The sequence below is a fragment of the Pyrgilauda ruficollis genome, unplaced genomic scaffold, assembly GCF_017590135.1.
Source record: "Pyrgilauda ruficollis isolate IOZ18807 unplaced genomic scaffold, ASM1759013v1 scaffold5, whole genome shotgun sequence".
Lineage (NCBI taxonomy): Eukaryota > Metazoa > Chordata > Aves > Passeriformes > Passeridae > Pyrgilauda > Pyrgilauda ruficollis.
In genome coordinates this window covers 1-144,179 of record NW_024526599.1, presented here as the reverse complement: position 1 = coordinate 144,179, position 144,179 = coordinate 1, and the positions used below count along the sequence as shown (strand labels likewise).

Below are 144,179 nucleotides of genomic sequence, written 5' to 3'. Positions count from 1 at the left end.
AAATTGAATTACATGTCTGGAACACCAAATAAGAAGGAGCTGTAAATAAAGGTCATAAATGTTTCACATCAAGATATACACAAAGAAGCTGTAAAGCAATGTCATGTCTGCACTCTGTCCAAGCCTACATTAAATGAACTCCAAGTTTTGTGACGGTGCTTTCCAAGGTATTAAACATAGCAAATAAATAAAAAATTATAGACCCTTCAGCCAATATAAGCATGTTGGATAAAGACTTCCCATCTAGTGACCAAACAAAATCACTGTCTTTATTTTCCAAAGTAGTTTGTTCCTCTTTTCTGGCCATTTTCAAGTGTTTGCGAGTTACTGGATTCCCCAAAAAGTCAATACATGAAAAGTCACAAGAAAGACTGACCCTTGTGTTATTTTTGACTTTATGGAAACCAGAAAATGCTGATATAGTCACATTATGGCTTTGTCTCTTATAACTTGGAACTCCACAAAGCACATAAAACTATTAGTTTCTGTGGTCTAAATCTCCCCTGAATGCAAACTTCAGTAACCTTTAGCAAAGGAATAGTTGAGATTATGCTTTCTTGTCCCGCTAAATGCTTTATAAGAATTTGAACTTGAAAAGATCCAAGTGCCCTTTCCTACTGAGATCAAAATAAAAATAAATTATTAGAGAGAAAGAAAATGCCACCAAAACAACATTTACTGCAATAAGGAGGGAAAACAAACAGAAGTTAGCTTCTCCCTAAGTCTAAAACAGGCAGTAAAACCTAAAAGGAAAGCCAAGGTCTTCCAATTCTCACTCCACTATCCAAGCCACACGGTCTCAGTTGCCTTCATTTGATGCCTCAAAGAGAGGTCAAGGTACGGACTGCCTTTCAATCTAAAGTATGCTGGAAAAGAGCTGAAGCAAATGTCAGCCTCAGCACAAAAATGCAGCCAATTGATGAATGAACTGAGGAGTTTGGACCCACATTTAATTGAACAGACCAAAAATCTCTTTCAATGGTCTTTGAATGAAATCTTTAGGGAGAAATCCTGGTTGTGCTGGAGTGAGTAGGAGCTTTGAGATCCTTAAGAGATGAAGTCAACAGTAAAGCAATGAAGCAAGCAGTCCAGAGTTTACCGCAGAAAATATTCAGGGCTTCTCACCTCCAAGTTCAGCTTTCACATTTAAATTCTACTGAGGATAACTACAGCAGTCTGCCAATTCCAATGCGCAAAAAGGCAAGCAGAGCCAGCCAGACTCCTTCTGTGCAATCTACTGGAGACAGCATCACAAACTTTCTGTGTCTCACTTCCCATCCTCTGAAGTAGCAGACCACCACATCTGACTCACAGGCATAGCACAGGAATGACTCCAGTCACATTAGTGTAGGTGCTCAGGCTGCTATGGTAAGGACAACAAATAAACCTTATAAACAGAGAGGAGAAAAAAACCTTCACTACTTGTTTACAGAGGAGACACTGTCCTGCTCCCCAGGAAGCCAATGATAAAACACTCACTGACGTCAACGGGAGTGCATTCAAGAATCAGTTTAAGTTAGAATTGAGTCATGTTCAAGTAGTAGTTTTTGTCTTCCCCTTTGCCCTCTGTATAAAATTGAACAACTCCATCCTCACTAAATCATTCATGTTTGTCAGTTTCCTGCCTCTCCCTGCATGGTGGGATCCAAGCAGCCAAGCTGTTTATAGATACACATAGACTTACTTGTGTATGATTTTAATTTTCTTCGGCTCTAGAGAAGAGCAAGGCTTGCCAGGGGTGGTTTCTGTCACTACAGGATTCACTAATTTTCTTCATTCCCATCATATTTGCAAAAGCAGTGAAAGTACACTCAAACTAAGACCCCTGTGGGTGTGGCAGGACATAGAGTCCCTAAATATTTGTGAGAGCTCCTATAAGCCTTCCATAGTTTGAATAACTTAATTCAAATATTTTCAAAAAACACTGAGATACCCACAGATACAAGAAAATACCTTGTTGGATCCTCAAAAAAGCATAAAGCAACAAATATACATAAAGCCCCTTTTATCTCAGAAGTAATTAGGTGCATAACCTTCTTGGTTAGAATTACTCTCAATCCTGTTTTCATGTATTTGCATCAATACTTATTTTATCACACAGAAAATGTGGATTGCAGATCTCTGCCCCCACTGACTTTTGCTGAAGCAGAGCTGGGCTCTTAAAATTTTGTGTCAGTATTGCCAAATGGCCCTAAAGGGATGATTTGGAAAGAATTGTTGCTACTGAGATACTGAACACTGACATCAGAGTTAAGCATGAATGCTCGCCTTCAACATTCCATTTCAGTTCAACAGCCACAGCTTCAAAAATTTGTTTCCCAAGTGCTTCAGTCCCATATGCGTTCACCTGGAGATTTCCAACCACTCAGCAATGTTCCACTGAGTATCATATTTCCTTTGATTTATGCAAGAATTGAGGAAAAGCCTGAACATCTTGGAGAAAGTTGGAGAGATATAAATATGCTTACATTTGTTTCAGTATGTGGCAGTTGCTGCTTGTTGAGTGAGCAGAAGTTTCAAGGACTACAGTAACTGGAAAAACTAATAAAGGAACCATACAGGGAGCAAAGCAATTAGGAGAATATTGACCAAATATACTTTTTTCTTTCTCACACATATCCATTTTTGATAATAAAGAAAAAAAAAGGTTTTATGCGTGAAAGGAAATTGAGCCTCTATGTCCAGTTTGTTGCATATTCGTCTTTCTGCATAGTCTGACATGGTTCCTTTGGAAGTCACTTATTGAAAATTTCAGTATTGTTTCAGCTTAATATTGAGACCAAGTTGCCTAAAATATATGACTTCCTGAATAACTGCACAGAGTTCTTAGACAGCTTCTTTGCCTCACAGAGATGTTACAGGGGTGGGCTCTTCCCCCTCGCCTTCCCAAATATTTTCTTTATTATGATCTGAACTTCAGAGAAAGATCCAGGAGGGTAGCTGTGCATCAGTTGGGCCCCACGCTGGCTTTCCTCAGGGGTGGGGAGCAGGCTAAGCTATCCTGCATGGCAAGTGGGGTCTGTCCTAATTACTAACAGACTGACATAACAGGCACCAATCTGAAGATGATTAAGTCTCCCCTGACATCACTCCAAAAGACACTTACTCACCCTCCTCCAGCTTTCCCCTGCCTTTATAGGTGAAGAAAGGCCACAGCTAACATCACTGCTTCTGCAGTAAGGCCAAAAATTAGAGGAGAAAGTGATGGCTAACCACACAGCTCCATAGTATAAACTCTGTTAATGAGTATAAACCATTCCTAATGCACAGTTAATAGTTTGGGCTCCTGAAACTGCCAACATCTGCTGATTTATCCTTTAGCTTACTTACCACCATTTCTAAGCCTTATCTTCAAGAAAACTGGGCAGATGAGCACCATGTCCATTGTCTCAGATTAGTACTTAGCTTTGGATACTTTCAGCTCATTCTATATTAAAATAAAGTGTGCCATGCTTGCCAAGGTTCCCTGTACAGACACGCTGCAGAAAGAGAGTGAGCTGGAAGCCTCCAAGCGCTGCAGTCCTCTCAGAGAGCACAGCTTTGTTCAGTCCACTGAAATGGATCTGTCTGATATGAGCAGACCATCAGTTAGATGTCTAGGAGAAGACACCTGTACAGCAGAGAAAGCCAGCTAAAGCTGAACACAGAGAATGCTTTGGCACACTGAACAAATTCTGCCCAGTCACATCAAAGAATATTCTCAGGCAACCCAAAGGAAGTCAGCAGAAAGTCCAGTAACTGAAAGAGTGGGAGACCACAATATAAGCTGCTGGCATTTACGGAAATTACAAACATAAATCAAATAAGAAAATAACACTTTTTAAAAGAATTTTATTTATTAATAAAACATATTTCCATAATCTAGACCATACACTGGCATAGGCAGAAACACATCAGTTTTCACTTTCTCATTCAGAACAATTTATGGTGTCAAATAAAAAACCCATGAAATTAAGGTGAGTGTCTAGTGAGTACAGCATTTCCTTTAGAGAAATATATACCAACAGATAAGTCTAAACGAAAATAGTTAAGCAGAAGACAATGAAGAGAGGCTTGTCGCATGTCCACAATATTGTCAGAGAATTGCTGGTTCTCGAACTTCACTGAATATTTTCCAGCAATGTACTTAGCATGTGACCTCTCTGTGGCTCCACAGTTTCCCCAACTGTTTTCATAGCTCATAAAACGTTTAGGAAGTGTTTATAAAAACTGCTTGAGGAAACCGTGCCACAAAGAACTTGAGCTTCGCGTCTCAGCAGTGCAGCTTTGATTTAGCTCTCTTCGACGGGATTTCATTTTGCAAATGCCCCACTAACATCTGCATGCAGGCCCTCTTGGGATAGCACCGAGACAGAGCGCAGTTTTATGTATATTACTTGGCCAAGTTCCTCCAGCATGTGATGGTTGACTTGCCTCCCTCATGAAATCACACATGCAAATGTTCCCCATGCATACACTTACTGATGGCCACTTTCAGTGATCTGTGTTGGGAAGAAATATTATGTCATAAACACCATTGCAACATCTGCAGTGACGGATTCTTTTGGAACCCGACACGGCCCGCCAAGCCCAGAGAGCTCTCTCACATCACAAGTCCATGACTGACGCTGCTTGACCTGCTGCCCTGCAAGCTCACCCCGGCTTTTTCATGCATGCTCTAGCAGGCTGCTTGGAAACACACAGCCAGAGAAGTGTCACAGACAAGCTCTCAGTATAAAGCTCTCTAGAGAACGTTTGCAGAGTGCAACAATGAAACACGATCATGCAAGAACAATGAGGTTTAAAACCAACATTTTACAATGCTTAATTAACTAAAACCAACATTCAGAGTGTTCTGGTGTTACTCTAGTCTTCAGCCACAGACTCATGACTTCCTGTGTCTTGGATATTAATTAGCAATTATCAGCAGCCTTTGAATACACTCAGGATAAGGAGATTCTCCTTAGAAAGACTCTTCATTGAATTTCTATACGGTAGCTTTCAAGTCAAATGTCACCAAGAATTCTGCTAAATAAAGTAAGAAATCCTTCAGTCATAACATATTTTTCTTATAAGTTAAGAAGAAAATTCTACTGGTAAAAAAGTAAGGGACAGAGCTCTGGTAAACCTGTTTTAAATATAGCCATCATTAACCTCTTTTAAGTACAAAGGGAACATCACATGGCAAACTGATGGCCCTGACTACTTATCTAAATAGTCATATACTCCACCAAGATCATCTTAAAAGAGTTAAGCAAAAAGCTCTTCAATCCTTTTCGTGTACTTATCTCCATACACCTAAACTGGTGACAAAGATAGCTTGTGAAAAACATACCAAGGCTATATGCAACAGTGTCACCAATAACTATGGCAAAGATTTTATTCTCTTACTGGTAGAGATTAAATATCCTTGAGCAAGAGAAGCCCTATTTGTAATAAAAATAAATTACAGCATAGACATAAAACTTTTAGCACATACTTTTGACAATAGAACTTTTCCAGTTCACGGCTGCTTTATATACTAAAAATGTTATTCAAACCCAGGAATTAGTTCTGTGATTTTTGAGTGTCTAGTCAAGCATGCACATTCTCACACCTGTTAATTAATTATCCACTCCAAAGCAGTAAATAAGAAGCAGTCACTACCCTTGAGGAAAAAGCAGGACATATGTATCAGGTGTTAGACATAAAAACCAGCCTCAACTGTTTATTTGGCTCCCAGGCTTAGCCCAGGAATTCAAATGAAGCAGTCAGTGAGAAACAGCTACCCTGTTCCCAGCTCTGAGGACCACAGGACTCTTAAGAAGTTGTCAGAAAACACAGTACTGCACCTTTCTTTAGACTTCAAGTTACAATTAAGGTCAAGTCATTCAGATTTTAATTCCATCTAGACAGCCATGAGAAAGGACAGGGGGAAAATGAGTGCCCCTTCTACACAGTCTTGACATCATTCCAGAGGGATGAGTAAACCGTGCTTGTGACATTGAGAAGAAATTGTAGCATGGCCTGGGAATCTTTTTTTTGGTAAAGTCAGTCCACTAAAATTTTAAGAAACCTGTTACTGGCTACCTTAATCAAAAAAAGACCTCTTGTAATGCACACACATACAATCACCACACCACCCCAGCTCCTATACTTCATTTTTCCTTCCCACAAAAAAAAGGGAAGCCTGCAATAATGCTCTCACTGCCCTGCATCTGAACTGAATGACCCAATCCAAACATTTCTTATTGTCTCGATAGTTAAACAGAGACAGAAAAGGCAAAAGTACTCAGATCTGGGAAATAAGATGAAATGAAAGAGGTCTGAACTGTGGCAAAGTGTGACCATTATTGATTGTGGTAGTTTTTCATTTCCTCCAAGTGATCAGCCACAGTGTGCTGCTTGTTGCTACAGCCTATATATTTGAGAACATACCACAATTAACTTAACTTCACAGCTATGGCTTTTGCACTTAAAAGGATGACCAACATATCCAGCAACAGCTGGAACACTCAAAGTATAGATTCTAAAAATTAGGTTTTGTGTGTGCTTTTCTGCTTATAAGGTTAACCACGACTGAGAAGGCTCATTTTGCAAACATAGAGGAAAACAAAAAATGTTATTCAATAATGATGAAGGAAGACTTCAGGATATTATCAAATCCCTGCTTATGAAAATCACTGACAGAGTATAAGAGCTGACACATGAGTATGTATGTATGTAGCTCATGCCTTCTGTGTCTAAAATCCCTACTTCACAACAACCCTGTCTCACAAGAATTACTTCTTAATGGACAAAAACCAGGCAAGAATCACATCTGCCTTGTTCAATGGAAGAGAATGGAAAGTCCCTGTATTTTCCAGTCATTGAAATCCTACGATGCAATTCCTTTGGAGCAAAAATCAATCTAGAAATTTTTTGGGGGAAAACAACAACCAGCAATCAACCAAAACCAAAACCAGAACACGACCATCATTTAACTATCCTATGTTCTGAAAGTCTGTGCTCACCACCTGTCTTGAGAATTAATGCATTTTTTGCTCCTTAAAAGTCATGTAATCAGATCATAAGTGGACATAATCTAATACTAACATTAAAGAGGATACATCAAAGTTGCATTGCCCAATTCCTCATTTCTTAATTAACAAAATATCTACAGACATCACTACTTTTCTCCCCCTACTATCCACCTCTATACTTGGCTGTCACAGAGGCAGACTGAATATTAACAACTCTACATCACCATCACATTGCTGTTTGTTTGATTTACTAAGGTCTATAAAGTTATGATAATATAGAAAAAAATACCAACTTCAAGGATCTTCCATTCAAACATATGTTTGCTTGCAGTAGTTTCTCTGGATAATTGAAATTTACCTTTGTGCTTCCTCAAAATTTGTGTAGCTTTATCAAACGTAAGCCAACCTACAACTGCTGGAAAAGGTAAGATACATGAAGTACATGATTTAAATTTACTGTGCTCAAGACGGGTAATTCCCTCTTTGCTGAATTAAGCTGAAGCATTTCAATCATCATTGACAAGCAGGAATGGAAGAGACAATCAGCAAGAAACATTGTTAGATGTGGAGAGAAACTCACAAGTGGAACTGCTCTGGAAATACTCTTTGATATAAGACATGATGCTTTATAGTCATAGTGAGATTTTTTTGTCACACTGCTTGAAGTTCCTCACCACACTACAGATTTCTGATATTTAATTTTTATTTTTAGTATGAAAGAACTCAAATCTATTTAAGCAATCCCTCTTCAGTTACCTTCACAACACATTTGCTTTATTACTGAGCATATGCTGCAGACAAGCATTCACATGTCTACAAAATAATTCACTGTCTTGCTGTAGCTACACTAATGGGCTGTAGCCGAGTAGTTTTCTTTTAGATGGAAAATAGGGAAAATAATATTTCTTTAAAGCAAATAAAGTAGTTCTATTATAAGTAGAAACTTCTAAATGTATCTTTTTTTTTTTTTTTTGGGGGGGGTAAAATAGTAAGATTAAATAAAGATGGGGGAATGAATACTTGGGCAGAACCAAGACTGGGGGGGTACAACACACCAATCAACATGTCTGCAAAGCCAGCAGGATGACAAAGAGCTCTGCTCACAAGGGCACATTCTGTTTTGTAGTCCTCTCATTCCATCCCCACCAATGGGGAACCTGCATCACCCCTTAACAGCTCCTCCAGAGCACTTACCATTTTCTTCACAAAACGGAACAAAATTAGTTGTGTGTAATGTGCCAAATTCGTGAGCTGTGATTGCAAGAAAGGTGCAAAACCAAAATCATAACACCATCCTTCCACCTTAGATAAGAGGAGTTATGTGCACTTGAGCAGAATTCAAAGAATTTTTTGTGTTTTTAAAATGTCATTTCTAAGCTATGACGCATTCTGTCATTCCCTTGGGAATCTTCTTTCAATTTTCTATCCCATAAAAGTATGACACTTCAACTGATGTAGAATGTCTCTAACTGGATGGCTGCCCACCACTTAAAAGGCACTCTGATTGCTTGACATGGTTATCTTTATGCCAACCTTGGAGCACAGACAGCCTGGTCTCATGTGGTTTCACTTGTGCATTTGTTTCTCCCTTTATTGCAGATTCCACACCTGAATATGTAATCTTCAATGGTGGTGTGCGTGCTTGGCCAGAGCTGAAACATTTTATGCTCCTGCCTTGCATTTCCTAATGCATAGACCAGCACCGAGGATCTGCACAGAGTAATTCTGACCTCCGGCCGCCAGCAGCATTTCAGCAAGGCGGCTTCTTTTGGAAGAAGTGGGGGAGAAGAGAAAGAAGGAATTCCTTCCTGTTTGCAATGGGCCTAGGACCCCGATAATTTAAGGTAGGGTGATCAAATAACAAACAGAAGTGTCCCACGTCTAATACTCGTGAAAGACAAGATCATTTTATATCCAACATTCTTTCTATGGCTTCCCTACTTTTCATTGCTAAATACCAACGTGAAAAAATATTTAAGAAATTATAATACCTGTTTCCTAGGCTCAAGGGTACATATCTAGTGTTAAAGAACAAAACTCCATAACATCAGGGACACTAGATGTGCTCCACATACCATCAAATCTAATACAATATCTAGTTTCTCATTGTCTGCTTTTCAGAACACATTTTTGACCAAATAATTATTTGCCTTTCTCTTTTATATTGAACAAAATATTAATTATAAGACAAGTCTGGTTGCAATTCATGCTTACAATAGTACAAAATCAAATCAGATCTTAACTTCATTAATTACTTAGTAATCACACTAACAAAAGCAAAATGCCACTCATATATCCTCTTTCTACATTTGTCTCAGCTGCTAAAGCATACAGTCTTTTGGTTACACCCATTGTACAATCAAAGAAACATGAAAACCAATATTTTAAACCCTAACAATGTATATTTCTATTCTAAGGGACTATAGGACAAGACAACACTCTGCTTGCATTTATTTGTACCCCCATAACTCTATGTGCCAAGCCTGAAAGCAGAGCTTCACAGAATTTTATGACCTGACTCTATGTTACACAAGAAAGCTCAAGTCACCTTTTATGAGTGTTCAGCCTGCAGGAGGGAAATTCTGTCTTATCTTTGCTGGAGTAAAAGTCATTAACTCAAACCAAAAACCAAAACAAACTAGAAGTTACAAGAACTTAGAGAGAAGTTTCTACCCAATACAAAGAAGAGTTTTCTGATAAGACTATGCCTTATTCCAAATAACAGAACAGTGCTACACCCACAGTGACTTACAGTGTGAGTTTCAGTGTGAATGCAGACAAGAAAACCCAGTCCTGCAGTTACTAGTAAGTTTTCAACATGTGAGTCCAGAGAGCAAACTTGTTCAGGTACAGCCAGAAGTTTGAGTGGTACACAAAAGCCATTGCTTTGAACACCTGATCTTGGCATACAGGTGCATTCCAAACGTAGCAAATTACTGCTTCCTCACTGATCACTAATACATCTGTATGTTTGCATTACGCCTCAGGACAATTGCAGGCATCCAGCAGCATTTTAATAAGGTATTATATATGTATTTTCTGAATTCTATTAAGAAATTTACCCTACAAGACACTTCCAGAAAATAATGGAGGGCGAAAGCTTCAAAATCCAAATAATACAAAACAAGCTCGCAAGTGCATCTGGGCCTCCTGTTGTCAGTATAATACTAAGGTTACACTAGATTAGATCCCACTCAGGAAGATGAAACCTGCACCCAGGATGAAGCTGCACACTGATGACAATTTGGCCACCTTAGAGAGCTTTCTGTTAGAACATAAGCCCCTTCAAGAGTCAGAAGGTACAGAAAGCTGACAGTGAAGCAGCTGCATTTATTTCCCACTGGAGTTTGGCTGTTGTTCCAAATGGCCAAGTTCATTGTTTTCTAGGGTCAGACACATGATATGGCACCAATATGCTGACTAGTGCTCCAAGACTCCTGAATATTAGAGTCCTACTGACCCAAAAGTATCTGTAGATTACAGGCAGGATACTCTCATTTGCTAGGGAGAATGGTTCTTCAATAAGATGTGCTCACAGTGCCTCCACTTCACTGACTCAAGCACCTAATGTTCCTCATGAAAGACGAAAAGTAAAGAAATACCAGAGATTTGTGTATTAAACATTGATTAGATTTTTCTTTCACTTGAATAACTCTGAAAAATTGTAAGAAACCATTTACTTTCAAAGAAGTGACAGTCCACCAAATGGTTAAAGACAAAAAGCTATGCAAAAAAAGTGCTGTAGAATTGGTCAGTGCTGATATGCAGTTCGTGCTTATCACCTTATGACAACCCTCTTTGGAGTCAAAAACTGCCCATATTTCATGTGAGCCAGAAGGAAAAATGCAAACCAGACATTTCCAAACTATTCTAGAAGACCATGGTTATATCCTGCCTTCTACCTCCACCATGAGCTCACTTGCAACATGTCAAACACATGGCCACATTTGACATTTTACACATATCAAGCCTGCCAGCCTCACCTGTGGGGCAGTAGGTGAGCAACAACTGGATGTCCACAAACTGACCACGGATTTCTCACCTAAGCATGTTAATTTCCATATGGATGCAAGTCTTGTCAGGGAAGCAGGGAGGTGGTACAGAACTGATGTTTTGAGTTTTTCTGTTCTGAGTTCCTTCTCCTCTTCCCAACAAAATTTGGTGGTTGGAGTATGAAATGAATTTGAGGCTTTAGCATAAAGACAGCCACCTTGCTTATTGACCAAAGTGCAGGATGCTTTCTTCATGTACTCAGAGCCACTTGGCACATCTATAGGAGCACATGGTGGTTAAGTATAGGTGTTAATTAAATGGGACTTGCCTGATGAGGAGCAGTGCTCTCATTGAGAAGAGATAGCAGTGTTTCTGAATATTCAAGTTACTTACATGTTTTAAATAGAACATGTCAGTTTGTAAGTCATGTACTCATGACTTATTCAGAGTTCCTCCTCCTCAAAAAAAATTGTATTGAATCAGGGAAAACCCAGTGGCACAGCTTCAAGTTATTGAAGAGAGATTTATCAGTGTTAACAAAAATACTTAAATTCATTCTAGGAATTGAATAATTTGTCTGGGAAGACTGAAACATTTTAAATTTGTTGAGGTTTACTGATTCCACAAATTGTTTTTGTTTTTAAACCCTCTAAACGGTAATGAAGTTATCTTAATTTCCCTAAGGATTCAAACCGTGTTGTTTTTTCGAGGATCATGTTGAGAACACACCACTTCTGAATAGCTTTCACTTATTGAACACCAGCCTTGAAGATAAGCAATTTTTTTAACCCTTGCTTTGCACACAGACTACAAGACACAACCCCCTTGCTTTTCTACCCTATTCTCCTTTCCTCTAGTCCTCACCCTTCCTGAGGAATTTTTCTGTATTATTTTATTCATCGAATAATCAAAATAAAAACCAAGTGGGTAACTGGACAATGTATTAGGTAAATCTTTTAGCTTACACTGGTTTCAGGCCCACCCAAGGGTCTGAAGAGAAGGAAACCAGGTGGTCTAATCTAAGTCCCATGGCAGAGATATGCTGTATTGCCAAAGCAAAGTAAGTGATCCCACAGAATATGAAACATATCTGTTGACTCTTTGCAAAGAAATGAAAGCTGAAATGAATGGAAATTAAATTATCTCCTCCCCTCGAGACAGTCATCTTCCCAGGTCAGGGGTATGCAAAGGAAATATGAGTTCCCATTTCATGGCTTGCACCATAGCTATGATGAGACAGACAATATCTCTTTTTTTTTTTTTCTCTCCCACCCCACCATCCTGAGTTGGATCTTCCAAATATTCCTCATAACAGAACTATTACAATACAGAGGAGGAAAAAATAATATATGCAGATTTAAACATAGCATTACTTGTGGAAATGTGCTGAAACTGAAAATTGTGTGGTTTTGTATAAAGGAAGAGCACATTGTCACATAACCTCACTGAAACATATGGTTTGCATTCATTCTCAAAATTATAAATATATGCTAGGAAAATAATTATGAATTTTTTTCAGAAATTGTTGTTGGGAATCAGAAAAGAAGAGGCACGGCAAAAGAAAACAGACTGTCAGATTTGCAACTGCAAGTTAGCTGAGAATAGATATGTTCAAAAACAAGCTTATGTTTTACAAATATTTACAGTAGATAAAAAGCCTAAAGGCATTACTTAAATAAAACCCAAACAAACAGGAAGAAGCACAGTTTCATCATTAAGATCAGCATGAAAATTTCTAAGTTTTAATGAATTTGCAAGTCCTGCCTAGGCCCATCACAGTGATTTAATCAGAATTCAAGTTCGGCATTAACAAAGATTAGTTCTATCACATGTGTAATCTGTAAACATATGCGTAAACCAACAAATGTAACACACAAACATTTTAATATTTGCAATATTTAAAATTTTTGATTATTTTTCTCCAACTCTGTGACCAAATTACCTTCCATATGATCAATCATTTCTCTTGAAAATTTATCCTGTTTCATAAGCAATCAGAAAAGCGCATGACATACAAAATTACTGCTAGCAACTTTGAACTGCTAGTACAATTTCAGTGGAAATACTGCTCTAAAGTGTAGAGTTTAAGATCGCTGAAATTGCAGAATAAAATGTGTTGGCCTATGATAGAGCAGCTATGAATCTATCAATTAAAATTGGGGTTTTTTTCACACTAGCCACAAAATAGGTATACAATCACTGTAAAATACCTACTGAACAGTAGTAACTAATGAACAATTCATAATACAATCACTTCTGATTGTCTACACATACCCTTCAACCAGCTTGCTCACTAAAGAAATGTGTTTTGTCTTAAAGATGTTAATGATTAAGTCATGTTTATTTTGCTTACTTGACCCAGGCAGTTACCCACATAAAACTGACACCAATAATAAGGCAATGTAAGTTGACTCAATTCCTCACCTTTTACAACATTAAAGAAATAATTCTGTATTTAAGCCATTCAGTTGTATTACAAAGAGATGCAGGAGTGAGATCCATTTCCTTCCCTTTTTGTTGCTTAAATCTTGCCACCCCTCTCAAAGCTGCAGGAGACTCAGAGGTTTCTGTAGTAGCCCTCAGTGTTCCTGCTCGAACTGCCATAGAGGAGGACCAGCACTCTCTCGATCTGTCCTGCATGTTCATGCATCTGTGCCTTTATTATTCAGGAGAGGAGTTTAGGTTATTCTTATCCAAGATAATTTCCATTGTGCATGCTGAAACTCTGTTTCTAGTTAGTCCAACACTTGACCATATTGTTAAAAATATGTAAGAACATTTTTCAGGAACGGAATATAAAAGTCTTCTAAGTCAACAGGAAAACAAAAATATGGATATAGTAAAAGAAACACTTTCCAGGGAAAAAGACACATGCTTTTCAAAGCTTGTTTCCCTGGATCCTTTATGATGTGATTTTGATAGAAGCAGTCAAGTGGAATTTGATGTTATTGTCCTTTCCCTAAGGAGTGTTGGGGGGAGAAGATGGACGTGCTGCCCATAACAGTGAGCTCAGCTGCATGAGAAGCTGCAGTGGGTTTGTGACCATGTATACAAACACAGCCTGAGAAACCACATCTGTCCTGTCTTTGGGGTCTTCTACGGAGCGGAGCTGATGACAGCTCAAGCAAATACATGTCATTTCACTATGGCCAAATCCCTTTGCGGCACACACTTCTGCTATTACAAAAGTAAAAATAACAAAAACACTCTATCCAACTACAGCATGCCAAGATAAAATAAGTAAATAAACTGGCTCCTCCCTCCCAAAACAACCCCAAAACATGTCCAATGAGTACCTAGATCCTCCAGTGCTGCAGCTGTATGGTCATCATGATAGTTGAGCTTATCCATCTTAGCCTGAATTTACTCTCTGGCATGAAATTGCTCATCCCGTGAGACTGGTTTTATGTTCAAAGCATTCTCAAAGCTTTGTTGCCTTTGTGGCACATTTTGTATCCATCAACATCAAGCCACAAGCTCCATTTTTTCCTTGTTAATTATGCTTATGCTGCTCTGCTCTGGCTTTGTTCATTGCAGAGCTTTGATAAATGAGCTTTCTGCCCCCATCATTATGAGGACACAGAGAATTCTCATCCAGTTTAAAATTAAATGATGAAAATAAGGAAATGGTTTGGTTTTTATATTAGAAATTGATGAAGTGTGCAAGAGAGGGAGGGGGGGGCGGGGGGGAAGAAAAAGGAAAAAAAAAGAAAAGGAAAAAACCTCCAGAATTAACCAGAATTAACCAGCAGCTCTGACTTCCTGGAGCCACTCAGGTCATCCAGCTCTGGATATGCTTCCATCTATAAAACAACTTTTCACTTCATTTTGGCACCAGTGGGCTGGGAACCTCAGCCTCAGCTAAAGGCTGGTTTTACTGCTCTGCCTAAGGTTAGGGTTAGGCTCAGGATTAGGGTTGAGAAAACCACAAATCCCAGAGCTCCAGGGACACTGCCACTACAAAAGGCCTGCCAAGGGCAGCGCAGGATTGCCCCAGCACTGCTCCCTCCACACTGTGCTCCGTGGCACCTCAGCCTAGGAAAATGCTGCTTTTACTGCTCAGCTTAGGGTTGGGCTTGAATAAACCGCAGAGCCTGGAGCCCCACAGACACTGCAACTATCAAAGTCTTTGCAGTCTGAAAAAACTGTAAAGCTCCTCTTATTTGGATAACTTTTCTTTTGAGTGCACCTTGTTTCCTCTGTTTAATAACTGCACAAGTGCTGCACTAATCTACTCAAGTGCCACAAGACCACTAGGAGATGTCCTGGGTTTATGACCAAGTGACCCAGTCACATTTAAAATTAACTCTCTGCTCAGAACTGTACTTCAAATATTCTAACATTGCAGCTACTGTGTATCAGCTCACCTCTACCTCTATGGACCTTTACTGAAAAAAACACCCAAAGTTAAATTCTGCATAAATTCTATGCCTTCTCCTTCCAACATCCATGAAGGAGTAAAACAGAAGGGATTGGTGGGCTAGGGATGAGGGAGGTAGAGAAAGAAAAAAAAAACAAAACCCAGTTCTAAATGCACAAGCCCGTGACTGCTGGGTTATTAATTAATGACGAAGTCTTTATAAGGGTGTTGGCCTCTGCTTCTTGTGGAGGAAGTAAACTGCACATGGGTTGTAACTGGTGAAATTACTGTGGCCTGCACAGTTTGATTAGATGACAGGAAAGCAAGAACACCATAAAGAAAAGTGATTTCAGACTGCTTTGCATAACCAGCTGAGATTTCTGGCTGGGGCAGGTATAACATAATGACAAAACACGTTCAAACAGCAGCAGGAGTCACCTGGCCACTCCAGGCTCCAAAGTCAGGAGTAGGGCAGCTCGCCTCAGGCCAGGCCAGGCTGTTCCAGGTCCCTGCTCACCAGGGGCAGCATTTGTGAAGCTGTGTTTTCCTGTGCTCTTTGCCCAGGCCATGCTCAGAACAGGGAACATCATGAGCAGCAGCACTCACATCAGAGAGCAGTAGCACAGTACCATGGCTAAGGGGGAGTGTGTTTCTTTCTCTTATTATGTTAATTCCTTCTTTTTGTCTGTTTTCTGTCAAACAAAACATCCTTCACTTTTTACTAACACATTACAACAAAATGTACCTAGAAGGACATCCAGCTGTGTTTAAGTTCACTTAATTTCCTTGTTCTCAGGAAACTTTGTGAGTTTCAGGCATGGTATAAATAAGGAAGCAAACCAGACTTGATTCAGAACAAGAATCTCGGTGTTGGTGTTCCCATGAGCTGTCTCATTTGTTCTTCTTCTGTTTCTCTCTCTGTATCTGATTTTTCCTAAGCTCCCACTAACAGGATGGCACAACTTTTTAATTTTGCTAACTGCAAATCACTGTTGCTCTGGGTGAAACAAATGAAGTTTTCCTCTGTATTCTATGTTGCCAAACACATTTAGCTACTGATTTAGACTTGGATATCCATTGCAAACAAGGCAGCAATATCTTGTATCAAATAGATATTTCAGGAATAAACATCATTGGACAAATTCTGCATTGAAAGAAATACTGTGCAAAGTCTCAAGATTAAATGGGCTCACGTGTAGACGCACTGCACTTAAAATATGACGCAATTTGCTTTGAAATAACTGAGAGGAAGATGCAGATTTCTGGGGCAATCAAAACTTCTACAAATGTCCCTCCTGCCTGACCAGGTCATACAGGCCCTTCCCTGAATGCACACCTTGGGCCATGGGGCCACACGGAAGCCTTTTCCAGCCCTCCCTTCAAATCAGTCTCCAGTGAAGCAATTCAGATTGAAGCTGGCACAGCCATTGTGTGCCCCTTAAGCACATGATTCGATGTCCTCTGCACAGCTGGACTTCTCTGACCTTGTGCTTCGCATGTCTGACGCTTGTTTCCCCTGTTCTCATAAAAAGCCCCTCTCACTCTACATTTTAGACATTTGCCTGAGCCGTCCTTTTGGGATACTGCCCTTTCACATGCATGACTGAGCTTTATTAATCCAACAAATTCTGTTTCCAAGTTGGTGCCACTTGACTGTTCAGCCACCATGAATGGAATTCCTAAATATCTAACATTATGAAAAATTATTTTAGTTAAATATGCATATGAAAAAAGCAAAACAGATGAAACTAAGTATGGTTTCAGCTCAGCAATTACCCAGTTGCACAACATTATCACAGTTTTCTTCATTTTCATCACAGCAGATGTGCCTATTAGATGCCCATACCAGCTTTGTATGCATTTGCATGTACACAAAAAGGATCTTATTTTCCTAGTCCTAAGTTCTCTCACTGGTCTGAAGGAAGCAGGGAAGTAAAGCTGAATAACTCTACCAAGTTATTCTCTACCTGTTCTAATGTGAAGGTCTTTGAATTCTTTCTTTTAGAGGCAGTGGATGACTTTAATTAAGTAATACTTATATTTTAAAGGTAAATAAATATATTGATTTTTCAAATACTTATTTGGAGCTATGGTGTTTAATTTGAGTTTTGACTTCCCGATTCTGGAGAAAACAGTCAACAGAAAACTCAACAGTCCCTTATTGAAATCACTTACATACCACTGCTGAGTATAAAACCAGCTAACCAGTCAGTACACTAACCCCAGAAACATAGGAAGCCACATCAAAGTCAGAGTATTTTGGTGTCTTTCCTGATGCTTATGTCTTCTCTTCATACACTCAGCTCAGGAAAAGCCCTGAGTTCACCCTATGCCTAAGAAAAGAGATTGGAAAAAGTTAAAGGGAGGGCTGTTCCAAAATAAAAATAGAGTTTACAAAGTGTGGTGACTTGTGTAACATGCTTTCTGTTTTACTGACATGCAAGCCAGGCACATCTGATATTCAGCTGGCTTTTTTTCACACAAGATAGTGGGATTATATCAAACACACTGTGGCTCACCACAGCAGAAAGGGAGGTGTGCCACATGACTTTCATTTGACCAACATGAGTAAACATGTCACTAAAAGCTTTCTTAGGAAACATTGTCTTCTTGAAATAAAAAACATATTTTGAAAGAGAGCCCACAACAGAAGTCATGGAATCTTTGGTCTTTGCGTAACATGGAACATTTTCTGGGATAACCATCGTGGTGCAAGTTCTCGGGAATGCCTGGTTGTTGGCCTTAAAGTAACAATGCACAAGGCTTTCAGATACTCCATGTTTGGCAGCTGGAAAAGGTACCTTGAACTATCAGGGAAACTGAAGTCCAGCTACAGTGGCTATTAGCTGTTGTGCTGGCAGTGGCCCAGACTGTGCTCATTTTACTCACAGGAGCCATCCAGCTGAGGTCAATGTGATGTCTCACAGGGACAGAGTGCACAGGACTTGGCACTGAGTGTTGCAGGAGTGCAGATGTGGAAAAGACTCTACAGCCAGAGACAAACAGGATTCACAAGGCAAGGAAGGTTTTGAAGTTGTTTCTGCTGACCTGTTCACGCACTGAGACCCAAGCAGACAACCACAACTCCCTCGCGGTAGAGTTCATGGCTTGTGTGTTATTTATGGTTTCAATAACCTCTGTCCCAAGAACTCACCAGTTCAACAGGACCCATTTTTCTGAGCACCTACTGCAAGCCAGGTCCAGCTATTAGGCCTTGAAGAGGGAATGTAATTGAAGATTCACAGTTCCCACAAGAGCACCTTAACGTGCTCGCATTTCCCTACATCCACAGTACAGGAAAGTATTTTTCCCAAGACATTATGTGGAATCTCAGACAGTTTTGTTACTTAGCATTAACCTTCCAATGCTATTCCTGATAAATCACCCCCATACCAGAAATGAGATCTTAAAGGTTAAGTTTTAATTATTTATTTAACAAGCCAAGCTGTGGAAACATTAAGCAGAGGGATTAATTTCCAGTACACATTTTCTCAAATTCTTGAATCTATTCACTTTGAGTAGATATTTCCAGTACACATTTTCTCAAATTCTTCAATCTATTCACTTTGAGTAGATACTCTCACATGTCTCAGCCTCTTCTGTAGTATGAAGGACCTGGATAAGTGTGTGAAAAAACTCTGAACAACTGCAATTTTATGAATTTTCATTCCATTTGGAATATGTCGCAGTCAACAAGTTGGAAACTCCACCAGTTTTGACTTGTGGAGTGTTTCTGTGATTTTTCTCTCTCTGAGGGCGTTTTTGACTCTCCCCAAAGAAATCAAGAGTTCCAACCTACAATTGCAGATGGATCACTAGAGGCAAAGGTCAGCTGCAGTGTAGCTTACTACATGTGCTACTCCCACGAGCACACTCTGCTTAAGTACTCTTTCCAGGTTCTTCCTCGATGGTGTTTGTTTTCAGAACATCCCTTCAAGGGGAACTTCCAAACCACAGAAAGGGAAAACATTATAATCTACTACTGACTGTGAATTGCACTATCAGTTTGGGAGAGAGAATAAAAGAATGGGAGGGTGAGAATTTGGCAGGGGCCTCTTAATGATTTCTACACCATCCAAACTCTGGAGATAAAATACAGAGCAACAACCTGGGAACAGGTTGAAGATGGCATATTTCGTATGAGGGGAAAGCCTATTAACTAAAGAATACTGGGTTGGAAATTAGATCAATCACATCTCTGGCATATTCTGACAGCACAAAAGTCTTATTTAATTCCATTTGAGTTTGTAGTGAAATTTTATGCATATAGACATAATAGTCCTTCTTTTAGCAAGGGTCTGATTATCAGCTTCAAACTTAACAAAATAAAAATATTTTGGTAGATGTTTCAGAATTTCCTTACAACAACACCAATTCAGTGAAATTTATGGGATTTTTTTCCCCTCTGGAGACTGCCATTCATATCTAAAATCCACCTCATCCTGGCCATGCTCTCAGTGGGCAGCTTTTATGTAAAAACTAGCTGTTTGTCAGCTCAGGTGAAATGTCCCCAAGTTCTCTCCTTAGCACCTGTCAGTATCAGTAATAATTTATTCACATTCCATTCCACAATGGTGCTACCCTGCTGTCCTGTCCCTGTCCCACTGGGACTGCATCCTCATATGGCACAGCCCACCTGATTGATTCAATGTACAGGAAGGGGCTACTTTGTGAATTGAAGTTTAAAGGAGATGAGAGCTCATGCATTAAACATGACTGGAAGTGTTTCTAATTCACCATTTTAAATGTGGATCACAGGTTTCCCACCTTATCTCAAGTTAACAATAGATTCAGGTACATGAAATTAGAGGAGGAAAGTGCCAATGAGCATATTCTTGAAGAGAGAGTTAATGAAATATTCCCTGTCCATCAAAGAAATATCTATACTTGTACTTAAATTTTAAATAGATGCTAGCCTAAATTAATTTTAAATAGCAGAGTAAGGAAATATTTTTCTTTTTTAATAGCAGAGTACTACCCCTGCTCATTCACAGAGAAATTAGGCATCTCCACCGAGAAACAGCTAACAGAAATTGCTTCAACCTGGCTACGTTAAAGGCTGAAAAGATACTTTGTGGCTATGCAATGTAATCAAGACTGAGATATTAACACTTTCCCATTCATTTACATGACTTGCTACAGGGCTGACCATAGCAAACTATTTCCAGAGTGCATTTGTATTACCTAGGTAACTCTGGACAAACCTAAGTAGCCCACTTGCTCTGGAATTTCAGAGACTTTCTCAGACCCATGTCGAATGAATTTTGTACATGCCAAGTTATTTGGAACTTTGCATCAGTGGGTGTAGCCTGATTACAGGGTAATAGAATAAAACACTAACACTAGCATCTGACATCTTGCTTGTTTGATGGTTCAGCTCTTTTCTGCAGCTGTAAAACAAACAAAGTGCATCCTACTAGATTTGTTACAGGCCTCCCGCTTGCCATGTGAAGTCTGAGGAAGAGCCTTGAGCTAATAATCCCAAAGAATGCTCCCATAACCTAGCCCTGGGCAAAATTTACACTGATCCTTCACACTGCAATCAATCCTTGTTTAGTTTTGTAGTCTAAGTCTGACAGCATCTGCCTTCTGTCAGCTACAGGAAGCCATATGTGACACTGGGCACTAGAAAGCAGACAACTTTTGCATTTTCATAGGTTACACCACATATTCAGGACATCACAAATGAGCAGACAGGTTTGCTTAATATTAATCACGGACAGGACTTTGTTCTATAACACCAGAAGTTTAGACTTGATTTAAGCCAGGCACTACAAAACAGTCTCTTAACAACTGACTCAACTCCTACAGGAGCAACACTTCTATTCAGTCTGTGGGTATAGATGTTTGCACTGGTCAATTAACATAATTATTTATAACAATCTCTGCTGGTTTATCTTCCATAGGTAGCACAGCAGAAGAGTAACAATTCTAAATTATGGCTGTTATACAAAACTGTCTCTTGACAACTGACTCAACTCCTACAGGAACAGCACTTCTATTCAAGTGCTAATGACAACAAAGCATATTTTGAACATACAGCAGAGTCCACCAAAGCAACTCATGATTTTACTCTTCTGTTTTAGGCTTTTCTGTGAACCTTGGCTATCCTCCATCTTTCCCCAGTCTATGACAGAAGGAGAGAGCAAACATTTCTGTCACAATGGCAAAAATTTTTGGTCATTCAGTCATACCTGCCCATCTGGGAAGAGCTCATAAAGAAATAAAGCATTTTGGAAAGCCTGCAGGAGCAAAGTCCTTGCAGGGACCATGTTAAATATTAACAGCATGAATGGTCTTGCGTCAGCTCTTGGGGGATCCTGCTTAGCATTTGCTCTTGCCTCCATTTCTCTAGGAAAGTGGGGTTTTGGTAAGATACCTTGCCAGCTTTGCAAGCTCTGGTTCAAAAATATGTAGGGAGAGCACTTCCAGTCAAGTTCAGCGAGCTCAGGTCAGCTCTGCTTCTTGACATCATTACCTCACACATGCAGTTCTCCCACCACCATGCACCTTTAGCTCCAATACCTGGCCAACAGCATATAGGCATAATGCCTCCCTACATGATGCTGCATTTCCAGTGCAGCCATACTTGTAGCCCTGTTTTTCCTGATCCAAAATGTGACTGTGTTTGCATTTTTTATTTGCATGTAAAGAGACATTTTGTCTTCTTCCACTAACTACTCTAGCAGCTTGGAAAGGAATTTTTAGCTTGTTTTGTTCTTTTTTTTTTTTTTCCCAGGCATCTCCATTCTCTAAGTGAATTTACGAGAACAATTCCTTGTAAATGTTCTCTTATATTTATTGTGCTTTCCTAATTATCCCATTCTTTGCAGTATTTCAGGCACCCTGTTTACCTTGCCTAGCAGCTACATGCTGTTGCTGACATCAGCATAACGTCCTTGGTGAGAAATGGTGCTAGTTAGAAATATAAAGCAACAATAATAAATTCAAGGACAAAAAATGCAAAAATGCTCCATGACCTCCCTGACAAACTGCTGTAATGGTCTGAAAACTGCAGATGTTTTTCCACTAAGTTTTTACAATGTTTGTTTTGAAATGATTCTTTTAAAAATCATGTTGTTTTCCTGTTGTAATTTCTGCAAAGCAGATGTGACATCTTGGGCTTAAGGGCTTTAAGCTGATTTTGATGGCTCAGTCTTGCTGCTATTCAGGGAGCACAGAAAGTTCTCCTGCAGTGGAATGGGATTCTCTGTGTAAAGAACAAAGAATCACCTGGGAGGAAAGGGGTTGTCCTCACTGTCGGTGATGGACTTGGCTGGTGGATTTAGGGAAAAGGTCCATCTACTGCCTAGTCCCATATGGCTAGTTCTCAGAAACCGGGAGAACACAATGGGCCATATCAACTGGCCTAACAAACCTCTATTTCCAGCAGGCCAAGGCCACTCATATGCACACAGACTAGTGTTACAGCAAAATTGTGTCTGAGAATGGCAGGAGCATTGATTGTGTCCTTGGAAGCATTTACAAGATAATTCTTTCTGCTAAAATTAAAAAAAACCTGCAGGACAGTAAGGAACTGGATCGAATAGATTACCCTCTTGTATAACCTAGTTACAGTCAGAGCAGAATGAAAGCTTTCTGCCATCATGTGTTCTCAGAGCAACTAGGAGAAAAGCTGTGAATGTCCAGCTGGTGAGAGTGATCAGGAATCGTAAATGCCTTGTCTGCCTGCCAGTTAAGCTGTGAATAGCTTCAGCGAAGTAAAGAAGAAAGTTGTGTAGGTCTTTCGCAGTGTACATTCTTAGGTTTTACTGAAATGTACAAACCAGGCAGGTTTATACCCACAAATCCCAGTGATTCCTATGTAGTAGAACAGGAATGATCAAGATTATTTTTCTTCCTTCCACATGGCCTTGACACCCTCCTCATCCTCATGGCCCTCTTACAGACTCCCACCTTTCAGCATAGTTCTCCCTGGGCAGGGAGCTCTACTTGTGGTTGCCATTCAAAGCCTTTTGTGACGAGTACAGATGTTATTCTAGGGTTAGCCACAGAGGCTGTGGCTCATACAGTACAGTGAACTTTAACGCACATTAAACAGACCTCCAAGACAGAGCAACATACCTTATGGAGGCAAAACAAAAGGCAGATAATAGTGGATAGCTGTATTAGGCCCTCAAGTACATATCATTAGAGCATCTTACCACATCTGAGATAGCCAATACTGCAGAAGCATTAAAAATGGGGATTTCAGAGCTGCCTGGATGATTTAGGTGTTCATTAATTTTCAAATATGCTTGACAGGTCAGATGCTGTCCATAAATTTCCAGTGATGGTTTAAGGGCTATATAGCTAAGATTGAAAGAAAATTGTAGCTATAAGTAGACAGTAGGAACTGAAAAAAGTTAACCTAGGGTGGCAGGCAATAAACCTAGAATGAATGCTTATTTGATTTTTCAGTATAAAAATAGACTTTTTTTTTTAAGGCTTTTTCTCTTTCTACACATGCTGAAAAGGAAGCTGCACAATGCAGAACAGTGAGACCCTGCCTTCATCAAATCCAACATTCACCAAAATACTGTTATTGGTGTTACTCTAATGCAAATCTTTGTGTCAGTATTTTATTTCTTTTGTACCATGAATCAGAGACAAGACAGCAAGCAGTATAGTCCCATAAGGCATAAATAAGGCAGCTCTATAGTCAAACAGAGCCCTCCACCTCCCTAAAGATTGTTCTTTCCAAGCTGTTCAAATATTGAATAACTCCAGAATATAATTGTGCCAAAGTTAAACTAACCAAGCACTGTAATGTAATATAGTTCCTTTAACCAGCTAAACTTTCACAGTGTTTATCTCTCTGCCATATGTAAGGACCACCCAAACAGAATATCAGGTAAAGGTTATTGTCTGTGCTCAACAAAAAGGGAGTGCTGGAGAAGAGGCTACAGATGACACAGTAGTAAGGTGATTTAGTGACACACAAAAGAGTTGGAAGATTTCTGCTTTTTTCCTGGTTATAGCCACTGACAACTGTAAGAAAAGCAGTCACATAACTTGTTTGGCCTTGAGTCAGTACTTTCTTTTTGAATTGGAGGCAACCCCATTGAAATGTATCTGTTGCCTAAAGGTTTTTTAAGCCAGACAAAAAATGCAATATTTTATTAAGATAAAACTAGATTTTAATTTCAGAAAATGGTGAGGGTTTTCTTTCTCAGTGTTAAAGATAACAAAAGTAGAACACACTACTTTCAAGCAATCACAGAAAATTCATTTTCATTCTAAAATGTAATATTATAATTTCATTTAAGGTCAAAAAGGAAAATAATCCATCCACTTAACCTGGTGCTAATGAATATTCTTCTATTTTACGTCAATGAAAAAAGTTTCAAATTAAGAGATGCTATCTGAACCTGGGACTATGACCAGCTACTAAAGAATTTTTCTTTTCCAGATAAACATTGAACTCAGAGACATGTAAAAGTAAGAAAACACTAAGTAATCTGTTAAGACAAAAAAAGTTACATTCATAGATACCTTTTTGGAGTGTGTTTTAAAGACCACGTGGGGAAAAACTGATGAATTTAACAGGATATTTTCCTAATGTGGGTCATATTAAAGACTAAGGTCATATTAAAGACTAGGGTTCTTTAAAAAAAAAAATTGTCAGTGCCCACTAAGCTTAGAATATGGTATTTCCTGTCTGTTTCAGTTCAGATCAGTATCAGAGCCCAATTTTCCTGCATTTTCTGCTCTGAAGTCCTTCCACAAGGTAAGACAAAGCATGAAATGGGTTTTCCATATGCAGTGAAAAAGTCACCACCATTATTCAGTTTAAACAAGGAGTGAGACATTATTTACTGTTGATAGACAAGGGTGAACCAGAGTCTCAGAACTTCAGATCCTAGCACTGTATAGCACCATCTTCAGACAAGTCACTCACGTAGTGATCACTGAAGATCCTTAAAATGTCTGAGTACCAAACTTTTAGTGGATTTAAGGGCTCACATCCCAATCCAGAGAAGCATTGTATAGTATCATATGGCTTTCTAGACCAGGATTTCAACTCGTGCTTTCCCTTTAGTCTGTAAAAACAGGCAGAAAACTGTAAAAAAAGGTCAAAAGAGATTCCTACAAGACTGGGAATAAGATTTCCCAAAATCTCATGTTGTTGTCTTAAGTGAAGTGCCTGAATACCTTCTGTGCAACTCCAGCCTCAGTTTCTTTTTAAGCTTATAGAGACAGAACTTCAAATGTGGCTCTGACATACCATCAGTTTGTTTCCTGGCCATTCACACCACAGCACTGAAAAACCACAATTATGAGGTTTTTTTATTTGAATTTTCAGGAGGAGAACTGAGATCCACATGGCAAAAGAGAATTATGTGAACCAGCAGCAAAAATCACCTTCTAGAAGAAGGGGGTGATGGAGTCTCAACTCGGTTCCAGAACCACAGCATGGTTGAGACTTGCATGTGTCAGCAGATCATACATTTGAAAAGCTGTAAACTGGCGTGACAAACTGAGGGAGAAGTGAGGAGAAGTCTTGGATCATTGTGTATAAACAAATGGATTCAAGGCACTGGTGCTACCAGGTAAGCCTCAGAAAGATCCTACAAATTCTTATGATCTCAAATTTCTAGAGACAAGAGTAAGATGAAAAATAAGAAACATTTGTCAGAACAAGCCTCAACCCATCTGCAAGCCTGAGCACATCCACAGTGGAGAAAGCATTTTGCCACAGTAAGGAGCCATACCACTAGGACAGCTGATGAAGGTGGGATGGACTGTGCTAAAGAAGGGGAAGGCTTATCCTACACTTTGCAGGCTTTTAAGCTGCTAAAAGCACTTTATAAATTCCACTGGCACCAGGAGCTACATAAGGAAAACATAAGTTGTTCTATATGAGTGTAAGAGTTATTAAAGCTTTCAAGGAAAGCTCAAACTCATATAATACGTTTCCAATAAAAGGAGAGATAAAAAGAGGATGAGAGATTTTTGTATGCAACAATCCCCATTTCAAGCCATCTGTACCCTCTGAAAGGATTTGCTCTACTTACACAGGCTGTTTTTCAAATGCCATGCAACCCAGCTCCAGGTGATGGGATTGTCACTACAATTTTGCATCAGTGCACTAAAGAAAATGCCAAAAACCAAAATTAACAACCAAATAAAATAAAAAAGGCTCACACCTATCTTTGCCCACTTACTTTTTGGCACTCAACTCAAGCATATGAAAGAACCTCAATTTTTAAAACTACTTTCTATACAACCCCCGCTCAGTTCATTGCACAATCTTGAATATGCCATCAGAGCTGACATATGCATTACTGAAAAGAATAAGTTTGTGGGGGAAAAAAAAAATCCCAAAAACCCAAACAAAAAATTAACTAGCTTTTTTGGGGTTTCTGCAGAACAGTTCTAACCTGACATTTAGTTTGCCTGCATTGTGTGGTACAAAAAAGCCTCAGCTGCTGTCACTGGCTGCATGTAATAAAAAGAGGCTGTGTTTTGCTCTGTTTAGACACAGTTACACCAAGCTGCTCTAAGCAACTGTAGAATTTAGCATCAATGTGCCTCTTAGAAACACAATAACACCATAATTATGGCTGGCAAATCACTTGCTACTCATTAGCTAAGAGAAACAGAAGCAAACTTAAGTTGTATTTAAATTTACTGTTTGTTGTGTATTGAAAGCAAGCCAGCTATTCTCACCAGTGGGAGACAAAGTCTACAGACATAAATAAATATGCATTAAAATGTTTATTTATGAACAAATGCATGGGCTTTGAAACAAAGATACCTCAGAGAACATTGCTGACAGGCACTACGTAGCCTTCTAACCTTCAAATAACCAAATGCTAAATGCGGTGGCCACATGCTATTTTTAATTCTTAAAATACAACATTGACAATAATTAATATATGTGTGTGTAGACGTGACTGCAGTTTAAAATTTAAGAAGAAAAAAACCACTTAAGAATAAAGAAGATGGGTTTCCACAAGAGTGAGGGTCCAAAATATTCTTTAGCAAGAATTGCAGGTGACCTGAGACAATATGGCTTTTCAAAACAACGGGAAGTTGTTAGCAGTAACTAAGTAGCAGAGCTACTAACACATCAGTCTCAATTGTTTTGATATAAACATATTCTTCTTAAATAACTATTTGATTTCTACTTGGAAAATATCTATTTGTGGTACACAAAGAGCTTTTAGACAACGTGTGATTAAATTAAAATCGACTTCTGAACTGGAAAATCTTCATTAAGCACACAGAAAAAATTAAGATGCAAGTAGGTCACCCTTCACTCTTACAAATTTCTCAAGCTGTCATCCAAACAGCACATAATCAGGGGTGCTGTGTTTCAGAAAACTAGACTCCAAGAAGGAAGACATTCAAACTTTCAGGAAACTGGCCAAGGCTTGCAAATATGGGATTGATTTCTTGCTCTCACAAGGATTTCCAGTGTATCTTGGCTTATGTTACCGAAGGGATTCCAAAAATCTAAAAATCAGACTTGGTAACAAATTTAGCATCAAATATTCATCAAAGAGTATTCGCTTGGCTTGGAAGAACCCGAGGCCATCAGCACGTATGCTTCCTAGCTTCCAATTAATAAAACTCTCTGGGTTAGACTAAAACAATGACATCTTAACCCTACCACAGATGGACAACTATCTTCCAGTGGCATACTCAAGAGACAGCCTCTGGTATCCTGGGCAGCAGGCTTCCATCACCCACTCCAGGTGGTGCTCCCATTCCTGCTCTTCTTCCATACAGTGGGGGTGGGACACGCACAGACAGACTTCCTGCACACATGCAACAAAAGCAAACTGTACCTGTGCCTAAATTGCAGTTGGCACAGCAGCTCTGTGGGCTCTGCCTTGCACTTCCACACCACTGTCTTGGAGTAAGCAGAAAGGTCCAGATGAGATCCTCAGGCGCTGCAGGAATAGGGCCACACTACACAGATGGAAAATATCCCCATTTGGGATATAGCCACGGAGAGAAAGGAGTGGAGTTAGAAACTTTTCTAGGTCATGGTCCAAGGGGAGAACAAACCCTGGGGATTACAGCATTTTCTAGCAGAGGAAAATCCATCAGTTGTATAAAAATGTCCTAACATTTTGGCACACCTGTAGTTAAGGACTTCATTGAATAACACCACTGCACAGTAAAATGTGTTTTCTATTGTGTTGCACAAAGCCAATATTTAGATTAATTTCACTTGACATTTTCCACTTCGTATCATTACTTTTTTCATCAAAATGGAAAAAAAGTAATAAGATGGATTCCCCTGAGTAACATTTTTCCAGTGTGAAGAATTTGTATAAGGGATTCCGGCCAAGGTACAAATTTCATATAAAACAATCGAATGCAATTTTACCTGCAGCTTTCTATCCTCTCCACCCCCAGCAAGTTGAAGGTAGTCCTGGTTTTCCATTTCCTTCTCCTCTGTCCTATTTGAGGTACTACCATGACCCATTGTGTTATGAAAACAAATGAGCTCCTGGTCTGTTTGACTTTCTTTTATCTGTCCTTCAGCTCTTGTGAGGTATTAACTGCAGCTCACATTAACAGAGAACATAAATCCCTATCACTACCATCTTCCATTTCCACAATTAAGGCACAGAATTAATAAACAAGAAGAAAAAACACTAATGAAAAAAAATTATTTTCTTCAACTTTCATTTTAGCACTCCCTACTTACAGTGTAGTCTCTCCCTGCTTTATTGCCAAATGGATTGGTAGAGCCCCTCGAGGACAATCAGTAGTCAAAAGATTTTTCCAAAAGAAAATGGCCCTTTCTAATCTTCCTCTGCCTCCTGATAACTATGAAAGATGAATCAGTTTTGCTAGGCCATTTTGAAAGTCCTAACATGAATGTGCAAGAGCAGTCAGGGATTCTGGCAAGCTAACAACAGAAATGCTTGTTAGTAACTCACATTCATTTTTAGAATCATTAAGAGTTCAAAACAATTGGCTTTGTAAAAAAATATTGTTCACTTTTCTATTACAAAAATACCACGTGTTGAAAGGGATATTCTTTTTTTTTTTTTTTTTCTGACCAGGCCAAATCCAGACATATTTTATATGTCTGTCCCACATGCCTGGACTCCTTTAGATGCAAAGGAGGGAGGAAGAATTCTAGTATGCCCCATTCTAGCCCAAAGAGGCTGGAAATCAGCCAGTTACACAGTGTGGCATGGTAGCTTGTAGGCCTTCCAAAGATGTGCAGTTTAGACATACCTTTAGCAATATAGAGGAACAATTTCACTGAGAAAGAAACTCAGCAGCCTTAGCCAGATGTTCAGGAGTGGCTGTGGATACTGCAGGTACAGTTCTTCCTCAGCTGTTCATCCAGAGAGATGAAAAGACATAGGCAAAAGCTGATAGAATTAATCAGCTCAGTGCTTTGACTTTTCAACTGAAGTGCTGCTGGGAATTCCTCACGTACACAATCAATTCCTGCCAGTTTTAACCAGCAAAGTTCTGTTCTTTAAGACAAGTTGGTTTAATTTCTCCTTAAAAAATGGTGATGCCACTTTGTGCAAAATACCAGTATTATATATTGAAATAATACAATATATCTAGAATAGTTTTTAGCAAAAGACATAAGTTACTACAGGAAATTAAAACTGCCCTATTTTAACACACAGAAAAATTTTGTACATCTCCCTCTCAGTCCAGTATTAGTCACAAGTGAAGGCAGAGTACCAGAAGAAAGAGATCAATTTCTAACCCAGGTGGCCATTTCTAAGTGCTCCTGTGTAACAATTTTCAACTGCAGAAAAAGGCAATTGGTCATAGTTTTGTACATATACAAATCATGAAGATTTTTACTTGCACTTTATATATATATTAATCAGTCACAAACAGTCCCAACAAAAGCCATGATCAGGAACAGAATTCTCACACTTGAAAAAGAAGTTTGTCCTTTGAGCTATCAGCAGCTCAAGGACATACCAGGAAGTGGTTATTTAAAGAGTTTTCTGATCTTTACCAAGAACTTAGCTGCTAAACGAAAAAGAATGTATGAGCACAAAAGCAGAAGTGCTTTGTGTTACGGTTACTGAGGAAGAACAGACTTTCCTATTCCTCCCTTTTCAGTGAAACATCTTCTACACTATGTGCCGTCCAGGAACATCTCTGGCACTGACATTTTAATGATCCTACCCCACAAATTATTCCCTTAACCGATTAACCTTATTGTTGTAACACTATACTGGTCTAATTTCACTTCTAATTTGGCAAAATTTTTCTGTCTGCCAAGACCACTCGTTACTTTGAAGCAGTGTTTGAAACTCAGCTCCAACTATACAAAGAGAGTTCCTAAAATAGCCATGAACTGTGTGAGGTAATGCCAGAATGAAATCAGATATTTGCCTGTGCTCTTCCAGCTACTTTATTGATGTCTACTGAGAAGAAGCCGAAATCTGCATTTATTTACTGTACTCCATATAATGCCTAGCTATGGAGAGATGGGCTTGATGGATGCGTGTATCTGTGTTAATCTCCCCTCTGAATTCATGGAGGATAAGATGATGAGCACTCATTCATGTGAATGTTCATTTTATGAATGGCTAAGAACCCTGCGTAAGGGGAGAAAGGAAATGCACACAGCAATGGATATGAATGAAATAAAATCAGTGATTTAAAGCACAGTATCCAAGGGTGCAAGAGAACATCTAGAAATATCAGTTCTTCTCAGGAGAGATTCTGGATGAATCTCTGCTGTTGTTGCTGTAGGTGTGTCACCTGCTATGTCTGCAGGAAGCTAGAACAGGGTCCTTTCAGCTGTGTATTCCCACAGGGAACAAAAAAAAAATTAATCCTTTTTAACTAAATTATATCAGAAACCTTTTTTTTTGTTGTTGTTTGACTGGTTTTTTCAACAGTGAAGGTGTTCTGAAGCCAAGGATTTGGTAAGGAACTGGAATTTGCTATATATTAATTCACATTTTACTCAAGTAGTCTAAAGTCTATGTTTCAAAAAAGTTTACATGACCAAAGCTTTAGCAGGGTACATTTTCAGTGTTGCTAGTATTTGGTGACACTGCAGGATGAATAAATAAAATGTAAGCAGAGATATACCTGATGGGGAAAGTGTAATTTATGAGCAGTAGGTAGACACTAATCACAATGCTTTAAAGAGGTCATGTAACCATAAAATAATTCAGAAAGTGTGAATTTTTGAAAGATGCAACATCTGGTAGAATTTTCTGAACACACAAGGCCCTCCTAATGTCTAGAATAATCTATAGAACAAACAATGCCAAAAAAATAAAATCTGGGAAAAATATTTAGGAGAAAAAAGTAACTCTACATGAAGACATCAGCTCGCTATTCAAAATCTACATTATTAGCTGTTAAGTTGGAACAACTTTTATTTCTTCAAATCAAAACTTCTGGAATTCTCCTAAAGATACATCCTGGGTAGATAGCAATATTCTATCACCACATCATTACACTACTAAATTAAAATAAGCTGTATAATGTCAAGTTTCAGTTAACTACTTTACCAAAAGTTTAAAGCTACCCTTTAAACTAATGGGGAATTATTTTTGGGGTCTTCACTTGAACCCTTGCTGCCTTTTTGATTCTCAAAAGATTGAAGAAAGGGGGCTTTGGGGTGGAAAATGGAGGCAAAACTAATAGTGATGCTTTTTGTCCCAGCTAGGAGTGTTGCCTGGTGAATCTTTCAGCAATATAGGAATATTGGCAAAAGTCTTTACTATCCCCTGACAATGTCATCTGGATTACATCCTCTCTAGCAGTGGGATTAAACCGCTTGTAAAAAAAAAAAAAAAACAAAAAAAAAAGAGAGATCCCTTTTCATTTTTTAAAAAATTTATTTAAAGAGAACAACTATAAAACTAAGCCCCTTAAGAAAAAAAAAAAAAAAAAAAATAAACAAAAAAAAAGAGAGATCCCTTTTCGTTTTTAAAAAAAATTATTTAAAGAGAACAACTATAAAACTAAACCCCTTAAGAAAAAAAAAAAAAAAGAACATTTGTGTGGATTTCTCAAGACCCAGTCTGAACTTCACAAGCTCTTCAGAAGGAGTAACTCTTTGGTTTGTATTTTCAATGTGTTGCAAGAATCTCACTTATCCATGGGTCTGTTCATGACATTCCTGTGGGTCAAAATTCCTAAATGGTCACAACAAAACACCAATAATTCTGCAGGTATGAGGGTGGGAATACAGGGTCAAACACCTACAGACAGAAATCTGTAATCTCCTCCCCCCAAAAAAGTTCTTTTGTTGAACCTACTGAGATAAGGTCTTAGCTGTAATCAATAATTGCCCACTACAAAAATTTTAAAGACAGACATTTAATATAGTCAGTAAATCACTAGACCCTGTATTCTTCAACACTGACCCTTTAATGGCATCAAGAGAAAGGTTTGGGGTTTTTTCACCTCTGCAACTCAAACTGAAAAGCAATTATTTTGGCTGCAGTTTGAGCACACCTTAGAGTAGGATTTGGGATGTCTATAACCATAGAAGACAGAAGTTTATAGCTCCAGCTCTGATCTTAATGTTGGTTTCACAAGGGCCTGTGGGAGATCCTCTGACAGCCAGCAGGTTTGAAAGCAGCTGTGATTACAGCCACTCTGAGGCTGCCAAACACTGCCTGTGGGGTGGGACAGTGCACCATTCAAATTTTCAGCATGTTTTCTTCCAGCAGAGATTCTACATTTTGATAGCAAAAGAGCACAGCATTAAGACACCACACAGAAGGAGCGTGGGGGGAGGAGGAAATCAAGAGAAAAAGCAACCTCTGGGTTTTTTAGCAACAGCATGGTATGAACCAAAGGCACATACACTGACAACCCATATGAAATTATGCAAGACATTTTAGGTACACAAAACAGAACTATTATGGTGATGGCTGGGAATCTAATAGCAATATGAGTATCCAGATTTGCTGCATATTTTAATCTGAGTTTTGCAGCAAACTCTTCAGAGGACTCAAAAGCTCCCTCTTTCCAAACCGAGTTTTCACATCATTGCCTTCTCTAGTAGGCAGATCACAACACACCCGCTCTGCCAGCATGCCTTTCCCTCCAAATAGTTCTTTGGAAGAAGAGCACCAACTCACACTAGCACCATCTGCCCAACAATCTGTCCAGATCTCACACACATCACTGAAAACGGAGCTAGGGGGGCACTCTGAAATAAGCTGAGCTCTTTGCTGTCCACAGGGACAGCTCTAAACTACATTTGGCATGGTTATCTGAATACATGCAAACCATCTTCCCCACTCCTCTAGACTGGATCCTGACATTTGATTCATTCATAGCACAAATGGTCTTTATTAATCTTTTCTGTAGTTATTTTACAGTCATTGCATATCCATGTGTCAGGTGATGCAACACTTTCTGAAGAGCTCCTCGTTGGCCTTAATCCAAAATAATAATAATAATAATGAAACAATAAAAATTATTTCCTCTCATTTGAGCACATTCTACTTACTCTTACTGAGGAAAAAATTTTACATCAGTGTCAAGGAGTTAACAGAGAATGTCCTAATAGAAGGATAGCTGATTTGATTTGCTCCTTGTTTATCAAGATGGCATTTTTTTGTAAAATTATGTTGATTTAGTTTGGAAAGTCAAAAGTAGTATAGCACAATCTTACAAGAACTGCAAATTATCCCCTGTTGTTTAGTATTATTTTAATTTATCTTAAAGTTTTGTAAATGAATTGATGATAATTTATGAGAAATTACTTGCAAGGATGAATTCTAACAAGACAAGGAATGCATCCAAAGAATCTGTTCTAAAAATAAAATGACTGCACCCTAAGCCCATGTCAGATCCCTTAAACCCTTTACTTCATTCTCAGATGTTAGCTGCCCATGAGTTTCTATTACGTAAGCAATTGTATTTTAAGTCCTGTACAGGTATGGCAAAAGCAGAAATGAGGAAGACATGTCTCGGTTCCATCAAGGGAATCCTTTGGATGACAGTCTTTGGCAGACCTAGACTCTACTCTGTCTGCCCATGCTCACTTGTGTTAGGCTTCAGTCTTTGTACAGCTGACTCAATTTTTACCTTCATATTATTTACCCTGTCTTTGCTACAAATTTAGAACTACAAATAAAATGGATAAGATGACAACTCAGAGAGAAAGCTCATTGCTCAACATTGCATCTCTCAGTATCACCCCCACTGTCAGTATGATACTGTAATTCATGATGATGTCATGTAAGGGAGCTAAAGGCTACATTCAAGTTGTTATATGTAGTTGTTTCAAATTATCATGTGCTCTTTCTCAAACAATGACAATGGACTGTGACCTCCAAACTTAAAAAGTTGTATTACAAATGCAACACACTTCAAATAAAAATAAAATACCCAAGTCAAGTTTAACCATGTTACTTAGGCATGTCTTTAATATAATATTCATCTGGAACAACAATGAACATGGATAACCTTTCATTTTCTACTGTTTGTTTGGCAAAATCCTTCATTCTTTTACCTTCGTCATGAAAGCTTTTGACAACAGATACTTGGCTGAGAAGCTGAAAATCAAACAGTAAGCACTACTGTAAGGGTTTACAGACAGCATCATAATCTTTCAACAAAAAAGGATTCCAGCTTTAGCGTTCAATGGCAGACCAGTCTCTGAGATCACTTCTCATCCTTTGTGCAGGTATTGCGCTGTTTCAGGACCACTCATTCCTTCCTGAAGCCAAATTAGAATAATCAAATAATTTAGGTTGGCAAAATCTTGAAGGGCATCTAGTACAACCATTAACCAAGCACTGCCAAGCCCCCAAGTGCTGCCACTACACATCATTTAAATATGCCCAGGGATGGTGACTCCACCACTTCCCTGGGCAGCCTGCTGTAATGTCTGTTCCCACTTTGGGAAATAAATTTTCCCTACTATCCAGTTTCACAGGACTTGTCCTCCAGACCCTTTCCCAGCTCCGCTGCCCTTCTCTGGACACGCTCCAGCACCTCAATGTCCTTCCTGTAGTGAGGGGCCCAGAACAGGACACAGCTCTCGAGGTGTGGCCTCACCAGTGCCCAGTACAGGGGACAATCACTGCTCCTGCTGGCCACACCATTGCTGATCCAGGCCAGGATGCCTTGGGCCTTGCCTACTGCTACAGTTCTCTACAGATGAAACAAAACTATTGTCTGTAAAGTGAAAGCAGCAGAGATCTTGGTCCTTTGTCTTTCAGTATAATGCAAGTGTCCATTTAAGTCACCAGGACAGAACGTACTTCACCTCTGCCACTAAAAGACTGCACTCTGCATGGTGGTTATGTTGCCAACACCTATTTTAGCACACACCTACAAAAGTGAAAAAGAAACTAGAGGAGTCATAGATCAGATTTCTAAAGTTGCCAAATAAAGTTGTGTTTTCTACTTGATATGAAAGCAAGAAGAACAAGACAGTCATCCACCACCCAAATAATAATTCTGGTAGTTAAATGACTGCCTTTCTTCTCATTTCACTTCCAAAGTTCCCAGAATACATCCTGTTGCACACAAGCAAGCAAATAGATTTTGTAACAATTGCCACTGATTGTCAAGAAGCTGCTTCTTGCATTTTAAGAATGCAGTTCTCCAGTATTTGCAAAAGTTTTTAAAAATGTGGTTAAAACACCAACATTTTTGTTACTGAAGCAATCAGATCTAAGTTAAAAAAAAAACCCCCAAAATCTCTATGATGTGACAGGAATGGATTTCAGAAGCTCTGAACTCTGAAAAGATCTGTTGAATTCTGGGACAGACACACTGACGCCTTTGTCTGTGCTTCCCCCTTCAGGCAAGTTGTGAATAAATATTTCTAAGCACTTCTCATCACTAGCCCAGGTTTACCAATGGCAGAAAACAGTCTGTGATGCAGGAGTGTCCAAGGCCACCCCAGGATTAGGTGGCTAGATAATAAATTCAAGTCATTACTACTGCATACTGATGAGAAACCTCCTTAGCAAAACCCTGGTGGAGGCATCCATCACAGCAACATATGCCTGAAAGAAGCCCTTGAAGTGATACTAAATCACGTTTAATACTCATTTCATGGCAATCCTCACTTTTTTACTTTGTAATATGCATTGCAGCTCACTGCTGCTCTTCCTTTAGTATTTAGGTTGTCTTACAATGTCTATTCACAGCAAGTTTGTTTAGTGAGGTATCCAGTTACTGTTAGACCTATTACAAGGTATGCTCACTATACAGAAAAACAACATAACTTATTTATTCTTTGCTATAATCTGAGTGAAAATGCTCAAATACTTTCTAGGCATCACAGGGATGTAATAGCTTCTTCGGAAATAAAAACCCCCTAACAGGTCCATTCAAAACGATAGAGCCACAATCAAGACTTTCATAACAGCTTTGTTTGAACTTTGCAGTTATTCCTGACATATTTAGTTCACTTTTCACTTGATATATAATATATACTGCTGTTTCAGGCTGCCATGCTGTGCTGGCTCTCTGAGTATTATATATATTGTATACTGCCAGCTATGAAATCATGCTAAGATTGTGAAACACATCAAAGCAAGGACATTCAAAGTTTCTTCAGGCATTCTCATCTAATTTCCTCCTTCTCTGCTTTAGCTGCAGTTTATGTTGCGCTACATTGAGGCATGAGCTGGGAATTCTGGTAATCCATCAAAAGAGCAAGATGCAGACTTTAAAGGCATTTTTCAGCACTACTGTTAGTGGGTGAACCTCAAAGGCATGACTGAAAACACCCAGTGTATTCACTAAACCTCAAGTCTTTGTGACAGTCTTTTTGGAATCAGCTGGCATCTTGTTTTTTCTTCTCCTGAGTAATATGAAATATTTCATGCTTTTGGAAATCAAAATGTAGTTTTAGTGGTCATTTTGTTTGATTCATCATTTTAGGTTTTTTTCAAACCCAGATGAAACTCCTAGCGGCTACATCTCCCTTGTTTAGCATTACTTGTGGCAAACATTTCTTGGGAAACTTGGATATGAGTAGCTACAGTAATTTTTGCAACAGCATTTAGGTTACTACTTCAGCTTTTTTCACTTACAGGTAGTGTGCTGCCAAAGCAGATCTTTTGGCCACACCACTAAACAGCCTAAATGAGCTGTAGTTGATGCTGTTCAACTACCACAGTTAAATTCTGTATTAATTTTTTAACCTGTCTCATTATCAACTTGAAGAAAAAATATTATTCCCAGTGATGATGAATGGGTTTTTTTTTTTACAGTATGCTGTAAAAAAACTGACAGCAAGTTGCTTTAATTGCATTATAAAAATCATTGATTTTTCTAATTAACACCTTGTGTTTGCATCAGAGGAAGATGAGAGGTGACAGAGATCTTGTATTTATGGTGGAGTTCATTTATGTGCTCCTACTTGACCAGTTTGCTCAAACAGCATTGGTCATTGTCTTTGTTTCTACAGTAACTCCAGACATCTCCTTCCCAGGCTGTTACCTTTTTCTTCTACGAGTTACTCTTCTTTCTGTCAAGAAATCCCACCTGTGGCTGGGATGGGGCCAATACAAATGAAGGGGGCTGATCAGCACTGAAGCAATGACTGCGCCAATTCTGGCCTTACTGTTGTCACAATCAAGGCTTTGTTCAAAGCATGTAAGGCGCCATGAAGAATTTGTTAATGGCAGTGACCAAGAATTTGGTGGGACTTCAGGAATTATTCCTGTCATATAGCAACACAACCCTCTTCTGGTTTTTAGGCAGATCAAGCAGTAACTTTCTATTTCACTGTGGCTCATATCACTGCCTTAAAAGACAAGGATTCTGGAAGAGCTCATGCATTCACTCTTTTGAGGTTTCCACATGAAAGAGACTTTAAAATAAGATATGTCTGTACTTAAGCTGTGCTCTTGCAAACTGGTTCCTATGCCAACCTAGCTAAATGACCACTAGCTTTATGGAATGCTGCTTTCTACTGCCTGCAACTTCCCTGTTCAGTTTGCTTCCCTAAATGTTGGCTCATTGACTGGCAGTGCTTTGTTGAACCAACAAACATCAGTTAAATCCAACTCTCTTACTTAAAAGAAGAAATAACATTAAACAGAAAAGCATTTTTTACTCTGATAAAAAAATCAAATTTATCTATTCTTTATGAAACTATGATTATACACCAGCTAAAAGAAAAAGTTTACAAGCAACTTTTCCTCAGAAGACACTTGGCAGGCTATTGTATCCATGCTAAGAACACACTCTTACAAGACTCTTCCATTGCTTTAAAAAAAAATTATATATATATATAAAGTTACTTAAGATATTTCAGGTTTGCTACTATACTGGTAAAACAACTTCATACTGCAGCTGGCATAGTTTAAAGGCTATTTTTTATTTGAAATTCAGCAACTTGAAAGAAAGAGCACCATGGCGGCCAGACTTTGAGTCACCAATCAATCATCAAAATTAAGCATGACCAGCCTCTTTTCCTTCCAATTGTGTAAAATTCTGCAGAAACTCAACTTTCAGGAACTGGATGCATGTACATTTCTTGGGGTGAGATTTGGCTGCTTCAGTAATTCCCCAAATTAAATACAAAAGAAAGAAGAGTGTATGGGCTTGGGGATTTCTCCCCTCCTCTCAATTATTACTAAACAAACGTAATTAGTGGTCCCAGATGGAGTAGATAGAACTGTTACCCACACTCCCATTAGGACAGGCTAACACTTCTGCTAATGTGTTTTTGTCTGCCAGGACTTCCAATCTACCACATAATAAACCCCAAAGTACTCTGGAGCCAGTCTAGCCAGCAAGCAAATCAGAGTCCCGCTCTTGTCTTGTTTGTGGCAGCACCAGCTCTGTAATTCTCACTCTCACACTGCATTCATGAGGCTGTCACAGTCCTGCTCTACTTCCCAGCTATACAGACCCCTGCTCTTCTGTGTATCCAAAATTGACAAAAAATCCCCACTCTCCTTTGTTCAGCAAGTGACTGCAATGGTCCTCTGTAGTGAGAGGGGACTCCTCCTTTGTTTGCTTTCCGAGAGTAACATTGTGTTTCAGCCGTTCTTGAGGCATTTCTCAACATGCCCAGAGGCAAACTATCATATTATCCATCGATTGCTTTCCTAATTTCCTATAAAAAGCCAACATTCTGTTTTTATTATGCAATACAAACAAAGGCATGGGCAGTTCAGGAGAGCATGGGGGTGGTAATGGTTTGGGGTTTTTTACTTTCTTCTCCTCTACTCCCACCAAATTTTTAATAATATAACTAAACAAATATCTTAAAAATTCTCCTCTGTATATTTAGAAAATTTGTCACTCTAAAAGACCATAAGGAAAATGTTATTGTACAGTCAGCTGAAATGCAGAATCGTCATTGCAGAGCTGGGACAAATATTTAAACTCCAGTTTTTCTGAACACTTGAAGTCATGTTAACCTTTCCCATTACTTTTTCCCTCGCTAAACACCAACTAGCTATTTGGATCACTATAAAACAACGCAAAACAATGTCAAATGGAGACAAAGATAATCCAGTGAACATCAGATTTTGACATGGGGTGTTTTTCCCAGCAGTCTTTAAGGCAATTTAGAGCCATTGATGTTATTTTAACTATTCATAGAGCAGGGAACTGCATGAACTGAGGAAGTATTAATCAGCACTTGCATGAACCAAGCATTAACAGACAGCTCACAGGAAAATCTCCCTTATTTGAATTACTCTACTATGGTACACCTAAATTAGTATTAGCAACTATTTCCAAAACTAAGCCCTCATACAAAGCACTTGGTCCCAAAAAGAAGACCAATAAGAAATACATTCTCTGCCATTTTAAAAAGGCTGTAAGTCACTGTAAACACCAATTTATTTTTAAAAAAGTAAAAAAATCAATAACTGTCACAATTCAATGTGCAGATATTAACTTTTTAAGGGACAAAGGCAGCCAAAGTTATAATCTAGCAGCACATTTTTTCAGAAGGAATATATTCTCTGTTGATAAAGACATCCTTCAGCTTGTATCACAGCCATAAAGTGTCTATACAGATGTCTTGTTCATAAAGACTCAGGATGCATTTTGGGATTTACTATGAAGAAGCCTTCAATACAAGCAAAATACAGCCTTCTATAGACAGGATAACCATTGAGCTAAACTGTTCCCTCTGCCACAAATGCCAGCAGTAGGATCATTTGGTGTGTCTCACTAAATCAAAATCACCTAACACAAAATGTGGAGTTAGAAAGGAAAAGAAAAGAGGAAGAAGAGATTTGGAAAATTAGTTATAGATCCATATGCAGAGAGGAACAGAAATAAATTACTTTTGATAAATGCACTTTAATAAATACTTGACATCCAGAAAATTGCAGGGTCTATGATTTTATCATACCTAAGCCTTCTGTGAAATCTTGAAAGGAGAAAGTTTTGTAATGCTTTTTACTTTTTAATTGAAAAAAGTCCTTGAAGGTGTCAGTTTTTCATATGCATTATGTCTATGGCTAGAGATCTTTTCAGTGGCACAAAATGAGGACTGACGCTCATCAGCTGCCCTCAACTCTACAAGAAAGGAAGTATCCAAAAATTACATAATTTTTAAATTCTTTTCCTTGTTTCAAAGAAATTGAATATGGTCAAGCACAGTTTCACAGGCAGAAGGTTCCAGTAAACAACTGTGAGCTCTTACCACCTCAATATTTCTCTACAGTCATACACCAAAAGTAAAAGCCAGAAAGCTTCCTGGTTTTTCCTGGAGAATCAGCTTACATCTGTCCCTCAGTATGAAGAGCTAAACAAGAAATACGTATTAGAATTTGCATTATTCTTTAAAGAGACAGGAAGATGAAATAGCATAGTTTCTGTCTTATTTAAAAATAAAGCAGAAGAAAGAAAAACCCAAAAATATATCCACAATTACAGCATCACTGGATGTGTGTGGCAAACAAAAAAATGGATGTCCATATTATGATGGCATTTCAACTTCACTTGGCGGGAATCACATGCTGTATCCTGTAGCAACACAAAGTGTGAAGCTCATCATATTCAGTTTAGTAATCTTTATGCATTGAACGGGTCATAGTATAACAAGTCAGTGGGTCATAGTATAACAGGTCATGTAGCATAACAATATGTATATACGAGTATATAGAATAACTAGTGTACCACTGATAAACTACATTCTGATCCTAAGATTAATTAAGCTCTTATTTATATTTTATTCAGTGCAAGTACATCTCCTTTCATGATCAATTTTGGTAACACTCTATTCAAATGAAAATTTTGATTATTTCAGTTAAGATGCAGAGAATCTCATAACCATGAGCTTTAGAATAATTAGGGTAAAATAGAAACATAAAAAACAAAAGGCAGGGTAAAAAAGCTTCTAAATAAGTTCAAACACCTCAGTGTGATGTTACTTTAGAAGGGTCACTCCTGATCAAGACCTGTTCATTGAAAACTGAGAAAAATTACTAACAGTAACACTGGAGGCACCAGTCAAATAGAGCCTGCATATTTGTTCTTCAATTAGAAATTTTCAGAGCATTCCCCAAGATTATCTGGACTTTATTCATGTTTTCCCAGGTTTAGAGTGTACAGACATTGCTTCTGACCTAAACCCAATCTTTTTGAAGGTGGACATGGCACCTTTTTAACCAGCATGCAGCAGCAATCTTTTATAGACAATTACAGTCAGAAGGAGGTAGTGGACTAATAATGCAAATCACAGATCATCTGGGGAGTTAGAGCAGGAACTTCGTCTCTCAAGCACCCTGGTTCTCTTCTCACAAGGAAAGAGCTGTGCAGGCCCTGTGAGTGAGCAGCTCCACTGCAAAGCCTCTGGGGTCTGGGTGGACAGGACTTTAAACCTTAGTGACTTGTGATCTGGCACCAGCACAGGCCAACAGCACTTGTGGCTGTACCAACCGGAAAACTATCAGTTTTCTAATGAAATTATTAAGTTTCCTTAATTAGGGAGCTTCATACTGTCTCTGAATTCATTGTTGGGCAACCTCCTAAGGCTCCTTCCAACCTGAATGATTTACATTAGCCTCACCAGATTGTCAGGATGGTAATTAAAGAGATCACTTCTACCAGTGCAGCATCTCTCAAAATAAAATGCATCTGCTTCTGCAAACCTTTGTGTCCAGAAAGTTTTACATCCAAGATTTAGCCTTACTTGGCCCTACCTTGCTTTGAGATCAGACAAGGTATCATCATTAAGTATCATTTCTGAAGAAGAGCACCTATCACGCTAGCCAAGTCAATCTGTCTTAACAAAATCCATGCCAGCATATTTGAAAGATTACATGTATGAATCATTCCTTTAAAGCAATTACTGTGATGTTTTTATTGGAAAACTCTTGCATTCTTTAGATTCTCAGTGCTGTTCCTTGCAACAAAACCTACAAGCACGGAATGTTGTTCCTTTTGTTTCACATCACCAAAATGAGTACAATCAACTGAGTAAGATTTCAAGACTGTTATCAAGAGTCAAGCCAGACTGTCTTGTGAAAGGGAACTACCACCATATTTATCATAATTCTGATGGAAGGGGGAAAAAAAGGAAAAGAAAAAAAAAAAAGAAAATAAAAGAAAAAAATGAAAGAAAAAATAAAAGGGAGTTACCACCCCTGCAGTAATGCTTTTCCTAAAACCTACAGCTGAACTGGGGAGAAAGTTACTCACTATATTACTATACTAGACCATTGATTTATATTGCCTAAACACAAACACTCAGCTAAAACATTCTACTCAACCACCATTCACCACCAACTCAAGCATACGTGATGCAGCTGTGTCTGTGCCAGGGCTGCTGCAGGAGCAGCAACATCCCTGTTCCTGGCAGGATGAGGAGGGAGCAGAACAAGGAGGAAAAATGGCATTCAAATATTCAATAGCAGTCAAAAAATTTGTTAAATGAGATTAGTACATTCCAGCTAATAGATGAAAATGACTTCATACTTCAGGCATCTCGGAATGTTTAAAGGCTTACAATAGGTAAGTATTACTTTAAGGAAGCACCACATGGGATCACTTATTATGAAATCAGACTTCAAATTAAACACATGGAAAAGAGAAATGCTTTGGTAATTTACTCTACGCCTACCTCTAAAACTCCCTGTTTCATCTTCTGCGCTGCCTGCTCGGTTCTGTGTCAAATTGTCTCCTAATGTGCTCCTAAGTCCTGCCTGTCTCTTGTTACTGCACAGGCGTGTGCCAGGCAGCAAGCCAGCCAGAGACATGTGTCCTGCTGGCTAACTGATCCCAGCTGATTCCCTGCCTCCTGGAGTTAGTGTGATCCACCAAGGCAGCTGAACCACCCCTCACCTCCACACCTTAATCCTGAGCACACCTGCGTTATGCCAGTGCTGGCGCAGTGCTGGCCTTCAAGCTGGTGCAACTTCACCCAGAATAAAGACTGTTTCAATATTTAGGCTAATTGACTCCAGCCTCAGATTTTCCATACAAACTTCCCTGTTTCCTTTAAAGTTGGTTAAACTCTTCTTTGTGAGAAGGAACAATAAAATGAAACTTACGGGGTTGGCCTATTTGCATAAATTCAAAATGAAGTGAACACAGGAGTTTAAAAATACTTTCTTTAATCATTTCACATCCATATGTGGCATCCTAAGATCAGCATGAGTAGAAAAGGAATAATTCTTTGAAAAGCACCAACTCTCACAGACACCAGTAGAGGTTCCTCTTCGGTTTTGAGCTGCATCACCTCCATCACCAGGGCATCCACGGAGAGCAGTGAGGGCTATAGTGGCAGGCATTAACTGCTTTCCTCTAACAGCTCCACCACAGCATCACTGCCTTTCTCTTCCCTACACATCAGCAGATGCAGAACACACTGCAGAGCTGCACATACCTGTAAACACAAAGCCCTTTCAACTCACTACCTCCAGGACTGAATTCACTGTCACTAATAGCTAAATGCCTCCCCTTGAGCCTGTTGGGAAGATAACCTGACGTATGTTCATATTCCGACAGTCCACCTACCAAAACACACATATGACTTAAAGACGTGCAGCACACAGAACTTACCTCAGAGTGGAGCTTGGAAAACAAACCACTATTTCTCAGGCAGACCTAAACCAGTCTCTCTGCCAGGTTTCAGTTCCATATTACGGCAGCCAGGCCCTCACACAAACCGGCCATTCGAGAAAGGCTCCAGAAGCAGTGAGGCTGATGCTTTCCTCTCCTCCAGCTTTACACTGGATCCATATCCAAATGACGTCCACAGCTCCATAACAGCCCAACTGAAAACTGAGTTGTCAACTGCTTCCCCAGAAAGCTCACAAGTTAGAACAAATCTCTAGAGACTGGAGCTATTTGGTAGCAATCAGAGAGTGGATGAATTTCTTAGACATGCACAGAAACAGCTTCATTGAAACTCTCCCAAGCCTGGACCAAAAAGGTTTTTTTAATCAGATTTAGAGCCTCTAAATTTCAATTCATCCAGCAGAGAAGCATAAAGACACTGACATATTAAGATAAACAGGGACAAATGCATCTTCCACAGGCAACAAGTACCATAAAATACCAAGATATTTACGGTGATCCACATCCTTTTATGCACCTATAAGCAGCAAACAGGATTTCATTCACGTATCCTCCATTTAACCTATGAAACTGCACCACTTCTTCACTATGCCAGTCTATCTTCTCTTCCTCCCCAGCTTAAATCTAGAACACTCCTTCATTCTGTACCTTAATAAATAAGTCCCAAACCTCGACAGCAACTTTGCTTCAGCACCCAGCCACTCACCTCCTTTATTCAATGCAGAAAACCAGAGGCTGCTGCTCAGCAGAAGTCAGCTTCTCTTTTAGTGTTAAAGAATTAAAATAACTAACTGCACATCAAGCATTACTGTAGCTCTTTAGAGAAAAACCAACTTCACAGAACAGATCCATTCTCACCCATCTTGAGAAAAAGGAGCAAAACCTTCCCATGGCATGCCAAGAGCAATCCCATTTGTATTGCATCACCTGTGTTACAAAGGTGTTAAGGATCAAAGCCACAATTTTGCTGGCTAAAAAAAGATAACAGCATCATATCAACAATGCTTTAGAACTGCCATAAATGCTTCTGTGCATGTCTCAAAAGAAACCACATATTTTCTTTCTATTGTTTTATTTGCAAGAGTATTTGGAAAACCTTTTATTTCAAAAGTGAAGAGAGAGGGACTTCCCTCAGAGATCTCTAAACTCTAACACCTTTCCTTGACACCACTTGGTTTGTAATCTAAAGAAAAACATTGCAAGAAGTCTATAGATTTCCTTTTGGGCTTCAGGTTCCTTTCTCCAGCAAATCTTCTCTTTTATTGCCTCTCCACTGTTCAGTCTTACAGATTTGTGCAAGCCCTCTTCTTCTTGCACTCTAATTCCTATTCAGCTTAGTCTGAGCCACTTTTCTTACACTCTTCTCTACTTTTGGATGTAGAATACCATGGTCAAGTAAGAACTCGACAATTCTTTACAATGCATATTTTGTTGTCGGTGATGCTTTTAACAGCAGGGTGAAGATTCCATGTTTTAATATTCTTTGCTGCTGTATGTTGAGCGTGAAAACACTGCCAAAGGAGCAGCACTGGAGAAGGGTATGAGTGCCATGGAGCAGCATGTGCCCAGTTCTCTGCTGCTCCTTTTAGAAAGGCTGGGCACCTCTCCTTGCTCACATGTGTTCAGCTTGATGGATTTTTTTTCTGGAAATTTTCTCCTGGAGTGACTGAGAAGGGGCATCTTTAAGATGATTTGGAACAGTCAGTGTTTTACAGCTCCAAAAGAAATTAATACAGTCCATCAGGAGCCAGCAAAGACTTTCATTGGCAATCAGGAATCCCATTAATAACATTTCTAAAAGTACAAGTAGAATCCCATCTTCATTACCTCAGTAATCCTGGAAGGAAGAGAAGCCAAAAAACTTGTATGTTTAAAATTTTAGTTATGTGTTTTCCTTCATGTTTCTCAAGAGACAAATCTGCCTGCCTTTTTCTGTGTAGCATGAGAGCCAAAGTTTTCCCATGCATTTCATTCCAACTTTGTTCTCTATCTTATACCTTCATTAGTATATATATAACTTTTGTGGTTATACGTGGTTGTACAATACAGTTCATTGCACTGAACTATGCATTCTCACTTTTAAGAATGTCATATGAAAAAAAGGTCACGGGTCAGTCCTAAAATAAATTTTAAAGTAAGCTGTTCATATAGACACATGCTATGCAGCTTAAATAGCAGGCATACTATGCTTTGTCAGCAAAACTTATCTTTGGTAGCAGTTCTCCTCCTTAAAACTGAGTTTCTAGAGTTACCTCTCAGCATCTGCTTCTCTTTTCTTGCTATCTATAAGCTGATGTCATTAATATATAGGTTATATGGTTGTACTAATTAATTCTGCTTTTTTTTTTTTAAGTAAGTTTCTGATATATGATATAGTAGAAAACATGGTGGAAAGTACCTGTGGTTAGGCTGAAAAAGAGAGGTATCTGGACTGGCTTCACTTTTGTGCAGAGCACCATGGAAAGGGCACTCAGGAAAATGCTGCAGGCGCTGAAGCCTCTCAGTGCCTCTCCTCTTCCTCACAGACTGAGCTCCTCTTACAGCGTTGCTCCTCATAAAACAGGAACAGTAGAATAGGCCAGTGTCTGAAGTACAGCCACCTATAGAGGGAACATAGCCAGCAGCTGGAATGCAGCAATTCCCAGTAGTTAGAAATTGTTGGAACAAGCCCTTTCATATTAGCAGTTTGTGCGCATTCAACAAAATAAGAGATTTCATGCAGACAAGTTTCAGTTTTAATTGTTAAGTTCTATATTACCTTGAATAATAAGTTATATATTATTACCTTGATAAGGTATAATTATCTTGACTACATTCACAATTATTTTGTCCTTGAACTCCTATGATATTGACTCGTACCTCTCTGTTTCACCTTGTTTCCTCTGCTCTTCTCTACTTTCACTGCCTTGCTTAAGCAATGCCTAATTTGCCAGCAAAGGTCAGGGTCTGTTTGCACCTCCTGTATGTCCGTTCGTTTCACATGACAAGGATTCCTATCAACCACCTCAGTGTTCTTTAACAAGCAGCCTGTTTGTTTATGGCTTGTAGTTCTGAAATTTCACCTTTTATTTCAGCTAACTGAAATGAGAGAAATTACTCCTGCTATGCCTGTGCCATTTCTTTTTTAGAATTCATCTCACTCTTGAGGAATCTCTTCATTCTGTGAGCAGAAACAGGAACTGGTTCAGTTACAAGACATTTCTCTACAGTCAAATTAAATGTGAGTTTTCTAGTACTGCCAAATAAAGTATTTACATTCCATTAAAAACCACTTCATAATGAGCTATGTCCATCCCATTAGTGCTTCCAGTTGCCCCTGAATTATGGTTCAAGCTAATGTATTGATTTTTTCTTTTGTTTAAAGCACTGTACAAAAACAGGATGTCTTACAAGAACTGGCAGTGAAACCTGTGATCATTAAAAATCCAGTACTACATTTTGCAACATTTTTGATGAATCACTGGGTAAATATTTGGCAACAGCATGAATTCTGCAAGCTTGAATTGACTTTTCTCACCCTATTTTCTTGTCCCTTGATGCTTTGATCTTGTGTAAAAGGAAGAATGGACAATAAAAACTCTTACACAGATATTCTGGTTTCACAGAACATGCCTTTTTAATTTTGACAGTTTTTAATAAGGTTTCTGATTTCTTGAAGAACTGTAAAAAGAGAAACTGTGATTTTTCCAGAGAAGAAAATAAAGAATAAAAACAAAAGAAAGATATCCAAAAGAGTTATAAAAGAGATTTTGGGATATTCCAGTTAAAGTTCACAAAAAGAAGTATCTCAATATGTATGTTATGAAATGGATATAGGCTTTATAAAGAATAGCTATAATTGTACACTGAAAACAAAGGCTTTTTATCCCATCATAAAACTACACTTAAATAAAAATATCTACAATGAATGCAGAAAGATTTGCTGAGGGTGGGGGAGCAAAAATATGAAATATATTATACAGATGTTAAATAAGATAAACCCATAAATTAATTTTGAAGTTAGAAAAATGAAAAGACAGCTGAAACTGTTCATCTAAAAGTTTCTAATTTTCTTAACAAAATAGTTTGGCCTCCAAGTTTTCTATGGGTCCTGATTTTTAATACCTGTCTTTGCAAAAGAATCTTTAGAGAGAGGAATCAGACACACACAGTGATTAATGGTTTTTAAAATGGGAGCATTTTTTCTTGGCACCTACATATAACTAAAAACATTGTAAAAGCACTATAGATACTATCACAAAATGAACAGCATGAGGATAACTCTTCATATCTGGCAACCGATGTTCATGTGTCCTGGCAGGTAAGAATCCATGGATTTCTTAGCTGGAACCTTCTGTCAAGCAATCCAGCAGGGCCAGTGATTTTCCCCAATGCACATCCAAGATGAAGCTCCTGTGATGTGAACCATTTTCTTTGGGTCTCAATGTATAACACCTAAAGTTACTCCAAAAAAAGAGCAAATTATCATTTGTAGCAGGGAGTAACTCAACCTCATAAACTGCATTAATCTTAATGAGACATGAGGCAGGGATTGGAGGGGTCAGTAGTAGACAGAAGCAACTTCTGTTTGCATTGAGAGGAAAAAACAGTATTCATCAATACACAGAGGTCTCATGACATGAACAGCAACACTTGCTTCTGGTCAATATTGATTGCAACTTTCAGATAGGCAAAGTAGGAACGTGGGAAAAATCCTTTCCTTGGGACCACCAACCAAAATTAAATCCTTTAGTGGAGGAGTCATGAAATGAGAATTTAATAAATAAAAGGCAAAATGTTCTTTCTTTGGTTTAAAAAGCTGTAAAATTTATCTTTCTTGTCTGCTATTCTCAGTTACCAACACTCCTTGTTCTTTTGTAGGCAGAATATATAATCTAAGAGAAATGAGAACCAAGGCGGGGAAAAAAAGGCACTTAAAGATAGTGGCTTTTTATCAGTGACAAAATATTTGTCTCCCCTTTCTTGAGAAGTTTAGAAGAGTGCTGCTTTTTATCCTTTCAATAAATATTTTTCTCTCTCTCTATTCAGACTATCAAAAATAATAAGAGGAATATAATACAACTTTAAATGAAAGTTTATATATCACATGCTTTATGACAGCTGCTTTTATTTCACTTTAGATTAACAAAGCCTTTGTGTTGAGACTTCGGAGCTGACCTTACAAAGAAGCAGTACCATTAGCCCTGAAGCACATGTTTCCCATTTAATGTTTCTGAGGTAACATTCTTTGTGAAAGTGAGAGAAATGAGAACGCAAACTTGAAGGAAAAAGAAAAGTCTGACTGTCCTCCTTTTGAACAGAATTAAAGTCAGTTTGGACACTTGAAAATATGAAGTGGGAGGCCGTGGCCTTACAAAGAGTTTCTCAATGTGATCCCAAGAGTTACAATGCTCAGCTTTCCTTTAGTATGCCATAGCTCTTTGTCATTTCCTCTCAAGAGGCTGAACATATTTTGCCATCTCAATTTGAAGTGAAAGGTGTCGCTTACATCGATGTTATTTCAGTTTTAACCAGCACTACTCAAATGAGTTATAAGCACACCCAACCAAGAGAGCACTATAATAGTTAAAGCAAACAAACCCAACAAAGTTATTTGGAGGTACAGCAGAAAGGAATTGGATCTGCCATATCTGAAAGAGCCCTAAGTTACTGTTATGCATGGAAATCAAACTAATCTTAATGACATTTTACCATTGCCACGTTCCACTGGTTCAGTGCAAGATCAATGCATTTTTTTCCATCAATAAACTTAACAGTGCCTACCCACAAGTCTTCCACCCTTTTGTTCGAGGCCTTCATACATTAAAGTTTGTTCTTCAGCTACTGCCACAGTCAAAATTTTATGCTTCTAACCCTTCTTAAACTCTTTTCAGTCAGTGAATGTGAAAAGCTGCGGACTAGAGTCTATAAGGTTCAAAGCAAACTCAAGAGAATCAGAAAAATGCCGGAAAGAGGTGGACAATGGCACAGTTTGGAATTCAGTGCATGCTCTTTGTATTTGGGGTCTTGCCAAAGAAAATAAAAACCTGTATACACAAGAAAAGGAGAAAAGCTGTGTGATTTAGAGGAGAAGCTGACAAATTCAGCACTAAAATTGTCATCTATGCCAGTGGAAGCTGGACCAGAGTTCCTCTAAAATATGGCCTTACACTCCAAGCAAGACTCTCCTTCTAAATACACTTCTGCAAAGGCTTCCAACAGGAATGCTGCAGGATTTGCTGGAGGTGCATCCAGGCTCCAAGAGACTGCCCCTGCACAGGTAACTGGGACCAGTTAAGAACAGAGACATGGGATTTTATTTTCTTTTTCTATTCACCTTTTTATTTTTTAAGAAAAAAACAAAAGCATTTGTTTCTTAAATCCATGTTTAAGCGCTTAAATTCAAAGTTCTAATTGAAAACTGCTACTTTTCTCTCTTCTTATGGACACAAATGAGGCTGAGCACTTCTGAAAATTAGAGATGTTATTTAAAAACAATGAAGCAGACTGCTTGGAGCATCCCTGTAATGCTCTTGTCCTAAACCTCAGGGATTTCAGCTGCTTTTTGCCCTAGGACCAATATTCTTTTCAGAAAGCCCACTGTGATCTGTGCCTTAGGAAAATACCTTTTCCTGATCTTGCAGTGGATATGAATTTACGTTCCTGATATCAGATGCAGACAGACACACAGGTTTTCTAAGGCTTTCAAAAGGAGGTTATTTTAACTTACTCTAAGCAAAGATGTACAATCTTGCTTTTTGCTTCACCAAGTCCATTCCCTCATATGTACCTAAGGTTAGACTCCTCCAACCAATAAACCAACCAGTGTTCAAGAAGTTCTTTCTGCTCTACTTTTTGGTGCCTTTTCCTCACCAGCGGAACACTTTGTCCTGCACTTTGACTGTGTGCCAAATGCCTGAACTCTTCTCAGTCTGGGCAGCCATCCCTGTTTGTTTGTTTGTTTGTTTGGGTTTTTGTTTTATGCTGCGTAAACCCAGTATTGGGGAAAAAGAAATAAGAGAAGTATGCTCGCATGATATTTTTGCCATCAGGTATCTGGTGTTCCTTGCCAATATTCCATGTAAGAAACTGCCCTCTGCCTGTACACTCCTCCAGTTTCCTCTGATATATTTAACTTCTGACTCTGAACTGTTGGTTTCCTGTGTTACACTGATGACATAGCTGCAGTTAAGGGACGCCTACGGCTAAATTTGTATTTCAGTAAGCTTAGATATGTTCAGATACAAGAAATCTGAAAGGTGAAACACTAGAAATAAAAATCACTCATGTGCAAGTCCAGACTTAAGTACCTAATATGTCTTACTGAAATGACAGTCTGAATTACCACATTATCCTTGTACTAAGGTCCAAATAGGCTATTTTCACCACATTACAGTCCAAATTAGAATTTACTTTTTGTCTATTATTAAATAATGAACTCTGGGGAAATCTTTTTTTTTCCCTTTTTGCTCTCTCTAATAGCTGGTCTTGATATCATTAAATGGCATAGAACAAGCCAATATTTAGATTTATGTTCAATTTTCTGTGTTTGGTCATTTTGACTTCATTCTCTTTGATGTCTAGAAAATAACTTTTCTTCATGCTCTTTGTATTGAAGGGGGGAAAAAAAATCTGCAATTCTTTTGGTGTGCTAAGAATAGGCATGGATATGTTGGGACAGGAAATACATACATGCCACTACAATTAAAATAGACTAATTTGTTAGCAATTCCATAATGTCCCCCAAATGCAGAAATTCTAAACAGTGTGTAGTCATCTGGGTAACTCCTCTTCTCTTTTCTGCTGCCAGGCTCCATAAGCTGAGTCTTCCATAACAGTGAATATCACGGGGAGAGACAGCATGACAAATTTTGTGGACTAATATTGAACACTGCAGCACCAGCCAGTGTGATATAGTGCATATTTCAGACAGTCCCTTAATCTCCCATCCACTAAAGCCGACTCCTTTTTTGCAAGCTCTTTCCATTTTATGATTTCTCCAGCTTTCTCTGCGTGCTCTCATACACGACCACCTTTCCTGACACATTCCCTGGATAATTTCACCACTGAATTCCAGTTGTATACACGGTAAATAGAGAGCACTTTTTAAAATCAGGCTGGATTTGTCCTCTTGCTGGAGTAAGAATTCTCAAAACCAGTCTGAAGTCCCCAACTCTCCAGAAAATAACAGCCAAACGATGATCACTAAAAGCAATTTAAGATGCAGCTCTCTGACAGATGTTAAAACCAACATATCTTCTATGTAAATGCAGTAAATGTATATAAATAATCCTTCCATTATTCAAGTCTAAAACAAGAAAAACAAAACCATATTTTCTCTTTACACCAAGATTATAAATTAAGACATGAAAATTGGGTCTTGTTAGGTTACAGAAATGCTAAAAGTTGAAAGTTTTTTGAAAGTTTTTGTTCCAGCATTACCGTTTCTTTTTTTGGTTTTTGTTTTGTTTTTTTATTTTTTTTTTAATGGAGCCTTTCTCTCATTTGAGACAAATGCCATTGCTGAAGAAAGAAATGTGGGTGTAAAAAATTACTACTTGTTTTTTTCTTCATGGGCCTTTGATGATTTTATGCTGACTCTAAAAAGAAGTTTTGTATAATCTTAGCTGCAACAATGGACAAGCACTGTTTGAGCTACAGGGGAGATAATGCAAGAATATAAACTCACTACATAATTTTATTTTTGCAATTCAAAACCAAACTTCACTTGGAGCCCTGAATTATTCTTGCTGGTTCACTTAACTGGGAGACAGAACTTCTTGGGACTGACACTTTGGTTTCTGCTCTACAGCTGTCCCCTGTACACCTCTGTTCTCAGAAAAGGCCCTGGAACATTGCATGACAGCAATTTATAGCTGGATTTCCACCAGCAGTGCTGCTCTTGCATTGCACTGCAGATGGAATACTCTCATCTCTGCCACAGAAGTTATTCACAGCGTGATGCCACGTTTTAAACTCGTCTCATGGTCTTGTGCTGTTTTATTGTAAAACACATCAGAGGCTTAACTCTTCAGATAAAAAGCAGAGCTGAGAACAGGAAGGGGACACAGTACTTTCACTTACTTTATCAGAGTGCATGAACCTGAGAGTTGGTTGGTGAGGCCATGTAATCATCAATCTTCCCTTCTGACCCTTTATTCCATTTGGTACAAGGAGCCCAGGTTTGCATTAGGACGAGAAGCACAAGCAAGAAAACTTTTTCCAGGATGCCAGATGTCTGATAGTGGGGGAAAAAAATCAACAACAACAACAAAAAAAAAAAGCCAACAACCAAAACCTTTCTTTTGAGGTGGAGAGGCTGCTGTCAGCTGAAGAATCAAATGCACAAAAGTTGCACCCATCTCTTTCTGACAGGAAAGACCACCACATGAAGAAGGAAACAAGCCAAGTCTAGATGCAAAGGGAAGCAGGTTAAAGGACAAGGGGACCACAGCAAGACTTTGAGGACCTGAATCCATTTAATTTGTAGTGGGAAACTGGTTTGTAGAGGTCAAAAAAACCCAAAAACAAACAAACAAACAAACAAACAACAACAACAAAAAAAAAACCAAACAAAAAAACCCCAACCCACAAAAAAACCCTGCCAAAATAAAATAAACAATGTCAGACTTCTGAAAACTTTCTTCTAGTCCATATTTGTTTCTTTGTGTACCATTATTACCTTTAAAATTTCCAGTCTTAGTTTTGGTGACTTAACAAAAGGTGTATGATGTCAGGAGATCTGGGTTCACATTTTCTGTGCGCCCTGTGGAGTGCTAGACCTGGGCTACCTTACCTGAGGATACTCAGCAGAAAGCTTGCACTGTGTGCAGATGACGAAGTCTATTGAGCACTGATATAAAACCATGGAGGAACTCAGGGAAAAGTCCAATCATCCTGCAACTTCTCAGGCCTCTGCTGTATCTGAAGCTCAGGTGTGACTTCCATTGTTCCTAGTTGTGTCAGTGCTCTCTGTACATAGCTTCAGGTCTGCAGCATTTGCAGACTTTTTATTTCTCTATACCTACAAAATTTTAATTTCAGGAGAGTGAGTAGTGATGCAGTTCTGTGTTTTCCATCGACAGCAAATTCCAGCCACTGAATATAAGGTAATGGTCTGTCACACTTCAAGGACTGAAAGACCCTAGACACATTCCACAATTTATAGAGGTAACACATTCCTGAATGCAGCACATTACAGATGCTGCAAAACACACAGCACTGAAGAGAGGAAGCATTCTGATTTCTTATATTCTTTCCACTGTGAAAGGCAGGTAAGGATTTTTGTTCCTTTTGTCTCCTCATGCAGAAAAGACATCAATTTGAAAAGCTCCAACTCCACAGTATTATGTGACAGTTAATATTAAAAAGTTACAAGCACTGAAGTTAATTACCAAGTGTGGCAGTCTCAGTCCCAAACCACATACCAGCTCTGTAGCCATTTACTTTGTACCCCTTCCTGTTTAGAATCTTAATAAAGTATCTACAGCAGTTTCACTTTTCCAAACAAGTCTGTTGCCAAAGCAAGCCACATTGACTTTTAAGATGACTTTTACAGGATAATTCTGACATTACATGTTCAGTGGCTTGACAGCATGAACTATATTGAAAGTTGACCTCAGATTCAACTTGTTTGAAATGCTTTAAAATAGAAAAAAGAACCTGTGAAGGTTTGATGTCCACAAGTATCATGATTATAAGCCAAGAAGCGTAATATTTCTAATGAATAATCCACTTTCTTAGACTTGTGTTTCTAAGAAATGCTGTTTGCTGTTCAGCACGTTGCCTCCCAAGGGTAGGTATACAAAGAGAAGACAGGAGAGATTTGGAATCAGAATAAAATATTAAAAATATGAAGTTGCTATCTATTGTGTATTTTAAGATAAGTCCTCAACATATATTGTATCTATAGAAATACAAGCACCCTAGAAATCCCGGAAAATAAGAAAATAAAGGGACTGAATAACGAATCTTTCCTGAATACACACAGATACCCATGTTATTGAGCAGAAATATGTCATTTTTACACATTCTTGAGCTGAAACTTTATAAGATTCATATTACTGGCACTCTATGAAATACCTCTTAAGAATTAGAGTGCATAAGAGTAACAGTGTGACCAGTTCAACTCTGTGCATCAGTACAACTACTGTGCATACTCATTTTACAATGATTATAGCCTTTCCAGGCATCTTGGGAATATTTTTGGAAAGTATGTCTTCAGTCCCTATAGAGCATTGTACAATATGATAAAAACACTTTTTTTCTTTTTAATGCAAGAAATGCTGTTATTGCCGTACAGAAATCTGTTCCCATCAGCTAAATCGCTCCCACTACACATTTTCAAAAGAGGTGGATACTCCCCATATTATTCAGATGAGGAAACTGAGAAACTGTGCAGCTTCTCAGAATTAGGGAATGAGTGTTACAGAAATAGCAGCCAGATCTGGGTTTCCTGAGCTTCCAAATATGCTCACTCTTCACAGGACTTTTGTCTCAGGGGCAAAATGCTTTTACACATGGACACATTTTGAGGCTAAGCACAAGAAAGTGAATGAGTCTGGTATCCTGACTCATGTGGTCTCAACAGGAGATGCATGAGGCAAGTCACAGAATTCATCCAACCAAGTCTGTATAAGGGAAAAAAGAGAAAAAAGGATTCTTAAGGATTCTTAAGTCTGTATTTTCATTCTTTCTAATTATTGCTTCTTTCCTAAATATGTGCCTTTGAAATCAACAGTTTATTAATTTGGTTTGTTGGTGGTGATTTTATTGTTGTTGCTTTTAAATATTATTTATATGTGTACAGACTTCCTTGCAATACCACCATAATTTCTTGGCCTATTTTCCATTTTTCTCATGAAGCCATGAACAGACACAAACATGCCAGCCTTGTGGCACAGTCTTATAGCCAAACCTGTGCACTAGGGACTTATGTCCAACCTTTATATTGTGGAAAGCATTTCATGGCAACACAGGTGAAAACAAAGTAGGTGAACTACCTGTAAGAAACCCGATCAAAAGACAGCATAGCACAATATGGTGCATTAAAAACATTCATTGCATATTAAAATACAAATTGATATGGTGCCATGGGGAAAATCATCACTTAAATGATGGAGGAGGTGGGGTTTGTAAAGAGAATTAAGAAGCTGGCAGCCTGCAGCAGTAAGTGACATGCCCTACTTTACCTCGCATTCCCCCACATTTTGAAAAGCCATGTCATACCAAACCATACTGACAAGAAGGGACTCTGTTCCTGTGGCTTGTTACCCTGCTGTTCTAAGCACATGGAGAAGCAGAGTGCTCAGAGGATTATCATTCCTGCCAGCGCAAGGAATTCCTGCACTACTTCCACAGCAGAGTCTTGCCAGATGAGCATAACAAATACGCTGCTTTGTAATCTGAAGTTGCCTATTATTTGCAACAGAAAGACAAAGATACCTTGTGGATCTTAGTGATTCCTTTAGAGAATAGAGAGGGGGCAAAAATTCCAGCTGATGTTTTTTCCCCGCTCTGGTAGTTCTGTTTGATTTTTTTTAAAGACAAAGCGAGTCCTCAATCTGCCTTTCTGCCAGTAGTATTTGCTCTGAACCCATAATCCACTGTAAGAAGTACAGTGGGAATTTGAGGAGCTGCTTCCACAGTTGTACAAACAGACAGCACCCAAAAGCTGGCACAATTTCAACTTTAGTCTGCAGCTACATCCCACCTCCTTTCCCCTTAGCAATGCCAAGGTAGTGGCACACAAGCTACATAGCCACCTACACTGCAAAATGAAACATGATCTTGTAGACTGCTGATAATTGATTACTTACGCTTGAAAATACCAAGAATACTAAGGACTGTATTAAGCAAGGGAAAAAAATAATCATCTGTTTTAAGGGACCTTTAGCATACTTTGTATGTGTCTTCCTTTGGAGTCAGAAGATTTTTGTGTGAATGAAGTAGAAAGGAGAATCCCACTAAATCTGTCCTATTTGTCTCTCAGCAGTGATGTGCCTGCTGTTTCTTAGATTTTACACATCTAACAGTAGTGAAGCCACACTGACTGTGTGGACTGCATACCTTCCTGGATTTCTCATGTTGTTTGGGCAGGCTAAGAGCCTGTCTTTGTGTGTGGCAATCCATAAAATGGCCTCACTGGGTTTCCTCTAAGTAAGAGAAATTCATCAAAGCACATCTTAAATTACTTATTATGGCATCATCTTGGGCTAAAATGAGAGCCCACATCAGGAAAGAAGCTGTAAGGGATGGGAAGGCGTGGGAACTGAAAGATGACACATGGTAAGAGATACCATGTGCCTAAAGAGAAACTGCTCTTTTGCTTTTACAAGATCTAGCCTGCTTGGTATACCCAAACAAGCATCACGGAGAGCTTGTTTAGGGTGTGTGCAAACCAACTGAGTGATCACAGGGACTACAATAGAACAGCAGCTGACACACTAATGTGACTAAAATGAAACTCTAATTAACTCCATAGATCCAAAACTAATGGCTACTTGCAAAGTATTTTACCCTTGCTTTATTCAAAGTCAAATAAAGATGCTAGATAAACAAATGATCCTTATGTTCAATTAGATTAAGGATTTTACTTCCTTAGATTCCTGAAAATTCCTCACTAGACTTGCTTGGTACTTCCATGGGAGCAGTACAAGGTTTCCTTTATCAGTTGCAAGAACCCTTTCTGCCTGCCAATCTGTAATTGGCACAGTTTTGATTTTCTCTTTGCCATTTCAAAAATAAAGAAATACAAAAACAAAGCAAACAAAAAAGATAGGTCACCCACTGGAAGCAAGCAGTGCTAAAAAGCATCCCAGGCAACTTTATTGTACTCTATACAAGATGATGTTCTAACAGTAGATTTTAAGATCTTATATCTAAAGCCTTATAATAACTGTCACTGACTCAACTTAAAAGCTGGTGAAAACAAAAGACCTTGATGTTCAAGAGTCATGTAAGGAACAGTGAATAACACTTCTGTTTCTTAACTACTACCTTTCCATTACTGATGTTCAAATTCATTAATTAAGGTGCTACAGTTTGTATTTTATATGTAAATTAAAAATGCTTCTTCTGACAGAAGAGAGAAAAATGTTTTTTATATTTCTTATCTCGGGAGATGCTTGAAGAGTCCTGTCCTGTGTTTTCTAATGCTGTAGCTCATTTCTGATCTGGTATTTTATTTCAGCATAGGACTGCAGAGCAAGGGGACCCCAGCTGAGTTCTACATTACCTGTGGAGCAGGCTGATACTGCCACCTTGGGGAGACTTTTTCCACGTTTGAGGAGCCCATGCAAGTGTCATGTAAATCAGTTTGATTTTTCCCTGTCATATCTTTCCAAAAAGACAACTTTTTAAAATCCTCTGCCTATGCAGTTATAAGACCTTCCAGATGTGTTCCAACTTGGATTTTATCCCATTCACAATAATACTGGAAATAATTTTTTTTTAATTTAGGCAAATTTTAGAACTCATTCAGGTAGTGCCTCTTTTACACCACTCTTAATTTTACAGCCATCTTGACATTATAAAAGCCCTGTTCTGCATCCAGCTGAGCAAGCTGTATTTTGCATAGAACACTCTCCTGCTTCTGGCATTCTAGGTTTTTTGGGAGCCTAAATCCTTGTCCTGTCAGTTTAAATTATCTAGTTGGATGAGACTGCTAGGACATATGTGATCTCAGATGTCATAAGAGGTATTACTCTGCAAAGGAGCAGTCCAATGAAAAACACAGATCTAGACAGGCTTAACCAAAGTCAAGATCCATAATTTTATGAGACTGATCTACCCTTTTGCTTTGAAATTGAGTGACTCATCCAGTCTGAGTTTGTATTCACCAGCACATAAAGAACCTTGCCATACACTTTATATATAATGTGCCTTGAGACACAAAGGCTGTGCACAGCACAGAGCTCTAAGGCAGTGGGAACCATGAGAAGTTGCCTTGGGTACACACACAGTACAGGGACAGCTTTCATGTCTGATTTCTCACTAGAAGGGGCAGGCCCAAGAACACTTGTCTATGTGCTCTTAAAAACATTTAGTAACAAAATTTTTCACATGCCCCCCTTCAGCCAAGTAACCCAAACGATGAATTCACTCATGGCTCACGACGTGAATGGACACGAGGAGCTCCTGCCTTTGGCCAGTGCACTGACAAGTTATCTCAATACCCTTGGAGTAAACTTGTGCCTGCACCTCTGGGATTTACAGAGATGGCTGATCATTGTAAAAAGACAGGACAGGCTCATCCATGCTCCCATTCTAAAACCACAACCTGGTCATTGAAGAACAAGTTTGCATTTATTTTCTAACCAGTTACTTTCCCACTTGTGGAAAACTGGAAAAAAGCAAGTGATAGGTCCTTTCTGGTTTGAATGCTACTATAGCATGGCAAACAATGATGCTTGCAAGAAAAATTATTAGGCTAACAGCCAATAGCTAATGCACATGACTCACAGTTCTGCAAGAAGTCTTCAGTTTTCTTCCTGGTTCACAAATAATTTCTGTATTTTAATATATTTGTTATTATTTTAATCCCTCTTTGTTAAGCAAACATCTTTATATCTGCAAATGATTTAGACTGTGCTATGAAAATATTGCAATTAATAATTCATTGTAGTAATAAGAGAGTGCATTTGCTATTCACATGCACATATGAAGACACATTCAAGAACATGCAATACAAAGGAATCCCACTACTACATTTATCATTTGCACATTTAACTGCTGGTGGAATTAATTTACTTTTAAAAATATCAACGTCATGCAATCACTTAAGCGACTTCAAAAACAGTATTTGCAGCTAAGTTACAAAAATTTCAACCGTGCCAATTACTGACCAAACATATGCACTTGAATGAGGAGCTATCAGTAATAAATTAACCAGATTAACGTGTACGTAACAGTCTCGGCGTGGTACGGTGCTGCTGTTAGTTTCAAAGTTCACATATGAACTTCTTCCTATACTGCACATGTGGTTTATGAATGAAGCCTGAATGAAAGAAGAAATTAAGGGAAAATAAGGTAAGTGACCCAAAATGAAACTAATCTAAGTATTTAAGCGTAGACTGCTTACAGAGAAAAAACCTCAAATTTTTGATTATGATTTAAATAAGGAATGGACTAATCCACGTCCACTACTTCCTATTATTATGCTACAGAGTGTACAATGCATATCTAGACTGATGAATAACTGAAGACAACCATTTCATAAGATGTCTTTCTTAAAAGGAAATTGATCTTTGAAAAATCCACAAAAACCTCACTGTGAATCCAGTAAGGAAGATTATCATACACATATTCGATGCTGACTATAACAAAATTAGTATGCTATTAGCTCTTGTGTCTTTGGTGCTGTACTGAAGTTATTTCAAAATATTGATTTAGGCCATGGAATTAATATGAGAGAGAAAGCTTAAACTGCACAGCAAGAATCTAAATAAATTAATCACAGGAAAAGCCAGTCTGAAATTACCCATGATCTCTCTATGAGTACCTAAAAATAGTATCTAAAAAAAAAAATTCTTTCTGAAGTTCACATGCCACAGAAACTTAAAATCCACTATTTGCCACTACGGTTTTACCTTCTCAAACACGTCTCAATTTATTTAAATAACAAGTTTTCCAGTTAGATGATCAGCACACACTAAAACCCCTTCAGAAACTGGGTTACAGAAAAGTACAAAGAGAATGAGAGGTCCTGTTTATGAACAAATGGAGTAACTGGAAATGATCCCAAGCCAACTCACTCTCTCTATCCACCAGTCTATGTTTTTCTTCTCCACTTACTACGCTACACTTTCTTTTCCACTTACTTCACTACACTTACTACACTTTTCCACTACAAGTTGGTTTAGTATACACTTCCAAAATCTCATTTTCATGAGATTGGTTATTTCAGCTCTCCTCCTTTTTTTTTTTTTTTTTTTAAATTGAGACATTTTTCTGCATTAGAAGCCCTTTTACACTAATGTCTATTTCAATGTCAGTGGCAGCTGACGAAAAACATATTTTAAGCTATGGAAAAGTGCTCCATTAAAATCTACTTCTCCTTGATTATTCTTTCTCATAAAACAAGTAAATATTTACATCCTGAAACACTGTCACTTAATAACAGCAGCACCTATTTGTCACCATTCTTTTCTTCCTTCCCTAGTCAGCCTCCTTCTCCTAACCTACTACTAGTCCCAGAATGGCAAGTGTTTTCCACAGGTGTTCCCCAACTCCTCCCCTCTCTGTTGCCTCTCCACATTATTGCTTCTTCCTAAAACTCTTTTCATATTTCAGGCAGGGAAAAACACTCAAATATTGGAAATTCTTGCCTCTTCTTTCCCCCCACCCCCAAAGTTATCTGAAGCACCTAATGTTATTTGTACTTAGTGACAGGTTTGTGGATAAAAGCGCCAACAATGGCAGACAGCAATGAGATGATCATCAATCTCGTTGTGCTTGGAAAAGCTCAGACTGGGAAAAGTGCTGCTGGGAACAGCCTGCTGGGCAGCACAGACTTTGAGAGCCGTTTCTGCCCCAGCTCCGTGACTACGTGCTGCAGCCTGGGACGCAGCGGCCGCATTTTGGGGCTCATCCGGAGAAACGGCTGCGAGTCAGCTCTCCGTGTTCGAGTACTGGACACCCCCAGCTACCCTCACAGTGCTCTGAGCAAAGAGCAAGTGAGAGACACGGTGAGAGCAGCCCTGGCTCGGCACTTCGGGGAGGAAGGCCTGCACTTGGCCCTCTTGGTCCTCAGGGCTGACCTGCCTCTGCGCCCAGATGAAAGCGATGACACAGTTCAGCTCATCCAGGTAACCAAAACAAAATAAAGTCTCTGCCCCAATGGCAACTTTTTCTTCTTCAGGTGACAATAGCTATGGCAGAGTTGACTGCAAAAGTGAATCTTTTTTTTCCAACGACAGCCTAATGAACTGCGAGTGGCAGACACTAATTTCAGAACAAAGATTGTAACTGATTTTGAGTCCTCAGCAAATCAAAGCTCTCTTCTCTCTTTCTGAAACTGGTAATTCAAGACTTCCTTGGGCAGCTTAAAGAAAAATTCTGTATGCGCTTGATATTTTTCATCCCTAGGGTCTAAAACAGATTAATCACTATCAATACACCAGGTGGTTTCGACACCCACTTACCTTGGAAGTAGACAAACATCTTTAAAGTAGTTCTGTATACTTTAGCATTTAGGTTAGAGTCGAGATCACTGCAGTGTCCTTTATCACCAAGGTAGCCTTCTTGTCATATAGAGGAGTTAGCACCTGTAATTTAAAGCCCAACCTCTCTTATTCCTATTAAAATTTTCTGTACTTCCTGAAAGAAAAGCAGCTTGTTCTCTCCATTCCGCTCCATCAGATAAATCACAGAAGTTGAAGAAAAGCTCTTTGGCCCATTATTTAAGGTGTTGCATTTGATTCGTGTTTTTCCTGAATTGTTGAGAATAGTTCAGTTTTATGGATCACAGCTGGAACTGAACTTGATGTTACATAGAAATTCATCATTTATTTTTTCAAAAAAAGGTGCTTCAGTGTTGCAAAAAAAAAATTTAAGAGATCTAAATAGTGTGGCAATATGGATATGTGGTAACTACTGATTTCAAACTAATGTGTGACATGGCTAAAAAACTAGTTTTCCTTATTTACATGAACATTTTTTAACTGGAGACATTCTGTTAACATCTGTAGCCAGGGAACAGAGAACTGCTAGTACTGCAGGACCACATATTTCCAAAGAAAGTGGATGTCAATGTCTCAGAAAGGTGAAAGAAACCCCAAAAATTTCAGAACTTGGATAGCATGAACTGGATTACTGCCAGGATTAAAAAAAACCATACATGTAAATGGTCTGGTAATGTACTAAGCATATGAAATGGGAGTGGGGAAAAGAAATAAGAGATAACTAGTTAAAATTTGCTTTTCATTACAGGAACTTCTGGGTCCCACGTGGAAGGATTTCACTGCAGTCCTACTTACTCATGCAGACAAGGCAGAAGAGGCTGGATACAGTGAGGAAACATATTTGCACAGCGCCTCAAGTACCCTGTTGTCACTTTTGAGCTCAGTACAGCATAAATACATCTTCCTAGACAACCACAACAGCATAATTAAAGAGCAAAGAAATATGGTCTTAAGAAAGCTCTTGAATTTTATACAAAAAAATAATTATCAAGTACTACTTAAACACAGCAAGGACTAAAATTAGCTTTAAAGTGCTCACTTGTCTATTTTCTACAGTAGGTAACATCTAATAGAAATAAAAGAGTAAAAGCCATCAACTGGAAAACTCCACATCCATACCAAACACCTCTGAACACACAATTAGAAATATCTCTTTAGCTTATCAGTACCTCACACCACTGCATTCAGAATCCTAGGTTCAACCACAAAATCTGAACAAGTTAGTGCTCCAAAATTGTGCTAATATGTGTGTAGTTAAAAATGGGATTTTGCAGTACATGAGACTGTAAATTCCAGCTCACACAGATCTGGAAGAATAAAATAAAATTTTAAAAGAAAAAAAAAATAAAAAAAGGAAGTAAAAAATGCATGAGTTCAGACTCAGGGGGCCTCTTTGCTCAATTCTTCAAGCCTTCAGAAGTTCCTCTGAATTTCCATTTCTAAAAAGAGATTTCTGGTACTAAAAACTAAGATTTATCTGTTGTAAAAGTATTCCTACCATGATTCAAGATTAGTTATAACTGAGTTCTTGAACTACAATGATTTTATTTAATAAGACATTATAGGATATACAGTTTACAAGGCAGATAAAATGGCTTCCATGTGCTTAATGCTATTCAGCACATTTAAAAGAACTAATAACTATTACTTATTGCCAGATGCATGAAAAACTAACAGTTTACAGGCACAAACAAAACTCATTCAAAAAGAAAATCTGTTCATCTCCTCTTTATGCATGTTCCTTTTAATTTTATATCACTGTCATTTTGTTTTCTCTCCACTTCTTGGATGAAGTTCAAAGCCTGCAAAATTTAGAAAGGCTCAAGTTTGTTTTTAATTTCAGTATTTAAAATAGTATTTACTGTTTCAAGGGTTATACAGCAAGAGTTTAATTTAATATTATATGCAAAAATATCTGAAGTATCTCTATATAGCTAATCAAAAGAGTTATTGTGAATGGATCCAAAATATTTATTTTCATATTACTGCAAGTAAGGAATTAAAAGAATTAATTTGAGGCTAACAGCCTAGCAACATGACTATTTGTACAACATTACTATGAAAGAATACTAACTCTAAAAATTGAAGAAGCTATTTCTGTTAAAACCAAAGCATTTCTTTGTATAAAACATCATTGCATAAAAGCACATTAAAACAAAACCAAAACATCAATTAATTTTATACCTGTTTGAGCACTGGAAACTGAATGTTTTTGGTTTGGTTGCCTTCTTGGGTTTTCTTGCAGGCTGGTTTTTGGGGTTTGAGGGCTTTTTTTCATTTTTTATTAGTTCCAGGGATCTGTTATTAATTATTTCTTAGTCCTACCTATCGGTTTGGAAGGATATACTTAGGTGGACTAGATAAAGGACTATTCCAGCAAAGTGGCAGCTTTGATCTTAATGAAATTATAACAGTTTAGTTCTGGGGACACGAAAGTGTGTCCACTTGTACATCCTAGGGCATAAACCACCAGTTTAATCTTCCAGTTACAACTGACTGCAGACTACAGAGAGAACACAGGCAAGAACAAAGGTGCAGAGGCTTACAATACTTCTGAAAACTGCTTGGAAGAAGAGGAGAAAAACTATTACGAAGTGACTAGAAGAATAAAGACAACTGTGCTCTTCACTAACCAGCTGCTAGTTCTGCAATTAGGACACAAGGAACACAGCAGAATATTTTCCTTATTTCCTTAAGTTTTTGGTAAATAGAAGCTCTACACCTTCAAGTTGTCCAGAAAGTTTACTTGCCTGCCTGTGGTCCCACCACGAACAAGCCTTGGCAATTAAGTCATGAGCACTGAGTGGTTAATAACTGCTGACAGCACACAACCTCAAGGACAACAAGCCTAGTGAATGAGCAAATTGTCAAAATGTTGGAGATGTAACGTATTATGGAAAAGAAGTCAAACAAAACAGGTCTTAGCCATGCATTTCATGTTCTTTATTGTGCTTGCATCACTTTCCATTTCAACATCTGTAAAAGTTTCTAATAACCATTTATTTATTTAATTCCGCTGTTTGCCATGGTCTCTGCCCTGCACACTCCTTTCCCTTTCACTTCAAATGGAACTCCTTTGTATGTAGCAATACACTGGTCATTGGTATGAAGATCAGGTTGGATTTGCTCCCAAATCTTCTTCTTTGGATTAAGTTCCTTCTCAGGATCTCCTGTTTCAAAACAAAGAATAACCTCATAGCACACAACTCAGAGTAAGAGCTCTATGTACTTACACATCTACGACAACCCACATAGCATCACTGCACACACTTTTAAGGGATAAAAACCCTAACATTCCTTTTGATTCTCAAAACGAAAACTTTAGTTGGAATTAGGAATTGTCTAGGAAATGTCTCCAAAACCTCTCTGAAAAAGAGGATCTTTCAAGGTAAAAAAGTTGTATCAGACAACAAGCACTGTCAAAAGGAAGAAATTAAACCATTGCTGTTATTTTATACTGCAGACCAAAAGAATTCCCAAGAATTAGATACATGTGGACCACAGAAGTACACTGCTCGCTCACCCAGACAGGTTTGTCAGCATCTTAACTTCAGAAATGAATGATGTTTTTATAAGAAATTAAATGCACTTAGCAGATGCTATTACAATTGTGGAATACTGAACTTAGACAAGAATAGTCCAGAGGTAGAATACTGACATATAATTGTAGCCCTGAGTTACACACTGCTCTGCTATGCTTTGTATTGTTTGATAACAAGCTCTGGCACCCAAAACAACAGAAGCAGTAGAAATTAGCTAGAGTTTCAGCAATTATGGCCTCAGTCTTCATAAGCCTCAGTCTCCTCTTCTCATGGATGTATCATTATAAGATACCTACACCCTAGTGGTATTGACAGCAACTAACTACATTAGCAAATCTGATTATTTAAGGATCTCTAATGACCACAAAATGTAGGCTTTTTTCTATAAATGTTTTGAAATATTGTCAACAAATTATATAGCATAGTGAAGGATATTTTTCATATTTTTAAATAAGCATGAAATGCAAAGTACAGACACAAACTAAACTAAACACAGGAATTTTAACATATCTTTTTCTAATAGTTGGTTGAAATTCATCACTGCTTGGTAAGTCCTGACTGACTGACCAACCAGTGGTTAAATCCACTACTCTCATTCCAGCCTGCCTTATGCCTTATTGGTGCTCTTCTTTAAACGTTTTCCATAGTTCAGTCTACTCACATTCTCAATGCCTGCAAACCTGAGCTATTTCTGTCTGTATGGGTATTCTGTAGTGTCTAGGTGTCTGTATTCTGTAGTTTCTATATGCAAGAGAAGCAGACTAGACCAGATTTCTCTGTGAAGTAAGCTAGTCTTACCAGAGCAGTATTTAATAATGCACTCAAGTTATTTCACAACCATAGTGCATTTAGTATTTCAGAGAAAAATCAGTCACAACATTAATAATTTTCTTTATATAATACTTATATAATATTAAACAGAGGAAGAAATTTAAATACCCTGATTACTTAAATAATTGCACTACTAAATAAAAATTATTAAATGTTTAGAGCTAATTGTGCATTTTCACAAAAATAAATCAGCTTAATGCTCAGGTTCATGAACAAAGGCAAACCTGGATTTAGACCACAGTGAATGCATACAAACTAATAAAATCATTAAACAGAATGTTAAGTGATCCATTGTAGATTTTCCTTCCCCTCCTCAAATATAAAAAGCACATGATTTCTTTTTTTCAGTAAGAAAACCTTCTGACTTTTATTATAAAAAACACGCTTTGGATGTTAATAAGTTTCTCTGGAATCCTGCGTCAAGCTCCCTTGGGATCTGTGGCGAGCTCATATTAGATTAGCATAGGCACCAATTTTAAATACTACCAGAGCTTTAGGCTGTGCATTTTCCTATGCCTTCTCCTCACTGCATTCCTTCTTCCCAGAAAATATTCTTTAGAAGAGTTTCTATAAATAAAATAAATTGAAGCTTTTAATGGTTTAATCAGCTTTCCACTCTTTTTACCAAAAATGGGCCAAATAAGAGGTCCCAAATTTTGTTAAACATATCATTCCATCTCACAGCTTTACTACAAAAAATTTTCATCATAAGCAGGAAAACTCTCCACTTTGCAACAGTTCAAAAACTGCTGAAAGAATGTATCTCAGCACAGCACGGGGCAAAAGGACAGAGTGATCTGTGACTTTACTTAATGCCACCTACCCCACAGTGGTTTGTAACCATGCAGCTAAAGGAAAGCATCCATACACTCCAGCTTTGATTAAAAAAACCTGCTAACTACAGGCTAACCACTGCGCTCCAGCTTTACCACTTTTTATTCTTCTAAAGAGATAGTAATTCACTAAATTGCTAGTGATTCTTAGACCTGAATGACAATTTAATTATATAATTTAAGTAACAGATTTTTGATTCCTGATTTTTGTGGCATCAAAGTATCTGATACTGCTATCAGAAAAGAGATTTCACAGTTAGCTATAAATCTTCAAGTATTATTGCTCTCTTAAGGCAATTACTGTGTAGGATGTTATAGAATTTACACACACATGATAGAAGGATTCTTACACAGTTTAAAAAATCAGATCTTTTCTAGTGAAGATGGATAAAATTCTGATAAAGTTCTTAATGCAAAAAAAGGCTCAAGAGACCTTGAAGACTCATGCACTGGAGTATAAAACACTTCAATACTAAAAATTCCACTGAGGGCAAAGACATGAATTAAATAAACAAAACAGAACAGTACTCCAGGCAACAACATTCCTGACCAAATCACTCCTCTATAACACTCAAGATAGTTCTAGGTAAACACTCCACTAGCTACAGAAAACAAATTTAATTGGTTTGAGACAAGATACCATTTGTTTACTTTGACTAAAATGGCCAAAGAAAATTAGTCTATCTCATTAATATTTTGTATAATGGAGTGAGAAGACTCAAAAATAGCTCAATTCCAAGCTGCTTGATAGACAGCTGCGTGCATTTTAGAATTGCTTTATTGTTGCTGTTGGTGCTTCTGTTGCTTCACAGACTTTCATACTTCAAACTTAAATAAGACCCAGCTGTCCTTTCTATTTTAACTTCAAGGACTCCAACTGAATCTTTATGCTTTACAATTACTTTTTAAAACAACAAACTGATCAGAATATAAATGGTTACAATTAGGCAGTGAAATTAAATGACATCTGACACAACACGGAGTCTATCCTCCTGGTAACAGCATCAGGCAAGTGCCAGATGGTCTTTGAGGAGAGAGCAGCAGCCAAGAAGCAGAAGGTTTTAACACAAAAAAGGTGAGTAGAAGATGGTTCAACCCCGTTAAAAACTGAGAAACAGTTTTCCTGTCTCCCAATAAGTTTCCCCTTAATTTAGTTTACAACAGCAACATTGAAAAGACAAGCACCCAACAAATAAATTTACAGAAGTAGATGTCATCATGATTTTGTAGGTCCCCACCTACCAATGAGTTTTTTTGCATCTTCCTCCTCAAGATAGTAAAATCACAAGTCTGAGAATTCTTTTAAGTAAGTTTTATGTAAGAAGAAGCTAGATCACTTTAATTTGTACTATTAAGCATTAGGTAAGTTTTCAAAGTCAATGATTAGCTTAAATCTCATACCTACAAAATTTTCCAAGCAGCTCTTTATGAAACATTAGAATACAGTGCCACATTTCAGACTACAATCTATAGCCCTGGATATATACACCTTGCAAAAACCTTCATTTGGCACTTATCAGAGCCCCATGTCTTTGGCTCTCCCCCAGAAGGAAACTGATGTAATTCACACAAAATCTTGTCTTACTGGCTGCAAGTCATAACTTCAGAACTAGAACAACTTACACACCATCTTTAGCTTATTCTGTATCTTTTAAGGGTCAAAATGTCAACACGATGTCTGCATACTGTAACACCTGGGAATAATTTTAGAACAAATATTTCTATAACTGATTGCTCTAGGAAAAGCTTTTTGCCACTGTAAAAACCCAAACAACTGGAGTCAAATAGTTCAATTATTTTTATAGAATTCACTTCATTGGTCATGAGCAAGAACAGATATGCTAGTCAACAGAAAATAGCACTACTACCAGCTGTCACATTTTCAAATGCCAGGTATATGAAGATACTTGAGATGTAAGTTTGGAGGAAGGCTGTATCTTAGACAAAAGCAAACAAAAAGACCCTCAACCTGGGCAAAGAGTGTTTTTGAGGCTTGAACTTCTAATTTATTTTCCAGGGCTTATGCTTTATTCTGCAACTTGATGCTCTCTTGCACATCCATTTCCACAGCAACAGATAGCAGTGTGAGTGTATTTGGTACCTATGATTCTTGAAGGTAACAAAGGTCCAACATTTAATCCATCTTTACTCACTATATGTGACAATAACTAGAAGCCATGAGTTAGCATTCCTACAATTTAGTCAATGCAATTGATTGATGAATCATTTAAGATTTCAGTATAGCTAACAAATTCTGCATCTCAACCAGTAAGCTTGATATATTTTTAATACAGTAAACTAAAACTGAAAAAAAAATGCTGCCAGATGGATTTCCATTTGAAACAGTATTATTTTAAAGTATTTTTAATTGGAACATTAAATCACAGCAAGCTGAGCTATTTTTCGATTTCTTAAAACACACAGATAGAGCATTGCTTCCTTTATCATATTCTAACCAAAATATATCTTTTTTGTAAGCATCACAATTTCACTCTTGAGAAGTATAAATATATATGTATATATTCATATATACATTCATATGTATTTCTGAAAGGTATTTCATGCAAATATGTTTAAGCATAGAGCTTGCCAAGAGGTCCATAAATCAAAACTCTGCTGTACAGCTAGAAATTGTCAGAAGTGCAATAGTTTATAAAGGTTCATATGGCTCTATGCAGAAAATAAAAGTCACATCATTTTCTCACACGTGAAAGCCAACTTTTGAACTATAAATTCCTCCTGAAGATGAATGCTTCATTGATAAATGCACACACATACACTTTCACCCAGTATGGGAAATACTGGGGATTTGGACCATGTTCTCTCAAGTTTAAGGGATGGAGTGATCCTGACCAGAAGAGCACTGCTCACCAAGACCTCTGTGATCCACTTAACAGCTGACCTGAGTAGGTCTGGCTTGGGCTGTGCTGCACAAATTCCTAAATTCCTAGGGTGCAGGATAAAGCTAGGCAGCTGATTGTAAGAGAGCAGTCTACAGGCAGCTCCCATGTGGCACCAGCAACTGAGCCACCTGTGTGTCCTCACCCTTATGGGCAGCACCAAGTTCTCACAAAAACTTCCTTTATGACTGACAGCCATAATGAGTAACAAAATACAGCAATAACTCAAACAATGGAAAGGGAAGAAATTCTCCTTATGGATAAGGAGTGCACAGCATGCTGCAGGTACATTCACATCATCTGTGCCATGCAAGATTATTTACACTAGTCTCTCTTTTCAGACAAGGCTCTAATAAACGGCATTTTAAACCAACATGATAAATCTATGATGCTTTATCTAAGTTCCCAATATGCAGTCAAAAATTAATAATCTTCATAGAGATGGAAGAAATGGAAAAACTGATGAAAAATCATCTTTTGATAAAGTTTAATTTGGTGAAATGATCATTTATATTCCGAAAAAAATATGGATTTATTGATTTAATTAAGTGGGGAAAAGTCCAAAGTCTTTCTTTGGAAATCTAAAAAGACATTTTGTCCCAGACAAACAAACAAAAAACCCCCAGTGTTTTGAATATTATGGGCCCCTCTCATGAATAGGAAACTTCCAGCCCCTCCTATCCCCTCCATCCCTTCTTCCTCAAAAAAGAAAAAAAAAAAATTCTACCCAAAGTTCTGATACTTTCATTACAGGGAGGAGATGGAATTAGGGATTTAACACTTCATCACTTATACTGAGACACTGTGAAAGACACTTTACGTTTTTTGTAATTTGCCAAGTACAAATATGTTTATCCATAGATATCAAAACTTAAAATACTTACTGAGACTAAAAGCTCTATACAACTTCATCAAGTTACAAGTTTTTGACAGATGAGAAAGTATTTTCAATCCTTTACATAATATTAGCATAGTAGTAAAAAAAAATTAAAAACAAGAATTAATTCAGAAAATTTCAACAAAAAATCCAATGAGCTTTAAAAAAAAGCTGATTTATGTGCTTCAACACTGAGGTTACCTTGGCATACCTGTTTCTATCATTTTCCCAAACACCTACTTACCAGGAAAACCTTCAAAAGTGATTCTGTCCCCTGGTAACGCTCCAGCTGGAGGAGCCAGAATTTCCACTTTTTCTGGGGAGCTGGCACACATCAGCATTGCTTGAGACACTACTCCTCTCATCTTTGCAGGCTTCAAGTTACAGAGTAGCACTGCCATCCGATTCTGCATCTTGGGGGAGGAAAACAGAATGATGTGAGTACTTAGAATGGCACGTGGCTTTGGTGACTCCCATTATTCATTACAATGAAAGAATTACAGTGATGAGATCTTACCATGACAAGTGAAGCGTAAGAGAAGCACGCAGCAACAGAATCACAATTTTAATGGCTAAACAGCAGTAACATAACATTTAAGCCCCTTAAGAGCTGGCCAGTGAATAAGGGATTAAATGCTGAAATGTGACATTATTTATCATGGAAATATAAAATACTCCATTTAGAAAATTAAAAACCAGGCGAGGCATTTCACTCGCATTCCATCTTTATTCATTACAGACCACCACTTTAGTCCACTTTCAATACAGCACTATTAACTGAACAATCTCTACTTAATGATAATAATAACTGAATGATGATAGTACTAAAAATAACAATAACAAGTCTACAAATTAGGCCCATAGGTAAAAATTTCAAACTGTATCCTGGAAGCTTAGAGGTCTTCTACATAATGAACTCACTTGAATCTTAAATTTTATCTAAGTTAACCCAAATGCCTTGAGTGCTTTTTAACCACTGAAAATGGCTACATATACTGAACACTGAATTTGTTAGTGCAAACCTCTAAAACGTTTCTGTTTGTTGTTTTATTTTAATAATTACAATAGTAAACCAGAGAAAATACTCTTTGTTCAGAAAAACTGCTACACTTTGGACTCTAAAACAAACCACACTTTCAAATGGAATAAAAATGAAGCCCTGAACATTCTTAAGAGACAAAGTAAGGATGTCTTAATTCCCATGCTACTAATGCACATTATATATAAGTATTTATTATTTCTAGATTTTGGTCTTTGTGCATCACAGTACAAACTCTGAACATAACTTGCAGGATTAATAAACTCATATGATCAACTATTTCAAACACTGCATATTTTCCAAAGACAACACCTTAAAAAGCAAAAATTTAAATTGCCAAAATGAAGCAGTTTTAAGAAAAAGTTATCTTGCACCAGTTTCAAGCCAGCCCACTGACTGAAAATTTCTCAAGTTATTGCTATGCGAATAAGCAGCATAAAATACAAAAAATGGTTGTAACATGTCAGTGACTAAAATGCAAGTTGTAGCATTATCTAGCACTGGATAACCATTAATGAATGAAAGGCTAATTACTGGGTGGAGATCACAATGATCTAGAAAGAAAAAATTTCAAGGCATCTAAGTGGAAGGAAAAGTTTCTGCTGCAAAAATCAGAGTATATCACTCACAAAAGATGTAACTGTAATGTAACCTCTTACAATGGCTGTAGAATAGCGTTTCTGGAGAATGATGGTGGCCTTTTCTCTTCTTGTTAAGACACATTCCCTACATTCCTGTTCTTCTTCACTTCTGATCACTGACATGAGGTTCTCTTAGGTTAAAGAGGATAAGGTGACAAAAAGCGACACTGGAGAACTGCCTGAATTTCAAGAACAATTGCCTGAAACAGGTATTGATGCTAGGAACACACAGAGATCCACTTGAAAAAGCCAAATGCAGTGGCAGAATAGCTTTTAACATTTCAGAAATTTCCCCAGTTGTCCCACCTGCTAAAAGAGCTCAGTAATGGCATGGTGCACCTTATGCCAAGATCCTTCCATATCCCTGTTACTTGTGACACAACTGCTCATGACAACAGAGGGCGCAACTTCTGACGTGGCTTCACCACCACGTGAACAAAACCACAGCATTTCACATATAAAGTGGGCATGCCAGAAGTTTTCACACCCATAAATAACTTGCACTGCATACTGAAATGTTAGTGAAGATACATACTGTGTTTCCTAACCAAAAGTAAAATCAGATGATACAAATACTACAGCCTCAAACACTGCTAAATCACCACATCAAACACCAAAATCATAAACAGCTGAATTTTTTGTGAATAAATTTATGGCTATGGTCCTTGATCTGATGTATATATTTTTATTTCAATATATGGCAGTAGACACATGCCAGGCCTTCACATTTTTGAACACTTCAAAAAACATAAAAAGATGGAAGCTTGCCCCTAAAAATTTACTGTCTTAACAGAGACTTGCCAAAACCGAAAACAGACACGCAAACAAAAATGCTCTCAAAGAACATGCAAGGATGATCCCTAACTCTCTGTTAATGAGTACTTCAGATTATTTTTTCATTCAGAAAGAAGGTTAAAAAGAAAAGACTCCTGCAGCCATTTCATTCTATACACTTCATGTTTGTAAGTATATTTAGAATGGCTTTTAAGATGCTTTCCTCTACATGCTTTCTTGAAAGAAGACTGCTTAAAGCAAGCAAGTTGAGATTTTGCCCAGTGCAAATTCAGTAAGTGGACATCATCAGGTGATCAGTGCAGAATAGTTAGTATATTCAGGTGGGGTTTTTTTGGCTCAGTAACTTTCTGTAGCATAAAAAAAAAAAACAATCACAATTTTAATTGTTTCCTATGCTTGCAGTCTTACCATGGGGACAGTGTGCAAATAAGGATTGAAAAGACATTTACGACAATGGAGCTTTTTCGAGACTAAGATCAATTCCTTCATGATCCATTTTGCAGTTGCTCTACACAACACTGTTTTAAATGCCAAGCTTGCATTTGAATTTAGGAGCAACCTTCAGTCAACTCCTCTCACCCTCCAGAAGAGGTGAAAGGAAAACTAAATCTTGAAGTCTTAGGTTGTTCAAATGCACCCATAAACTATCTGTGTCAAACAACAAAGCGTATCAACTAAAAAAAGCATGGACACAGATTCTATTCTGCACAAGGAAGTAAAAGCATGCATTTTGTATTCCACTGTTGTTTAAGCTATTCATTGCCAGCTAAGTTGAATTTACATGCTCTGCTTTACTTCATGCCAAATATTTCAACAGGCTATAAAAGAGAATTGGAAGGTAAAGGTTTCAAAAGTTTGGATCATACCAAAAAGGTTACTATAACTTCTCTACTACATAGTAGGAAACCTAGAGGAAGAGTAACATCTGTTTAGTTTAGCAGTCCAGTGTGCACTGATGGCAGAGGAATTGGAATACGATCCCAGGATAGAAGCACTGCAGTCAGAAACTGATTTGGGTAAGGGCACTTCTCTGGTTTCTGGCAAATGCTGTTAAGTATTACTTCCATCTGCATTTTATTTTTGTTTTCATGACTGTACAACTCTTTTAGCAGAATAAAAACATATCCTATAAACAGATGAATGCCTTAAGATACTTTAGGAAAGGAAAAGCTATCAGTGAATAATTTTGTCAATACCTTATCCAGAGGAACATGTTTCACTAAACCGCTGACAACAGTCCTTGGGCTTGCTTCACCAACATCCACTTGTTCAACATACAGAGTGTCTGCATCTGGATGCTTTTCAGCAGTAATAATGCAGCCAACACGAAGATCCAGACGAGAAACATCTACAGGTTTTGCATCGCTACTTCCAGCAGCTGGTTGCTGTTTCTTCTCCTTCTTTTCACCTATTAGAGAACATTTTGTTCCATGAAATAAACATTAAAAAAAGCACAACTAACGTATATGACTACTGCAAGGGAAAAGTAAGCTACAGTCCTAGAAATAAGCATAAATTCTGTGCAAAATACAAAAGAAGAGTAAAGAGTTAGCACCTCTGTTACCAGTTTCCAGTGGTGAATTGTTATACACACTTCAATTCACATCATTACCTCAACTAATTACCACCTCCTGTTTGCAAAGTCATCCTGAATTTAAGTGCTGCTAACATGTGTGACACACACGCCCTGACAAAGGCCACATTAATTACCTGATCATCCCATCCAAATAATTAGCAATTACCAATAAGCCTTACCATGGTGTTTCACTAGCAAAAGGAAACTAGGGAATCACAGTCCATCAGGTTATGAGTGCTTATCAGCATGGTACACAGCCAGGAGCTGTGAACTCACTGCAGCTGCACTGTCACAGCTGCAATGCAACCCTTCAAGATGACAGCCAACATTCTGCACTTCCCAAACACAAGAGTGCATGAAAATGCTCATGGCTTATGAGATTCCCCTGGTGTGGTGTCTTTACCCCATGATCATTACACACACAGACTGTGTAGTATAAAACAAGAGTGAAGCAACACTCCCCAGACTCAGCTGCTTATATAAATCAAGGAATCATAAAATATGCAATATTCCTTTCAAGATGAACAACTTATATCCAGTTTATAGATAAGACTGTGCTGTTTAGGAGATGTTTAAGACTTGCTTAACAGCTATAATCTCTGGGAGATTAAAAAAAGTCTAAGATGTGCTTACTTTAAATAAGCATATTCTGTTATTCTTTCGTCCAAGATAACTTACACATTAATGTAAACTAAACTCTCTACTTAAGGAAGCCAAAAAAGGAAAAGTGGACACAACATGCAATTTGACTTCATTCATCATTGTTCTAGTACAGGCATGAAATTAAATAATATATTCAATAACAGAAAGGCAATATCTTTTTAATATAAACAACAGCACTTCAAAAATATTTATTCATTTATGATGAATGAAAAGCTCTAGTGATTATGACTTGGGTTTTTTCATGTAATTGACAATCTGATTAATAAAATCAGTCATATATACAATAATATAAGAGAAACTGGAAAAAAATCCCAATCAAAATAGCTAACATATAATATCTAAGATCATTTGAAAGACCTGCTGAATTTATGCTTGGCATAATTCCACACTGTTCTCCATGATATTCCTCTACAAGAGAAATTAAGTCTTTTCTCAAATGAGAACACAGCAGCTGTGTACATGGTGTGTACACATACAGATACATAGAAAATCTCCATTTCCACAGGCTAAGGAGACACATGCACTCCTCTGGCCAGTGTCTAGAGTCAGTCCAGAATCAATATACAGAGAAATCATACAGGTAAGTTTTGCAAGAAGTAGAACAAAGAATATGAAAATAACCAGAGAGGAAAGAGATGACCTAGGTGACAGAAAGCAAAGGGATTTGAGACAGTCCATCATTTCATCAATTTCTAGACTTAAAAACAAATTTTACGTATTGGTTACTTCCAACTGTTAAATGCAATACCTTCAACAGATGCTGAACTCCACAGAAATAGCCTGTGCAGGACTACTATTTAATGTCTGTGCTATATTTCAGTATAAGGCAAAAGTCTAAAACTGCTTTCCATATGAGATGAGCTCAGTCGGCCAGAGTATGGTGCTAGTAACACCAAATTTGAGAGTTCAACCCTGTATGGGCCATTCCCTTAAGAGCTGGACTTGATGATCCTTGTGGGTTCCTTTCAACTCAGAATATTCTGTGATCTGCATTTGTCTGACTGAATTTAGGCTACTTGTATTGTACTTCCCCTCATCATATATAGAAAGTTTTATTTTTCTTTACCAACTGAATACGTGCTCTGTAGGCGCTGAATACTTGAGGGAAAAATTTAATTACCTGCTATGACATGTGGCCTCTGCTTTTGTATTTACAGCTCTGTGGAATATTAATTGTCAAAGGCAGAAATACATTAAAAAATACAAAACAGCTGAAAAGTCACTGTACAGCTCAACAGAAAAGAGAGAGTGCACTATCATAATATCCAAACTCTGAAAACCTGTACAGATCTAATCATAGCAAATTAATCATAATCTGCATAAGAAAATGACTGCAAAAGATAGGTTTAAGTTACAAGATTACTTGCACAAAAGTACAGGTGTCCAACAGACATGCCTTGTTTTTTGTTGGTGGTGGTTTTTTAAATGAGGAAGTGCAGTCACATTAAACAGAATTTGGCATGTATCCCACGCAAGGAAGAATCTGTAGCTTACTTGACAGCCTTCATTAACTTCAAGTATTTGCAAGATTTAAGAGCTAGCACATGACTCTTCCTCCTGTAGCTGTATGAAAACTTTTATTTTGTGCTCAAAATCATGCAAAAGCACTTGCATAAATTAGATACCTCAACTGTCTATCAGAGATAAGAAAAGTGAAGTACCTTTTTTTTCTACTTTTTCCTTCTTTTTCTTTTCTTCATCTTCACCTTTAATTTGATCTTTGGAACCAGGAGAAGCTGAAGCTGTAACAGCCATAGGTTTTGGAACACCCTCTGAAAACGAAGCTGCAGAAAGGGTTGTACCAGGAGGAACTGCAACCTGCTTTACTAAAATCAAAACCACAAAAGTTAGGGGCACTACCAGAACTTTGACACTTTTAAGTGTACAACATAGATGAAAAAGCAGAGAACTGAAAATTTTGCTTAATATATTAAACCACAACTGCTGAGTAGTGAACTACATTACAAAACACACTTCAGAACTTAATATATATATGATTATTATGATCAATTAAAACAAAGTGCTTGATTACACATTTTTAAATGCGTAGAAGTCCTAAATACAAGAAAATATATAAGCAAACAACATCTCCTTTTATAGTTGATTTCAACACCTAGTTATTTTTTCTACCAATTCCCTATTTCCCATTTGTTTAGTTTCAGTTTATAGCTACTAGTTCTTGTATGTGCAAAACCATTTTTATAGCGTATTCAGATCACCCATCAACTCTTACGATTAACTTCAGAAACTGAGCCTGAATAAAACAAAATTACCTGCAGCCCTAACGTGATCTGCTGATTTCTCTTTTCCCTAAGTTCTCCACATTACCCTCAACAGCTCTTTTTAAACTGATGATACATTCTGGACATTGCACTATCAATCTCACCAGACAGAAGTGTAAGAAGCACCTCTCTTCTACATTCTCATCAAGGCTTTTAACCCAATAATTGTACAGGGTAAGCACCATCAGTGCACTAGGCAGTACCATCAAGGCTCCCTTTCCCAAGCAAGGATAGATGAGAGGATCTTTTGAAGTTCCTTTCAATCCTTTCAATGTTTTATCATTAACAACTGATACATCCTTCTGGTATCACCACGATGGAATTCTCCATTCTGAATACATGTTTTGTTTTTCATTTCAGATATTTACTAACTTTCCTGAAGAACTGCACCTTGTTAGTTGATGCCTGTACTCTACAACACAGAAGCGATTTGCACAAATTATATTCTTGTAAACAGCTTTCTAAAACAATTTGAACATGAAATTTGTTGTACCAACAACCAGTTGCTTGCTAGTTGGGGTAAGTCTTTGTTTCTCAGGTTTTTGAAAAAAACATCTTGTGATATTTTTGATCTTCCATGTCCATCTAATTTCTGTGCCCAACTACTTAGTCCCTTCAGATCTAACAAACATCTATTTCCTTCAAAAGAAAAGATCTGAATTTAGTCCTACTACCACTTAGATGAACTAGCTAAGTAAAGGAAGATGCACATCAAGTATTTCCTTTGCCATCTTGGACCAATATACCTTGAGACCTTTCTCAAGCACAACAGATTCTGTGAAATATCCCACACCTGTCAAGAACTGCTGCAGACTAAAAGATAACAGAGAAATATAATAATGGTTTGGTTTGGTACATGAAAAGGCTTTATTGGTGTCCAAAGGAGAAAAAGAATTCTCTGTATTCACAACATGTTAATCTTTTTGAAGACTGAACGTGCTTTTACACCAGTTAAACATTCCGTGCAGTTAAATGCCAGCATCCAGATACACTGGATAATATCTTAAACAATTCAGAATTCTGATAGTATGGGTTAACAGTAATAACTTTTGAGGGCAGAAGAGGACTTTTTGGCAATAATTTTAAAAGACAACACAGTGTATCTGAAACACTTCAGTTTTGGGTTTTTTTCTTTCCTCTTTTTTTTTTTTTTTTTACTGTGAAGTATATAATGATGGTACAAGCTGAACAGAACTACATAGAGGAGAGCAAAGAAAGAACAAGTCCAATGGAAGGCTGGTCTAAAGCACAGAATCATAAATTCAGAACACATTGTTTATAAATTTACATAACCACAGCTTTCCTAGTAAGTCCCTGACCATCTGTACTTTGCACCATTGGCTTGATCTTTCCATACTGATCTTTCAGTCATGCTAGATTAAATATTCAAAGTAGCAAGAAGAGTTAGACATGTAGCAATTTCTACAGAATTACAAGGAATCATTATCATCAGTGAGGTTCACGGCCTATTATGCAAGGCACTGAACAAAAAAATACAAAGAACTAGTTCCATGTCTGATTAACTTTAGTATATAGATCTGCAGCTTATTAAAATGTTGGAATCGAGTAACTTGTCATAGGCATGGAATCAGGGAAAATCCAGAATTTGTAAGAAATACCATAGAGTCACATACAGAACAATAAAAATCAAGAAGAATTAAGATAGTTTTGTGCCAACTACATCAATGTTGTATGAGAATAGTACTTTTTTACCCCACCTCCATTTCGAATTTCAGCCTGAATCAGCTCCTGTTTCAGCCCTTCAATTTCTTTCTTCAGTTTAGCATTTTCTACACGGAGCTTCTTCTCTTCTCGGAGAGATGCTTGCAAGACTAGGGTTGACACATTAAAAAAAAAAAAAAAAAAGAAACAGGTTTCAGTAACTAGCATTCATCACTTTGGACACAGAGGTTTGTTTTTAAAGAAAAGTGAAACATGGTGAGCCAAACAGCACCAAAGTGAGAACTTTCAAGTTTAGTAGTACAGGAGCATATAATCAGAAATACTTAGGAATTATTTTCTTTGTTGTTGAAATAGACATTTTTAGAATACTTATATAATCAAACTGTCTCTCAATATACTATCTTCTCAGTCCCCTAAACAGAATCACAAGAAAAAACTCTGAGAAACTACAAAACCCCCACAAACCACATGACAGTCAAGTGGGGCTATGATTGCAAGGTTTATCTTGGAGAAGTTGAAACACGCTTTAAATATTCTCATCTTTTCCTATGTGCATTTACTGCTAACCATCTCATTAACAGATTTAGCATAAGATAGGTAAATCCTTACTGGCTTTTTCCTTGAGCAGGGCAACTTGTTGCTTGAGGTACTCAATAACTTGATCAGCCTCTGCACCCTTCTGCTCCAGTCTGTTCAGCACTGCATTGTTGGCTGCCATCTTTACCAAAAAACGGGATAAAAACCTAGACAAAGAACAGCCTAAAATTAATGACTTCTTGATACAATAACACTATTATCTCTTACCACGTCAAGCAGTTCTCAAATCAGTTGCTGAATAAAAAAATTTGCTAAGTGAAAAGCTGGACTCCTACCTCCTAATGCACAGTCCAAACAAAAAGCAACATTAAACAGAATCTCATGTTTGACAGCTGCTTTCAAGTGTTTTAAAAGAAAAGCTATTTTTCTTCCCAGCAGCAGAAAATGTGTTCTTCCTTAATGAAACAGAAAAAATAAAATCTACCTTCTCAGAAAGAAAGGTATGAGTACATGTGGGGGGGGGCGGCGGGGGGAGGCAGCGGCAGGGTAATGTGGAAGGAAATAAAAGGGAAAAGATTGGACAGGAAAACACTGTATCCTGGGCTTAACAAAAAAAAAAAAAAAAAATTAAGTCTATATCAAATTTTATTGAGACAAAGAAAATGGAATCATGCCACAAACATTTCCAAATTTTTTTCCAATTTTCCAATAAATTTGTTCAGAATATACCGAATACTTCATACATTGTGCTTGTGCATATATTAAGACTTTATTGTTTTACTTTCAATGGTCATAATTCATGAGTATTTTTACTTTTCTCAGACAAAACTAACTTTTATTAGAAGTTTACACCTCTAATATAAAATAGAATTATTTTAGCACCAATTTTGATTGTTTGATTTTGCATCCACTGAAATGGAAGGGCCAGCACACAGATAACAAAGAAGAAGGGAACATAAAAGACCAGCAAAGAGCACAAATAAATACTGTCTAACCTTCTTTTATGGTATTCACCATTTTCTAATATTTTACTAATGTTCCAGAAAGTAGTTATGCCTTATGTACAGCCTTTATTTTTTGAAAGATCCAAATCTGGACTACCTTCCTTCTCAGGAACATTTGTGTCTAAACACAAGAGCTCAAATAGTGGCAACAGAAGGATGAGAAACAGTTACAATCACTCATATCTGCAGCAGTCAGTGTTTTTTCCCTCCCACACATCATCTAAATGAGAAGAGAATCTGTACTAACAATTGCCTCTTCTGTAAATCAAGAAAACTGGTTACAGGTGGGAAGAAAAGATCTTTACAAGCAACAGTGATTTTATTCCTGTGAGGTGATTCAATTCCTGTAAATTTGTCCATGAACAGCAACAAATGAAAGAACTGGTATGAAAATGGCAATCCAGGCACATGTATTGGCTCCTCAACTTTATCAAAATCCAAAAATGCCTTTTCTCATATCAAATTGGCAGATAACTTCCTATTTTATTCCAAGACTATTGTACCACTATGATCTAAATCTGGTTTTAACATACAAATAATATTCCCTATTGGGATATCCAACAAAAGTCATGCTGAAGAAAAAAGAGATTAGAAATAACTGAAAAGTGAACAGCTACAATCACACTCATGCCAGGGCTAACATACTGCCTCTGCTTGCACTCTGAAAATCCACACACATTTTAGATCTGATGCTATAAATAACTCAGATGTCCACAGGAATATATTTAAATTTCTAAAAAATAGTAAAAAAACCCCAGAAAACTAACTACAATTATTCAGGAATAGAGTATTTAAAAGAAATAGTGTATTTAAAAGTTCCCAAAGTAAAATTCACAAAGCCAGAGAGAGATGTAATAGTTAGATGATGCATGGGGTATCTTGCAAATGTGATGCACAAACCAAAATCCTGCCTTCTTTGCAATGCAATACAATCAAAGTCTGTTTTACACACACTGTTTCACTTAAAGATGTGAGAGTGTTATGGCCATCACACCTTCCACTCATCCACAATAGATTTTTCTTTTAAAAGAAAGAAACTCTCTTGGAGCAAAGAGCAGAAAAATCTCCCCAGGACAACTAAATTAATTTTTATATTCAAATTAATGTCTACTAACAAGAAAATAATTTTGTTTTCATGGGCAGATTGAAAACAGAGAGTTTCAAAAAGGAAAACAGTGATTCCAATAAGTTCCTAATTGAGATGTCAAATGGAAACAGACATAAAACTATTATGGCACAACACAGCATAATACAAAGCCTGGGATATTACAGTCTGCATACCAGTAAGATTTCTTGCAAGCTACAAATTCTCTCAGGGGAACACAATAGTAACAGTGGAAACTTTTCCAACAACAACAAAAATGCTACTAAAACTTCAAAGTGAATAGAACTGGTACATTTTATAGATTTTAGCCAAGTTGGCTAATGAACTGAAGATCTGGAAATGAAGTTACATGATTGCAATTTTCCCACTTGTCAAATAAATTTCTGTAAAGCTAGCATTGTAACAATAACACAAAGGAATAGGTATTTCCGATGCTAATATAAAAAGGCAACAGGCTGAAATGAACTGCTGCAGGAACAAACACAGGAACCTACACAGCAGAGTGATAAAACTGTATCCAAAAAGGGCACATGAAAAAAAAGTAAGATGCACCCTTTATTATAGAATACGAAACGCATTAAAAATAAGAGAACTGCAACAATCAAAGGTTACAGTCAATTTTCTTTTTTTCTTTTTTGTTTATTTTCTAACCTTTACCCTATTTTCTTTGCCCTCTACTATCTTATCACCCTAACACAAAAAAAATCCTAAAACAACCAGCCCTTATTGGTGATACACAAACTAAAAATTAGAACGAAAACCAGAAATAATATAGCTTAAAAACCAGGTCATAGCTCACTGCAGATATATTCTGACCTGCTTAGGAAAAGATGTCCCAAAGAGCAACTGAAAGTAAAGTCACTTCATCCAATTGTGCCTAATGAGCTCCTTTCCCTTGCTTTGAAAAACAGGTATGGTGTATCTACATTCTGGAAAAGTCCTTAAGTTACCTGCTGGCTTAGCTAAGGGAAACTGTTTTATCTCAGACCTCTGGGGACCGCTGTGTTACATGCAAGACACTCAGGACCGCTCCAAAACCCACTTGCTCCCCTCAATGGAACTCAATCTTGAAATGAAAGACTCAAGCTGTACAGTTATTCCTTACATTGCACATCAACCCATGAGAGCTGTTTCATTTCTCATCATTCCACCTGCTGATTAAGAGAGCTGCCCATCTGTTTTTAAACTGAAAGCACTGCCTGATGCCATCTTCCAAGTAGCTGCAATACCCTTGGCAGGAGAAAACAGGCACTATTTCACTTTGCTGCTCAAAAACAAGTAGTGTGGAAGCGTCCCCACAGTGGCAAACTCTCTATAACAAATCAAGACTTCTCATATAAGTACAAATTATCCCCAAATTTTAATGTGGTTTACAAATACTTTATCAACATTGGCCTCAACTTTAGAATATATCCAAATCAAAAACTGAACACACAAAAGACACTAAAAATGTAAATCTCGTTGTACCTTACTTTTCAATGTTGTGTATTGTTAAAAACAAGAAAAAGCCAAAATCCCCATAAAATTAATGACGAAATTTAAATTATTTTTGGAATCTATCCATAGTCTGAACATGGAACCAATTACTACTGGAAAAGCAACCATTAAAGAGAAAAAACAAAACAAAACCACAAACAAACAAGCAAAATAAAAAGCAACACCTGAAACTGGAAAACAACTGACCGCTAAAGCCTAAAACAACTAGCTCTGAGCATTCCTTTTTCCAGCTGGAATTTTTGAAAAGCTCGGTACTTTGAAGCTCTCAGCTTTTTCTTGCAATGCTGTGCTAATATCAACACAAAAAGATTACAACTGCAGGAGATTTAAGCACAAGCGCCTCCTTCTCCTCTCCCATGTACACATTAATTCCTTCACAGTAAGACAGAACCACACAATGGCCCAGGTGGCATTTTCTGTGAGGCACGTGTTTATGGTATGTTAATGAGTGGCTGCCAACCAAGACCTAAGATTTCATTTTCTCACTAGACAAAAAAAATAAAGATGTGCAAAAAGACATGCTGGCTTTTCAGTTGAGATGATCTGTTCAAACAGAACCAGTGGTATACTCTAAAAGTTATCAACACCACAAAGGTAATTTCTCCAATGCTAACTAAAGTTCAGTAATTTAAACCATATAAAAGTACTTAATGTTAATTCCTCTTCCTAAGCTTTTGGTCCTAAATCCTAAGGAGATCTCAAATTAAACTCTTTTTCTTCCTTTGCAAATCTGTGGCCAACTTATATAGCAAAGTATGCTACTCTCTCTAAAAGTCCAAGTACCAACAATCACTGTTTCTACAAGAAGTGTGTTCAAAGCTTCTATCTGAGCATCTTTTTTGAGTATGGTCCTTTCTGGCACACAATCTTACAAAAACCCATAAACATAACAGAATGTGCCAGCTGTTTGCCAGATTCTGCTTTCCTGTGCTTTGCACTTCTATGAACTGTGAGGATACAGTAAACCAGATTTGAGAATCTCACATCACACCTTTTTATTCTGCAAGGTAAGGAACAACAGTTAGCAGATCAAAACAGAAGAAAGCAGACCAGAAGTATGTTTTCTTTGGCTGAACCAAAGTAGCACTGCAACTAGGCAACTGTTGTAACTCATCCTGTATTTTCTCATCTTGGAGAACTGAGAGATCCATGTTTAATAAATCAATTCTGTCTTAAAGGTTCCTTCTAACTTCCGATAAAATGTTCTAGGCCTGATGCTGTCAGCACCTCTTGCTAATATTTAGAATACCTGATGTGATGATTTCACATTTTTGGTAGAAAAACTTAAGATAGTTTTCAGTTTTCAAACCTCCAAAATTTAAACTATATAAAAAAATCCAAGCCAAAACACAGCAGAGCTACAACTAATTAGTTTTGAAATCAAATCTTAGTTTTGACTTGATCACTCCCACACTTTACTCTAAGTAATGCAAATAAAACCAGAAGCAGTTCCCCACTTGCCTTAGGGAAGCAATGGCCTGAAACACTTAGTTACAAATTTTCAGTTAAACAGTTCTGTTGTTAAAACATTTTGGAAATCAGGTACATTTAGTAAGTTTCATGCACTTTTACTCATTACAACCACAAAAGGTTGGGTATTTCACTGGCTTTATACCTGTTATATTTTGTAAAACACAATCATGACTTTTATACCCATACATCCCTTCTCAGGAAACGAAGTTCCGAAAGATCACGTGATTCCACCCTTAACACACAGAAAACAACCAGATTTATTTATTGGAAATGCAGGTTTTCCACAGTTTTACATGTGGAAAAATATAATTCCTCAATTTAAAAAAAAAAAATTCTCAATCAAAAAAAAAAAAAGTCAAATATGGAGCTGTTCAAAACAGTTTCAAAAAAATGTGCCTTTTAAATCCATATACAAATAGGCAGTTATCAATAACAACCAATATAATGCTGAGAAAGAAAACAGAAGAATTTTAAGTATTAGGTACTTCTGCATTGCATTACTATCAAACCCATCATTTCCTTGTTAATGGAGCAAAAAAAGACATAGTGCACTTACACTTAAATACCATTTCAAGCACACTTGAGGCATGCAGGTATCAGTGAAGATTTAACTACCAGCCCAACTCTCTTTCAGGATTAAGTTTACTGTTAGCTCTGAAAGGGAAGAACGTATGTTTCCTGAATAGCACAAAGTTCACACATCTAAAAATACAATCCAAGGCCTTAAGCAAATGCGTGTGTAAGTATTCAAAAAGTAGGTGCTCACCCAGGTCCTTCTCCACATATGGCAAGAGACCTATCAAAACATTTCTGGCAGAACAATGGCAAACACTTGAAAAGTAACAGTAAAATTAAAATTTAAAAAAACCCCAAAAAACAACCAAACAAAAAAGCCACAAAACAAAACGACCCCCAGAAAACATACAAACAAAAATCACCCCCAAAAGAAACAAAAATAACCCACAAAAAAAATTTAAACGCAAAGAAAAAAATCAACAAAACAAAACAACTCCTAACCCCAAACTTAAACCACAACTGGTTTCGTTTTGAGTTTTTTTCCAAAATTTGAGCAGTATTGGCAGATTAGTTCAAACCTAGAAATTATCAAATGAATCATCATGGAACCTGATTTCTGACTTGCAGTACTAGACCAGTGATTCCCTGCTGGGCACTAGAGATTTGGGTACTACAAAACATCAAATGAATTTTTAACTACTATCCTAGTATTTTTCTAAAAAAAAAGAATTTTTCTAGATTTTATTAGAAAAAAATTAGAAAAATTATATTCTTCTAAAAAAAGAATGGTCTTTTTAATATGAACAAAATTAAGTTACAGACTAAAATGTTAAGAGGGTGTTACAAAATATGTCAGCACAGCTTTAAAGATTCATAATTGCAGGACATCAGATCTTGTCTTCCATTCTCCCCAAACTGTACTGGGGTTTTAAGCAGTCAAACAACCCGTTTTTGTTTTTGGGTTTTTTTTTCTTTTAGCTCCTAAATACAACTTATTGTGCATTCCCTGTCTATAAGCTTCTGTGTGGTCAGTATTGAAAGGAATTTGCCAAGCACCAAATTAGTAGGCAAAGTTGCACATTTTTGCTGCATGTTATTTCAACTCGCATCTTTGGCACTGAGGAAGTCAGAATAACTGCTTTGCAGATTTTCAAACACCAAAATGTCTAATACAGTCCATCCAAGTAGGAATGTCAGCTCTGTGGAATGATTTGCTAGCTCTGGAGACTACAGTCCAACCCTTCTGGCTGCCAGATAAATCAGGCTCCATCCCAGCTGCAGACAGGTCCTTTTAGTAGTCCTAAGAGCTTACCCCTCCCAATTTTAAAGGGCTGTAAATAGTAAAAACACAGAAAACTGAACTTTTTCATATTGAAAAACACTGCAGCATGAAAGAGATTTTTTAAACATATGATGGAACATCACACAACAAAAGGCCAATCCACTGGTACCAATTTTGAGACAACAGAAGTTACTTAGTAATGACTATTTTTAAACGTGAAGACAAGTCTGCCTTGAAAGGGAATGATGCACCAAAGTTACAAGCAAGTCATAGCATTAATGAGACTGGCAAAAGTCAAATCTATGAGAAGCAATGAATGAGGAAGTAAAGCATTACAACATATAATGAATGAAATTGACTGGCCTAATTTGCATTAAAAGTGATGTCTTGGATTGATATGGTAGAGCTCATTAGAAACTCAATAGTCAGAAGTAAAAATCTTTTAAATACAATTTATATTTCAAAACTTTAGTTGGTGCCACGTTGTATTAATTAACTGCATCATACCTTAACACACTACAGCTGCAACACTCAAAAGGTTAAGAGTACTTGCAGCTTTATTCACATCCCTGATGTAAACTTATGCTAAATGTCTATTCAGGGAGAAATTTCTACTAATGCTTGCCTCAGCCCAATTCTGAATCAACTTTGTGTTCCCACCTCTGAGGAGACACTCCAAGGACTAAACAAAGCAGAGACATGATCACCCTTAAGGAGTTCTGCCCAGGTTAAGATAGCAGTCAAGCACTTGGATGTGGTCTGTAACAAAATTTACACCTTAATTTATTTACCTGAGCAGTTTGCCCAGTAATTGAACAGCCAAGGATGGCTCACAACACAGCTCAAGGAAAGCAATTTCTTTGAGCCGCTCGACTGAAGTCTCACCAGGTTCCACACCCACTGCATCTGCCAGGTCCCTGCAAGTGCCCTAGAGATTCATCTGGCTGTGCTTTGTAGTGCAGGCTGCAGCTTAAGTAGCAGCTCATATGCCAAAACAGTTGGACAGCCTTATGGATTTTTCAACAATGTTTATCTTTTGAATCCCACTGCACTAATATTTTAATAATACTATCAAAATCTTTCAGTAAATTATCGCCACGTGCACAAGAAATTCCCACAATAAATCCCGTGATGGAAAAGATGCAACGCCCACAACACACTGCCTCATTTCTTTGACTGTAATCACCAATTTCCAAACACAAAATACATCCAGGTCTTTGGAACAGAAAACTTACATCAAAAACTGACAAGGTTTTTTGTTCATTTTGTTTTTCTTTCATTTTGTTGGGTTTTTTTGTGGTTATATATAGATGTGTGTGCATATACAAATAAAAATATATATATTAAAAAGTATCTGTTATTCATGTCTCAAAGTATCCTCATAAAACTTCTCTGACAGGTGATGAACTTTACAATTACAGACACACACATATGCCTATAAATTCAGAAATTTAAGAGGACTCAGCTGCATCTGGACAAGTCTGCAAGGTCAGCATATGTCACAGGAACTCAAAGAATCTGTACTGTGGTTCACCCTCTAGGGTTTTACCGGGAAAGTAAAGTGAAAGCTTTAGATTACTGTTGTAACTACAGAGTAAACTACTCATAAATCAGAGAGAAGAATCAGAACTGCACTGAAATCTACCTGTTGATGCCAAGAAGTTTCTCAGGCATTTTACTGATTTTTGTAATTTTATCTTAAAAAAAGCAAACATTAACATTAAGAGGGTCCTGAAGTCACAAACTATTTCCTTAATTTAGAGCAAGTACACCAGTTACAGAAAGGAAAAGAAAGAAAGAGCTGTTTACACCCTCTCCCTAAGAGAAGTTTCAGTTGAGAACAAAGATGTATTTTTAAAATATCCCTCAAAATCTGCAATTCATCTTTTGGGTCTGTCATAGCAATAAGGATAAAGATCCTTATCAAAATCCCTAGCTGCTAAGCAGACACTTCAAAAATATCTTTTCCTTAGAAACTTGAAGTTTGAGAATAAGAATATCATTAAACAATGTATTTTATGTTTGCAATAGTCTGCAAAATAATGGTATTGGGTTAGGTACTTCACAGGAACATTTCAGTTCCTAATGCTCTTAATATCTGAAACCTGTCTGCTAGTTATCTTACATAGTCCAAGTGTGTTAAGAGACCTTTGAAATTTACTACTTTTCCATTAATATCAGCTTATCTACATGTAAAACTAGTGTCTTGTAGCGCAGCTAAAGGAAAACAGGATTTAACCATTCAATTAAAACAAGTGCTCAGGTTAAAAATAACCATTATGTACTCACAAAAGCACTGAGCAGACCTCATGCAGATGTATTTTGAAAGAATCAGTGTCCTCTACCTTCAGACACATTAGCAGCTGCTGGTATTTACTGAGGCAGAACCTTTAGGCATTCTTTACGTGGGCCAAATTACACCTGAAGAAAAAACTGAAAACATGCAAGTTTGTGTGCACATCTGTGTGTAACCAAGGCAAGAATAATGGCAAACATCTTTTAAGAGGGAGCAACAAAGCTGTCAAACAAAATTTTCAGAGTAAGAGCAGTCCTTGATGAACTTTGAGCCTGCAGCTGCAGCACCTTATTTACACACACAAAAAAAAAAACCCACCAAAAAACCACACTACACAAATAATTGTACTTTCCAATGCCGAATTTACTCACATAATAGGATGTTATTTTAATAAAAACCTGTAAAGATACTAACTAACCCTGTGCAGAGAAAATAATTTATTCAGCTGTGGAATGGAAAGTCTAAATGAACTTCTGTATCTGAAGTGGACTGACAACTAATCCTCAGCAGCCAGAAGCAGTTTCATGTCACTTCAAAACCACGTGCCAGCAGCATCTACCACTCCTTTGTAATTGTATGCACTGAGGAGCACTTGGGGTTCACAGCTTTTAAAACTTCTAGGAGGAAAATTATTTCCTCTCTTTTAATGCTGATCTGTGCAGCAGGAAACAGAAATTCACAAAAGCAAACAAACTCCCTGTGTACTCATCTTGGATGTTGAGAGGGCTGATGTCAGCTATTAAGACTGATAGTCTCTGACAGAAGAATCCTCCAAGCAGCTTTTGGGGAATAGCCATTTTTCATTTATGGATTCAAACTATAGAAACAAAAGAAGTTTTAAGACAAACTTTGTCTAAACTAAAGTAAATTCTAATTTTGCTGTGTTCCAAATTCTTCTATTAAAAATCCAATAATTTTTAAACAATTTTTTTCAATTGACATATGTTGGTTTAACATCTTCAAAAGTACTAATTTGCAGGTAAGTTTTCAGTAAAATGCAAAGGAAAAGAAAAGATCTGTGTGTGCCTAGGTCTTATCATGAGCATTATTTTATAGGGGGTCATTTGGATGTGAAACTACTTACCCATTGTGATGCAGCAAGGGTAACTGAACCCCTAAGAAAAGATTAATTTCCCTGGGGTACGATTCAGTGTCATATCCTAGTTGGCAACAGTGACTTCCTTAGTGTGCGACTGTTACCAATTATTAGAGCCCTTGACACAAAAGGTTTCAAACCTTACAGTAGGACTAGCAGATGTGTTCACAGAGGTGAACTTAGGGCCTTGCCTCCAGAGCAGCTGCCAGCAAGCCAAATGCAATGCCTTTCACATGCCATGCACCAGCCCCTGCACTCCTGGGGGAACAGCAGTCCCCAGCTACCCCAGACAAATGAGCTGCTGAAATGATCTGTCCACTTATCTTGACAGTCTGAAACAAGATGCCACTACAAAGCTGTATATTAAACTGTAACTGAGAAACACTCTGGGATAGAAATCAGATCCAATGGCCATGAATAGTTTCTGAGAGAGGGTCCTGAAGTCACAAACTAAGCTTTACACTATTAATTTGTACTCAGCTATGTTGAGAAAGCTCCTGATGAGAAGGAAATGGAAATAGAAGTCTTCCATAATAGGGGGTTTTATGCCAAAAGATTGAAGCAAATGACCTCAAGAATACATGTGTTAACTTGAGGCAATTTTTGATGATATTTAATGCATTACCAGCTGCAAGGAATTCAATTTTCTCCTCATCCTGAATAGAATCTCTGTCAGCATTTAAGAATTCTGAGGCACAAATGAGTTCTGCATGAATTGTGTTTAGCAGATGATGATTAAACACAGTACATGTTGCTTTGTAATAGGAATGCTAGTTTAATCTTCCCTCTCTACAGTTCTGGAAGTCAAAGAACAGTTTCTGGGCTGTTAATTTATATTAAGTGACATAAGAACCTAAAAATTGAGAGTGGTGAGGCACTGGTTGAGGTTGTCCAGAGATTTACATCATAAGCAACTGCTCCCTAGAAAGAACAGGAATCTGGCACACTGAACTTTGTACTCAAGACTGACAGTGATTGCCATGCCTAAAACCAGTTATAACTGCCCAGAAATTTCTAACAGTACTGAATTTAAAAGCATTTGCTAGAAGCACAGAGCATGCTCAGACATGAAACTTTTCCTATTTAAATGTAAACATGGATGTTTGGAAAGTTTAGGAATACTCAAATGGACATGGTGACAAATCTCAAAACATTTGGAGCCATCATGCTGCCCAAGCAAACTAGCACGTTTTTATTATGCTCAAAAAACCACTTTCTCCTGTTTCATCTATCAATCTATTCAACTGACTGTAACCACAGGGTCTGTATTTTCAGGAGGAAAATACATTCTTGCAACATGTTTCAAGCTTGTTATGGACTTCATCATTAGAAAACTTTATGGCCCAAAAGGCATAAAGGCAACTAACAACTCAATCAATTAACACAACACTACATTAAATAAACTACAAAGAACAACTCCTCAGCTGGGAGTCTACCACCCTGCCACACCTGTCTGCTCCAGTTTAAAGAAAAAAAAAGTGCAAACTTGTAATTTCTCCAGAAAGCAAGTCTGAGCGACATAGGATGGAATAAGGGAGAAGCAAGTCAGGAAAGGCCTGACCAGCCACAATTTTTTATAGGTAAACTGCCTCAGCTGCTCAAGAGGCTGCCCAAGCAATACTCACATTGAACTCATACATACTCAAGACCCCCTACAACTGGCACAGAGATTTGCCTTTGTTCAGATTCCCCTTTCCTGTCTCTCAACTTTTTCAAGACACTTCAAAGAAGATCAAAAAGCTTGAAAGAAGCCCAGTTGTTTAGTCTACAGAAGAGAAGATAAATGGGAGACCTGGTCTTGTTCTTCAAAGACAAAGCAAGTTGGTACGAGAATGGGACTAAACTGTTCACCAGGTCTGATGCAGACATGAAAAAGGAAGCAAGATTTAAGTTTTGGAAAACTTTCAAGTAAGAGTAATAGACTGAACAGGCTGCCTTTGGAGGCTGTGGAATATCCATCACTGGAAGGTTTTAAAAACAGGCTAGGCAAACATCTGTCAGAAGTCATTAAGTTACAGTAGATGAGAAGATCTTTTGCTCCTCTTCTGCTAAGGTCCTTTTGTTACACCCAGCATTACAAACCCAATCACAATTCTGTCTTTTACATGCCTGTGTTTTATTTAATTTAAAAAACCATGCAATAAAAACCTGCCCTTCTGTGATATTTCCACATATTCAAGTGTGTTTATTTGGGACAACATAATAGACATGAAAGATTTGTTAAGTGTGAAAGCAGGATAAAGAAACCACCTGTGAAGTAAAATACCAATGTATTAAATTTACACTCACTCTGAATAAATTGACCTCTAACATCATAATGCAGACAGCACAGCATTTTTTTGTCCTCCAAGAGAAAAAACTGTTCAACTGGTGACTTACTGATCTGCAGTCACTTCAAAATTTTCCTTAAAGGATTTTTTTAAAGAAAGCACTTCTCCCCAAGCACAGAGAAATATAAAATTCAATATTACAACATATTAATAGAAAAAAGACATCAGAAGGCTGCTTTGAGAAGTATCCAAATCTTTTTAAAACTATATTAAATTATGAGCAAGGATGGCTTCCATCATACTGGAGAAAAAAAAAAGCCATTGGAGACCTTTTTCCTCCCCCTGCTGTTTAATACTAATGTAACCATGGAAATGAAAAATAAACATTGACTTCCCCTCACCCCCAGCATGACAGGATATTTAACAGCGGAAATGTTTCCTGGTGAAGGTAAGAACCATGCAGGTAACTGTTCAGGAGAACACAGGGGTTTCTGGGGGTCTCTGCTGGACTGACATCACACAACTCACACCACTGCAAGGAGGAGGAGGTGCTGTTTGCTTGGCTCCCATCTGATGCTCCTAGCAGCTGCCCTCTGTGCTGACTCCTCCCTTTCTCTGTGCTGGCTAGCATTTTACCTTCTTTAGGTTTTAGGTAACACTCCCTTAGAAGAGACAAACATCAATTAATAGCTGTGACATAAAGCAATCAGATCATAATCAGGAAAGTTCAAAAATACTGTGGTCATTACCAGATCTGTCTTTCTGCACACCTGACCAATCCTTCTAATGACAACTGCTTTACAACATTTTTTTATATAGGTATTTCCCAAGCATGTTCATAGGAACTTGTAAGGTATGTGGGATTTGTAGGCACACAATAACAATTCTTTTTTTCATTCTTGGTCTAGACAGGTCTGGGATAACATTTATGTCCTATTTTGCATCTCAATATGTGTTATTTCTTGTCAGTTCAAGATCCACTCTTCAGTCTGATATCAAGTTTTTTCAGAGTAACAAGACATCCATAAAATTATTTATTCTACTTTAATGGGGAAAGGGCAGGGAAGCTGCAAAACTGAGTGGATTAAGAAAAATCCATAGACTGTTTAACCCTCCTTCAATAAAGAGACCCTAGGTTAACTTGCCATTATTAAATTCATACTGAATCAGAGTTACAACAATATGAAGGCTATATCATCATACCTTTCTGCATTAGACTTATTTTTCAGATTGTTTTCCCACTCAAATATGCTTCATTATCAGAAGCATCAAGTCTTCAAGGCTCTAGGCAACTTGAGTCTTATTATTCCAATCTGATGGACTATTTTAAGATTTGCACAGATTTTTTTTTTTTAGCAAATACCCTTTTCCATTCAATACCATTTTCTTCACACAATCCACTGCTTTCAGTCTGGAGAATCAGTAGTTGTTTCCTTCCCTCTCTACATTTAAAGGTGTAAAATAAACAAAGATACCTAGAGCAATGTATGGAAAATATGCATCTAGTTACAACAGGAAAGAGACATTCTAGAGCATAAACATGCTGAAACTAGTTTTAAGAATAATTTCTGCCTTCAACATCTTGGACCTTCAGGATTCAGTGCTGCTAAAACATCAAAGTAACTCATATTGCAAAATGTTCTCCTAAGTCAAAATTACTGCAACTGGAATATATTGTTAAGGAGTGACCAGGTGGAGAGATTATGATGAAGTTGTATTGAAAAGCAATGACCCTTGAGGCTACCTAAAAATTTACAACACTGCCCCCCTGCACAAATTAAGTCAAAAACCCCCAAAACCAAAACCCCCACTTTACCAACCATTTGGCAAAGTTCTTTCTGTTAGTCATTTCTAAGTCCTTATACCTTTTAGTAACACCCAGTATTAGAAACTCAGGCTTCAGACTTTGGTTTTGCTTAATTTTATAATTTGGACTTTTTTCCAACAGGGTGTAATAAAATTTAAACATAACTGGAGGATAATATAACAGGTGAATGGCAAGGACGTATCAAACTGGGAGGCTGTATTTAATCCCTACTGCCTCACCTTACTGCAGATTCCACCTAAGTATCCTGAATCCCAGAACTATTTGTGAAAAGCAATGACTTCACTTAAAAGAAAATAAAAATCTCTGAGTTAAAGAATCAGAATGAGCAAGAAATGAAAGTATTACTCAGTTTGCAGTAGTATTGCCTTTATTTTGCCAGATGCTAAACCCAGCTCAAGAGCACTTATTGATGAGCCCCAGGTACAGGACTATCTGATTCACACAGTACTGATATATATTGATTTAATACTGATAGAAACCCAATAGGTACAGTGCTTCAGGAGTGGTGCCATAGGCTGGGGGGCTGTGGACTGGCAACATAACCAAAAGCGCATCCTTGTGGATCCAGTGCACGCGTCCCTGCACGGAACACGTGCTGTATGTCAAACCTTGTCAAACCTCTGCTCAGGAAGGACCAAACACTGGGTTATGCTCTGTCCCTCACTCAAGGCTATGCGCGAGTATAACAGCACTTATACAATTAACCAAAAGTGAGGCAGCATCTACGATTCCTTTAGCAACAGCAAACGCCAGTGGCTATTCCCGTGCATACACTTTCCGGCCCAACACAGCATCTCCCGGCACAGCCCACGCCGCTTCCAAAGGCCATTCCAGCGCCAGCACTGAAGAAAGGACCGCAGCCGCTCGGAGACGAACGGCAAAGCGCGGCCCTGAACGTGCCACGCCGCCCTGCAGCCGGAGCGCACCTCGGGCCCCTGGACAAAATCCCTGGGATGAATTAAACCACGGCCGTGACGCCGCTTCCTGCGGCTCGCCCTCCGATCCCGATACTCCGACACTCCCCCACGAGTGCGGCCTCCCTGCGACCACCGCCACGGGGCACCCGCGCTGGCCGGCGGCTCGCAGCAAATTAGCAGCAGTAAATTAGCAGCAGTAAATTAGCGGGGCCCCGCCTGGCTCCCTCCCACCCACCGCGGGGAGCTCGGCCCGGCCCGGCCCGCGGGGCACCCATAGCGCCGTTTCCCAGCGGCTGGCGAGGGAGCGGCGAGGCGAGGCCAGCGGAGCGGGGCACGGAGAGCGCGGAGCGGGCCGGGCCCGCGGCCCCGCCGGGACACTCACATCAACCGAGGAGCCGCCGCCGCTGCCCGCCCGGGCAAGAAGGACCCGCTCCCGGGGCTGCTCCGGCGAGCGCCTGACGTTTGCAAGCAGGCGCCCGGGAGAGCCTCGCTCCCCCAGCACGCACAGGGCTTAGGCGCCCGGAGCACTGGCAGAGCACGCACACACGCGGGGGGAAAGGTGTTAAACTCTCTCTCTTTTTTCTTTTTTGGTTTATGTTGGGTTTTTTCGTTGTGTTTTTCAATAACCCTGGGAAAAAAGGAAGCTCAGGCACTGTGCAGGTCGCCCCTATGGCCCTACAGCGAGCGGCTGGCGGGGAGCAGTGACATCACGGGGGCGGGCGGGGTGGGGCCGGGGGCGGCGGCGCTGGCGCAGGTACCTCCGGAGCCTTTGCCTTCCCTATTTCCCGGTCCTCTGCCTTGTCCCGTCCCTCTATCCTCACCCGGATCCCCATCCCCTTCCTCTATCCCTCTCCTCTTCCCGATCCCTGCTCCCATCCCCATCCCCTTCCTCTATCCCTCTCCTCTTCCCGATCCCTGCTCCCATCCCCATCCCCTTGCTCCTTCCCCTGCCCTTCCCCATCCTCTCCCCGTGCCCCTCCTTTCCCCAGGGTCTCTGGCCAGGTTGTCTGTGGCAGCGCAGGGGTGAGCAGGGTCCCCAGGATTTCCGTGAGTCCTTTAGAGAACCGGGCAAAAGCGATCTCTCTGGTGCCGGGTTTGGTTCCTGAACAGATGTGTGTGTCGGATAAATCAAAGGGTGACAAAACTCATTTTAGGTCTTCGTTAGGGCACTGATGTAGCAGAATTCAACTTTTCTTTGATACCTATTCTGCATTTTAATAAACTTGGTGAAATCACTCAGTTTCAGGTTTTTTTGTGAACTAGCGACACTAGTTAGACTTGTATATTCTACTTCAGTTATTTTATCAAATTAATAACTACTGTAGTTGTAGCAGGAATATTTTAAGAGTTAAGAGCAAAGTTATTTTGTGGAAGGATTTCTTCCAATGAAATGGCCCACTTTGTTTAGCGTACCATGATTTAATGGAAAAGTGTTAAGTATAGTATGTTTAGGCTACCTGCTCTCCTGAAATTGCTCTCAATTGCTTTAAAAATAATTTAAGAGCAGTATAATTATCTTTTAATTCAGAAAAGCTGCCTTCATAAGGTAAGGAATATTTGCACCTGAGTACTCAGGAGGCATTTAAGTCAGTAGGCATTTCAAGTTCCTAAAGGGGCTACTTGCCATTATTTCTGCATGTGGATGCTTTATGAATTTATAGACACGTTTCACTGGATGGACTCATTCAGGTTGATCTCTTTGTATGTGCGGTATTTGCTTCTGAGAATCGGATTTTTTACGTTTTGACTTTTTTTTTCCCTAAGGGCAAAGTTCTTAGTGTCCCTTAACTCAGTCGCCTTAGCACTGCTGCAGTGAGGAAGTTGGAAGTGGTGGTTCTAGAAAAGGCTGATGTCTGAAGAAAAAACATTTGCTCTCTGAGAGCTGTACATATTTGGAGGAGCAAATAAATTGCTCAATAGGTGGAGTTCCACTTTGTATTTTATTTCTCATGTTGGGACACCAAAAGGTACCTGCTGCAAGATTTTCAAAACAGTGCTAATTTGAATATTGAACAGGAATTTCTAAAGGGTTTTTTTTTTTTTTTCTGATTTTGCTGAGAATGTTGGTGAGTGTTTTTGTGTACTATAAAGGTTTGTAAGGAGGATATGGATGAAGGTAGGGAGCTGGGAAAGGCTGTTCAGAGGTGGGATGCAACAAATCCACTCCTGGACTTCTAACCTTCGTGCCAGGCACGTTTCACAGATGTGACAGACTGCCTCTCATATATGGAATGAATGCTGCTTTGGAAACAGTGACTCAGTAATTTTAGATGACACTAATAAGACAAGTCTTCACTTCCTCTTCCATCCTTGCTGGTTTGGATTATTAGAATTGAATTTCCAGAATTCAACCCCAAAATTGAATTTGCGTTAACTGGTTCTGGTGTCAGTTTAAAATAACAAACCTTTCTTCTTCTCTTCCTGTTTTTATTTCAAAGTGATGGGGAGGTTCTGCAGGATATAATTAATTCCTTCAAATCATAAAATTAATGCAGTATGTGTCGTTTCTATACAGTGAAAGTGATTTTGAGGTGTAGAATTGTGTGCATTGAAGTAAGGACAATGGGTAGCACTCTCCTGTGTTTACAGTTCTGCCAGACTTTGATGTGGAGTAAAAAAAGAAACCAAAAACAAACAAATAAACCCCCTCGATTTAAAAATAGAGAAGAGCTTTTCTTCAAATGAACTTTTAAAATATCTATAACCATTGTTTTTGAATTTAGAAATGTCAGTAAGTTTCTAGAGAAGTGTTGAGACTGAAAAAAAAATTGTTAAAAAACCTCTTTCATTTAAGGTGTAATATGTGTCCCTTTCTAAAGGCAGTGGAAGGCTTAAGTTTGGGGTTACTTGTTTTATTTTTCAACTCAGTCTCTGGAATTTATGTAAGTTGAGAATTAAGGAGAGATCAGAGTTTGGCTGTGGGGGTAGCAATTGAGTGGCTGCTGATATCAGAGAAAGCCTTTTTCATTGCTTTCATGGATTCACTGTAATTAACTCTGTAGTAAGAGGATGTGTTTTGTTCCATACCTGTTAAAATTCCTTATTAATTCCTTTAGGTGGGTGGCAGGAAGGGTTGTTTGCTTATCTCATGTCTTGCTTTTTGCCCATCTGGTTTCCAGCCAAAGGGGTGAGTGATAGGTGTGCAGTTGCCTACTTGAGCAAATTCCAGGTGCTGTAATTCCTCCTCGTAAGCCAAGTGATCTGTAGGTTTTGCTAGGAAAGTTCAATCACTTAAAATTGATGGGTTATTGAATTGATGGGATTTAACAATTCTTTTTATTAAAATTCCTTTCTAAGTGTCAGCTGAATGCAAATACAGTGTATTAGAGAAGTATTATCCGACAACATTTTACCTCAGTAAATATATTGTGCACTACATATTTACCTTCTTCGAGACATGATGCATCTTGCATAGGCATAATCTTACTCCCCTCCCTTCCACTCTAATCATAATAACTTGGTTTTCTTCTATTTTAGAGCAAGCCTTAGAGGATCACTGTGCCAAGCAAGGTTATAATTGAATCTGTAAACTCAGTTATTTTTTCTAAGTGTTTAATATATATTTTCTTTCTGACGTTGAGTAGTTTATTTGGCAGATGTTTTTACAGGAATGGGGGTTCTTCTTATAAATACACACTTATGGGTTTCCAATTGGAACCTGCTACATGCCAGTAAATCTTTGTGCTTGCACTCTGTCCAATTGGTGTCTTTCCAGTGGAAAAATCTAACTGTAATGTGCATTGTTCACATCCTAAAATAAATCTTCTGCAAAAAATTATGAAATGTCCATGAGATATGAAAGTATTGTATCTTTATAAATAAGACTTTTAATGCAAATACTAATATAAATATTCTGATGGTCAAAGCTATTTTGGATTTTTCTAAGTTTGATTCCTTAACACTATACATTTGTATTCAATATGATTTATTTTGATATTTATTAGAATGTAAAAGTACATACCTCATGTCTGTGTTTCTTTAGGGGAAAAAACCCACAAATGGAATCGGTCTTTTATGTTTGCTTTGTATCCTAAGTTGGACTGTGTTAGTTAAAACAGAAGGTATCTTTCATAATATCCATTTGCATGTACCATGTTTAGTATATAAGGAACTTTGTGCAGCCTGTGTGGATTTGCTTTCAGTTGGGATTCACAAATAAATTTAGTATTTTTTTACTGGGAATTTTGTGCTTTGAACAAGATTGTTCCCTTAGAGAAAGAACAATTTTGAGACCAAATTAAGTCTTCTGTTTCTCCTGTGTGAATTCCTGAGGAATTAAAAAAAAAAAAAATCTTAATTGCATTATTTTGTAAACACCTAGTAACCTGAGTCTGTATCTTTTGCTGATGAATTTTTACTCTGTGTTCTCTATTTAAGGAACACGAATTGCTCGGAAGGGCTTAAGACTTTGTGAAAAAGATGTTTCCTTTAAAGGACACTGTGATGGGTGCCTCCACCTTCTTTGCCTCAGCTCTGCCACACGATGTCTGTGGAAGTAATGGCCTCCCTCTAACACCTAACTCCATAAAAATTCTGGGCAGATTTCAAATCCTTAAAACAATCACCCATCCCAGACTTTGCCAGTACGTTGACATTACCAGAGGTAAACATGGTGAGTGTCTGTTTAACAAGCAAGTTTTTTGTAAGATTACGATTTTGGGTTTGGGGTTTTTTTGGTGACAATATATTTTAAGGTGACTGAGCAGAATACTGCCTTTACAGCACCAGCAAGTGGCCAGTTTTCAGTCTCAAAATTCCTGAATATCTTTGCTATAATTGGTGGTATTGGCTCTTTTGCTTCTTCTCTGTAGACTCAAAGAAGAGATTAGTCGTCTGTCCTGTCTTGTTGTGTTTCAGTAACAGGTAAAAGCTAAGAATGTCTTTCTTTTTATACCTTACTGAGATTCTTGAACTGAATTGCTCTGCCATGTCTTTGTGTGGAGTATGGAAATACATGTATTTTTGATGGTGAACTCTTGTATTTGTGAGCTGCCCCATGGCAGGAAGGAAATGATGAATCTGACTTCATGTTCTTGGAAGGCTAATTTATTATTTTATTATCTATATTATATTAAAGAATACTATACTAATACAGAAAGGATACAGACAGAAGGCTAAAAAGATACTACCGAAAAATTCGTGACTCTCTCCAGAGCCTCGACACAGCTTAGCTGTAATTAGCTAATAAGTCAAAAACAATTCACATTAAACCAATGAAACAACCTCCAAACCACATTCTAAAGCAGCAAAACACAGCAGAAGCTAATGAGATAATATTGTTTTCCTTTTTCTCTGAGGCTTCTCAGCTTCCAGGAAAGAAATCCTGGGCAAGGGGATTTTTCCAGAAAATATGACTGTGACAGTGAACTCCTACATCCATGTTCTAATCTTGTGAACATTTTCATGTGATGGCTGGGTTTCTTGTCCTTGATTTGCAACCGGTGTTATCATCTCATGTCCTGGCTGCAAGCTTCCTGTATTATTAACTTTTGATTTCTTTAAGATTTCTCCCACTAGGCGTTACTTTATTCTAGTACAGGTTTGAAAGGTTTTTTTCAGTACCTGTTATCACACTTATGATTAGCTCAAATAAAACTTCTGTTGCTTTTTTCTGCTCTAGATATTCTGTTGCAAGCTCAGCAGGACTACAGCACTTAATTTCCACAAAAAGGCTGCAACACCTGTAACAATTTAAGTCATTACCACCTTTAACTTTTAAATCAACACTGTTCTCGTACAAAAGTGCATTGTATGTATTTGATTACCTACAGGCTCTCATAAAGTAGGGCAAGTCATTTTTTCCCCTTTTAGAATGCAGTCTGATGAAATGTTGCAGATTTCTACCAAATTAGGATATTGCCAACTCCAGATACTGTAGTATTCTGTCGGTCAGGGGGTTCTTTATGTGTTTTGCTTTGCCCTCAAACATGTAATTTTTCACTTATGCAGTCAGGAGGTCTAGAAAATTTAATAATTTTCATTTGTTTTCACTAGTACTGCTTGAAACAAAACCTGGGATTTTCTTACAGTATTGTTTGGGGTGAAAGGTTAGGAAGTATTAACTAACATAACATTTAATAAATAAAAAATAAATAGTAAAACATAGTCTTTTTGATTGCAAAAAGTAAATTACATGAAGATTTATGTGTGTGTATAAAAATGAAGGAAAAAAATTAATTCTTATAGTTGAAGTAACTTAAAAGATAGTAAATAAAATGTCTAACCATGAAGTCAGGAGAGTGTTCTGTTTTAACAATCACTAGAATAGCAGCTACGAATTTTGATATAATATGGGAAATTTGGCAGCAAATTTTATTGTTCTGATACTGGCAGAACTTTCCATGTGTCAGTTCTATGCCCAATGATAAAATGTTTGTGGAGTTCTGCTTGCAAATGTCAGTTTACATTCTTGCAGAGAAATGTGAGAGCAGACTAGGAAAACAATGTAAAAATAAATTAGATCTATAAATTCCCCCACAAAAGGCTTTCAAAGGGAGAATATAAAAATAAAAGAAAAACATTCCAATATATTTTCTTCTATAAAATTAAACTTTTTAAAAATCTATGCTACCATTGTAGATGGCAATCTGAAAATTTTTGTTAGGAAATTACTGGATGTGTGGATTGTTGGATTGACAATGCTTTGCAGAAGGAAACTGGGAAGATAATTTTCTGTATCCCATAAACAAAAAATAGTGGTGTTATCCATAAGCTGTTCATCTTGTAACGTTTATTTATGTGTAATTCTCTGTACAATGTATGTCAAAATACTTCAACATCTGCCAAATAGGTATAACAAGAAGTCTCTACTCTCAGAGTTTCATTTGGATTCCAGTCCTCTTCTACTTTTTTTTTTTTTTTTTTTTTTTTTTTTTTTTTTTTTTTTTTTTTTTTTTTTTTTTCAAATTAGAGAGACTGGTTGTGGCAGCTGAACATTGTGAGAAGAGTCTGGAAGATTTGCTACGAGAAAGCAAGCCTGTCAGGTGAGGTGTCAAGCTAACTCAAATCCACTCATCACTATTTCACATATCATCTGTGGCAAAATCCTGGACCATCTTTTAACTTTACTGGTTTATCTAAATTTTACTCTGTTTAACCAAAGACCTTGTTTAGCAGATAAAAAATATGCACCCAAAGTGGGAGTACTAATTTCTGTGAAATTTTGTTATGGGAAACTTGCTTACAATTGAAAGAAATGCTTTGTAACTTAGAAAATACTGTAGTTTTGGGGTTTCCTTTCAAAAATAAAATCAGACCTATGACAGGATATAGAACTTTCCAAGAATTAATGTGAAGGTTAAGTCTGCTAGAAGATGAAATACAGCTTTCACTAGAACAGATAGAATTTTTGTGTGTGTTTTTTATTTGTAGAAATCTATTAATTTATCTTGTAGAAGGTGGACAAGATGTCAGATAATATGCCCTGTGTTTGTGTTAGCATTTTGTGAGCTTGGACTTGTATGACAGTGTGTGTTGCAGAGGGCTGTGGCTTGAGGAATGTTAGGGAAATACAGCTTCCATTTTTTCTTAAGATAAAGAGGTATTAGGTCTAAAGGGTTTTTCATGTGTGATATATGTTGTTGTTCTTCACAAAGTTTTGCATCAGATTCCTGTTGTGCAAAATTCCAGAAACAGATGAAGTGTCGGGAGCTCTTTTCATTCCTTATTTATGTAGTTCTCACACTGTTCTTTGAGCACGTGTGTCTTGGTGTCAGATGAGAAGCAGCCCAGACTGCCTGCTTCCTTCTAGACTGTTTTGGAGAAGGCTTCCATGTAGCTGTTTTAATTTGCTTTGAATTGCTTGATGCAGTATACTTATGTAGATTCCCTTTCAAAACTTCCTCAGATAGCAGATGTGCTCTATATGCACATGATTTTACCCTTTTATACTAGCATGTCTTTTGAAGCCTCCAGAAAGACTTTTTTGATCTTTTTAGATAGGCTGGTAAGGTATGCAACTTCAGGTTTTGGTGTGCTGAAAGAAGTTACTTCCTTCGTTTGTGATGTTAGTTCAGCTCTTTGGGCTGTGGCTCTGTTTAATATAGTTGCACAAAGCCTGGCTTTATTTTTTCCTCTTGTCTTGAGAGAGTTTTTGCTGTAGTAAATTGTTCTACTATTAGGTCTTTCTTTTAATGAGCCACTTGGGATTTCTTCTGGGTGTTGTAACACTTGAGGATAAGGGCTACAATATAGCCTGTATGTGTATCCGCAGATTTTAGACACATTAATGTTTCATCTACTGTGAATTACAGTTTTTGCAGTAATAGCTAAAGGATAAATTATGTTCACTTCAAATGATGTTTCTTGCAAGATTGACATTTTCCTTTTCCTTTTATTTTTTTATGAAACCAGAATTTTTTATTCCTATGGAGACCCAGAAACTTCCAGAGATAAGTTGGGAGGACCAATTCCCACTTATTAGTTATGTGATCTGTCTATATCAATTACCTTAGGAGGAAATATTTGGCTTTTTTATGAATTCTGATTCCATTGGTCAGTGATAGCATAGCTGGCTACACATCCGGAGCTGATGCGTGTGCTATTGCAATTAATTTTTGAAACTGCTTATGGAATGTGAGAAACTGCTCCTCTGGTTTCTAGATTAATTTTCCTTATGCTTGTCAGTAACCTAAGTTCTTTGCACCTGTACTACAAGCTGATGTGAAGTCAGCAGGAAATCTTCTATTATGTCAGTGCTGAAATTCAAGACATTACATTATGGACAGTCTATGTTTCTATACATTTTGGAAAACAGGCCATACAGCTGTTTGGTAGTTATTTGCAGTTAATCTTTGCTGAAGTCATGCATCAGGTGTAGCATACATTCCTTAATATATGCATTATATTTTAAAAAAAAAAGAAATGTAGCTATGTTCTTTCTTCAGTTATCTTCAGACTTTCCCCCGGTTTTCTAATTCTAATAAATCAGCTGCATGTAGGGGCCAAATACTGGAAATCAGAGCTTCAAGTGTTTGCTGCTGTGTTCTGTCACAGTGCAGAAAGTCGTTTTACTGAGCATACCATCAAACATTTGCTAGAAATCAGAGTTGTGACATATTCATGAATTCATTAATTACCTAACAATACTGGGTCAGCAGTCCCCAGGAATTGCAGAGATCGTTTGTCATTTCCTCAAAGGTAACATGCTCAACTTCATTTTCAAAGATTAGAGCAAGTAAGTGTTTGGTAATTTATGGTCAGATTATTTTCTGCTTTGAGTGTTGCATATTTGGGATCCTGGAATAAGCTATAAAAACTCTTCTTAGGTAAATGTTCCCTTCTGCTATAAGAACTCTTATCAGGTAAATTTCAAGAACTCTCAAAGGGAAGAAATGAGTGTCAGCTTTTCACAATTCTTACCACAGGTAAGCAGGTACTGAAAAGGAATTTATTACAGCTCTCTTGTGTTTTGGTTGTTTTTTTTTCAGAGGATAGTCATGTGGACATAGTAACTGCAGTTAATGCTTCTAAAAGTGGCATTAATCCAAATTTTCTTTACTGTGCTTCCATTGGGCATCTCAGTAACAGCAGGGAAGCTCTTTTGGAGTTGTGTGCAACAGGAAATTCAGGCTGCAATCATGGATAAGAGGGTATGATAAGGGTAGGATTAGAATTTTAGTCATTGATATAGGATAAGAATTTTAGGCATTGATCTCCCATTTTTCACCAGACTGCTGCCCACTGTCTTCCCTGAGAGAGATTGTAGTCCAGGTCGTTGTTTCCTGTTTGCATATTCTCAATTTAGTATCCTGTTTTTTGTTGTGCTCACTGAAAGGATGAACTTAATTTCAGTTTATAATAGTCACACTAGTGCAAAATCAGATCTCTGAAGTATGTTCAGGAGTCAGTTAAATGTTTTAAAGGCTGGGAATTTATGTACAGTCACACAGAAATAGTGAATACCTGATTTAAGCTCACAGTGGTTTATTGCTGTTCAGAGATTTGAAAATGTGTCTCAGTCTAGCTGGTTTCCTTTGTCTTCCTGTGCATACAAGGATTTTTTTCTTGTGAATGAATTGAAAATAAGTCTCAAAAAATTATGATGGGTAGATGTTTTATACTTTAACTGTCTCACTAAAATGGCAATCAAAATTTTATTTTTTCCAAGTTGCTAGTTGTTAGTGTTGCTACCAAAGACCAGAATGTAGGATGTACATTTATCTTTAAGGTTCTCCATCTTTTAAACACATTTCCAACTACTCCTTTGAGATACCTTTTCCAGACAGTGTTAAAGGAGTTATTTTCTCTGCTCCTGTGCTGTTATAAAAGGAGTTGTGAGCATTTCCTTTTCTGTCATACTTCAAGTGTGTTTCTTCTTTGAAGAAGTTGGTCTGCACTTCTATTCATAACAATAAAAATGCCAGAAAATACTGACATTCAGCAGACTTTTGGCACCTACAGTACAGTTTCTGGATTGGTCTTCAATTTGTGGCTTGGACGGTCTAAGTCCATTCCTTTCTTCAATAAAATATAGCTGTCATATGTTTTGAAAGTCATGGTATTGAAAAATTACTAGTGAACCATCAGATACAAGGTATAGTTTGTTATACATGGAACATTTGATGGGAAGCAGACTGTGTCTGCAGCTGTTTACTAGTTTGGAGAAAACATGATCTGATGGATTTGGATGAGTACATTTTATTTGGCTGTATTAAACAGTTGTCTGTTCACTGATTGGACTAGAGTTCTTCATGCCATCTTTGGTTTTAGTGTGCTTTTGGCAAACTTGGAGTGAGACTGTGGTACAGAAGTTATTAGATGAGGAGGAAAACAATTTCTGAGTATCTCTGCATTCTTCAAAAATGTTTGTAAAACAGGTGCAAGTCATCAAAAGGCCGAAGGTTTTACATTATTTGACTTGAAGAGCTGCATATGAGCAGAGCTTCATGGGCGGAGTGTATTCTGCTTTGAATCAAGTCTGTGTTGGAATTTCAGATGAGAAATCCGTATATCACAATAAGGCTGAATTTGGCAAGGATAAATTATGTAACAGTAAAATGAAGTAGCATTAATAAACAAAGGCTTTTTGTTTCCCCTAAGCATGTGTGAAGTTCTGTAGTTTGGACATTTAGTGTCTATAGGCTTTTTCTTTACTTTCTTGATAATGCTTTACTTGCAAAGGTATGATGAAAGATTATCTGTTAGTCTGGAATTGTTTATATATTGTCTAATTATGGTTTTCTTCTTATAGAATCACTGGTTTATTTTTGTAAGTAATGTTTAGCCTGACTGCAAATCTTCCTGTAGCATTCCTTTTAGCATAGGTTGTCTCCTATTATTGCCTGTACTCTCACAAGAAAACAATTGTTTGGAATGGAAAAGGGGTGCAGCTTGCATGAGGCATTAGAGGTGAACATTGTTCCTCGAGATGTTTTATTGATCATTTTAGGTATGGAACCAAATTCTTTGCTTGCATGTTTGGCTGCACTGTTTGATGGCAGCACAAGGACATTTCAGAACACATATGTGTCTCCTCCTTATATGTGAAACATAACAGTGAGTGCATGCTTGTTTCTTCTCTTGTCTCCTGGGGGGGGAAAAAAGTGAAGAATCCTACTCTTTGAGCTTGGTAGTGTCTGCCTCTTGCTATTAAAATGTGGATATGATAGCTGTATGTAATTGTCCTGATTTCAACTAATGTAGAGTTGATTTCCTTTCAGTAGCTGTTCCACTACATGTTTTGGATTCGGAATGAGAATGGTGTTGATAACACTGATGTTTTGGGTTTTTGCTATGCCGTGTTTATCCTGAGCCAAGGACATTTTTCCTTGGCTCATGCTCTGCCAGTGAGGAGGTACACAAAAGAAACTGGGAGGGAGCAAAGCTGGGAGAGGTGACCCAAACTGACCAGTGGGGTGTTCCACACCACATCATGGGCAGCATCAGCTGGGGCAGTTCCCTGGAGGGGAGGCCAGCCTGGGTCTGGGAAGGGGGCCTGGCATTGGTCAGTGGCTGGTGAGCAATTGCACTGTGCATCACTGGGTTTTCCCATTTCATTAGCAATATTATTATCATTTACTATTATTACTGTATTGTACTTTATTGTCAATTATGCCGCTAATTTTATCTCAGCCTACAAGATTTACTTTGATTCTTCTTCCCAACCCACTGCGGTGGGGGGAGAGAGGGAGGTTGAGTAAGTGACTGCATGGTGCTTAATTTCCAGCTGGGCTTAGACCATGACAATATAAAGTCTGTTTGATGATTTCAACCTTTTGTTCAACTGTTCTTTTTCTGTAGTTCCTTGTAGACACTTCATACAGATTTCCGTGCTAAAAGCAGTATTAAAGATCTTAAACAGAAGATGACTTATGCTGAGTTAATTGAGAACAAAAGTACTGGAGAGTTTTGAGTCTACAGTTTCTAGTGAAAGAGAATGTTGAGTTTTAAACAGAAAAAACACCATCCTCAGCGGGAGGATGGCTTCATCCTGCAAAGATATTTCTGCAAGGAAGAAATCCTGTGTAAGGATCATGTTAAAATTCCATTCTGCATTAATGAACAAATTAGTACTAATGAGCTAATGGCTGAAAACCCAAATGTCAAAGTTGTACTGTGCAAATCTTAGGGGATTTAAAGCACATTATTAATCCTAATGTTGATTTATGATAGTTGTGTTTAGCATAAATATTGCTGTAGACTGTGAGAACAAGATGTGGTTAGTATATGGTTATTCTAACAAAATGCAGTGTTTGACACTTCATCCTGCTTCTAGAAAGAAGAAAAAAAAAAAAGAAAGAGCACTTGTTAGACTTGCTTTGCAGTGCATCCTTCTAGAAAGGGATTTTTTTTTCTTAAGTGCAAGTTCTTGCTTTTGGACTACTGAGCAATGTCTTCGAGGGAGCATTTGTCACTGATTAGGGATCAGACAGCTGCTTTATTTAGATGCATTGATATGCCTGCAAACATCTCTATCGTCATTGTGGTTTGAGATTTGTTTCTTCGCTGCATATGGATATTCTCTTCTTGGGTGTGTAACTAAACATGTACCAGGGCATTGGACACTGTTGTGATGGGAGTGTTTAGAAGGCTGGCAGATCAGGCTAGTTTTAAGGTTTCACTAATTCATTAGCAGTATACATCTTACTAAAGGTTAGCTTGTGCATATTGTTACTCTTCACTCTGTACACAGAACTGATACTTACTGTAAATTAGCTGTGAGTATCCAGTACCACAGGACTGGTGCTGTGCAGTCCACAGTGGCAGCTGTGGCCCTTGGTGGTTCTTAAAAGTAGAGGTGGTAAAGTTTGAGAGCTCTTCAAGTGAAGCATGAACTGGTCTTTATTCTGCTGTTATCTAATGCCTGATATTTTTATGTAATCAGCACTGTCCAGCTTCTGCAAAGTGGGATTTGCTGTACTTCCAGTAGTGCTTATTTTATGTTTTGCCAGTCATCCTTCCTATGTATTTGGGAGTATTGCATATTTAGAGTTGGTTCTGCTTCTCTTGCCCTTTAGTTTCACAAATTTTGGTGTGTGGATTTCTCCTACATGCAACTGCAGCCCTCTCTATTTCCCCCTTTGGTCATCACATTTCTCTTGTCACTTTGAAGAAAATTTAGTATTAATTGTATGGTGATGGATAAATTCCTAATTTATAGTCACAGGCATCTGCTTTGTCTACATGTAAGTTTGTGGTTACCTCTCCAGATAGGTGTTTCCTGTGATGATGTGTACTGGTTTATAGATCAAAGTGATGTACTTCCTAGCAGCTTTTGCCAGATCAGTTGTTAACTGTGAAATTCCTAGCAGCACCACTGCTTATTGGCCTAGTTGTAAAGTCCCTTTGATCACTTGAATTTGCAGGCTGTTCTTCTTGAAACTTCCCGTTCTGTTTAACTTTTTAGCAATGCCTATACTATTGATACAGGGATCCAGATTTTTTGAGCTGAACACTAAAACATACCTAGGTAGGCTTTTGACCTTAGATATTTATATTTCTTTTTTAATTATGTTATGACCATGTTATTTGTTAAAGTAACACTGTTGCAACATATAATTTACATAGAGTGCCTGGCTTCAGAAGATCTGTACAGTGTTGCAAGATTTGTTCATAGCTTTAAAAGTTCTGTTGGATTTTTTTTAAATGGGGGAGAAGGGGTTTTAATTAAATGGCTTGTTAATAATGCTTAATCCTTTCATAGAGATGCCAACAGAAATTAGTTTTTTAAAAATGATCCTGTCTGACTGCAAGGAGACCATTGTTTATTGATAACTACTCATGATTTCTAGAGCTGTCAGTTCAGTTTATACTGCCACACAGCTGTAACAATGTTAACTGCATCAATAGTTACCCTTTATTTTCAGATTTTCTTTTTAAATTTTTAATTGATCGGGTTTTTCTGATCACACCACAGTAAGAATGAGGGAATCTATCTCCTTGTATGATAAAGTTAGGGATCCATCACTTCTCTTGCAGTGTGGAGGAGAAAGTTGGTATGGCTGATGTTAAGTAAAACTCTATTCTCATGCCATAGATAAGGGTCTTCCTTAAAAAGAAAATAAAATATGCAGTTGTACATTCTAGCCTCAAATGGGAGAAAGCACTCCTATGATCTTAAAATGTCAGATCAATACCTTGCCCTCAGTTGCAGCAGGGAGAATTGATGGAGTATCAATCATAATGCATGGCTTTTTAAAGGTACATGCATTTGTTCAGAGGAGTCCAAAAGAAAGCAAAAGCTTTTTGGAGGTCTGACTTCAAGTGATCTTAATTCTACTACTTTTTATGAGATCACTCCTTTTGGAGGAGAGCAGAATGTGAGATGTGTTGTTTTCTTCAATGAAATTTTGGCCTTGTGACATATGGTACGTGTGTATAATGCTACTGAAGCTATTTCTTTATTGTATATTTTGAGGTCATTGTCTTGTTTTTCCTCCATGTTAGGTCTTGTTCTTTTATTGTCACCTGTGCATCTAGTTCTGTTATGTTACTCAGAGTGTATAGTCAGTGGTAAGAATGCTGAGTCTCTGATCGGGTTTTAAATCAGAGCTACTTTACCTAATTTTTGTATCTAGTAATTCAAATCATTTATTTCATTGCACTTTTTGGTCCAATGTAAAGTTGGACCAATGTAAATATGTTTTACATCTGAGCTAGCTGAGGCTAAAAAAGTTTAGAAGTTAATCAGGAGCAAGATCAAAAACTAGGAATGTGGATTGTCTTTCCCGTTCTGTGCATTAAACAGGATGGCACCAGAAGTTTCATTAAAGTACCACTTTATAAGGTGTACTTACTTTTCAAAACTACTTTTTTCATTTCCTCTTCTTTTTTTTTTGAGATGAATGCTGGATGTCCAAAAGGAATTAAGGTGCAGTGTTTGAAAATTTTTGGTGTATGGCTTAAATCATTCAAAGTGATAATGATCTGAAAAATCACCGGTCTGATAAAATTGTTGTATTCAATCTGCTCTGTATATAAAGTTCTTCTTTATCTCTGCCTTCATCTATTGTTTCATGGACTTTTATCATACATTACAAGTTGAGTCCTTCATAAAAGTTTAACATCATCTGTGTTGCTTTTAAAGTCATGCTTGCAGCTTAGAATTTTAAAAATGGAATGAAAGGGCTTTCTGAGTTTCCTCAGGTGAGCGATGAACTTGTTGAAGATATCCTGTGTGAAATAACCTTGTGAATGAGTCAGAGACTTCTGAGGACTCTGTCTATAAAATTCTTTTGTGTGTGTGTGTGTGTGTGTGTCTTTTTCTGTTTTTTGCATTCCTTTCCAGTTCATTTCATTCTGGTAATGTGAATGCATTTCCAAGTAAATTGGCAGTGTTTACAATCTTGGTCCCCAGTGCCATTTTTTTAATCAAACACATAATAAAGTGCTAAATAAACTATTCCCACCTGCATCAAACTCTTTATGTTCTGTATAGGGTATTTTGTAATTTATTTACCCAGGAAGACCCAATTTATCTGCACATCTGGTTTTCAACCCACTTCTGCTTTTTATCCAGTTTTCCAGCTGGTTGATTGAGGAATAAGGAGGTCAGGTGGCTTTCTTGAGGTCAGTGTAGTGATTGTCTCAGCTGGGATTATACCCAAACTTTATCCTTTGCTGAACCATTTGGCCACACCACTTCTAACCAGTCTATCCACATTGTTGGCAGTAATGGAACTAACTGCAAATGTCATTTTCTTTGTTTTATAGTTTTGCTTGTATTGAAATATTGTCACTTTTATGAGTTCAGAAACATTACATCTGTTCACAACCTGGTTCCCTTTCACTTTGAACAGACGCAATTTTTTGTGATGAATCTCCTTCCTGGATTCCAAATGTGTATTAGTTTCACAAGTTCAGGGATGGTGATTGATGACGTTGCTGGTTTGTGTTGCTCTGGTGTGCTTCCTCAGGGCAGACCCTGTCTGACACTCTGCTTTGGGAGAGGAACCCATGTTTTCACTCCTGTGTATCAGTGCTACAAGCTTCTTAAGGCTTCTGCTTGTTGAGGTTCTCTTCCTTTAGAGTTTACTTTTTATAGAAATATGTCAATGCTAGAACAAGGTGCACAGATTTAATGAAGGACTTATTTAAGCATGCATTGCAGTGTATGTTCCTGTGAGCGGTAAGTCTGAGGAAAGAGAAACGCAGAAACATGGTATCATCAGCATACTCCTACTGTGTTTGCTCTTGCTCTGCCTTCCTAAGAGAAGTCAAAATCATTCTGGTTCCAGTTTTTGTTATCGATTTCCTCTTTCCTTAAATTGCCACTCCACTGAATAAACATGACTTAGTACTAACCTACATACACATCTCTAGTACCTACAAAATTACAGGACGCTGTGCAGTTAAGTAGATGATGAGGAGGCTTGCTTTCTGATACCAGTCCTGTTTTGTTTTCAGATTCTGGTAGGGCCTCTGTTCACTTCACTTGATGAAACATTCTTATTCAAAATGGTCCATTAAGTACTGAATGTACTTTCCAGGCACAGCTTTCTTCCTTCTAAAAACTGGATTGGGTGCTCTGTGTTGACTGATACAAAAGCATAAAAGGATATTAAATTTACAATTGGCCATAACCAGTTAAAAATACCACAAATATATTTTTAACAGCCAGAAATATTTCTCCTTTCATCAAGATTTTGCTCCAGCCTGCTGTTTTTGCTCCTGTCCTGCTGCACAGGTACATAAATGTGATGGGTTGACACTGGCCAGATGCCAGTGCTCCTATGAGAGGTAGTGGGATTAATGCCCACATTCTTCACCAAAAATTAATTATTGCACAACCAGCACAATCACTATGGACTGATTGCCAACACTGTAATAGCTTCTTCTGCATCAAAAGGGGAGATGATGTAGTATAGAAGGTAGGACAGGACACAGTAAGAAGACAGGAAGATGTTTTGAGCTACCCAATTACTCTTTTCATATGTTACTGTAGCACTGAAAAAAGAGAAGATGCATTTTCAGTTAATGTCATGAATGCACTTCTCTTAAAGATAATGGAGTGAATTTGTGTGTGGATTGGCATTGATTTCCCTTTAAACTGGAGGGAGAGAAACTTGTGAGAACCTGTAACTTCCATGATATTGACATGAATGCTGAAAATTCATCTCTTCATTGTTTCTTTTCTCATGTTGGAATTTTTTTGGTCAGACAGTTTAATAAGTCAAGCCTCCTGACCCCACCCGTCTCTGATTTCCAACTGTGTGATCTGCAGTCCTCTTGTTCTTCAGTATTCAATATGTCATGCATGAAGTAGTTTTTATTTTCCCTTCAGCAGTCTGTGGTGTATGCAGCAACTACCATGCTGCTGGCTGTCAAATACATTTTTCCACAATTGCTTTTCCTGCTCCAAAGTCAAGCAATGGTGAAATAGCAAGGATATTTTACTAACAGAATTCTTGATGACTGTGGAATGCCACAGGATCTAGTAGATGATATTACCAGACATGATGCTTAGGAGGCAAACTTTTGTTTCACCCAGAAGAAATCTTGGATTAGAAGAAGTTGGAAGCCAGGAAAATAGCAAAATTTCATATGTGCTTGCTCTGTATTCCCTTTCTCCTAGGCATCTGCCTGCCTTTTTTTTTTTTTTAAGTATAGTGGTCTGAAATAATTTGTGGTCTGAGCTAATATGACTATTTTTAGGATTTGGAAGACCAGTAATTTTGTCTAAAATGGAAATAATTCATTGCAATAAATTGTTTGTTCCTAGAGCAGCCTATCTTGGAGTCCAGTTCCCACTTCTACAAGCAGCTGCATTATCATTGCCATTTATCACAAACCACAATTTAAAAAATAGCCACTTAAACTGAATAATACATAGGTAATATTGTTGGGTTGTTTTAGCAGGAATTCAGCATACCACATTTTTGTCATAAAGTTTTTGATTTCTAAATAAAGCAATTATTTTGTTTGATCTTGTGTTTATGTTGACCTGTGGCTTGGGCAGTTCTCGTGAGCTTTTTCTTCCCACGTGCTGCTCAGTCCCTACTGGGTGAGTATGCTCACTCTTAGCTCTCCAATCCCCTGATTATTTTCAGGGCTTATTGTCTTCACTTTGTTGCTGATAATTCATCTTTCTCACTCTCTCTGCTAAAATCTGATCCTTTTGAAAAAGGTAGGACTCTGGGTATACCAACTTCTTCTGGTACTTTGCCTTTCATCCTGGCCCAGAAGCTGTTCTCATTCAGATCGAGGAGCATAGTGGGTGCACTAAGAAACTTTTCTTCCCCACCCAACCTGTCTGAATGTAAAAAGTGACAACAGTCTCCAAAGCAATCAGTTTATTTCATCAGTGGGTTTGCAGAACCACAAGAGATTGAAACTCTGCTAAACCATCTGTTTCCTGACAGGTTAGGTTCATTATTCCTGAATAAACTTCCAGAAAATGTTTTCGTGTCCTTAACAGTAAGAATTCAATAGACTGGAGATTAGGCTGGCCGCTAAGTGGAAAAGTTAATGTTTTTGGTAAAGGCACAGTGCAGCCACCTGTGTACTATTACAGTGTGGAAATTAGTCATTTGTCTGGTATAGCTTTTGGTCTGACAAGTTCTGGAGGTAATAAAACAATCCTCCTTTTTGTGGGTTTTTAAGTCGACTTCCCTTTTCTCTCCACCCACAAATGCCATGCACATGCCTCTCTTAACCATGCTGGATTTTGTACTGCTGGCTGAACTTGCTCATATCAACTTTATTTCTAAAAAAAACTAGAGTTTTTTTTCTTGTCCTGCTTACAGGATGGATCTGAGGGGGGAATACAGTTCTCCTTAGTGCTTCCTTTTCTATGCATTCAATTTATATGCCCTAAATCTGGAATTAGTTTTAATCTTTAGTATTTTAATTCATGATTTCTAGTGTGAAGGAACACAAAATGACCTCTTTTCATAGCTGACTCTTCTCCAAACCAGGAGATTTGATTTTATACCTGTGTGCAATCCTCTCTTTTGAAGAGAACCCCTGTTCAGAGGCCTGGCTGACTAGGCTACAGCTGAATAGATTTTTTGGTATCCAGACTAAGGATTAAAATGCAGACAACTTCTTGAACATATGTTCCTTTTGCAAAGGATTTTCTGTTTCTTTTCTTGCTGGTGGAGAGGAAAATAACCTTAAAACAAGTCTTGTTGGAAGAGCTAGGAAACACCAGTGCATCTCACACTTTTGCTTGCTGCATTCTACAGTATTGCCTTAAGCAGGGCAAGTAAAGAGTGATTTGTTTTACTGTAATATAAAGTCACAGCCATGATCATCATTTGCTGAGATGAAGAGGCTGCTTCATGCCACACAGCTGCCATTATGGCGCTCCTTAGGTCCATGGTGTGATTGGTGTCAAACCTGCCACACTTATATTTGGCCACTTCATCTCCTGTGTTGTTTCTAGCACTTTTGCTATTGTTTTTCTTTTCTCTACCTCCTGCTAAAGGAGGGTGCTGATACCTTTGCTGTACAAGAGGCCCAGTAGTTAAACAGGGCTACATTTATTGCAGATCAAAAGTAGCTAGTCTATTGAAAAACAGACTTCCAGCTAATTGGCAAATAAGTTTCTGAATCTGCTCAGAGCTTGCCACCAACACTGGATTTTTGTAAGTTTCCTCCTCATTTTGAACAGCATTTTCTTTTCCTGTTTACAGGGGCTTTTTAAAAGTCAAGTTTCACTGCAGCCTGGAAGCAGCTTTATGAGTGTACCTTCTGCATTTGCTGAAGGCTAATGCAATGCTTGCAGTGTTGACAGTGGCTGTAGAAACTGGGATGGAGCTGAGACCCACTGAAGCAAGGGGACAGCCTTGGTAGGGGTCTGCAGTGAGGCTGGGAACATCTGCTGAGCTTGGCCTTGGGGAGAATAAAGGAGAGAAATCTCTTGGGCTTGACAGCAGCAGTAAGTGGAGTTGTCAGACCCTTTGGGATTAAATGCAAATCTCATGGATTTTGACCACACAGTGCATTTTTCCTAATAAAGAAGAGCTACACAAGGTGCAGCAGCACAATGCAGAGCTTGGTATACAGAGTTCCCTCTCTGCTGAAGGACCAGTGGGAGGTACTTAGCTCAACACTTCTGCCCAGCAGCATGGCATCAAGGGTCTAAGAGCACTGAGCATGGAATGCACATTGAAAAATAGTTACCACTCCTGTGTTCCTGGTCGTTGTAATGGCAAGAAGGGTTTATCCTGAAGAGCAAAGAATCCCAAAGCAGTATTTTCATGTATTTACTCAGGTTCTGGGTTTTTTTTTTTAATGAATTGCAAGAGAACATGGAGAATAAATGAGTGGCTGAGGCCCCCTGGTGCCAGCAGAGCACACTGTCTGCCTCCAGCAAATGGCCACCAAATTTAACTTGTATTAATTCTTACTTCTGGCTTTTTAATATTCCATATTTACTTTTACTTTTTAACACAGAAACAATGTTTAGGCTAGAATACCTCATGATTTACTAATTGTTCACATGCAATTGTTTCCTTACTTGAAACATGAATATTCCATCATTTATTTTCCATGTCTTGTTTTGCAAAACTGAGCAGAAAATGAGAGAGTGGATTCTGTTTGTCACCATTATCACTAGTATTTGCATTGAAGACAAAAAAGTATACAAGAAAGCTCACTTGTAAAGTAATTTTTTTTACCATGTTCATATTTCTGCCCAAAAATGACTGAGATGAAAGGTACACAGCTAATACAGAGTGATGCTGTGGTGTATTTAACTTGTGGGTGGGTTAGGTCTTTATAAGTAGATATGCTTTGATTTTTTGATGTTGTGTAAACCAGTGCCTGCAGAGAGAAAGTTACCAAAAATACCTGAAATGGCTTAGGGGTAGTGAACAGAATGAGAAAAGTAGGAAGTTAAATGGAATCTCTCTAGGTGATATGAGATCTGTGCCTTTTGCTCTTATTTAGAGTGCACTTTGTAAGCCTTTTATAATGATCTGTACAAATTCCTGATCAGTTATTCACAGAAATTCCTCTTTAAGGCTGTCAGTCTATAGAGGAAATGGTAACTTTTGTCCAAATACATAGATATGTCAAAATGTTTTGCATGGTAAGCTTTGTTGTTTCTCTGCAAAGATGCTAAGTTTGATACTTCCCAGATTGTGAAACAAAATGTGCTAAAAATGCAGTTTTTCTGCTTTTTTTACCCCCCTTTTTTTTAGATTTTGAGATGATTGAAGACTATACGTATGAGCTAGTTAGGACTCTCTGCTGTCTTCTGAATAAGCTCTAGTTACTATCTGAGTTTTAAAAACCATTTGTTCAGGTGAACTTTTTTTTTTCCTCAGTAGGAGACTTAAGAACAGCAAATAAAAGCAAGGGAGGGTTGAGATTTTTTTTTTCCTGATTAGGTGAGTTTCTATTGAAGAGAGTGTTTTACACTTTGTCAGCATTTTCTACACTTCCTAAAGACCAGTTCAGAGTGAAGAGACCTAGTTGTGGGATTTTGAGGAGATGTGTGTATGGCACTGAACATACCCCACCATATTCAATGCTGATCCCTTAAACTGTTCTGGAATTGTAAATGTCTCACTTTTGTTTGGAATAGCTGTGGAACATTACATTTTTAGAGATTAAAAAGGAAAACATTCACTATACCATGTTTTTGGTTTGTTTGGTTTTTTTTCAGTTCTTCAAGGATCTTATGCATAGCATATGAGGTTTTGCAAGGTTTGCAATACATGAATAAGCATGGAATGGTCCACCGAGCACTCTCCCCTTGCAATATTCTTTTGGATCGAAAGGTACAGCTACAGGAATAAATCTGTGGGGTTGTTTGCTGCTAACAAGTGCTGTGCTGTGTCATAGGTGGAGACTGGACAGTCACAGTCCTTTCATTGGGGAAAAAAATGCAGATCTGGAAAGTTGTTGGTTTTGTTTATTTTTTTTTTTAGCTAAGATTTTCCCTCATTTCCTAAGTTTGAAATGTATTGCCAAATTTATTTTTCTATTCTATCCCAAACCACTCTTTATCTCCCTTCTCAAAGTGGTCATCTAAGTCTATTTCTCATCATTAATTACTTAAAAGATCTTCCTAGCTATTTGAATAGAAGAATACTTCCTATGGCTAATTAACTGTCACTAATATTCCTTGTGTTCCATGGTGATATGATACTTGCCTTTTAAGATACCAAGATATTTTTTTGTTCATGTTAAATTATTCAAATGTAAATATCTGTCAATTCTGTCCACAGACTATTGAATTGGCAGAGAGGAATACAATTTCTGGTCATAAAATCTGAGAGAAATTAATAGCTAATGGTGTCCTCAGAGCAGTTTCATCATCAGAACCAGCAGCTAAAGAGTTTAACTTATCTGCATAACTCCTCTGTCAATCCTTTTTTACTCAGTTTTGGTAGAATAACTAGATCCTCTCCCTGGAAGGCAACAAAAGGAGAGGACAAAAATAAGGAACACCAAAAATAAGGAATATATATATTTTTATATGCTTGTAGATAAATGAAAATCATAATAATGCTCTAACATGCAAAGGTACTCTAGGATTTAAGCTACTCCTAAAATCAATAAAAGAACAGAAGAGGGCTGTGAGACAATAAACTTCTAAGCTCTCCCCTGCCCTTTGAAAGCTTTCTGATGTAGCCTTCTCGTTGCACCATCTGGAGGCTGGCTGAGTGTAATTCAATATTCAGCAGAAATAAGGCTTTGTTTAACTTCTGTGCCTAATTTTTGTTGTTTTGGTGTTAGCTTTCTGTCTTCAGAAATAAAAAGTAAGTACCTGGAAAAACTATTTGTTTAAAATACATATTGATACTCTCAAGGAGAGCAGGATGGTAATGAATTGATGGGACATCTGCAGAATCAAGGCTGGTAAATGGAAGATTTAAGGGAATATTGGTCATGTTTAGGGAGTTCTAGAAGTCAAACAGGATTTTGAAGTTTTCGAACAAAAAAAATGTTCAGTGGAGTATTTAAGCCTTTTAATTTACTGAACATAATGCTGTAACTTAAAAAGTTCTGATGTGTTCCAAGCAAAGTGATTTACTTAATGCTCTTGAGAAGTAAAAGCATTAGAAATAAACACATCTTTAACTTGCAGTGCATAATAGATGAGGCAGAAATGTAAGAAGGTGTTTTTTATAGGTTTCTGTCCTCTGACATCTAATACAGTTTGACTTTTTTTTTTTTTAATTTTGTTTTAACTTTTTTAATTTAAACATAGATTTTTCCAGTGTTGGATTCTGCTGCTCTTGATCATTTATTTTTTCCCTTTGCAGGGGCATGTGAAATTGGCTAAATTTGGACTCTACCACATGACTGCTCAAGGTGTTGATGTTGATTTTCCTATAGGGTAAGGTTGTAGCTACACAATACAAATATATCACAGACTTAATTTTTCAGGAAATAAATCATGTTTAGAGCACCCCTTATACAGAGGCATCTGATAATGTCACTAAAGAGGTTGTCATCTGGCCAGGTGAGATGAATGAAAAATAGAGAATGGGTACAATGTTAGCCTAACTCTGTGATTCCCTTTATTCAGTCAGTCTTCATTCCCTAGATTTGCATTCAGATACTAACACTTCCCTATGACTTGGATTCCTAATTTCAAACTTAGAAAAGTGCATAATCAGTGCTTCACTCTTGCCCCCCAATGTAATGTTTCTGTCTCTTTATAATTTTATGATTTATTTTCAAGTGATCATACTGTATTACAAACAGTTACAAAGGGGTTTTTGTCACTTTTTGATTTTGTGAGGTGTCATGTTGTTTTCAAATTAAATACTGAGCTGATGTTTCCTTTCAAAACATGATTGCATACTTTTTAGGTATTATACTGAAGTGTTGACAAAAAGAAAAGTGATATTAAGTGATTTTAAAATTTTATTTAATATCCTAATGCTGAAACTCAATCTCTGTTTTCCATAAGATATATAAATATACCACTTTGAAAGCTGAGGTTTCCTTTCACAAAACACCAGAGCTAGTGATTGGGATTTGACCTTCTCTGTAGCAAACAGTATGCTGGAGTGAAATTTTGCTGTGATGTGTAGATTTTGACTGAATAAAATAGGCAGTATTCTGGTTTCTCAGAATGCCAAATTATTCTGATTGTGTAATGGGAAGTCATGCCTTTTGGACAGAAGGATAGTATCTCATGTTGCTACATCTTTCTAGGTACCCATCATATCTGGCACCTGAAGTAATTGCACAGGGAGTAGGCAAACCAAGTGATCACACCCAGTGTGAGAAGCCTCTGCCTTCTGGCCCTAAATCAGATCTGTGGTCTCTTGGCATAATATTATTTGAGCTGTGTGTGGTATGTAAAAGAATAATTATCTTGATTTTGACTCTGGGGGAATAGTTTCATTAACTTGATTGCTCTTGAAGTGGGGTTAGCGACACCCTGCCCATCACCCAAGCCCAAATATCAGAATATGCTAGCATTCCTACCTGGACAGTACTGATTGTTCAAGGAATAGGATGCATTTTGGTATGTGGGATGCTTGGTATATGTGTTAACCATGAAGGATAGCTACCTGTGGAGCCAAAAGAATTTGACTCCAAGGCAGTTCCCTTTAAGAGAAGTTATCAGTGATGCATTTTTGCTATATCATGATGTGAAACTGTGTCTGCCATAGTTGGGGTAAATAAGTTTTTTTTTATTATTGCATATAGTTTTGATATGTCTAAAATTCACATGTAGAAGCTTATTTCACTGGTTCTGTATAAAGATATACAATGTTATCTAAAAAATTTCATGTAGTAGCTGTTTCTTTCAAATTCTAGTGTAATTTGACTTCGTTATTTTTTAGGGGAGAAAGTTATTTCAGAGTTTGGAGATAGCAGAAAGATTGAAGTTTATACTTATGTTAGGTAAGTAGCACAAAATCAATTTTTCAAATTTCCAAGCAGCTCTATGATTAGAGCTTTACAGACTAATCAGCTTATGATGCTCAGACCTAAAGCACTTTACCTTTGTCATCTTTCATCTGCAGATTTAAATAGGCATTTGCAGTGTGTGGCTTCTCTAGGGAAAGTATGGAGGTGGATGCCAGGGAAAAATCTTGGGAAGAGCTGGCAGTATATTACAGTAAGGGCAAACTGTTAAAGAAAAATAAAAGACAAGAAAACATTCTTAAGAATGATGGTAATTTTCATGGTTTTTTTGTTGGTTTGTGTTGCAGGAGGTTTCTGAAATGAGTTAGGAATTGATGACACTGAAGGAAACTGTCTCCTACAGTGCCTGTGTAGTAATGGCCAAGCAGGGAGAAGCAGGACTCAAATAGGAAGAAAGAAATAGAGAGAGATGAGAAGTGTTTGAGTAAACTCAGATTTTTGTCCCTGGTTTCACCTTCAAACTATAAAACATCACTGCACAAGTGGAATTTTGGCTTAATGTAGATGAGTCAAGAAGTGGGACTATCCTTGTGGCCTTTAAAACTTGATTTCTGGCAGTGTTTATGTATAAACCATGGGAAGAGGAAAGGCATGAGTTTGCAATTTGAAGCCTTACCAGTAAGTTATTATTATCCAGAGCAAACAGCAATACTGTTAAAATTAATTGCTCTCAGGAGAAATATCTTTTTCATTCAACAGCTAGTGCTTGAGTGCTGAAAGTCTGACTGTTTTGGGGATTTGGTAACAAGGCTTCCTGAGGCATCTCCATATACTTCAATATGAATTCAAGTTGTTAGTTTATCCACTGAAAAGCATTCATGTCCTGACTTGGGAAGTATTTGTTCAATAAAGTAGTGACAAGAAGTTCTAAAATACTGCTAGTATTATCTGCAAGGAGCAACAGAGGCAAAAATGGCTGTAGGAGTAATGTAGGTACCCTTAAGTTCTTCCATGGATTTTTTTTTAATTTTTTTTATTTATAAGTTGAAAGACTGTTTTACTTTGTTTGGCAGAGACACTCTGGGATCAGCCTGTAAATAGATACTCAATGTTACCTTAGATGTGTTACTTAACTTTCCTTGGCTTCTGTCTGCATAGGTTGTAATAATTTTCATTTCTGATTTTGATAATTCACTTTCAAGTGATGTGGCAGCGTCAATAAAAAGCCAAAGTTAAGTCCTTTTTATTTGAGTGGACATTTATCTGTTGTCCTGTTTAATTGGTATCACTTTATTAATAATCTTTAACTTTTTATTGTTCTGTTTGTTTTCCAAAGGCTGTGTAGATGATATTGTAACTGTGTTGGCTGAAGAACATGGTTGTCTTGATATTATTAAGGTTTGTGAAACTCATTTGCTCTTCCATGCTGTCTTACCCAGAATTTTTTATTATTGCTGCATAGTATTTTGCATATTCATTTTTTAATTCATTTGGTCATTCACTGTACTGTGGTATGATGAAAAATTTTGAAGTCCAAACTACATATCTAAGATCCTTTCAAATAGCCAGCACTCGTAATATTCTTTCTTAAAATTGCTGTCAGTCTCAGTAAATATTAAAGCTCTCTGAGTAGTTTAATAAGCTATAAATTTTCTTTGAAGTTTTGGTGATTAAGTATTTTTCTTCCAGAAATTAAGTCTTCTATCTGGTCCAGTTTACAGATTCTGATAGTGTAGGTTTATATAGTTTGACTTTTCCTTACCCACAAAAATGATTACTGAATTTTAGTATCTGTGTATTTTGGGACATTATATGAAAGAGTTCTGATTATTAGCAGAAGGAAGTGGCCAGGCACTGCATTGTTTCCAGCAGGATACAGAATATCTAAATTAAAAAATAAGTGAAAGGCTGCATACACTGCACATTTTTCAGATTTTTTTCCCCTAAATCAAATGTAGAATTGGTAGGTGAGAAGAATTGATTCCTCAGAATTTGGATCTCACACAGCCAACCTCATGTGTGTAGGTGTGAAGTTTTACTGCCCTCAAAGGAATATCCTGTATGTTAAAAGTTAAGCCAAGTGACTTGCTGAATTAAGACGGTAATAAACAGACCTCCTCCATATTTTGCTTATGTTCCAGGACCTTTCTGAAAATATCATAGCTCTACTGAAGAAATGCCTTACGTTCCAGCCTTCTAAGAGGCAAGTATTCAGCCCAAGGGCCTGGTGAACTCTGTGGGTTGCTGTGGAATTAGAAGAACTGTTGCTGAACCTTAGTTTGGAATACTGACATTTGGGCTGCCTATAAGAAATTCTCGGTTTTGTGCTTTTCAGGGATTAAAAGAGAAGAATTAGAGATCTTAATTTGGACTGTAAACAGACTAGTTTGTTGTGCTGCATGAAGTGAAAAATGTTGGTAGACATTTTTTGCTGTTAAAATTTCTGAAACCTAATACAATTTGAAATAACTTGCTAATATTTGTTACTGGGGACCTTTTGTGCCAAGATGCAACATTTTTGGGAGCACTTTGCTCTAATTGTTTTATCCTCTTCTCTCAATTTAAGGCCAACTCCAGAGGAATTGCTACATGACAGTTTGTTCAGTGAAGTATCCTCACTATATCCTCCCTTCCACAAACCTGCTGGTCTGTTCTCATCTTCTCCAAGGTGTGCCAATTTAACACTACCTGAAGACATAAGTCAATTATGTAAAGGTAAAAGCAGGTAGTGGGATAAATGTCATTGGAGGGGGAAGGAAAATAAAGTCTTATTGCATTTTCTCTCCAACAAATTATTGATAAGGACTGTTAAATGTTCCAACACTAGATTAATGCAACAAGTTGTTTAATGGAGGGAAACATGGACAAACATGTTTTGAGGTATGTCTGCAAGCCAAAGGAGTCAAGTCTTAATTTTATGCTTCAAACTCAGGGGAAAAAACAACATTAGTATTCAAGTCCATGTTGCAAAAGCAGTGTCGTCTTTTGCCTTCAGAATTTGGACACATGCATGTATAAGGTCATTTCTTTCTGTTATTGATAATTGAATTCTTCTAGATCATAACATAAGATGATTTTTGGAAGTACTGGAAAGCAAAGTCTTTGTGAAAGAGGTCACATTCTGGACTAAAAGATTAAAGTTCTAAGTTTTAAACCACAGTATGTTGAAAATGTTATGGCTCTTAAATCGTGATTAGTTTTTTTCTTATGAGCCTAGGAAATGGTTAGAAAATCTCATCTAGACAAAGATTTTTTGCCTTGTTAGAATGAGTGTGGTATGTGAAGGGAAGAGAGACTATAACTACTCAGTAGGAATCATTTGTTTCTTATTTTAAGTCTTAGTGCTATGCATAAAACATTGTTTTGTTATGTTTAAAACCACACAGGAAGCAAAAGTCCACACTCGATGTATTAGTGTGAGGGGTTCATGGCAAACTGCAGAAATACCTGCTTTTTAAATGACTTCTTTCCTTAAATCTCTTTAAAGAGCACTTGCAAAGGGAAGTGACTTTTCTTCTAACTTCACATTAAGGTTATGACCTTTCAAACAGAATATTTTTTTTTCAACAGTATGTGTTTAGAGTTGTAGAAAGAAATACAAACTACCTAAAAGTCTGTGATTTATTTCTGTGTCATTTCTCCCAACAGATGAAGATAATGATTATCTAGCAGAAAGATCAGTTGAAGAGGTTTATTATCTCTGGTGTTTGGCTGGAGGAGACTTGGAGAAAGAACTTGTCAACAAGGAAATAATTCGATCAAAGCCACCTGTCTGCACGCTTCCCAAGTGAGGATGGAAGAGCACTTTAAGGGGATGGATGGATGGATGGAGAACACTAGTGATTACAAGAGAACATACTTAGTTTAAAAATCTGTACATGTGAAAACCACTGAAAATTACTTTCTTGAACAGAAGGAAATTGTCACGTCCCCTCTTATCCAGTTTAAGGCATTACTTGAGTGCCTTGTATCTATCTCCTACCTATTGCTTTCTGAAATTTGAAAATATGCTGGTGAAGTGGAAAATACTGAAATGGGAGTCCCTGAATTTTGCACACTTTCCAGAAGTATTGTTTTAGTAATAATGTCTCACTGTGCTTCAGAGGGATATTTGTATTTTAATTTACTATGTTACGTAGTGAATTCTCACATTCTGAATTCCCTTTCACAGAGCAGCAGTACTGAATGGAGAACCTAGTTATTCAGCAGATCAGCTAATTGCTTTTTTTCAAAATGCTTAGACCTTTGTAACAGCATTTTAGTTATTGCTGCTTTTATCTTACTGCTGCCCATGTTGCAATTTTATTTAGAACATTGATATTTTTGTCCTATGACCTGATCTTAATATCATAATTATGTGCCCGTATGTATAAATCTCCTGTTTCGGTGTTTAAAAAACAGATGGATATGTGTGCAGCCAAAATGTATCTTTTAAAAGAAAAATGGTGGAAATAGATTTTAAGTGTTATTTTGGGATCAAAATTAGTGTGAGATTTTTGAGGGATTGCTTATTTCATTGCCCATAGGTGAATACAGATGCTTTTCAATTTTGAGGGACAAATATTTTCCAACATACTGTATATCTGGAAGATGAGGAGTTAATTTCAAAAATGCAATCTACCTCTAAGTGACACTGAGAATGCTAGGTTAAATTATGAAAATCAGTTTCATGTGGTCTACTTTCAAAATATCATAATATTTTGATAGATCATATCAAAATATCATAATATTTTGATAATTTCTGTACACTCATTCTTGGATGCATTTGTATCCTTAGATGGACTGCAAGAGAAAAGGTCAGACTTTCACTTTGGGCTTTTTGTCATGATGGGAACTGCCTTTCATATGATAATAATATTTTATTTCTGCTTTTTACAATAAATGACAGGCCTGTTCTGTTTGAGAACAAGGAATAAAAGGGGTTATTAATCCCATAACTCATAACTCTTTCTTTTTGTGCAAAGCAAAGTTATAGAAAACCTGAAATGTGCCATTTTAGAGAAAAAGCTGTCTGAATAACTTAAGGTGATTGTACATTCCCTTGATAGCAGGTTTCATGCCATGCAGAGTCAATACAGTATACTTCTAAGGCCTAATATTTTGTTTTAAAGAGGAAACTTCCTGATGTAAGAGATTTTTTTTCCTAGCTCAAGTCTTGTGTTATAAAGTGACCTGATTTTTTTTTGTTCTCATTTTTGAAGCTTTTTATTAGAAGATGGTGAGAGCTTTGGGCAAGGACGGGATAGAAGTTCCCTCCTAGATGACACAACTGTGACTTTGCCACTGTGCCAGCTCCGAAATGTAAGAGTGATATTGTGCATTTCTTATGTTCTTCTCTGCAGAAACAGTTGTTTAAAGGGAATATGTAACAGCAGCTGTTTCTGCCAACAGAAGTGTCACTGATTCCAAGAGAACACTTCTGAGTGTCCAAGTCAGATTCTGGTTTGTGCTATGAAGTTGCTTTGCCTGCAAAAGCTTAGTAAATATGTTTTGTTTTCTGTGCCTCCTTTACCTTTTTCTGTTGCCTGCTTTGTTCCAGTGTAGTGCAACTAGTTCTGTACCACTTGGTATTCTCCACAATTGCTACAACTATTTGCTTAGGGAATGTCTTCTGTATTCTTTAATTACTGTCTGTCAATGGCTACATTATCCAAAAGTAAACCAATTCATTTCAGTTTCAGCTCCTCAAAAGCTTTTTTACTTAACATTGGTTACTAATTTTCTGCTAGTTGATTATTAATATTTGGAACATATGGCATGAAATGGCTAGTTCAAAAGATCTTTTCAAAGCATTTTGCAAAAATGCTGTAATACAGTTTTCTAACATCTTCATTGGGAAAATCAGCACATGACAACTCATGATTTGGCTTGGTGAAATGATCAGTTACAAGATTTACTGCATATATCACTGAAATGTTTTAATTGTTTACATGTCTTTGCTCATGTAGAGCTTTATTGCTGTCAGATTGGGAAACTATGCGGCACTGTTTGCAGCTTGCTTTTTATAGGAGCAAATTCAATTCTGTCAGGTTTTTTTTTTAAAAACCCTTTTCATAGTACGGGGGTTCAGACAAAAAAGAAGGTGACTCCTGACTCTGCCACTTTAATTTTGGAGTTTAAGTGTGTTGAGCACTGTGTAAATATATTTCTTCAGTAGAACTTTTCTTCACAGAAATGCATCAAGGCAGACCAAAGAACTTGGGTTATTTTCTTCAGTAGATCAGTGGGGCTTTTGAGGAAGGAGGGAGGTTAAAAACATGCAACATCTATTTTAAACCTAATACGCACTGCAGCTTCTGCTGTTGTTCTCACTAGAGGGCAGTTTTTAAAGGCTTTTTTTAAACATTTTGATCTGTATTGGATATTGCTGCCTACTTCTATAAATGCAGCAGGAAATAATTACATACTGAAGTCTCATTTTGTGAAGATGCAAGACTGAACCTTGCAGCGTTAGTTGAAATAAGTTTTTGAACTTGTGCAATTTTTCAGACACCTTTTATAGAGCAGAGCATGATGCTTATAATCAAAAGAGGAGCAATGAATGGAGAATGAACTCTTCTGTCAGCCCCAAGAGGAACAGGCTGTGTGCTGTGTACCTGCAAGTTAAGGGCTGGACTGCAAAACAGCACTGCAGGGAACATGGCATTAAACATTAATCATGCACCATAAGAGGTCTGAAAACTTCAGTCAAAAATCCAGCCATGTTTGTCTGTACTCACCTTTGCTGAGTGTATTTCCTAAAAGGAATTCAAGTTTGCATAACTCCTGACCTGATTAGAGCCATAAAAGCAAGTTGTGTGGTTGCTTTGCAGCTACTTGGATAGGAAGTCCACATAGAAAAACAAGGAAACAAAGAACTATGTAATACTATAGATCTGTTAATCCATGGTGCCTATAAACTACTTTTTGTGTGAAAATAGGTTTGTGGATATCTTCAGGCAGGAGAACTTCCAAAAGCCTGTACTAGCAAAAGGTTTAGTGTTGAAGGTTGTATGCTTCATTGCTGGCAAAGGACTGAGCTAATGCTTAGATCTCAAGGCAAGTTAGTGAATTTGACAAATGAATTGCTATTTAATAGTTTTTGTATTCCACTAAGGTTTCCACTTGAATTCGATAACAAATTATTTTTCTTTCTCCTTTCAGAGACTGAAGGATGTTGGTGGAGAAGCATTTTATCCATTGCTTGAAGATGAGTAAGTATGTGTGTAAATTGGTACATCTGTAACACACTGAATTTTGAGTTATTAGTTTAATTTGAGTGGCACACTGCACAGTTAGACACAACTGCTTCCAAAAGCAAAAATAACATGTCTTTGTTTGGTTCTGAAAGTCAAGAGCTAATAAACTACCCTTTTTTTTTTCCAGCCAGCCAGCTTTACCTCATTCCAACAGTAGCAATGAGCTCTCTGCAGCTGCTACTCTTCCTCTGATCATCCGGGAGAGGGACACAGAGTACCAGCTAAACAGAATTGTCCTGTTTGACAGGCTGTTGAAGGTATGGAGTCCTTGTGGTGCAGGATAATTCGATTTGGTCTGTTAATTGGAAGATTTTGAAAGACCAAGTAATTGTAAAAGGAAGCAGAAGAGACCACAGTAGGAAAGGGGAAAAAAAAAAAAAAACCCTTCAGAAGTATAAGAAGATTGAAAATAAAAATAGAACAAATTATTCTCAGTACTGGTGAATATAAAAGTAGATTTTAAAGTATCCACATGGAAATGGAGCTGCTACTAATACTGGTTATTTACTGATGAAAATAATTTTACATCCTTTATTTTATAACAGACTAAGCTATTATAGGTATAAATATGCCTGTAACATTTCTGCATTTCCAAGCAGTAAAGTATTTGAAAACATGGCAATGTCATGGTGTAAATGTGAGATTTATACTGGGTAAAGGAGTAGCAGCCCCTAATTTACATGTATGCAGAGAGATAGATTCCTGTTTAAGAACGAGAGAGCTGATACACATTATCAGGGGTAAACTAGAAATGTTTAAGATACCAAGGTGGATACATATTATGAAAAGAAAGATATAATGAAGAAAAAATTCATACTACAAATTTGGATTAGTAGACCTATCCAGTATATACCAAAGCACGTGAATGCATTTATGAGAAAGAGTGTATATTTTAACACCAAACAGTAGACCTTCATCCAGCCATTCCAGTTAGGGATTAAATTCACTTTTTGTGTAACTTGTATTCACTGTTTTCATTTAGGGAAAGACTGTCCCTGCTTTGGGGTTTGAATTGTTTCAGTTACATGATAACTTTTTTTTTTTTTTTGTAAATCTCTTCTCTTTGAAGGCCTACCCATACAAGAAAAACCAAATTTGGAAAGAAGCCAGGATTGACATTCCTCCCCTTCTGAGAGGCATAACCTGGGCTGCCTTGTTGGGTGTTGAGGTAAGGGTGTTTGGAGAAGTTCCAGTACTGACTGGGGATGGAGTGGGTTAGGAGTGGGGTTGACAAGGAAGCTGGAATGGGTTTAAAGGTCTGGCAGGCAGGTTGCTGGAATTTCAAACAAAATGAGTCATGAAACTGTACAAATAAAGATGATGTTCTGACAGACTTGCTTCTTTTCTGTAAGGTTATTTGATTTCAGAAAGAATATATGAACTTGACTGCCCTTAACTTTGATTATTATTTTTAGTGGAAAATAATACCCGGACATTTGGTAGTTAACCAGGGTTTTTTGTTTTGATTTTTAATATTTTGACAAATGCAGTTGACAGTCCTTCTGCTCCAGTCAGCAGTAGTTGGACAAAACAGGAGAAAACACATAAAATGTAGTTTTCTCACCTACCCATCAATACACTTCCCAGAAAGAATGGAGAATAAATAAATCAAATACAGTCCTTTGGGACAATGGAATGTCTCAGAAATGAGGGCTCCTCACAGAGTTGCTGGACCACCCAGCTTTTGGATTTACCTTGCTTGCAATCCCGCAGCAGCAGATCGTAAAGATTCTTAGAGATAACACATCCTAGGTTATTCAGGAGATTTAGCTTAGGATGTGATCTTCTGAGTACCATGTAATACAATCAACAAAAAAGTGGTAAAGGTGAAGAAAAACTGCTGGTCAGGCTTGTAGCCTGAGTCAATTCTCATGCTTCAGCAACTTGCCATGTGTACAATATGGGTGTTTTCCTGTCCCATAACATTAAAATGGACTTTTAATAGAACAGAAAGCACCTCTTGACTTGAAAATGAGAAACTACAAAGTACATAGCTTTCTGCGTAAACAACTGAAAATCACTGAAGATCATGCTGAGGAGATCTGCAGGAAGGTCTGTATGTCTTGAATAAGAGAATAAAGATGGTTTTGTTGAAATGAAGCTGTCAGAATCTTCTGTTCTTCTGCTAACTAAAGTCCCTAACAAAAACAGTCAACTTCTCATATCACCGTGTACATTGTCGTATGCATTTATGTTGGCAAGGGCTTTCTAATTTCAAATATTCTTCTTCCACATTTAGGGTGCCATAGAAGCAAAATATGATGCCATTGATAAAGACACACCAATTCCTACAGACAGACAAGTAAGATTTACGGTGTTACCAAATATTGTCACTTGAAGATCCTTCCCACCCACCAGGTGCCTGTTACAGCACACCTGGTGGATAACAACAGTATGGTTCCCCTTGCCCTCCAGCCTTAACACTGTAGCAAGAAACTTGCAAAACAGATCAGCACAAGTAGTTTAATTCAACTTACAAAATGGGGAAGCTGAAATCCTTTTTTACTTTATAATCACTGTCTCTGTAGCAGCACCAATGTAGTGAGCAGTGTTAATGATTTGTTGTTAAAAATCCTGGGTTTAGCAAATGCTTGTTGTGCCTGTTGGACCTTGTAGTGATAATGCTGAGGTCCTGTAATGTGAGCTATACGTCACAGAAATGGGGGTTTCAGCAATTTGGTTCTCCAAGAAGAGAATGTTCTCAAATGTTCTCTTACCAGACATAAAAAGACATTACAAACAGCAACTGTTCCTTTCAGCTGGGTGAAGAAATATTTTCCATCAAATTGGTTGCAACATTGAGAACTCTGATTTGGTTACCTTTTAAAGCAAAGCAGTATTACCATCTAAAAGGATTCCAGAAGTAAAAAAACTGTAACTGTTGTCTGTGTTCTGCCTTTTTCTAGGGTTAGAGCCCCTTAAAAATATAAGTGCAGAAAAGGAGAAAAAACAAATCTCTATTTTTAAGCTTTGACAGGTGTGTTAGGTTCCCTGTCAGTTTTGGTTTTGAGAGTGATAGAGGAAGCAGATCATGTATGATGGCAGTCTGACCTACGCATTTTGGCTGACTTCTACCTCTAGTGTTGCAAGATTGCTGTAGCGCTGTCCCACTCATCCCAATTTCTTTGTATGCTTGGCTGTGGTGCAGATTGAAGTTGATATTCCTCGTTGCCATCAGTATGATGAACTGCTGTCATCACCGGAGGGTCATGCAAAGTTCAGACGTGTATTGAAGGCCTGGGTTGTTTCCCATCCTAATTTGGTGTACTGGCAGGGTGAGTTTGACTGGTTGGCAAGGGTGGATAATTGAAAGGAAAGCTTTGATTGACATAAAAGTACCTCCTGCTTTTCACCCCCACAATATAAGCCTTTTTTGGGGTGCTTTCCTTTCTGTTTCCTTTGAAGAATGATTCTTCCTTGAAGAATCTGTGGGTTATTGCAAATTTAAATCCAGATAACTTATATTTAATTTCAAATAAAAAATTGCCCTACTCTTTGTTATATATTCAGTCTTCATAAGTTTCAGTCACTGTATTTTAAAAAGAAAAGTCTGTTGCTTGCTATTAAGCTCCAAGATAATACTGCAAAAGTTACTGGGTTCTTGGAACAGTAAATGGCATTTCTTGGATGCCTTAGCAGAATAATCAATTTGGCATTATAGCTGAACAATTTGAAATCCTTGCTGTTTTCATGCATATATTTCACAGTTGTTCTCACCATTACTTGTGAAGGCCTGATAATGCAGAATCACTATCTAGTGTGCAAATTTTCATTAGAAATTAATGTCTTTATTTTGCGTATTAAAATAAATGAGCTTTTTGTGCTGTTCTTTCATGGCTCTTCTCTCTTTAGGCCTTGACTCTCTTTGTGCACCATTTCTGTACTTGAATTTTAACAATGAAGGTGAGTTCCTTTTCCTGCAGTGAGCAAAGAAAAGCACAGTCTCTCATCTGTATCTGTGTGCAGACAGATGTGTGAATCCACTTAGAGATGGAAAGTTTCTGTATCTACAAAGGAATTTTAAAGCTCTTGTTGCCACAGGTCAAAAGAAATGGTTGGAGTTTTGAAAACTGCATGTCGTGTACTGCTCTTCAAGCAGGGATTCAAGTGCTGTTTATTGCCAAGTGCAATAATGATATATTTTAAAAAGCACAAATAATCTTGAATAGAAAAAGGAAGAAATGCTGCTGTAGCACTTGTATTTTTCAGTGAAGCTGTAGTTCAGCCTTGCTTAAGGTGAATATGTTATTTGGTCACCTAAGTGTTAAACTGTCAGACCAGCTTTGTTCAGAAAAGCTGATGGTAGTTTTAAATGCCTGAAAGTTTCAGATCAGCTTTAAATATATGATCTTTATCTTCTTAGAATGTGATTTGTTCATAATAGGTGTAGTCCAAGCTTTTATTGTCTTGTACTTGGCTTTCTTTATGTAAGGTCTCTGTGTGGTAAAACTAGTTTCTTAGGACAATGACTCATATTATATCTATTGTGCATGCAGTAATTCTTGTGTGCAGATTGATTTAAGTATTTATGCTTATTATCTGGTTAATAATGAACTTTTTAAGGTGTAATTAAATTCTGCTTCTGTCATTGCATCTGTTTTTTTTAATTTTTCAGCTCTGGCATATGCCTGCATGTCTGCTTTTATTCCAAAGTATTTGTATAACTTCTTTCTGAAGGATAATTCTCATGTTATTCAAGGTAAGTCACTCCCTTTATTTGGTGTAGTTGTAAGAGAAGTAGAATTGTTTCTGGATATGTAAATACACTTTTTCAAGGGGTTACAAAATTGTGATACAGTTAAAATCATGTAACTATGCAAGAAAATTTGGAACAAAGTAAGTGGTTAAGGATTCAGACAGGAAAAAAAATCAGGAAGTGCACACACAAAAAAATGTTCTATGTAATATCCAGGGTAAGAGTCAGTCCATCCTGCAGAGTTCTGAAAGCAGTAAATAGTCTTTCTAGTGTTACACTGTAGAGGCTTACCCTTCAGGTGATCAAAGTCATTGTGATAGAGGAGCTGTTGGACAATAAGGGAAGATGAAGAAGAACAGTACAAATAGGGGTTCTTCAGAAAATGAAAGTTATGGTATTCAGGAAAATAGGGATTCAGTGGGAATTTCTTATTGAGCAGATGATGTTATTCAATACAGGACAGGAGTTGGAAAACCCTGAGGAATAATGTTCCATAGTTCAGCCTTCAACAAGTGTATAGGTAACTTAGATAAATTAAAACAATAGCTAGGAATGTCTGTTCTAATTGAAAAGTAATTTTAAATTTCATGGAAATATGAAAAGGAATAGTCTCCACCTAGAAAGTCACCTTGACACAGTCTGTGTTGGGAAATAATTTGTCTTCCAGACAGTTTAAAAAACAAAAGAAGCTGTTTCAAAAGCCATTAGTAATTAAAAGAAACAGGTGGTAATTAATGTTTTTAATTGCAAGCAGTTATGAATGTTTGTTGAATATTGAGTATCACCATGGCTTGCTGTCCTTGTAGTTCTTTTAAATAAATTTTTTTGTATATTTCATATGAAACTTGTCATCTTTAAAGTGTCTGTCATTTTTGTCTTCAAGGAAGGTAATTAAAAACTGGTCAACAAAACTTTAAAAGCATTTACATATTAGATAATTGGGAGAGAGCTAACATAAGAGAATGCCAGGGTTAGGAGAGTTTATGTATGGAAGACAACGGGCAAGAGGTGTTATAAACTGAATAAAAAAATGGGAAAAATTATTCCAGAGAACATGTTTGCATCCTTTTGTCTGTAAAGAAAGATTGCTTGTATTAAAGGTCTAAAGAGGAAAAGAATAAATATGTTCCTCTGGAGACAACTACTTTAGACTTCAAGATTGTTAAGCTCGGTAAAGACTTTTCTCAAGAGGTTATAGTGTTCCATAAAATAATACTTTTGCTCTCTAGGGTTTCCTGATGTTATTCCTAAGGAGCTTTGCAAAAATATGTATCAGCCAAATTTAGAAATACAGGTCAGTAGGATTCTGTGAAACAAAGTAGTGTAGACATTCCTGAGTTCCTGGTCTGCATTTGGCATCATCAAGGACTCAGGAAGGTTGGGCTCTTTAGGGTTCTTTCAGTATTCTAATTAATCCTCTCTAGGGTTGTATGTTAAAAAAAAATGTATAAATAAAGGTTTAAAGGAAGATGCTGTGTCATTTCCCTGCCTTTTTAAGGTAGAGGAAAGGGTTTAGAATGTGTCATTTAACTACCCACTGCAATTTTAGCTGCTTTTTGTCTTCTGTGTAGATACAAACTGTGTGGAGCATTGAGATGCCAGCACATTCTGGAAACAGAGTTTGCATTCTCTGTCTGTTGCTCCCCTGTTCTCTAGCTGTCCATGCCCTAATTACTCTGTTCTTGGGAATGTTGGAGGAAAAGGAAGTACCATCTGTTACAAAATTGCAATTATTGCTTCTTCAGCTTTCTTCTAACAGAGTGTGTGACAGTGTGGACAAGACTGGGAGAGGGGCAGAACAGAGAGAAATCTGTCACTGTCCTGTGTTCTACTGTCTGCTTCTCTTCCAATTAAAAGCAAGTGTTGTTTAGACAACTTAATGAAATTGTACCCATCAACCTAATAGGCCAGGCTGAAAATGTAATAAATTTTATCTTTTATAGTGGGTATTTCTCCTTGCTGGTTACTAAACAGTCTTTAACTTTGCATGTCAAGCATACATCACAACCTAAGTGTGTGCAAAGTTAAACCATTGTTAAAAATCCAAATTGAGAAGTACTAAAAAAGAAAATTTCAATGTTTCTTCCTCTGTATTGAATGTAATGGTAACAAGGAGTACAGCAGTGGTATTCACTTGCTATTTTATTGTAGGTTTAAAATGAGTGGCTTTCCTACAGCTCTGTTGTGAGCTAGCAGCATGTGGTGGCTTGTGTTTTTGACAACAGTCTTGGATTTGTCATTTCAGAGTACCTGACGGTGTTTTCCCAGATGATTGCATTCCATGATCCAGAGCTGAGTAACCACCTCAATGAAATTGGGTTTATTCCAGATGTAAGTGCTAAGGGTCCTTATAAGTATTATCCAGAGGAAATAAAAAATGGAAAATGAGGGATGAGATGGCTTTCCAAGCTGCTTCAGTAGCATTTTGACAGAAGTGAAACTTCCATATGAATAGACCTTCCTAAATACGCTGATAAAATTTTGATTATTGTTTTATCTGCTTTAGTCCTTCCTGCTCTGCTGGGATGGTAAATACAATAAAAATACTACTAGCCAGTTATTATAACTTAGGTTCATCTTAAAAGGTATATATACATTTATTTTTGAAATGTGGGTAAATATACAAAAAATTAGTGTACTCATAAAGTGCTAATAGCAAAATTACTGCAGTTAATTGGATGCTTTTGATTAGAACAAATTCCAGATTATTTTGCAAGTTATAGAAAAAGTCCGTGCTCATGAATCTTGTAGATGTGTCAGACCTTGGAAAATGCTAAGCAGCCGTTTGCTGGAGTGAATCTTAAATATGGGGCAAGTGCATAACATAGACTCAAGTTTTATGCTTCCATTGGAAAAAAAAATCTCTTAGATGGAGGAAAATGAAGTAGAAAGAACACAGCCAAAAACTAGTAGAGAGAACACAGCCAAAAACTAGTAGAGAGGATGGGCTTTGTTGGAAAAAGCAAAACCAGGCTTTCTTTAGAGCCTCACTTCTAACTATCACTGTAAATAGTAAAAGTAATAGTAAAGCTTTTCTCCTTTTTTGGAGAGGTGGGTATAGTCAAGAAAGCCAAAATAAAAATGTTTGTCTGCCTACAAATCCTGATGTTTCTGAACAGCGGATTTAGGCAAAGCTGTAGAGCTAATGTTAATTGATATGGTCTACATCATTCTATAGGTGACATTTACAAATTTGGTAATTACCAGTTGGTCATAAGAGCAGATGATGACTGAGAGGTCAAAATGGAAGAAGATAACTGAACTCAGGAGATGTCGATGTAGAAATGCAAATTTCATAAGTAAGAAATTTATATGCATTACTTCTATAAGCAATACAAAGTTTAGCTTATCAGAAAAGCCTTATTAATGCTTATTAGGAAATACTTTAAGTTGGAGCATCAAGACCAGGCCTCTGAAAGTCCTTTGTTTTACACCATTCCTTAAAGAAATTGTGGAAGTTTGGGAGTGGCAGATACTCATTATCACTGTTTATTAATATTGTAATAGAAAAGAAAGTATCTTTTTTGTTTGTAGAGGGTGTTTTTAATCTAATAATGTTATTTGACTGATACAAATTTAGGAGACACAGTGGTGTTAAAATGAGTAGAAGAGAAAGCCAGTGTATTGCCTTATAAAGAGAGGAGTTTGAGAATGCCACATGTATTTCAGATGACATACATCTGAAGAGGATAGGTGGGAGGAAGATGAAAGTGAGGAGAAGGAGTAGTTTTTTATCTGTAGAAAACCTAAACGTTTGGGTAGATGAAGTGCAAGGGTTAACAGCAACATTTAACATTCCTGAGGGAGAATCAATTTTGCAGCATCACTATATAAATGCATTTGATGCTTATTTTTTTAAAAGCTGCAGATGACCAAAACAATTCACCTGTGCATTTTGTCCAGGATGCTAATTCCCACAAAGGAGTTAGAGATGTAATTTCCCTGACCATGTTACAGGTTCTTGTGTGGGCTACTAATCTACACCAGAGCTCTGCAGCAGCCCATCTTGGGTCTTATCTGTATTTCAGCTGCTCCTTGTGTCTGCCTATATAGTTATAATTCTCCACTGAAGACTTCCAAGGTACAAGTCAGATGGAATAGTTTGAAATCACATTTTGCTATATTTTAGTTTCTGTTGTGCTACTCATTGAACAGTACATAGTCATATATGAGCCTTGTCCCTAAATCTGATCATCTACCGATGATTAGGTAATATAATAAACAATTGCAAAAGAGGAATGTTTTTTTAAAACTCCTGCATTGAATAAAAATGCCGGTTCTAAAATTAACGCTAACCTCTGAAGAGAGTTTGTCCTTTCTGAATTATCTGTCAGGGTTCGGGGTTTTTTTATTAAGTAAAAGTTGTTCTGCCTTTTAGATTAGTCAGAAAGGTGATTTTTTGTGACTGTAACAAGGCAGTATAGGATCCATCAAGGTGAAGGATGTGCAGTGTAGTAATGAGATCTGAACCAGAGTTTCGTGCTTGAGTACTAATCCTATCAAAGTAAACCCTGATTAATCTTTCATCATTGAAAAACGCAGGCTCTGCTGCAGGCAAGATTGTGTTCCTGGCACCCTTCTCATTTTCTTCAGGTCACGTAGCTCTCAGAATATTGAACCCTGCTGAAGCTTGAGTCGTCGTGAATATTATTAGCTGATGTGGTGCCTGGATTAAGTACATTGCTGTGGCTATGTGATTTACATATAAATAGAGGGATAATATATACAGTGAATCTTACAGTTCTTCTTTGCTCACTCTCCCAAAGTTTATACTCTTCCCCACCCTATATAACGCTGTATAACACAGACCATGTTAAAAAAGAAAATGAAGAAAAACAAAGAAGTGTATAATATTGGTAAAAGTGCAGTGATGGCCATAAATTACTCTAAAGCACTTTCACCTGTGGGTTATGAAAGGTAGACACAGTTGTCATCTATCCACTAACATAGAAGGCAAACTGATTGCAGTTCCTTAATATCATTGTGCTGAAGCTGCTGGCACAGGTAGATACGTTAGCTTGGTTTTGGTGATAGGCACGAGGTGTCAGTAACAGGGCTTCATCTTAAAAATCCTGCCCTTGAAGTACTTTTTCTGTTTGTCCTGTTACACAATTACCTGAAAATGAATTGCTGATACTTTTCTCTTATGAAGAAAGTGATCATTCTTCAATTTTTTTTTGTGTAGGTACATATAGGTGGGTAGAATCTCATATTAAAAATGTGATTCAATTTGCCTTATCTTTTGCACCTTTCTGAAGCCTTTAAATGTATGATTGTCTAGGCACCATATAGGATTGAAGCTAAGTACTTGTGTCTGTATCTCAAATGTGGAGCAGGAAGGTGAAAGATCGGGAGTTTGTAGAATGGACAATTTCCTTTGGAAGGGTCCTACAAGGCTCATAGTCCAACTGCCTTTTGAACACTGACAGCCTTGGGGCATCAGCCACCTCTTTAGGAAGCTTCTTCCAGTGTTTCCACCTTCTTGGTAAAGAAGGAGGCTTCCTAATGTCCAATCTAAATCTCCTCTGGTGCAGCTTTGAACTATTCCAACATATCCTGTTGCTAGATCCAGGGAGAAGAGCTCAGCATTTCCCTCTCCACTCTCCCCCCAGTCAAGAAGTTGTAGAAAGCAAAAATATAGCTTTTATTAACAACAGAGAATTAAAGCAAAAAGTAGCAGTTGGGACAGTTGTTAAAACAACTTAGCAAAACAAAATTCTGCTTATTGTTGTACAATGTTGTTTCACACATACATCAAATAGGAAAAAAATTAAACAGGCATTTAATAGGAGAAAAAAACCACAAACCTCTTTATCTTTGGATTTAGCACTGCAATATATGGTACAGCTAAAGTATATGCAGGAAAAAAAGTTACATTTTTTCTGTATTACTTACTATAGAAGGGAATTTTTCCTGTGATTTTAACAAATACAATGACTTAAGACAAGGAGGTGTTTGTAAGCCTGAAGAAGTTATGAATGCTATGAATAAGCAAGGAAAGGAAAGGCAGAACATGGGTGGCATTACTCCCTGATACAAAGCAAAATTATAATGATGGCACTGTTCCTCTCAAGGTCTCTCTAAAAAACAATGTGTTGATTTTACAGGCTCTTTTTTTAATGTGGCTTATTCTCAGGCTATTCCAGCTGTTCAGATGCTACTTTGATTACACATTAGATGTACTTCGGGAGAGTTAAGTGCCAAGTAAAACCAGACCCCCCTTAGGTTCGGGGGTTCAGCACTGCAGGGTTGAAATCCTCTTTTCCCGGAGCTCGTTGTTCCGGGCGCGGCGCGCTGCTGTTGCTGTTGCGGGCGGCGGCCGCTGGAGGGCAGCGTTCCCCAGCGCTGTGTGCAGTCCCGTGTCCCGAGTGCTGTCCCGGATCGGAGCCGCTCCTGCTTCCCTTTCGCTGCCCTCGGGGAACAGCGTTGTGCCTTCCCTCTCCTTGCTTGCTAATAGCATCCGTAACCTCTTCGGGCTTGCCAACACCTCCTTGTCTTAAAGCATTATTTTTGTTCAAGTCAGAGGAAAAACTTCCTTTAATAAAAGCTCGCTTGACACCTTCTACTTAAATTGTCTGACCTACTTTTTATGTCACTGCTGATAGGTTTGGTGGGGGTGGTTTAGAGCAAAGCAGTGATTTTCCTTGTAATTACCTTTTAATAATATTCAAAGCTTCACATTTCATGTATTTTCTTGTTTATTTCTGTGTAAATGCATGCATGATAGAGGTGTTTGTGAAATTTGGAGAAAATGAGGATCTGCTTTGGTAAAACATTTAAATCATATATATGAAAAAGAGGAAATAATTTCTTTTAAATACCAAGGAAATAATGTGCTTTGCATAATATGTACCTCCAAGCAAAGAGGAGCATCAGGACACTAGGCTGGTTTTCCTACTGCATGGGAGGCAAGATATTGCATACAAACAAGCAGATTAACAAATATTAGCTGGTCACAACCACTGCAGGGGATATTTCAGGGAACAGGATATCTTATTATTCCTAGAATTAAAACATGTCATAGATATACTGAGGGAAATAGTATGACTGTACCCTTCAATAAAAGCTCGCCTGACACCTTCTACTTAAAATTGTCTGACCTACTTTTTATGTCACTGCTGTTAGGTTTGGTGGGGGTGGTTTAGAGCAAAGCAGTGATTTTCCTTGTAATTACCTTTTAATAATATTCAAAGCTTCACATTTCATGTATTTTCTTGTTTATTTCTGTGTAAATGCATGCATGATAGAGGTGTTTGTGAAATTTGGAGAAAATGAGGATCTGCTTTGGTAAAACATTTAAATCATATATATGAAAAAGAGGAAATAATTTCTTTTAAATACCAAGGAAATAATGTGCTTTGCATAATATGTACCTCCAAGCAAAGAGGAGCATCAGGACACTAGGCTGGTTTTCCTACTGCATGGGAGGCAAGATATTGCATACAAACAAGCAGATTAACAAATATTAGCTGGTCACAACCACTGCAGGGGATATTTCAGGGAACAGGATATCTTATTATTCCTAGAATTAAAACATGTCATAGATATACTGAGGGAAATAGTATGACTGTATTATAAGAATAATATGGTGATAGAAGTTGATTTGGTTTGGATTTTGAATGCTTAAAATCAATTGGTGGGCTGGAGGTCAATCTTCATAAAATCCTGCTGAATATTAGAAGTGGTGAACAGGTCATTGAACCTTCCTTAGTTTAGGGACAGTATGGTTCAGATCTCAGGCATGCAGGTGAAGGCATAGGAATATAATTTAGAGCTGTGCTAAGAAGGTTTTCAGCAAATGTGTACATCATTTAGTCAGAGCCATAATCCAGTTCAGGGTTTATGGAATAAGAAGTAATTTATTAACATAATATCAATTATGTTTTCTGCTCCTCATTTGTTTACTTCCAGGAAAAGCTCAATAGGAGGATTAATTTGCACTTTTTACGAGTTAAAAAGTAATATATTAAGCTTTATGTTTAACTGTAAATCTTCATAGCACATGAGCCATGCAGTTGAGTAAAATTTAACAATGATCGTCTCGCTCTTGCATTCCTAATTTATGGAAGCTTTCTGCGCAATTTGATGTTTTAAGAAAAGAGATTTTCTTGCCTTTGCCTTGCTAAATGCATCATTGAAAAATTAGAAGTTCTTAAGGTGTCATAAATGCTTAGCTCTTTCTCTGTATGATATCTTGAGTATGGAAGCTTGCAGGCATTAAAGCAGCACGAGTCTCGGGGGGGTGTAAGTGCTGAAGCAGGACCCCTTCGGGTGACACTGCCCCAAAATGGTCACAGTGGCACTACAGAAATGCTTGGGTGTTGGTGAGCATTTACTGAGAATGAAACTGTCCTTCATGTCTTCACTGGCAAGTATGCATTTTAATAAATATCAGCATGGCAGAAAAAGGCAGAGGTGGTTATTTTTTTCTCTTGAAAAACATGATTTGAACTTTTAGTTATTTCTATAAAACTGTTTTCTTCCCTAGTCAAAAAGATACATTAAATCAAGTTGGTTTGTGCTTTTTCAGGCATCCTTGGCTAATTTTTGCTTATATTATTGAGAATTTCAACAGTTTAGTAGAGTAGGTTTTTGAGTTCTTTAAGACTTTGAAGGTTATATTTTAGTAAGGATTGTGATTGTTTTTTACTGTTTTCAATACAGTGTTACAAACTAATAATTTGAAACATTTGGGGATGAAAAAAGTTTCTGAGAGGCTAAGAGTTGTGTCATAGATGATCTGCCACTGCAGTTATTTTCCTTTCTAAATTAATTTGAATTAATTTAGAATTAATGCAGAATAGGCAATTTTTGATGTAGCTGACAATTGTCATAGACAACTTGAGTTCTCAAAACTTTTTTTTGTCTTCTTTCCCCCATCACCACCTTTGGCAGCTTTATGCGATTCCTTGGTTTCTTACAATGTTTACACGTGAGTATGCCTTTTCTTCCTCTAGTTAAATGTTCTTCTATTTCTTAAGCTTAATTTTTCTCACTTTTCCAGCTAAAACCTTTCTTAATTGGTATGATAGGTCATTTAGTAGGATGCTTATAATTTGCAAGGATGTGTTGTGGAAAACTCAGCAGTGCCTGTCACTTACTTTCTGCCCTGATTTGGTAATAATTAGTATTTCTCCTGTGGTTTTGAGTTGTTGTTATTGTTACGTTATTATACAATCATTATGCTGTTGTTATTATTGTCTGGATTATTTTACACATGCAGTATTTAGGGTGTGTTCAGAGGAAGCTGTTATCTACTGGAAAAAGATGTCATAATAGTTAAAAAGCAAAACCAAACCACACCACCATCCCCTGCCATCACTCAAATAATGTAAGAAAGAGAGTGACTTTGTTTTGGAAGATAATCATATTTTTGTTGCACATTAACACACTGTTATTCTGGTATAACTAGTTTACTATATTTATGCATGTGTATTAGGAAAAAAGAAGATCTTACTAATTTGGTGGGTTTTAATTGAAGAGAAAAAGTTAATAAATCAAGTCTAGGAAGTCTAGATTTTTTTTTCAAAAATCTCTGATTTTTTTCATGTCATATCAACATTGGCAGACGTTGAATTTAGATTTTCAAAGTGGCAGAATGTAAAGAGCTGATAGATTATTTCTCTGATGAAATATCAGAGAACTTCATGTGAGATTCTTGATTGCATTTTCTAAAGATTTTGACTGTAAAGCGCTGGTTCTTGCAGTTGTCCCTTTTTCTATAGCCTTCATGAGAATCACTACCTTTGGAAAACCAATGAGATGTTTTCCTTAACAATCAAGTGCAATAAAGTCTTAGAACTATTTAGCTGGAAGATGGTATATTTTAAGAGAATAACCTTTAGCTTTATGTATAAAATCTTGCTATTTTTAGTAGGCCTTTTTCCTTGTCTTTCTTTTATTCTGCCAATCTTTTCTTTCTTCTGTTCATTTTTTTTGTCTAATTATAAGTAGTTGATCTTATTGATTAACTCGTTAGTGTCATCTTATTGTGAAGAAGGGATATGCATGCCTTAATATGTAAATTGTACTGTACTAAAAGAAAAATAAATTGCCTAATTCTTGACATACTCAAAATGTGATTCCAAGTATTCATTAAGAAGACTGTTATTTACAGAATAATCAAACTTCATATGAACACAAACATGATCCTAAACAGGCTGAGTCCTCTTTGCTCCTAAATAAAAAAGAAATCACTCAAGATGGGAAAGTACATAGGCAACTCATTAACCCTGTTATTGTGTGTATATGCTTATAGAGTTTATTTATTGTGCTTATTCATTATGCAGATGTCTTTCCTTTGCACAAAATTTTTCACTTGTGGGATACATTACTGCTTGGAAATTCCTCCTTCCCATTCTGTATTGGAGTTGCCATACTTCAACAGCTGAGGGATCGTCTTCTGGCTAATGGATTCAATGAGTGCATTCTCCTTTTTTCAGACTTGCCAGGTACAGAAAATACTCTTTCTTCCTTTTTTTCTCTGTCTTCCCCAGTGTGTTTCTAAATGTATGCTTAGAAATCATGGTAGATTTAGGCAAACTCACTGCCAGAGTGTGTGGATCTTAACTACAATTTATTGTAGTTAGTTGGAGTTTTTGCTGTCATCAGCAAGAATGCAGTAGGATTGTTATTTCCAGGTGAAGATTAGAGTATGTTGTTGTGAAATGTAGAACTATTTAAACTAATTCAGAAGCAACTGTTTGTAGCCGTGCCACATACAGACACAATCAGTTTATATGAATTTTTAAATAAATTTAATAAATAACTTCTGAATGGTCCTTTTTCTCTTTGGTGCTGGTATTAGCCTGTTTTCCTTTCTAACATCATTAAACTTGTACTCTGGAAGTAATCAATGTAAAAGGATTAGGGAAAGCAGCATAGGAAGCCATTGCAATTACTCTGTTAAATATTTCCATTTGAAATTTAAAGCTTTCAGAGTAACTTTCAAAACTGATTGTGCAGACATTCTGTGATTAACCTATCCATACAAACTGGTACCTTACAAATATCGGAGTCTGCATGATCATTGTGCAGACATTCTGTGTCTTTGCTCAGTGGGAGGTGATTAACCTATCCATACAAACTGGT

The 144,179-nt window shown here is 37.5% G+C and overlaps 3 protein-coding genes and 1 long non-coding RNA gene across 8 annotated transcripts; 2 read left to right on the top strand and 2 right to left on the bottom strand.

The window, feature by feature from the left end:
- Nucleotides 1-43,847: 43,847 nt before the first annotated feature.
- LOC121360378 lies at nucleotides 43,848-47,230 on the bottom strand. 4 transcript variants are annotated; one of them, XR_005956192.1, is made up of 4 exons: nucleotides 47,146-47,194; nucleotides 46,685-46,910; nucleotides 44,269-46,123; nucleotides 43,848-44,092 (listed from the first exon to the last, which is right to left on the bottom strand). It is a non-coding gene; the product is annotated as an uncharacterized LOC121360378 (long non-coding RNA). The 4 variants fall into 4 exon arrangements; XR_005956191.1 differs by having other exon boundaries at nucleotides 43,848-46,123; nucleotides 46,685-46,886; nucleotides 47,146-47,230; XR_005956190.1 differs by having other exon boundaries at nucleotides 43,848-46,123; nucleotides 46,685-46,886; nucleotides 47,072-47,202.
- Nucleotides 47,231-61,679: 14,449 nt separating this feature from the next.
- GIMD1 (GIMAP family P-loop NTPase domain containing 1) lies at nucleotides 61,680-63,465 on the top strand. The gene is made up of 2 exons (XM_041480132.1): nucleotides 61,680-62,072; nucleotides 63,196-63,465. Exons 1-2 carry the CDS (start codon nucleotides 61,680-61,682, stop codon nucleotides 63,463-63,465), a joined length of 663 nt encoding a protein of 220 aa, XP_041336066.1.
- A 1,910-nt stretch (nucleotides 63,466-65,375) lies between these two features.
- On the bottom strand, nucleotides 65,376-96,362 carry AIMP1 (aminoacyl tRNA synthetase complex interacting multifunctional protein 1). 2 transcript variants are annotated; one of them, XM_041480002.1, is made up of 7 exons: nucleotides 96,313-96,362; nucleotides 80,719-80,852; nucleotides 80,145-80,258; nucleotides 77,806-77,970; nucleotides 75,102-75,313; nucleotides 71,675-71,843; nucleotides 65,376-65,617 (listed from the first exon to the last, which is right to left on the bottom strand). In XM_041480002.1, coding segments are annotated over exons 1-7 (963 nt in total). In that variant the 5' UTR covers nucleotides 96,315-96,362; the 3' UTR covers nucleotides 65,376-65,450. The 2 variants fall into 2 exon arrangements, with proteins under 2 accessions (XP_041335936.1, XP_041335938.1); XM_041480004.1 differs by lacking the exon at nucleotides 96,313-96,362 and adding an exon at nucleotides 96,166-96,184.
- An 88-nt stretch (nucleotides 96,363-96,450) lies between these two features.
- Nucleotides 96,451-143,583, top strand: TBCK (TBC1 domain containing kinase; the record flags this gene model as incomplete). Its single annotated transcript, XM_041479886.1, has 22 exons — nucleotides 96,451-96,489; nucleotides 100,308-100,542; nucleotides 102,841-102,913; nucleotides 117,985-118,099; nucleotides 119,591-119,664; nucleotides 120,492-120,633; nucleotides 121,130-121,190; nucleotides 122,491-122,552; nucleotides 123,296-123,357; nucleotides 123,721-123,869; nucleotides 124,803-124,941; nucleotides 126,356-126,455; nucleotides 128,298-128,347; nucleotides 128,520-128,649; nucleotides 129,462-129,560; nucleotides 130,632-130,694; nucleotides 131,541-131,667; nucleotides 132,245-132,295; nucleotides 133,008-133,091; nucleotides 135,334-135,419; nucleotides 141,984-142,020; nucleotides 143,378-143,583. Coding segments are annotated over exons 2-22 (2,103 nt in total), but the record flags the coding sequence as incomplete, so codon positions are not given.
- Between the last annotated feature and the right edge of the window lie 596 nt (nucleotides 143,584-144,179).

Coding starts and splice junctions, on each gene's coding strand:
- GIMD1 (XM_041480132.1), top strand. CDS start 61,680: ATGGCAGACAGCAATGAGATGATCATCAATCTCGTTGTGCTTGGAAAA. Junction 62,073..63,195: donor ACACAGTTCAGCTCATCCAG/GTAACCAAAACA, acceptor TTTTCATTACAG/GAACTTCTGGGTCCCACGTG.
- AIMP1 (XM_041480002.1), bottom strand. Junction 75,314..77,805: donor GGAAAAAGTAGAAAAAAAAG/GTACTTCACTTT, acceptor GTTCTCTAATAG/GTGAAAAGAAGGAGAAGAAA. Junction 71,844..75,101: donor AACATGTTCCTCTGGATAAG/GTATTGACAAAA, acceptor TCCTCCCCCAAG/ATGCAGAATCGGATGGCAGT.